Below are 144,179 nucleotides of genomic sequence, written 5' to 3'. Positions count from 1 at the left end.
CGTATAATTCTCAGGCTTTGTTCAAGGAGGAACAAGAAGATGAATGGTTAATTTAGAGTGCCTGCTCCTTGCACATGACCGAAAGGTTAGAATACCTTCGGGATTTCAGGCCTATATGCAATCGTGGAAATGTTACATTCGGAAACAATGCGAATGGAATCATCCGAGGTTACGGTGTACTCACTACGAGGAACTTCTCAATTCAAAAGGTTGCTTATGTAGAAAGCCTTAAACACAATCTCATCAGTGTTGGCCAACTATGTAAGGCAGGCCATCGAGTTGAGTTTGATGATCGATTCTGTTATGTTATGACAAGTGATAGGAGCACCTGCTTGATCAAGTCACGATCCAAGGGTACCATGTATCCTCTGGACGTGTCTCTCATCATTGGTAAACCGCAACTTTGTTTCATTTCCAAAGCCGTATCCGAAGTCAGCTGTTTATGGCATCGCAAGCTCGCTCATCTCAACATCAGGTACATCAACACTTTGGTTACTGGAGAGCTGGTCAGAGGACTACCTATTCTCAAGTTCAGCAATGACACTCTATGTCCTGCTTGTGAATGTGGTAAGCAGTCCAAAGCAAGTCACCCCATGGTGATTGATTATTCTATATCTGAACCACTTGAGCTTCTTCACATTGATATCTGCGGTCCGTTAACCGTAGCCAGTCTTTATCACAAAAAGTACATACTGGTTATAGTTGATGACTTCACTCGCTTCACTTGGGTTTTCATCCTTAGACTCAAATCCGAAACACTGCAAATTCTCATCAACTTCATCAAAGAGATAGAACTCCAGATCAAGCTGCCTGTAAGACGCATCCGCAGTGATAATGGAACCGAATTCACTAACCATCCACTCAACAGCTTCTTGGTGTCTAAAGGTATCACTCACAACTTTTCAGCTCCTTATACAACTCAACAAAATGGTGTAGTAGCGAGAAGGAACTGTACTCTAGTCGAAGCAGCCAGATCCATGATCAACTTCGCACACCTTCCTCTTTACTTCTAGGCTGAAGATGTAGCAACCGCATGCTTTGTTCAAAACTGAAGCATTGTGTGCAAACGCCTAAATAAAACACCTTCTGAGGGCCTCAATAACCGAAAACCAAATGTTCGTTTCTTTCACATCTTTGGGTGTAGATGTATTGTGATCAACAACAGAGATCATCTTAACATATTTGCACCGAAGTCTGATGAAGGCACTTTTCTTGGCTACTCTACGAACAAGGATACTTACCGGGTTCTTATCAGACGTACGAGGCTAAATTATTGAGAGCTTTGATATGAAATTCGATGATTCTTACATCCACAACGCCCCTCCATCCACCGAAACCACTGCCATAATGCAAAGTCACATTCCTGCTTCTTCAGGTCCTCTAAATCTGGTTGAAGTCAATTATGATGATCCTTTCGATCCTGTTCAAACGGAAAAACTATCCGAAGTTCTTGTGTCACCGACTGCTCAACAACAACACGCTGATGTTTCTGGTCCATCTCTATCCGAAGTAGCATCTCTCAATACTTTCACCTCTTCGGTTGAAGGGGAATGCTCTAGTCCCAATCAAGCAACAACCATCGACGTTCTAGTACTTGATGATGCTCAAGCTTCTCTCCTCAGAAAATCATTTCCATCAAACGTATCTTCGGATTCGGATGATGAATTCATGGAGAACATTGACACTCGAACCGATTCAAGGATCATTACTCTCCCTTCAGCAGTCCAGGGGGAACCTTCTCAGGTTCCATAGGAACTGCCATCACCAATCGAAGAAACCTCTGATATTGGAGAAATTCCTTATACCGCAGCTGCTGACCATTTGATGCCTCTTCTACACGTATGGACGAAAGACCACCCACCAGGTTAAATTATTGGCAATCCATATGCAGGTATCCAGGCTCGATCTGCCAAGGACTTATCTGATCATTGTCACTATGCAGCATTCATGTCCACAGTCGAGCCACGATCGATCAAAGAAGCATTATTGGAACCTGATTGGATTTCTGCAATGCAAGAAGAACTGGAAGAATTCAAAAGGAACAAAGTGTGGCAACTCGTTCCCATACCACAAGGCCATACTATTGTTGGAACAAGATGGGTGCTCAAGAACAAGTTAGCTGAATCTGGTGCGGTTATCAGAAATAAGGCAAGACTGGTTGCAAAGGGGTACAGTCAACTGGAAGGTGTTGACTACGCTGAAACATAAGCTCCGGTGGCAAGAATGGAAGCCATCCGAATCTTTTTTAGCATATGTTGTCCATAAAAACATCAGGGTACACCAAATGGATATTAAGAGTGCTTTTCTCAATGGGAATTGAAAGAAGAGGTTTATCTTCAACAACCTCCCGGCTTTGAAAGTATAGAATTCACTGACCGTTGCTACAAGCTTCAAAAGGCAATCTACGGTCTCAACCAAGCTCCAAGAGCTTGGTATGATACTCTTTCTGAATTCCTAGTCTCTTTAGGATAAAAAAGAGGAGTGATTTATCCCATGCTATTTAGAAAAGCAAACGGTGACCACGTTATGCTTGTACAAATATACGTGGATGATATCATCTTCGGATCGACTGATCAAGGAATGGTGGATGATTTTGCTAAGCTCATGAGAAACAAATTTCAAATGAACATGAATAGAGAGATTAATTTCTTTCTAGGTCTTCAAGTCAAAAAAATTCAGCAAGGGATATTCATTCATCAAGAGAAATACACCACTGAACTGTTGAAGAAATACTCTTTGGACAACTGCTCCTCGGCTAAGGTCCCTATGGCCTTCGGATATAAGATCTCTGTTGATCTCTCTGGCAAATCTGTGCATCACAAGACTTATATAGGTATCATTGGCTCTCTTATGTACCTCACCGCAAGCCGACCGAACATTGTCTTTGCTACTGGTGTATGTGCAAGGTATCAGGTTGATCCAAAAGTGTCACATATGACCATAGCCAAACAAATTCTCCGGTTCCTGAAAGGAAGCAAATCTATTGGTCTATGGTACCCCGCAGGCAATGATTTCAATCTGCAAGCATTTACCGATGCGGATCATGCAGGATGCAAACTTGATCGAAAAAGTACATCTGGTGGATGTCAATTTTTGGGAGGCAGACTCGTCAGCTAATCCTCAAGAAACAAAGTTGTGTTTCATTGTCTACCGCAGAAGATGAATATGTGGCCGCAGCCATCTGTTGTTCTCAAGTTCTATGGATGAAGACACAACTGTTATACTATGGATACAAAATGTTGCGGATACCAATATAATGTGACTCTGAATGTGCCATAGCGATTTCTCATAATCCTATTCAGCACTCCAAGATGAAACATATTGAACTACGGTATCACTTCATCAAAGACCACATTCTGAAAGGTAACATCGAACAGATCTTTGTCCCTACTCATGAAGAGATTGCTGATGTATTTACAAAAGCACTTGACTCTACCAAACTCAATATGTTCTTACAAATTTTAGGGATGATGAATCCGGACCCTCAATTCTTCTTGAATTGATAGGTACCACAAACCTTCTTGGTCTCCATTACGGTCATAACTAAACGTTATCTATAATATATGGTTTTGGCATATCTTGTGTACCGCAGTCTATGTACCGCAACCATATACTATATCTATCTTTCACGGGTCTTTCTTGTTTGTTATTACTAACTTCTTGTACAAGTGCTCTTCTCAATTTTTCCCACTGCAGTCATCCGCAATGACAAAGAAGCCATCTTCAATGATGTGTCCATCCGCAGTCACTTAAATTGATTTTCAGACTGTTCATTCTTTTTCAAATCAAAAACCAAAAAATAGTGTGTTATTTAATGATCCTTCATTAAATAAAAATATTCCTTTGAGATACTATCTCATTCTTTTTCTCTAAACCTCATGTCAGACCTATTTTAGGTATGATGACAAAATAAAGATTTTCCAAATCAAATCCTCGTGTCAGACCTATTACCCCCAACCCATCACACCCTTTACAACTTCCCCTTTATCTAACAGATTAATCTCTCCCCCTCCACACGTTCTCAAGACGTGATACAAATCTGACATTTCATTAAATGCAGAGTCCCTTTTCTGGTTAATTCCAAATTCAGTCTTTATCCATCTTTCGTCAATATGTGTCTAAGATTAAAGATGCTAATTCAAAGGATAAACCCAAACGTTTTACCCAATTTCACTTCAGTAAAAAAAAATGTTTCCCGCTCCATTAAGCTATTATAAAATCCTTTTCTTCTCCACAAAGAAATGTTTACGCTCTCAAAACCCTTAATATTTTCTCGCATTCTTCAAAGCTCTCTCAAACTCAACAATGGTGAAATCCGGTGTGTCAAAGAAGCAATCCAAAGCTTCTGGATCAGGGCCATATTTGAAGACCAACCTTCTTACAATGCTCCCACCAAACTCATAATCAAGTTCTTGAAAAATCATCCTCTGTTTGGACCATTTGATGCTTTCACAGATATGGTTCCAATTTCAACTCTCTACAAATGTGCCTTTTCTGCCTATCGCCCAATCAATAACCCCCAAGAAGTTCACCTAAATCTTAACAATGACTATTTTGTCATTCTGTCCAAAGAAAAATTCCTCAACGCCATTAACCATCTTGTTCATCCCTCAATTAAAATTTTCAGTCTATCAATGGCGGACATCACTTCAACACTCTATCAGATGGGTTATCAGAAAAAGATCAAAGGGATTGGCGAATTCAAGAAGAACCAATTACCTACGGTATGGTAGTTCGTGTGCCACTTCATCATCCGCAGTCTATCCGGCAGAACCGGAGGCACTGTCAACATGGGTCTCAAACTACTGGAATTGGTTTGGAGCATCTTCACAGGCCACGGTGTGAGCTACGGACAGATCCTTTGGGATGATTTTCTATAATACATTCCCAAAGAGAGCCCAAGGCAGAACCCAACCGAACTTACCTTTACTAGGTTCTTGTCTCTCTACATTGCTGAGTTACATGCGGATACAAGGGTAGACATGGGTGGTGACATCAACTTCTTCGTCACCAAGGATCTAAAAAGGTACAATCCTTCCTCTAATCAAACAATCTTTGGTCCAATCCGCAGACTCCCTACCCATATTCATTCTACTCTTGGTCTTGAGACTGTTGATGTCTCAGACCACATTGAGGCTACGGAAGGTTTTCACCCATACCTTCCTACCCCGCCTCTTCCATCCGCAGTCATAAACCCTGAAGGTACTGCATTCCCGTCCTCTACAACTCTCTCCAATGTCTCTCATGCCCAAAGACGTAAACATAAAGTTTCAACTCTTCATGGGCCCCTCAACACAAAGAAATCTCGAACTCCTAAAAAGGATGCTTCCAAACCCTCAAAGAAAAGAAAAACATCACCCGCAATCACAACTGTTGAACCCAGTCGTCATGACTCCAGCAGTGATTCTGAAGAGGACAACCAACCCATATTAATCCTCAAGAAACGAAAAACTGATCCTACTAACCAAATGCATGACCGGACCGATACCTCAGCCTCTCTACAGGCTCCGGTAGTCCTTGGGATGCCTGCACATCCATTCGAAACCACTATCTTTTTCCTTTCAGACTCAGAAAGTGAGTCTGATTCACAACAAAGAGGAGACTCCCCAGTTCATTCCCAAAGGGATAATACTAGTTCTCGCCCTAAAGTGTCCAGGGCTTCCCGACTGCATATCTTTTCACCCGAGGAGTTGAACTCCATCATTTTGAACGTCACCCAAACACTTCAAACACATTCCCAACCGCATGGCACTTCCTCCGCCCATGCCAGAACTGAGCCGAGGCCAAACTTGACCACGGGTCAAGGAGACTAAGGAAGCTCAGGAAATCCTACTCTACTTTCATTAGAAACAGGTGGTTTAGGCACGGTGAGCACAAATGTGCAAGGATCCATGAACCCAAGGGACACCTTGGTGCATTTACAAGGAATTGACGGTGAAAACTCTAGTGATTCTTGGAGCAAGTATCAACCCTCAAATGAGGCTGGAGAAAATAAATATGCCACTTTTCGTAGGGCATTCCAAGCTCGCAAGGATCAGCAAATCAAACAACAACAGCTGAAGGAACAAGAAGTACAAGTTGTGGGTAAGTATTGGGCAGATGCCATTAATAATGCCAATACTGTAGCCACCATCCTCAAAGTTCAAGATTGGATGAAACAAATGGTTGAAACCTTCCACAAATCTCAGGAAACCACTGCGGACCAACACGTCTCCCAAGTTCCTCACACTCCCACTGCTGCAGGTTCAAAAGATGAACGACCAAAAATCGAAGTGAGTTCTGATCCCATCTTTGGTTTAGATGATGCTGAACTTCAAAAGGTAAACAAACCCTCTCCTTCTGATGACGACCTAATGATGTTTGATGAAGACTAAGAATCTAGTGGTTCTCATCACTCAACTTCTAAGCCCAAAGAGAAGAAGAAGAAGAAGAAGAAGAAGAAGAAGAAGAAGAATGCGGTAACCATGAAGGAATTTCTAAGTCTTCAGGCAAAGGTAGATCAAATCCTTGTTGTGCTCAAGCCAAATCAACCACAACCAGAAGACATACCTGGGCCGCAGTCCCTGATGGAAAGGATTGAACGCCTGGAAACACGTGAGAGAATGGCTGCGGAGCGAATCTCTCTGAAGGTCGAAATAGGGATCAGGTCTCTTGACAATAATCGTCAAGCTTACCACAAGGAATTTATGGTTGCTGCGGAACGCCTCATCTCTGATGTTACCAAAATCAAAACAGATCTCCAAGCAGCCATTGCGGATCAAGCCTCCCACTCTGAAAAATTGATTTCTGAGACTCATATTGCTTATGAGTCTACAATCTCTGTTCTTCAAACTACAATCAACCAACTGCAGCGATCTTTGTCTTATAACTTCCATGGTCCTGAAATCCTTCACCTCACCAAGGAGATCCACAGACTACTCTTCAACCCCTCTATCCCTAATAATCAACAACTGGCCGAAGCCTTCAAAGCTCAATTCCAAGAGGTGTATGCCAAGGTTGATGGTCTTCGTCAATGGCTTGAGGAGGCTTCGGGTCTGAACTCCTCAAGAGGGGGAAGTGAAGAAGAAGTCCATTCCATCTCACAACATCAAACTCCCCCAGTCACTAATGAAAATATCCCCACACCACAACCTTCACCGCAACCATCTCATCACACTTCACCTCACAACTCTCCTTTTCAAGTTTAAAATACTCCATAAAAACCAGAGACTCCCCCTCACTTCAAAAACCTGGCAGAGTATATGTCTTCTACGAGTTCAAATGACTCACCTGCCACTGCCCAAAGGAAAAGAGATTGGAAGGCAGCCAAACTCGTTGAAAAGGTATGGAGACTTTTCGGATTTGACACTATCATGGATGATTCCTTGATAAATTCTTGGGTCAATCCCCACCGAAGACTGCTTAATGATGACTACAATCCATACCTCACCTATGCGGAACCCCCTTCAGATGGACACTGGGATGTCCCAATCTCCCCCAATGCCAGATACTTCATTGTATTTGAGCAGTTCGACCATAGCCTTCCAAATGCCAAAAGACTGCCAATGGAGTTTGAGAGACTTAGCCAATTTTTTGCTAAGAATGCCTCTCCCGTTGAGAACATATGGTCTAACGATAGACCATCAGCAATCAAGAACTACAAGATCAGGAAGTTTTATGAAGGCTAACTTCATCCAGTACACTCTGACCAGAAGGGAACACGACTATGTCCACACCCAGACTGATTTTCCTTGCATGAATCTGTTTCAACACGAGTCTAAGAAGCACTCGAAGATGAAGATTGCACTAGAAAGGGCTAATACCTTTTTGAAGGAAACAGTCTGTGACTTTGGCAAGATCGATGCGGACATTCACCCCACCATTTCTAAAATAGTCGATCTGCCACCACTTGACCCCGCACCGATGCCTACCGAAGGCTACGAAGAAAGATCTTTAGGTGCAACCAATTATCCTGAACTTGGAGTCATTTTCAAAAGGAAGACTGACAATGTCAAATACTTCATTCCTAAGACTGCCATGCATCGTCTCACCAGAAAGCAACTTGACATCTGCCGGAACGCAGTTGAAAAATCCAAGAACACCACTACAGAGGTCAAGTTCGAGATCCTTAGAAGAATCAACTGGTTGGAGAACATCAGGAAGTTTTGGTGGATCCTGATCAAGTTCCTTAAACTTGATAGATGATCAAAAGTTAAAGAGGTCACTTAGGGGAAATTGTTGAATCACAAAAAGTGACCCTCTTGAACTTCAGCTACCGCAGACCGCAGTTTCTATCTAGATTACGTCACTTTATCTTTTCTGTAATACACTCTATTGTCCAGTATGCCTTGCATGGCTACTCTTAGAGTTGTAAGCTAGTGATCTTTGTGAGTCTCTATAAATAGAGCTCATTCTCATGTATTCAAAGATATCATCGCATCTAATTCTAATACACATCTCAGAAGTTTTCTTTCTATCTTACTTATTTACTCTTCTTACTCTCATAATCAATCACAACCTCTCTTCGGAGCAAGTCTTTTGTGACTTAATCACTAAGTTTGATCTCACTTATTAACTTGGCTTGAATGCATTCCTCGTTATGAATCAGCTTAAGTGTATACTTGATATAACAATTGTTGTCATTTATATTTCTTTACTTTTCCGCAACTAACTCTCTAACATCTAACTCTAAATATTATTGTTGAGCTTTTAGATCCTTCGAGATTAACTATTCTGCAATATACTTGTTCTAACGTTTGTTCAAGTGTGTCTCAAAGTTTTTCTCTCAGCAATTATAATAGTATAAGGGTGTAGTTTAAACATTTCAAAATACTAGGGTTTTAATCAAATTTAAAATTTTCAAAAATTAATACCTTTTACTTTTAAAATATTAAATATTAAACTTTTGATTTACTAATTATCCAAAATTAAACAAGTAATTTAAATTATTAAATCTTGAAGGATTATCCATTAAATTTAAACTATTAATTTAACCTAATCCCTTTATCCCCTAAAATTCGAAAATTTGGGATGGGATAATTCAAAATCCTTAATTATCTATTTAAACAATTAAAGGGATAATTACAAAAGATGGCATTATCCTAATCCTTAAAATCTTGGAATCTAATATTGGGGATAAGGCATTTTCGAAAACCCTAGGGTTAGACAACCCTAAATCGAAAATTTGATGCCAAAGGAAAGGGTTCAAGAAACCCTAATAAAATTCGAAAACTAGGGTTTTGGAACCCTAATTTTGAAAATCCAAGCCCTAGGGTTTATTTTCCATAAACCCAAATTTGTAAAGTTCATAATTTTGTATCAAATCCTATTGAAAACAAAAACCAAAGGCTCTGATACCACTGTTGGGTTTTATACAAACAATCCTATGTGTGCATGCAACCCTAGATTTAGATCTATGTTTTCACTATTAGACATACAACAAATGAACACAAAAGGAAACCCTAGCATGCATCTAATATTTTGAAAATTACAAACAAAAGGTATTAGAATACATACCTTTGTTGCTATATAGCAATAACAACTAAGTCTTGAAGTTCTTTTGCTCTTGAGAACAAGTACCACAAATGTAGTACCTCTAATGGCTCACAAACACACAAGAGTGAAAGGATGAATATGAGAGAGAGGAGAGAATGTAACTTGCTCTAGAAATCGTCTCTTATAGGGTTTCTCAAGGGGTGGAACGAATTCTGAAGCCTAGGGGGTCTATTTATACTTGAGGCCAGCTAGGGTTTCAGGATGGAAACCCTAATCCCTTAGCTTAGGGCCTAAACAAGTCCATGGACCTCCTTGCCTTAAGCCTTGGACGAAAACTCCTAGATCCTTCTAGAATTTTCATCCTAGCCCTAATAAGGGTGATCCAATGGCCCAAAGCCTCAACTATCAAATAATTACAAAACAGCCCTGTACTTTTAATAAGTTACTTTAATCCCAAAATTAATTCGAAATTAATTTTTGATTAAATACTAATTAATAATATGATTCCAAATTAATATATTATTCATAAAATATATTAATAAATCATATTTATACCCCAATTTATTATTCTTAATAATAAATCAGCCTCTCTCCTCAACAATCATCATGTCTAGTCATCAGTGTGAGGACAACCCAAAAGGACTATGCTACTATCGGGTCAAGTACATTCCAATTATAGTTATGGGCTTAAACACCTAATCCAACATTCTTCTTCTACAATTTTAGGTAAATTTGATTCCCAATCGAACTGATACTATACCATTTTTCAAAATGTAGTCGACTGTTTATAAGGTCAAATTAGACCAACAATTCTTTTTTCGGGTTTCAAAGCACGAAGATTTTTTCTCATCAGTTGTATCACACACTTGAATACATCTCCCTCTTACCATTACTCACCACCATCTTCACCGATGGGTCGGCCGCCGTCACCACATACGCACCACCATCCTGCATTTGTGTTTGGATTTCTTAAACTTATGAAACATCCTCAAAATTAAAGACAAAAAATTTCATTTTTAATTAAGTTATTATTAAACTAATAGTATAAAGACATTCATCATGTCATCTCATATGAAAACCAGTATGTCAGTGATCAAAACATGCCATAATGAAACAATATCAAAGTATAATCCCAAAGCTCTCATGTGCGGAAAATCATAGTGTGATGTGTTGCGATCATGCCGGCTCCTTTCCTTTGAAAACGAAGTGCTTGAAACCAAAACTGAAAACTGTAAGCAAAAAGCTTAGTAAGTCTCCCCAACATACCACATAACCACATACTTCTAGGCATATCTGGAGTGCCCGACCTACCCATGTCAAGCATATTTGGGGTGCTCGACCTACCCTTTCAGGCTTATCTGGGGTGCCCGACCTACCCATGTCAAGCATATCTTGGGTGCTCAAACTACCCTATCAGGCATATCTGGGGTGCCCGACCTACCCACGCCAATCATATCTGGGGTGCTCGACCTACCATGTCAGGCATATCTGGGGTGCCTGACCTAGCCATGTCAAGCATATATAAGGTGCTCAACCTACCCTGTAAGGCATATCTAGGGTGCTCCACCTACCCTCCGGTTTATCTCAACTAGCTACGAGGAGTATTTCACCCCTACCACTACTACATAATAACATAACATGAACATACTTCTAGGCATACATGGCTACTGTCTACCCCTTTGGTCTCTTTAAACCGGTATCTGGGGACTCTTTCACCCTTACTACTACTAACACATATATCATAGCAACCTATCACATAAGTCATATCAGATAGTGGCAAACCAGAAAATTATCACAAAGACAATCATCTCAAACACAATCACCTACTGGTGGGCCAACATTGGTGCCTTAGACCCATCTATACTGGAAAGGTAACTCACCTCATACTGTTGAAGTCCACTGCGAGAAGTCCTTAACTGCTGTCATGGCAACTCCTCGAGCTACCAATACCATAATATCACCCAATTATAAATTGGGTTCTAAACCATGTTCTATAATCCATACTTGGGGTAAAATGACCATTTTACCCCTAGCCCAACAAGATACATAACTAAGGCCCAAGTCCAAAACCAATCAAGCCCAAAACTTCAAAATCCACTAATGGTCCACTAATGGCCCAATTTTCCAAATTAGGCCTAAACCCTTACGTAGGCCTCACCCTAAGCCTGATAACTTATTTTCAGTCCAAACATACCTCCTTAGATGGCCCAACATGTGACCTAATCCAATAATAGCCCAAAAAGTATAATCCAATAGGCCCAAACAGCATAGTCCAAGTAAATGGACCAAAAGGCCCACTGACTTACAAAAGCGGGGCGTTCCCTTGTGGAACGTTGGGCGTTCCTTTGCAATCCTGGTCATGAGTCTTAACGGGAACGCAGCGCGTTCGTGTCCAGATTCCAAAAATTGGTTGTTAAGCACTTAATGCTTAAGCCATTCTACCCAGATATAGATCCAAACTATTTAGGACCTCTAGAACCACAAAGTCATGAACTTAGTGACTTTGCATGTACCTACAAGTCCCAATCACAAGAAATAGCAATCAACTTCCATCAAGACGACCATAACTCTTGTATAAACCCATTTGGACCTTAAAGATGGCAACTTTCCTGCCTAAGGGACTCAAATAGCTTCATGGGTGGCAACCCAAAGTCCAGAAATGGATAGGCACCATAAAAACCCATTCTTGAAACCAAAATGGGACAATATCCATGAGAAACTAGATCTATTATGTAGAAGCACCAAAATGAGAACTTTATACCTTCAATAGGAGGGAAATGATGTAAAACCTCTGGTTCTACAAGCTCTCATCTATCTCTTGCTTCTTCTCTAAACACCTTCTTCACAATCACCTAAATAACACCAAAATACTCAATGTAAGCTCAAAATGCATGAAAGAGGCTTAGGGTTTCATTCTTAGGGTTAGATAGGATGGAGGCTGAAGGAAATGAGGGTTGGAGATGAGTTAAGGTGTTTAAATAGGGTCCAAGACCCAAAAATTAAGGTTTAGTATGCCCAGAAGAATGCAGCGCATTCCCTTGGGGAACGTTGGGCGTTCCCATATGCACCCGTGTCCATTTTCCTTTTGAACGCCATGTGTTCCTACTTGGTACGCCATGCGTACCTGGTTTGGCCCAAAACCCATCTAACTTCAAATGGCCATAACTTCTTCATTATAACTCTGATTTTGATGTTCTTTATATCCACAGTAAGGTAACAAGAAGCCCTACACTCTTATGAACTTTATTTGGCCTAAAAATAAACCGAACTAAAATCCTATATTAATAAAACGCCCAAACCAACGCCTTTACCGATACCCTTGGGCTCTAAAGTACAACCCGAATACTCAGATCATCCAAACTACATCATCCACCTCCAAATGAGAATAAACTCAATTCCTCAAGGGTTCCAAGTAAGCTAATACTCATCCTTTGCTCACCACCCTGCAATGGCAATGATCTGGAACGGGACGTTACAACTCTCCCCCACTTAAATCAGATTTCATCCTCGAAATCACTCCTTACTAACACCCAAATCCCAAAAAATGATCTGAGGAACGCAACCAATGATTCCATGCGTCAGACAATCTTTTCAAGACAACCGAAAGCCAACCCGAACCTCCATTCGAAGGAACTGAACTACACGCTTCCGCAAATCGCTTATGCTTCCTAAAGTCCGAACCTTTACTAGTTTGTCTCCCTAACATACTGCCCATGCATAACCGTCTGCAGGACAATTATACTTGACAGAAGGCTCAGATAATCCTTCGAGTAGAAGATTCATCCCTGCAATGGTTAGATTTATACGAGAACTGCGCAATAGGGTCAAATCAACTACTCTGAGATTATTTAATCCAAGTGCAGGTGACTTGTCACTTCCCAATCAATCAGTTACTCCGTCTGTACATGAAATCCTGAAGCACCAATACTGCCTGATACTCTGAAACTACCTGTAACACAGAATTGATTGAGATACTAAATTACCTGAAACACTGAATTGCTCGAAATACTGGTCTGCCTGACACAGTATGCTGCCTTCCCGGCTGCTTTCTAGAACCTACCGAGACCTCCGTGGCCTCCACTCGCCTGCCCGTCATCTAAAATACCGAGTTCCTACTTAGTTACTTAGTCAAAGGCTCCCATACAGTTGCCCCACATGAATTTTGAACGAAGTCTTCATCTGTCAATAGTTTCCATCAGTTGTCTTGCCACTATGGCCCTAACGACCTCTTGATCCAACCAATCGAGTCCTTACGTCGAGTCCTGACATCTCTGAATCCATGGCTAAGAATGATTGCTACACGACCAAAGGTAGCCTTATATCCCAAATTACCTTATACGGCCCATCGCTTCCTTGATCCCATGACTGCAGTGATTTCCCTATAGCCTTATCACTAGCTCATCCAGGTCTAATCCATCTGGGGAATCCGTAAACCAACTAGTGGATTTGCCATGCCCTGACTGTTGCACCTGAACTGGTTGGTACTACTGTTCTTCCCGCCATCTAACATCACTCCCATACTAGCTACCAACCTAGTGCAAGCTACAATTACCCCTCCCAGACTTACAACACTCTAGTACTATTTGACAACCTTGTGAATGCTACCGCTACCCCCGCATACTAACAACACTTCTAACATAATCTGACAATCTTGTGAATGCTACGGCTACACCCGCAAACTTACAAACACTATCTTACAACCTTGTGAATGCTACGACTACACCCGCAGACTTACTACACTTCCAACACTATCTGACAACCTCATGAATGCTACGGCTACACCCACAGGCTTACAACACCCAAGCACTATCTGCCAACCACGTGAATGTTACAGCTACACCCGCAGACTTACAACACTCAAGTACTATCTGCCAACCTCTCGAATGTTACGGCTACACCCGCAGACTTACAACACTTAAGCACTATCTGCCAACCTTGTGAATGCTACGGCTATACCCACATACTTACAACACTCAATCACTATCTGCCAACCTCGTGAATGCTACGGCAACACCTGCAGACTTACAACACTTAAGCACTATTTGCCAACCTCTTGAACGCTACAGATATACCCGCATACTTACAACATTCAAGCACTATCTGCCAACCTCGTGAATGCTACAACTACACCTGCAGACTTACAACACTCAAGCACTATCTGCCAACCTCGTGAATGCTATGGCTACAGCCGTAGACTTAAAACACTCAAGCACTATCTTCCAACCTCGTGAATGCTACGGCTACACCCGTAGACTTACAACACTCAAACACTCTCTACCAACCTCGTGAATGATACTGCTACACCCACATACTTACAACACTCAAGCAGTATCTGCCAACTTCTTGGATGCTACGGTCAATCCAACTATACCATCCTGGATTGAACACACACTCGACCTAACACTCGTCTGAACTTGGGTCCAAACCGGACCTCTAACCTGGTCCCCAAAATTTGCTATCCGATGCCAAGGAAAAGCATGAACCAAATGTTGGAATGTTTTCCGAACTGCCAACTCACCCAATCCTCAACCTTGACGGCCACTTGACCGCCTTCCTCCCTGACAGGGATGCAAAACTCATCCTAATTTCACACCTATTTATGTACCTTAATAACTGATCGATTCTCCCCCACTTAGATTCGACTAAGTATTCATAACATATAAGAGTGGAAAGGATTTCCAATCCTTCATAGCATCCAAGGATCAATTTGCTGGCATCTGACGCTTAGCAACGCTAGCATTTTTCTACTAACTAGCCTCAATAGTCTCTCAACTCCTAAACCCTGGGAGATAACCTTGTAATAGTAGCCAATCTGATAACCCAAATTGCCCTTCACGATTCAACACCAATTCCTTAAGCTCTAATGCCGGGTGAAAGCCACATCCCTGATTGAACTGATGAATCTTCACCCTAACTTCCATCTTCAAAGGATCTCTGAGTCCTAGTCATCTAAAGCTCATGGGAGCATATTTATCCTCTAACATTTACATTGACCGATCACCGAGGCACTAACATCGCCGTCAGTCTACTACTACTCCTCTTTTAGTATCTGTGGGGTGGAACCCCAAGGTTCTTCCGTAGAAATCTATTCTACCCAACAGATCAAGGATAAAACAACTGAGCCTGGTCCTAACTGGAGAGTTAACCTGCTAACCCTGACCAAAAATTCTTCGAGCCATACTATGCATTGCTTTCGACAAAGACCTCGAGCAGCAACTAGGGTAATGCAGAACATTCCAAACTTGCTATAAGAGAAACGAATCTTTACTAAACCACAGATGACTCATGGTATGCAATTAGCATTTGACATTTCTTGAAGGTATAACCCAAGCATGAGTAAGGAAATGAGCCAAATGTGTGCTTACCCAATTGTTGTAAGATTCCGGCAACCATAAATACTGATAGAAACTATGAGGAAAGCAAAATTTGACATACCCACAATATCGACTGCTGCAGTCATGACCTCCCTTGTCTGACACTGCAAAGTCCGACACCTTTCTACTGAGGCTCCTGCCTTATCCTCTCATTCATTGGTGATCCTCCAAATATCCGAAGCAGTCGCGCTTACCGACTCTCCCTTCCTCATCATGCAATCGACCTTTTTGTGTTCCACACGATTATAGTGAAAACATAATGGGCTCGTCCCCTGAGAACAATCTCTGCTAACATGACCAGTCCTGCCATACTTGTAGCAGCCTAAACCCCTGGAACGACAAACTCCCTTGTGCACTTTCTCGCACGTGCTGCACTGAATCCGACCCTACTGGCCTTCAGCGATCCCTAATGTCATAGGGGCAGGTGCCAACACCTGTCCCACTACCGCCAACTCGTACATTGGGCCTTCTTGTGGCCCCGCTGACTGCAAAGAAAACAGCTCAAGTTTGATCCCTTGGTGGTGGTAGCCGTACAATCCCTGCTATAATGACCGGTCCAGCCGCACTTGAAACAGCCAGAACCATCACCACTGCCACTCCTACACGCACCCTCATGTGTCCTGCCGCACATGCCACAGCGGCTACGGTGTTGATGACTCCTCTCTCCAAATTTTGATACCTTGGGTCTCTTTCCCGACCCTGTAGATTTCTGAACCTCGTCTGGCTTCCTCTTTCTTTCCATCTCCAAATGCAGCTCCCTCTCCAGAGCCCTTGCTATCATATCCACCAACTTCTTGCAGCTGGATCAACTCACAAACTAGAAGATATCACTCTACAACATCTCATCATACCGAGCCTTCTTCATTTCCTTGTCCGCCACCTACTGCGGAATAAGAAGGGCATTCTCCTTGAACTTAGCGGTGACCCCAGTCACCATCTCCGTCGTCTGCTGGAGATCCTATAACTCTTGTGCTAACTGCTGCACCTCAATCACTGGTGCAAACTCGGCCCAGAACCTGGCCAAGAAGTCACTCCGTATCATTGCGTCAAAAGCTGCACCATCTCCAATGACATGGCCGACCTCCTCCCACCAATCACGTGCTCTGTCCTTTAGAAGACAGGATTCAATTCGAAACTTGTCCCCCCTCATGACATCGGCTAATACTGAAGGCGTTGGCGACACCACCTAACCACCTGCTGCTAACAATGGGGTCCTTAGCCCCATGATAGTCTGGAGATCCACAAGCTCTGAAGTTGCTGAATGTCATCGCGTAAGCCCCTAGCATGGCCACCATCTCAGTGCGGAAAGCACCCAACCTCTGATCAAGTATCTCCAAGATGCCCTCCTTGATCGTACCGAAGATCACAGGATTCTAGTCTAAAATATTGTGTGTGACCTCAGATAAAATGAACTCTCTCATCTACTCGTCGAGCTACTCAACTTCAAAGTCTAAGCCTGATCCCTCGCCTGCGCCAGAACTACCAACTGGCCTAGTGTGTAACGTCTCCATACTCACAACATATCATATCAACCATCAGAATACTCATCACTACTGATGAATCACACACACACTACAAGTTTCCTGGTTTCATCTCAACCCTCCTTGATTCGAGTACGAATCCTCTGCTTTCAGTAGTACAGGCCAATACTACCTTCCACGTCTATCCATACTTTCCTCAAGGATTGCCTTGACCTCATCAAGTCCCTTTTACTACTATTGCTCGTTGTACTAGTCTCATCTTAGGCTTACCCTAGGGTAACTCTCCGACCTACTCTCCACCATCAACTGCATAAGAAATCCCTACTACCTTTACCTAACTAGATCACGGATACCATTATATATTCGTTTACCAGTTAGTTAAAGATAACCAAGACTCCTAAAAGAAAAAAGCAAGCAGCATTCGGGCATTGAATATCCAAAACCAACCATACCATAACCAGGCTATCATATCACAGACTAATCAGTCCTATCATGCAGCTCAATAAGCACATACATCAGGCATATAAGGCATCTTCCTAGATCCTTAGCCCTAATCTAGCATGCAGTTGTCATACACATATAATAGGCATATAATGCATTCTTCCTAGATCCTTAGCCCTAATCTAGCATGTAGTTTGGGTAAAACTTACTTGAGCTTGGCCGATCGCACGCATCACGCACCTTATTCTTTCTCAAAACTCTTTATTTTAATTTTTGAAAAATTATATTCTTTGTAAAAACTTTCAAACCTTGGATTTGATTCCAAACACCCCTGAATGTCTGTTTGAATCCCTCAAACCAAGGCTCTGATGCCAACTTGAAACATCCTCAAAATTTAAGACCAAAAATTTCACTTTTAATTAAGTTATTATTTAACTAATAGTATAAAAACATTCATCGTGTCATCCCATATCAAAACTAGTATGTCAATGATCAAAACATGCCATAATGAAACAATATCAGAGTATAATCCCAAAGGTCTCATGTGTGGAAAAACATAGTGTGATGCGCTGCGATCATGCCGACTCCTTTCCTATGAAAACGATGTACTTGAAACCAAAACTGAAAATCGTAAGCACAAAGCTTAGTGAGTCCCCCCGTTATACCACATAACCACATACTTCCAGGCATATTTGGGGTGCCCGACCTACCCATGTCAAGCATATCTGGGGTGCTCGACCTACCCTGGCAGGCATATCTGGGGCGCCCGACCTACCCATGTCAAGCATATATGTGGTGCTCAACCTACCCTATCAGGTATATCTGGGATGCCCGACCTACCCATTTCAATCATATCTGGGGTGCTTGACCTACCCTGTCAGGCATATATGTTGGATTAGGTGTCTATGCCCATAACTATTATTGGTATGTACTTGACCCGAGAGTAGCATGGTCCATTTGGGATGCATATCACCAGGACAATTTGATAGGATGGACTTTTGAGAAGAGGTTATTTATGATTTATAAATATATTATAAGTTCTAATATATTAATATGAAATCATATGATTGAATTAGAGTTGATCAAGAATTAATTTGGAATTAATTTAGTGATCAAAAGAGACTAATTAAATTAATAGGGACTAATTGTGTAAATTAGTTATCTATATGTTTTGGGTTTATGATACATGATGGACTAAGAGTTAGCCCACATGAGACATGGATCATAACCCAAATTATATGGATTAGGGTTTACCCATGACTCTTGGATTCCTAACATATATATAGAACACCTCATATCTAAAATTATGACCTAATGTTCTTGGAGTTCATATGAGGCAATTTTTGGTGTAAGAATATTCTCTCAAAAGTCATCCTTTGTCCAAGATGTGTTGTGAACCATTTGAGGTGTCACACTTGGGGCACTAAGTTCTTAAAGGCCAAAACTACAAGCTATAACAAAGAAGTAATTCTATAACTCATTTCTATGATGTTTATGTCAATTGTATGCTAGTTGTAGGCTTAAAGCTTTGGAAACGATATTGCATGTATAATTAGAGAAAACATAGATCCAAAGCTTTTAGGGTTGTATGTGCACCATAGGATGTTGTAGTATATAAAACACAATAGTGGTATCAGAGCCATGGGTTGTTTTCTATTATATTTGATGCATGGCTAATTTCTCAAAGCTAGAAAACCGATTTTTCTTCAGTCTGACAGCTAAACTCGCCGAGTCCATACACAGACTCGACGAGTCCACTCAGTAAACCTTGAACTCGATGAGTCCAGTTCATGAACTTGACGAGTTGGTGCCCCTGTTTGCAGAATTCGAGTTTTTGGCTAGAAATGGTAAGGATCATTACTACAATCTATTTTGTGATCATAAAATATGTATTTTTTGAATTGGTAATGATGATCCTCATCCATTTAAAAGACAATTGTCAAATATTAAGATAATAGGATGATTATTTGTAATATTTGATATGAATTGTCTTGCTATGAGTTAGATTAGATCAATAGAAAGTTATATGATAATTGTTATTAGTCAAAGATTGATCTAAATTATTCTTCATATGAGTTTTGTAACTTGTCCTCAAGTTATATGAAAAGTCTCATTCATGAATTTTAAGACTCATAAATCTACATAACTTATGAAAATGAAAAGTCTCATTTTTAAATGTTTTAAAGTCTTCCATAACTTGTCCTCAAGTTATGGAACATGAAAAGTATTTCATAAAAGCCACTTTAAACTCATAAGTTATGGAAACCAAAAGTTTTTGAATAGTTCAAAACTTGCCCTCAAGTTTTGAAATTTGTAAAGTCTCATTTATGAATACTGTAATTCCAAACCCTAGAGTTTTAAAAGTCAAAATTCAACCCTTGTACTATTAGAATATTAAAAGTTAATATTTATACATATGTATAAGAGTAAGTAAGTATTACCGTTAGTAGGCCTCATTCACGAAGTTAGTCTATAAGGGGGTATAAAGTTACTGCCTATAAAACAGTCGTTTAATGGGTGTCCACTCTCACCCACCGCTTCCTTGACTAGTGGAGGGTCGTTAGCCGAACAGGTAGGATAGGACACCAATTATCATTATAAGAATGATCATGATTATAAAGTAACTAAACTTTTATTAAATTCCTAATCTTAGTTACTTTAGGAAAAATGTGAATATGATGCTATCCCATGAAATTGCATTTTGCACCTTGTTAAGTAGATAGTGGAGTGTGTGTGGTTAACTGGCACACTAATCTGGGACTGACAGTTGATATGTGCATACTTAGCTATATATTTAGTATATATTTTCATCATTTATTAGCTAGTTATTTACATATTATGGACAAAAGGTACTTAATAATGTTCAAATTGTAATTTTCGTCCAAAAGGGAAGCTCGGAAGCAAAAGGAAGCAAGAGATACGATCGAAAGACTTGGGAACTGAAGAAAGAAGAAAAATGCTAAAATCCTGAAGCTACTCGGCGAGTAGGGACGTCTACTCGACAAGTACCCACGAAGATCCGCGAAGCTACACGTGGAGTCCTTGCCGTATACGAATTCCTCAAAGGGGCTCGCCGAGTAGGTTTTCTACTCGACGAGTAGCCCCTGTTTTGAGATATCTATAAATAGAAGCCACAAATCCGAATTGACTCTCTCTCTCTCTCTCTCTCTTTCTCTCTCTGGCTTTTGGAAAACTTACTTGGTGACTAATGAGATTGCTGGAGATCAGAAGAACGTGAGAAGAACCCTAATCCTCAAATCTAAGAAGAATAAGGCAACTTAGGTTTAATTTTCCACTTTACCTTTGAATAGAACTATGTCTAGCATGTTTGAATTCGTTTTTAGGCTTTTATAAACTATAATCATGAACTAATTTCATTAGTTTCTATTTAGGGTAGACAAGTTTGCTCCTATGGATTAATTTACTATTTTTATTAATTGTTATGTGGTGAATTTTGTTAAATAAGCTTGTTGAAGACCCTTATGCATTAACCATAAATATTTTCTGTTAATTGCTAAGTAATTAAGTTGCATGAACATCTCTTAATTGCTTATCTCATATAATTATTGTGAACACATTGCTATATGCCTAGGAATAATGAATATGAAAATAGGATTAGTTAGAGAATGGGTAAATTAATGTGTGAGCTTGAGTGGTACACCATCATCAAGAGGTTAATTAAATCACCAATTTATACAAGTCTTATTTAACCTAAATAATTAAACTAGGGAATTTATTAGTTTAAACACTTGATCACTAATTAAATTAATCTATTTTCTAAGTATTGGTAACAACGACTGTGAATCTAATCACCTTACTCAGTAGCCAAATAACAATTAATCCATTACATTACCATAAAAATTAACCATAGGAGTAAATGAGTTGAGCCTAAACAGAAACCCTTTTAATCATTGAATTTAGTTGATATTTACGTGCTTTCAGCTGTTAGTTAATTAGTTAAGTTTTAGTTAAGTTTCTAGTCTTGCAAAACTCAAGAAAACCCCTCTATTTTACTAATTGTATTAGATAATTCTAGTAATTAGACTAATTTCCGTTCCATGAGTTCGATACCCTACTTGCTAATTTATATTATCAATTGACAGGTCCACTGCCTTGTGTGTGTCAAATTCATAAATAAAAAGTAGGTTAAAACTAGTTAGTTTAACACACATCAAGTTTTTGGTGTCGTTGTCGGGGAACGGTTCAAAATTTTATTCTAATCTCTAGTGTTATCGATCTTTTGTGTGAGACTAATCTTACACAAATTTACTATTTTGATAGTCTAGGTATTTGGTTTAGTTTTAAGTTTATCTAATTTGTTAGAATTTTTGTTAATTTTTTTCAGTTTTAGCCGTGAACTCGCCGAGTGCAATCGAAGCTACTCGACAAGTCCATCGCTGAAACTCAGTTTCGTTTTTATTTTATTTTTGTTCTTTTTATGCGTGTTTTAATTTTTTTTTTACAGTCGTTTATGACCAGTGGAGGAGGTACATCTTTGATCCCACTGCTTGAAGACCCAGAAGCAACCTTAAAGAAAAACAAAGGCAAGAACGTAGGAGAAACCATAACATCGAAGAATTCACCGTTGAAGAATCTAAGCTGTCTTTAGTAAGAAAAAGGGTAAGAAAGTAGGAGAATCCAACTTCTTTTTAGTGGCGGATGAAGACCCGAAGAAGGAGGACACCGAGTATGAAACCGAAAGGGAAGAATCTGAAACCGAGGAAGAAAGCGACTTTGAAGGCAAATTAGTTAACCCCATGTCTAACATCGATGAATTTCCTATAGGTGAATGGAAGAAGAGGATACATGAAGATACCGGCCCAGGACTCGTGCAACCCGTGACTCCCGTGACAGCTACTTTCGAACTCAAAGGCCACATACTTGCTCAACTTAAGGAGATTCCTTTCTATGGAAAAGATCATCAAGACACATACAAACATTTAGACGAGGTCATTGATGTAGCCAACTACTTTAATGTTCCAAATGTACCTCGCGAAACTGTTTTACTCCGTATGCTTCCCATCACATTCAAAGGAGCTGCGATAGACTGGCTCAAATCACTCCCTCCCGGATCCATCACCACACGGGCCAAGATGAAAGAAGAATTTATTGACCAGTTTTGCCCACCTTCGAAGATTGCCAAGTTGAAGAAACCCATTGCCAACTTTGAACAACAAGCTGGAGAGTCACTTTATGAGGCTTGGGAGAGGTACAAGGGCGTACTAAGGAATTGCCCACATCATGATCTAAACAGTCAACAACAAGTCTCCATTTTCTATGATGGAGTCAATGTAACAACTAGGCAGTTCCTTGACTCGCAAGGACCCCTCACAAAGAAGGCACCCCGGTGATCAAAGAACTAATTGAAGAATTCTCTAAGCACTCTAGAGAATACCATAACCCAAGGAATGACTTGACTCGAGGGGCGGTAAATTCTATCACTGATGACATGGCAGCAATGATGGCAAAATTGGAAAGCATGGACTGAAGAATGACTAAGATGGACCAATCCATCCATGCTATTAGAGTGGGATGTGAAAACTGTAGAGGTCCCCACCTTACAAAAGACTGTGATCTTGATGAGAGCGGGAACACGAAGGTACAAGTGTGCTATTGAAGTGGTGATAGATTTGATGATAATTGGCGAAAACCGAAGAAAGAATGGCTACCATATGATGAGTACAAAAAGATAAGGGAAGAAAAGTATAAGCAAAAGGAGAGAGGCTTTTATCAAAAGGAGGAACTGGTACATGAAAAGAAATAAGATTTGGAAGACATGCTTACAAGATTCGTGGCCGCATCCGAGAAAAGACACAATGATACCAATGCTACACTTAAAGATCAACAAAATATGTTGAGAGAAAACCAACTTATGATGAAAGATCAACAAGCCTTGCTTAGGAATCAACAAGCATCTATTCTCAACATAGAAAAGCAGCCGGGGAAACTTACACAACAAGTGAATGAGAGAAGACCGGGTGGAATTCCTAGTAATACCGAAAGTAACCCGAAAGGTGTGCATATAAATATTGTGACAACTAGGAGTAGGAAGATTATAACCCCTCTGACTCCTATTCAGCAAGAAGATCCTAAACCGGTGCAAGAGGATAAAGAAGAACATGAAGAATCACAGAATCCCGACTCGACTCGCCGAGTCAACGTTATGGACTCGACGAGACCCCCAGCTGAACAAAAAAACCAGCCTCCAGTTAAGCCATATCAGCCTACACTTCCCTTTTCGGCTCGAGCTAGACTAGAAAAAAATGAAGTTGACTACTAGAAGTTTCTGGAAAACATAAAGGCTCTCCAGATTAATATGTCATTCATAGAGGCGATTGCACAAATGCCGAAGTATGCCAAATTTCTCAAGGAGCTTCTAACTAATAGAAAGAAGATGGAAGAGGTGAAGAAAGTGGTCCTAAATGAGAATTGTTCAGCTGCCATGTTGAACAAACTACCTAAGAAGAAAGGTGATCCGGGAAGATTAACATTACCTTGCAAATTTGGGAACTTGTCTACCATTTATGCATTGGTTGATTCAGGGGCAAGTGTAGATCTCATGCCATACTCGTTTTTCAAGAAATTAGATCTTCCGGAGCCAAGGCCAATTCGAATGGCGATTCACCTAGCAAATAAAATAGTTACATTCCCAAGAGGAATATGTGAAGATCTATTAGTGAAGGTTGATAAGTTTGTGTTTCCCGCGGACTTCATAGTTTTAGACATGGAAGCGGATCCTCAAGTCCCGATAATACTTGGAAGACCTTTTCTTAACACCGCAAGTGCTATAGTTGATATGCAAGATTCTAAACTTACCCTTCGGGTAGGAGACGAATCAGTCACTTTTGGGGTCGATCAAGTCATGAAACATCCAAGGAGTAGTGATGACACATGATTTGGTTGACATGTTGGAAGAATTGATGGAGGAATGGGATGAAGTTGAATCAAACAAGTCCACCGTTACACATGAAGAAGAATTTGATATGGAAAGAGACCTGCTGGAAATAGAAAGACTGCTCGAGGAAGCTGAGTATAATGATCTAATCAGAAGTGTAGAACATCCGACTCGCCAAGTAGCCTCGACCGGCTCGATGAGTCTATCCGAAGAAACCCAATTAGTCGCGGATTTTACGAAGGACTCAACGAGTCCCCTCACTGGACTCGATGTGTTCAACATTCAGAACACGAAAACTGAACTTAAGGCACTATCAGATCACTTGGAGTACGTGTTTCTTGAAGATGGCCAACAAAAACTTGTAATTATAGCTGCTGATTTGGCCAAACATGAGAAAGAAAGTCTTGTGAGTGTATTGAGGAAGAGATAAGGTGCTATAGCATGGAAGATCACCGACATCAAAGGAATTAGTACAACTTATTGTTCTCATAAGATTAACTTTGAAGATGGAGCTAAACCTGTAGTTCAATGCCAAAGAAGACTTAACATGAACATGCAAGAAGTTGTAAAAAAAGGAGGTGGTTAAACTACTCAATCTCCGATAGCCCATGGGTGAGCCCGATGCAAGTGGTACTGAAAAAAGAAGGCGTGACGGTGGTGGTCAATGAGAATAACGAATTAATTCCAATAAGAATGGTAATCGGGTGGCGTGTTTATATAGATTATAGAAAGCTAAATGATGCCACATGCAAGGATCACTTTCCTTTACCCTTTATTGACCAAATACTCGAGAGACTCTCCGGCCATTTATACTATTGTTTTCTTGATGGCTTTTCGGGGTATTTTCAAATTCCAATAGAACCCCAAGACCAAGAGAAGACAACTTTTACATGCCCGAGTGGAACATTTGCATATAGACGCATGCCTTTTGGGTTATGCAATGCACCGGCCACTTTCCAAAGGTGCGTGATGGCCATCTTTCATGATATGATCGAAAAGTTTATGGAGGTCTTCATGGATAATTTCTCGGTATTCGGGTCATCTTTTGAAGATTGCTTATCTAATTTGGACTTGATGCTAGCTCGATGTGAGAAGACAAACCTTGTCCTTAATTGGGAAAAGTGTCACTTCATGGTGAAAGAAGGTATTGTATTGGGTCATAAAGTTTCAAGAAAAGGGATAAAAGTGGATAGATCAAAAGTGGAAACAATAGCTAAGCTACCCCCTCCAACTAATGTAAAAGGGGTAAGGAGTTTTCTTGCCCATGCGGGATTTTATCGTCGCTTTATTAAAGATTTTTCGAAGATTACTAGGCCCTTGACTCAATTACTCTTGAAGGATGCCCCATTTGATTTTTCCAAGGAATGTCATGAAGCATTTCATTTGTTATAGGAAAGATTAACCACTACTCCTATCATGATGGCACCAAATTGGAAACTTCCTTTCGAGCTAATGTGTGATGCAAGTGATTATGTTGTGGGAGCTGTTTTAGGACAAAGAGTTGAGAAGCATTTTCAGCCCATCTACTATGCAAGCAAGACACTAAACCCAACTCAAGAAAACTACACTATTACCGAGAAGGAGCTACTTGCTGTGGTATACACTTTTGATAAGTTCCGCCCTTATTTGGTATTATGCAAGACCATAGTTTTTACCAACAATTCGTCCCTAAAGTATCTATTTACTAAACAAGATACTAAGCCCCGATTGATATGTTGGTTCTTACTTTTGCAAGAGTTTAACATTGAAATACGCGATAAAAAGGGCATGGAAAACATAGTTGCCGACCATTTGTCAAGATTAGAAAACTCGCATTTGGAGGAGTTGGAAGAAAACAAGATTGGGGATGATTTTCCCGATGAATATCTTTTAGTAGTATCCGGAGAAATGCCATGGCTTGCGGATATAGCAAACTACTTAGCAACCAATTACATTCCAAAAGACTTGACCCACCAACAAAAGAAGAAATTCTTTTCAGAAATCAAGTACTACTTTTGGGATGAGTTGTATCTCTTCCGAAGTTGCGCAGACGGAATGATAAGAAGATCTGTATTTGGGAAGGAAAGTCGAGAAATCTTGGCACACTGTCAAAGCGGGCCCGCCGGAGGACATCATGGAGCACACTACACAGCTAGGAAGACTTTTGATATTGGGTTTTATTGGCCCACAATTTTTAAAGATGCTGCTAAATTCGTCAAAGAATGTGATTCGTGCCAACGAGCGGGAAATATATCATCCCAAAATGAAATGCCCCAACATAGTATTCAAATTTGTGAGATATTTGATGTGTGGGGTATTGATTTTATGGGACCTTTCCCAATGTCCAAAGGGAATAAATAAATCTTGGTGGTGGTCGATTACGTGTCTAAATGGGCGGAGGCACAAGCATTACCACCTAATGATGCTCGGGTGGTGGTGTGATTTCTAAAGAAGTTATTCGCAAGATTTGGAGTTCCTAAAGCTCTTATTAGTGACCGGGGCACTCACTTTGCAAATGATTAGTTAGCCAAAGTGTTAAAAAAGTATGGGGTGCATCATAGGGTCTCCACATCTTATCATCCACAAACTAGTGGGCAAACGGAAGTGACAAATAGGGCGTTAAAAAGAACTTTAGAAAAATCGGTTGGAAGAAATTGAAAGGAATGGTCGGATAAATTCGATGATGCACTTTGGGCCTTTCGAATAGCTTTCAAGACACCTATTGGTACTACACCATATAGGCTAGTTTATGGAAAGAATTGCCACTTACCGGTAGAAATTGAGCATAAAGCTTTTTGGGATCTAAAGATGTGCAACTTTGATTTGGCTGAAGTTCGAACCAACCGATTGATGCAAATGAATACCCTTGATGAGCTTAGAAATGAGGCCTACACTAGTTCCTTGATATACAAAGAAAAGACAAAGAGTTGGCATGACGAAAGATTAAAGGGTAATAAGGACTTTCATGAAAGACAAAAGGTTCTACTTTTTAATTCAAGATTCAAACTTTTCCTGGGCAAGCTAAAGACACGATGGGATGGTCCATTTATAGTGAAGCAAGTTTTACCTCATAGAGTTATTAAGCTTATATCAAGAGACGGAACTCCTTTCAAGGTTAATGGTCATAGAGTAAAGAGATATGAAGAAGGAATTCCAAGAGATGAAGGTCTTGAAGAAGGACTGTTAGGAAGGAGTCCAGCTAATGACACCTTAAAAAGAAGCACTTCTGGGAGGCAACCCGAGTTTAGCGTTTGCTTTCTTTTTCCTTTATTTTTCATTTTTATTCGTTTTTCTTAGCAGCTACTTTTATCATTCTTCTTCTGAGCTTATGATGATTGCTTGAGGACCAATAATGCGCAAGTGTGGGGTTGGTGGCATACAACTCAAAAAAAAAAAAAAAAAAAAAAAAAAAAAAAAAAAAAAAAAAAAAAAACTCAATGTTTTTAGCTTTCTGAATAAAAGACTCGTTGAGTAGGTACACCTGCTCAGCGAGTTCATTTAAGAAATCCCGATCAAACGCGGAATAGCGAAACTACTCAGCGAGTCCACGTATTTACACGAAAAAAAATAATTATTTTTACATTCTGTAAAAGGGGTTTTACCCTAATTGTAAAACACTTTCAACCATTCATCCAGCCGCCACCATTACACGACGAGCAAAGTTCCTCTCAAGTTTTCATCTTGATTTCTTCTATTTCCTTGCAAATCCAATTCAAAGGTAACCATTTTCACTCTTAATCTGTTAAAAGTTTCAATCTTTGGTGGAGTTATACCCTTAATTTCTGCAAAATCCCGATTTTGACTAAACTTGGATTTTAGGGTTTTGAGTTCTTGTTAAATTAGGACGTTTTAGAAAAAAACTCTTACATATTTATGCTCCTGGAACATACCGAAGCAAACCCTTGGAGTAATTTATAGATTTGGCCGGTTAATTCCATCTAACAGGACTGTACTCGTAATGTTCATCCTACTCGCCGAGTCGGTTCGTGGACTCGGCGAGTCCAGGTTGCAGAAGCCAGAAATTTTTATGTTTTTAATCTCTCTATGTTGTGTTTTTGGTTTGTTTGGTTGTGTTTTGCAGGAAGAATGTCTAGAAGAGGGCAGAGTTCCAGGGGAGGTGGCTATGGGGATCTTCCATGGTTAACCTTTCCAAGCACTACCTCAAAATCTTCACTTGCCCATGCAAAAACCAAGCTGACAACTTTGAGGCGCAAGGAGATATATGTCCCAAATGAAATTGTCTGGCACTGGCTTGGTTAAACGGGGTTGGTGGAAGAATTGACTCCTTGCTTGGTCAAGTCTTTCAACAATAATGGGGGAACAATAATCTGTGATGGCTGGAGCCGACTCTTCAAAATTCAAGAACCTGTTTATCAGGAGCTGTGTTGGGAGTTCTTTGCTACCATCTCCTTCCGAGGTGGTAATGACTATTACAGTCCAAACATTATATCTTTCTATCTTGGAGGAGAGCTGTGCCAATGCACCATTGCAGAGCTTGCATGGAGGATAGGGATTTATGATCAAGATGTGATAATTTCTGAAAATTTTGAAAAATTTTTAGAGCATTGTCACAAGGACCTGCCCGAGGAAGTGGTTGCCTTGACCTGGTGGAACACGATCGCCAACCGGGTCTATATTCCATCATCTGCTCAAAAGGGGAGTATTTGTTCCCCAATCCATCGCCTACTTCATCGTCTGGTCGCAAGTACCATTAATATGCACAAGGATGATGATAAGGTGCCTACCCCTTGACATTTTCTACATGTGGAGTATTATCACTCCAGATATTTTCTGCAACTTGCCTTATCGTTTGGCAAAGTATTTAGCAGAGGGTGCAGTCAAGGAATGGATCACCTCCAAGAATAATGGGGGCATGTTTGTCACAAGATTAGCAAGGACATATGGGATCTTAGACCAAGGTGCAGTGAGGGTGTTAAAAATGATTCCTTCTCCTCCGTTCAGTACTACTTTATTCAGGAGTGTGAGGATCATTGAAGATTATGGCGGGGGACATTTTCGGATCCCGGACGAGGATGCGGTATTAGAGCCGGAGGAGCCAGGAATAAGGGTAAGGCAAAGGCGGGAGCAAGTCCGGGAAGACCCACCGGTCATTCTGGTGGATGAAGAGTTGTCTATTGATTGGTAGAACATTGAAGCAAGAAGGTACCAAGATGACCTTGGGAGAAGCATGAACTATAACAACGACTCATTTGTTTATTTGTTTGAACAAATGAATATCGCACCAAGGCCCGGACCCGGATTCCCCTATGTGCCAAGTTGGGAGGAAAGATTGCTAGCAAGGAGAAACCAAGCTAGTGGAAGCGGGATAGAAGGCAATGAAGAAGAGGACGATGATTGATATTTTTATTTGTTTTTTTTTTTGATGTTTAAAAACTATTTCTATTTGTTTTGTGGGTTTGAAACTGTTTGAAACTTTTAGGACGATAAGTAGGAATTTATTTTTATCACTTGTGGTTGCTCTTATTTTTTCAGATTGAGGCTAGGATGCAACCGAGAGTCTCAAGTGTCAAGGCTAGAGTAAGGGTCGAGTCTAGAAGAAAATGTGCAATTTTTGAGTTTAAGGTCGAGTCCGTTATCAAAGAGGGTGTAGGAGTGTTGCTTATTAAAGGAAAGTGAAGGAAAGACACTAAATCATTATACCCAACCACAGCAGAAACGGACTCAAAAGCAAAAGATATATTTATCACTCAACGATGTACTCGCCGAGTGCATATTTTGGGCTCGGCGAGTCCGCTTGCGAAACTACGACTTGTCTGCTAAAAGCCCTTCTGCTCGACAAGCAGCCGTATTTACTCGGAGATTCACTCATTATTTCACTATCAAAATTTGGATTTTGACCACATATGATGTGGGTTTACTCATATTCTTTAAAGGCTAATTCCCGGAGATTTTTCAAGACTATTTTCCTGCATATTTGGAGCTGTACCACATGAGATTTGACACCCAAGACATGGATGAGTTGTTCCCATGTTTAAAGTCAATTGAAGATGGAGCTTTCAAAGAAGGAAATCAACATCACGACTACTATCCCAGGGGAGTTTGTTCCAATTCTCTCTTTACTTTTATGTTTTTCATGCACAACATGCAATGGGGACATTGCATAATTTAAGTGTGGGGTAGGGGGTTGGTTATTACACTAGTTAAATTTTAAAAGTTTTGCATAAAATTGCTAGGACTTAATTAAGAAATTTTGGTAAAAAAAAGCAATTAGGAATCATGCTAGTATTATGTTTGGTGATTGCATGAAGACCCAAATGTTTAGTTGAGCCTATACACATTCTAGTGCATATGTGGCCCCCTTTATTCTAGTGAAATCATGGGACAAAAACACAACCTTTATTAGTTTGAGGGATGCAAAACGTTTAGCATCGTGTACTTGAAATGTATCAAGGAAAACTATTATCTTTAACCAATAAAGGTTGAAGTTGAGCGCCCCTGCTTAAGCATGTAGGGTTTTGAGTGAAAAAAAAGAGTGAGATAAATGTTTAAAAAAAAGAGAGAATTACAAGAAAAGTTTCAAGAATTTTTGAGCAATTAAAGTGAAGATCAAAAGATCAAAATTCCGAATGATCAAAAGTTAAAGGTACCAAAAATCAAAAGTTGGTGAATTCAAAGAAACAAAGATCAAGTTATCAAGGAAGTGAAGAATTCTAAAAATAGCTCCATATTGGTATAAAAAAATTTGTAATTTTCTAGTTATGTATGCTTGGGTTGCTCAACCAAAAATACCTTGAGGTTAGGAGGTTTTCTGCGGATGGATTCGGAGGGATGCATAAAATGAGCATGGTTCAAAAGAAGTAGGCAAGTGTTTATAAGGATTGTGAGTATTTAGAACTAAGGGGGGTCCTTAGGAAAATTCTAGACACAAATGCATGCGTTGCGGTCTTGACATAATGGCTGGGTTTGATTGGAATTGTCTTATTTGATATTAGTATGCTAAAATTCAGTTTTGCTTGGGGGCAAGCAAAAGTCAAGTGTGGGGTATTTTGATATGTGCATATTTAGCTATATATTTAGTATATATTTTCATCATTTATTAGCTAATTATTTACATATTATGGACAAAAGGTACTTAATAATGTTCAAATTGTATTTTCAGTCCAAAAGGGAAGCTCGGAAGCAAAAGGAAGCAGGAGATACGATCGAAAGATTTGGGAACTGAAGAAAGAAGACAAATGCTAAAATCCTGAAGCTACTTGGCGAGTAGGGACGTCTACTCGACGAGTACCCATGAAGATTCGCGAAGCTACACGTGGATTCCTTGCCGTATATGGATTCCTCAAGGGGGCTCGCCGAGTCGGTTGTATACTCGACGAGTATCCCCTGTTTTGAGATATCTATAAATAGAAGCTACAAATCCGAATTGACTCTCTCTGGCTTTTGGAAAACTTACTTGGCGACTAAGGAGACTGTTGGAGATTAGAAGAACGTGAGAAGAATCCTAATCCTCAAATCTAAGAAGAATAAGTCAACTTAGGTTTAATTTTTCACTTTACCTTTGAATAGAACTATGTCTAGCATGTTTGAATTCGTTTTTAGGCTTTAATCAACTATAATCATGAACTAATTTCGTTAGTTTCTGTTTAGGGTAGACAAGTTTGCTCCTATGGATTAATTTACTATTTTGATTAATTGTTATGTGGTGAATTTTGTTAAATAAGCTTTTTAAAGACCCTTATGCATTAACCATAACTATTTTATGTTAATTGCTAAGTAATTAAGTTGCATGGATATCTCTTAATTGCTTATCTCGTATAATTATTGTGAACACATTGCTATATGCCTAGGAATAATGAATATGAAACTAGGAATAATTAGAGAATGGGTAAATTAATGTGTGAGCTTGAGTGATACACCATCATCAAGAGGTTAATTGAATCACCCATTTAATTAGCTAGTTACAAGACTTATTTAACCCGAATAATTAAACTAGGGAATTTATTAGTTTAAACACTTGATCACTGCTTAAATTAATCTATTTTCTAAGGATTGGTAATAACGACCGTGAATCTAATCACCTTACTCGGTAGCCAAATAACAATTAATCCATTACATTACCATAAAAATTAACCATATGAGTAAATGAGTTGAACCTAAATAGAAACCCTTTTAATCATTGAATTTAGTTGATATTTATGTGCTTTCAACTGTTAGTTAATTAGTTATGTTTTAGTTAAGTTTCTAGTCTTGCAAAACTAGAGAAAACCCCTCTATGTTACTAATTGTTTTAGATAATTCTAGTAATTAGACTAATTTCCATTCCCTAAGTTCGATACCCTACTTGCTAATTTATATTATCAATTGACAGGTCCACTGTCTTTTGTGTGTCAAATTCATAAATAAAAAGTAGGTTAAAACTAGTTAGTTTAACACACATCAACAGTGCATGGCAAAGGGTAGCTTGATGTTAATCATAGATCAATAGAGCGTGTGTGGTTAACCGGCACATTGATTAGGTGATTTGAAACATTAGGTGTGCCAAGCTAATTTGCATGTTTATTCACACCTTGTTTGCGATCCTCGACATCCCAGTCACAAACTTGAAGGGTACAATCGAGATTTAAAATGCCATTGAAAAGTTCAATGAATCTCAAAGGATCTAGGAGTTTCAATCCAATTAAAACTTAATGATCAATTTCGTTTTTCATGGTGGAAATTAGTAAATCGTCATTTACCTACCTTCAAATACGCTACAATTGGATTACGGCATCCCTCTTCCGGATTGTAGAATATTGTGTTGGGTCCTACCCTTAATATTTCATTTGGGTGTTATATTGAGGATTGAAATCAACTAACTAGAATTTCTCCCTCATAGATGTCTAGTTCTGACAACTATGGTCTTCCTTTTCCTTTTGGAAAAAGCTTTCCTAATGAAGATGATATCCCACATGGCGATCAAGGTGAAAGATTAATCCCTTTATCTTGCATTAATGGGACTGGAAATCATGCTTCACTTCCTTCACCTCCTCCAATAATTCTCCTTAAACCCATAAATTCAAGGTCACTCAAGTCCTATTGGCAAGCAAACACAAAGCTAGAAAGTCTGTGTGCACTCATGTCTTGGAGATGAAGTCATATATAGACAGGATGGGAGAGTTAGGTGTCGAAGTATTGAGGAAGTTGGCTATTGACTGGGTTCTTTAGTCACTTCCCGAGTCGTACAGTCAGTTTGATAAAGACTACTATATGACAGATCACGACGTGACCCTTATTGATCTTTCCTATATGCTAATTGTTGCTGAATCAGCAATGATTTGGCGCACTAGTCAAGCAAATTTGATTGGAAGATCTACTTCTCAAGCTACCATGGACATAGGTAATGGCATTGATATTCCATAAAAAATCCCTTATCCTATGGGAACGGAATTGGTTATGGTCTAAAGATTTGACCATAAGAAAAAATCCAGTTATGAGATAGTTCCATGTGCAAATGCCAAAGAGTCCACTTGTTTCTATTGCCAAGATAAGGGGCACTGGTTGCGAAACTGCCATATTTACCTGAAAGATCGCAAGGATGGTAAAGTCAAAATGTTTGACTCTCTTTCAGGTAAGTCCACTATCTAACTCTATTAAGTGCCTATTTGAAGATTCTTAATACATGATGTAATGCAATTACATTTTGATGTTTTGAAGAATCGAAGAAAAGAGAGGAAACTTAAAAGAAAAGTATGATGAATCTGATCGTAATGATCGATTTCAATCACATGGTTCGATGATCTGATTTTTGAGCTGCTGCTTAAGAGTTATGGTAGATTGCTTAGAAATAGTTTGGAACATAATATTCTTTCATAATTTCATTGTAAGGAAAAGTTTTTCCATAATTTTTATAAAATAAAGAAAATTTTGATTTTAAATTATTTTATATTTCCTTGCAATGACATTTGTGAAAATTGATGATTGTATGTTTCTTGCAATATTTGAAAATGGATTTGATTCTTTCATTTGTGGTAGTGTCATAATTTACCAAATAAGGAAGGATTCTCATCACCCAAGTTTCAATTGGACAGAAACTTGGAATCATGCAACTTGTATTGTATGATGAATGAGAATTTTCGTCGTTGGAAAATTAAGACTAATTCCTTGTTCACATGTATATGTGAGTCAAGTGAAGGACTAGGGGATCGGGTACACTTGGTTGTACGCTGATTAGGTCCACCACAAAGAACGATAAGCCTATTCGTACTGATTTACTAAAATTTTAGTAAATATGGTTATGCTTACAAGTTTAAATATAATTCTGAATCATTGAAAAAGTTTCAATGTATAGCAAGATGAATAAGAAGAATCAAATTAGGCAGAAAGATAAAAGTTTATCCAATCTGAAAGGATGGGAGAGTACTTGAGTATCGTGCTTTATGATCATCTTAATGATTTTGAAAGCATATCACAATTGATCATCTAAGGACATCTTAGTGCATTCGTATGGCTAAGAAGAGGAATCGTGAATTGTTGAAATGGTTAAATCAAGAAGATGAATCATACTTCGTTCCAAAATCAACTCTTAGAGTCATACTCCAAGATTGTGCCTGAAGTGACATAATCTTAAGAAGGTTTATAACACATCATCAAGTGTAGAGTAAAATGTTTCTTACTCTTGTACATTTGAAATTGGTAAGTTGTGATGTTTTGGATAAAACAAAGACCAACTAAGACCAATTGGGTGAAGTGTTTATCTTGATAAGAATCCGCACTAACTCTTGAATATTTGTTTGTCAAGGAATGGTTAATGACAAGAGAATCTTATATGTCAAGAATTCAGTGGGAGTCTTAAAGATCTTGACTAGTTTCAAGAACTAATCAAGAATAAAACCTATTGTTTATCACTAGCACACGACTTGAGGTTTGTAACCTATCGTGTTGACATATTTTGTTTCCGTGCCCATTCCAGTTAAAATTGACTATGCATGTGAGTTCTATGAGTTCTCAATTGTTTGCATAAGGCAAAGCACCTGGATCAATGAAAGTTTCATTGATTAGTAAGGGTAATTTGCTCAACAACTTGGAAGACATGGTAGACCCTTGTGCTGCCAAGTGGCAAGAAATTAAGATTGAATAAGTCAGTCCATATGAGTTTGGAGTTGTCGCAAACCTTGTCTTATGATTATGGTTTGCAAATTCATATGGATAGGAACACATACACCATAAAATCTAAGTGTCATAAGGTTTCTCTCTGCTTCATGAAAATGATTGTGAAGAAACGCTTTCACTAAGTAGATTTTAAGGAGATAGCAGTTGTGGTATTTGCATTCTCAAATTCGATTATGATTACGGCATCCGTCTTCATAGTTCGAATTGTGAGAAATGGCAAAGGGTTATAAAGGAGACCATTAATTAATGTCTATAAAAATTAGAGAATTCAGTTTTACATATTTATGTATCATCCTCACCTTTGAATAAACAAATTTGAGTTCTAGATTTCATTTATTTCAGCATTCGGTTGTGCTTGCAGAAGCATTAATTTCAATTCCAACCTCTTAAAAGAAGTACAAATCAAAAAACTAAAACTTTTGAATGTACATTAATCGCATATTAAAATATTAAGTTAAAAGGTTTTATTGCACGAAAAAATACATTGCAATTCCAACATGGTGGGCTAATAGCCCAATCTCCACAAAGCAAGTAAAAAACAAAAATAAATAAAAATAAACCTGAATTACCTTCAGTTTGATAGTTTACATATGGATTTCCTTAAACAAAACTGTGGTGTATCTCTTTCGCCTCTCATCGCCATCAAAAATAAGATTGGATGTTGGCATCAACAGAGCCCAAACTTTCAGCAGTTTTTTATACAACTCAAAATGACTTATTAGAAAAAAAAATAGCAACTTACTTTCATTTATTTTTTTTATTATATATAGTCACATCTATGGTATCTAGTATAATATTAATTTAGTTGTCACATCTATGGTATCCAGGTGCCAACTAGACCTGGCAATTTCATACACAAATACACGAATCTGTGAGAGACACGACATGACAGGAATACATCTTGAAAATTGAGGTAAAGCTTATTTTTAATCGTGTAATCGTATTGTGTCAAATCCGTGGCTGACACGTTTTCATGACACGAATACACGAATTGTCAGGTCTAGTGCCAACCACAAGGGAATCTCAATATTAAGGTCCTGTAACATCAAAAAGAGATTAACGACTTCCATGAAACCTTGTAATAATATTAAACTAAACAAAAAGTGCCAATACATTGATCAATTGATATAGAAGATTAGATTTGTACCAACGGATACACTGTTAAAATCAATAACTTTTACCAAAAAAAAAAAAAAAAAAAAAAAAAAAAAAAAGAACTGTATGGAGGGGCAGTTTGGTCAAAAACTATAAAATCATTAATTTTGTACCCAAAAAAATTATATAGGATCATTTTGGACAAATAACGTTAAAATCATTATTTTTTTAATAAAAAAGTAGAAGTATGTAGGGACATTTTCATCAAAAACTCTTAAAATAACTATATTTTAACAAAAGAACAGTATGTAGGGGCAATTTGGTCAAAAGTGTTAAAATCATTTTTTTATCAAAAAAACAATATGCAGTGGCATTTTGGCAAAAGAAATAAAGAACAGTATGTAGTAGCATTTTGGTCGAAACTGTTAAAGTTATTATTTTTTTATCAAAAAAACAATAAGCATGGGCATTTTGGACAAAAACTGTTAAACTCACTATTTAGTGATTTGTTGTGCTTGTTTTGATCAAAAGCTGTTAAAATTAGACATACACATTCAGAAGATCTTCAAGGCGGTCATAAACTACATTTAAGGGACACTTCTAACGTTTCCGTTCAAAATAAATCCCACCAGAAAATGAAAGAAACATAGGAGGAACTTTTAGTAAACACACCTCTGCCGTTGATTCAATTGTATAGATAAAACATTTTACAAATACCCAAATTTCAACTATGCATTTTATTGAACACATGGTGTGCTTCCTTAGTTTCTTCAAATTTTTCTAATGACAGTCTTCCCAATTTAACTTGTGAGATATGAAGGATGGTTTTGATAGTAAATATAAGTAAATATTTTAATTACCATTTGTATTGTTTGGCATTGTGAAGCCACCAGTTTCAAGTCCCCCAAACATGTTCATAAGCATATTTGATTTCAAGCTCATGTTGTCAGGCCCACCTGCTACACAAAAATATATGATTATTATTAATATAATAATATTTATTATGATCTAGTTGTAACCTTGTATATATAAAAAAGTGTTAACCAAACAGAAAATTTATATCAAACAATGAAGTACATTGTTAACTGAAAGTCAACTGTTGAGTTGACCAATCAAAAAAAATAAGATAGATTTTTTACAAAGTGGGTGGTTGTGTACCAGAGAAAAGTGACTACTGTAGTGTTGTCATTTGCTGTAAATTGTAACCGTGAACGTGATAAAATAGCAAAAGATGATAATAAAATAAAATATAAGTATAAAACTAAGAAACCAATGGATTACTATTACATTCTTATTAATAAAAAATATATCGATTTTCCACATGTCATTTAATAACATGAACATTAAAGTTGGACCTTTACAACAAAACATCAATAGGCTGAAGTTTAGTTTTATGATTTAAACTCACCAAATTTTTTTGTCATTTGCTTTGTTACTAAATCACTAGTTGTTTTTTGACTTTATGACATGTATGACCCTAACTAGTGAATTTCTAACATATTAGCAAATCTGCTTAAATATTCGGCTTATATTTTGTTGACAAATGATGTTATATATAATTTTTTGTATATAATTTTTAGTGTCATGACTCTTACGAGTTGAGTCACAAGACGAGTCACGAATTAAAATTTAGGATTTCGAGTCACGAGTTAACAACTATGCTGATAAGCATATATGTGACATCATGAAAATATTTTTAAGAATAAAATGGGATAAAGAGCATGAAAATATAATTTATTATGTTGTAAAGAAAACTGAAACAATCACACTCCCAGAGAAAGGACTAAAATTCATACAGACAATCTACAGTTTAGGAAAACTTTATGCGTATTTGTGGTGTTGAATTGACCATAACCCAACAATTTTTCAATCGCATACATTTTACGTGCTTGAGTCACGGTAGTTGAAATATCGTTTGTTTCCGCTTTGATTGATAATACAGAGACAACAAACACAACAAACAAAAAGAAGACAAATATAGGGGATAACTTGCAATTAGGGAGATAAGTCAGGTGGGAAATAAAAAATAAAATAAAAAGTCGGGTTCAAATCTCGGTTTGCACCTTCACAAATCTATCTGAAGCAACTGCCCTATTTCTAGCTGTGATTCTGCAAGGTCTCTTTAACGCTTTATCTAATTCAATTCTATCTCCATCTGCAAAAAGATTCAAGATTATTAAATTATGTTATACTTAATAAGCAACCATGGTAATCTAATGTCAATACGTGTTGGATTTTTTGCTCTTTTTCCAACTTACAAACCGACCCTAAGTTAAACCTCAAATTAGGGTTTAAAAAAATCGTTGTTAATACTTTAAAACCCAGACCTTGCATCAAGGTTAACGATGATTATAAATCCAAAACGCTATGCAAAATGAGGAAACACCCAATCAAGATTTTTTTTTTAAGAATCGAACCAATTTTATTTAATCGGAACAGACAGGAGAAAGAAAGAAGAATAAGAAGAAAATCAGAGACATCAACTGACCTGTAGGGATAATCGGTGGTGGAGAGCGACGGTGGCTTGGACCATGGTAAAAATAGTATGCAGGGGCGGTTTGGTCCAAAACCGTTGAAATCAATTTTTTTAAGTTTAAAAACAAAATGCAGGGGAAGTTTGGTCCAAAAACCTTAAAATCAAAATTTTTAACTACAGAAACAGTATGCAGGGCAGTTTCGTCGAAAATATCATTCTAAAATTTTTTGTAGGTATTTAGTTTTTGTAGGGATTGGATTCTAACACTAATCCAATCCTTGCAACATAGTTTCAATAAAAGTTAAGAGTATGTCTCATATTCCATATCTAACCACAAAAAGTCATTCTAGAAATTTCTTATTATTAAAGAATTGATATGTATGTGTGTTCAAAAAAAACATAAAGAAAAAGTAGCACCTTTTTACCTTGGCAGATAGTCCAAAGGACTCAACCTCCTCAAGCTCTACGATAAGTAGCATATGGACCGGTACATAACAAATCAACCATTAATAATTAAGGAAAGGTTTAACAAACAGAGAAGCCATGACATCTGTAAACTCATTTCCACCGTCTTCAGAAATTTGAATAGTAGTTGACTCGGCCATAGCTGCGACTGTATCTTCTGGAACTTCATCAGCCTTTACATCTCCCAATCCGAGGTCACCTCTCATCGGAGAAAAAGAACATATCAATGTCAAGCTTACCACTGTACTTTTAGTTAAGAAAAGCATGAGCATCTAACACAAGCTAACGGAATAATTAGCAATGAGTTTACACATACATCAAATTGGTCGTTGTCCCTCTTTAATCCCCCCACGGAGATGATAATATCCTCTGTATATCCAAAATATGCTCCTGAAATCAGCAAAATAAATAGATTATAGAGAGGTGGTGTTGCTCTTTTTAAATGTGCAAGGGCAGATCGTAAATGATGGCACATTTGTCAGCTTTAGCATCTTATTTTTTTTCACTATCAAAACATACATATTTTAGAAATATACTTTTCATTGCACAAAGCTAACATATAAATACATATCTCTACACAAATACACACATATTGACACATAGATATATACAAATACAAGCAAAATTACAGACACATATAATCACAAAAAAAAACACAAAGATTCAAACATACACATAAATCCAAACAAATACACAAAGGTATGCACTCCTACACAAATAAACAAATATAAACACCTACACAGGTACAAACACTCCCACATAAAAACACATACACAAATAAAAACATCTACATATAAAGATACACACATATATACACTATTACACAAATACATATATAGAAACACATACATAGACACACAGTTGTGTTACACAGACCTACACACAGTGATACGAACACCTACACATAACACACATAGATACTCACGTGGAACACATACATAGAAAAATACACACCTATACTTACCTATGTATGGGATTTTTTTCTGGGTTGACCTCCAGCTTTTTCCAGCTTCTAGTTTCCAGGTTCATCTATTAGACTATAAAACATAAAGCTTCAAATCAAAATCAAGAGTGATGTTTACAACTTGAAGTAGTTGCTTACCTTTACCAAGATGTAGACTGTGGTAATGTGAGACTTCTTTAATATATATATATATATATACACACACACTACACTTTCACTCTTCATTTTACACTTCTTAATCAAAAAATATTCTCCTACTTTCTTTCTCTTTTCTTCAAAAAAAAATAGGTCCAAACCAAAATACTCCACCCACTCCAAACACTCCAAGTGATTATCAAACATATATACAATTGTTGAATTCTCCAATCCAACAACAACATTTATTCACTAACCTTACATACAACCCACAATTCTTCCAACAACAACAACTACAACAACAATTCACTCAACCTCAATTCATTCCCCAATTCCAAGGTTTTCAATAACAAGCTTCTCCGCAACTCCAAACACAATCATCTCAAGTCCCATTATCTCAATCCCAAACCGTGAACCTCGACACCGACGATGAACTAGTCCAAGAAACACCACAACCATCTCGAAGAAGGCAACCAAAAGTAAAAGAGAAAAAAAAAAAAAAAAAGCAACGACTTGGAACGAAAAAGAGGAAGAAGCTTTAGCAAAAGCTTGGATTTTCATATCACGTGACTCGAGAAGAGGCAATACGCAATCTGGAGAAAGTTTTTGGAATCGTGTTTTGGATCACTTTCACGCACTACTTGGAAGGAAAACGGATCGGTCGTACGACGCGGTCAACAGAAAATAGCGTGATCTTCGCGCGATTTGCACAAAGTTTAATGGCATATTTGAAAATCTAAAAAATATGCATAAAAGTGGTTCCAACAATTTCAACATTTTATCAACCGCATGCTACCAATTCAAAGTGACCAACAACGGTAAACCATTTGGTCACCAAAAAGCATGGGAAGTTTGTCGTAAAGATCCAAAATGGGTCCTTAATCCGGAGACATCGCATTCGGAATCGATCACCGGCTCCAACAAAAGACCAAAAACTTCTGATTTGGAAGCAGGTTTTGGGTTAGACATCAATGATGACGTCGATGTTGCCGATGGAGAGGGTCCACCTGAACTCCAACTCCGTCGACCAACGGGAAGGGACAAAGCAAAATGGGCGGCGTCTTCAATTGGGAAAACAACCGCAACTAGCGACGACGGACTTGTGGAATCCATAGATAAAACTCTAAGTTTTCTAGAAAAAAATACCAATCAATGGAGGAAGCTCGTCGCCAAAAAATCGTTCTTACCGATCTTCAAATCATAAACACGAAGTCCCAAGTGGATCTCGACCCGAAAAGCTCGCGACATTTCTGAAAATCCAACATTGTATCCGTGCTAAATATGACGATTAGGTTCTAATATTTATGTTTTAGTTGTTATGTTGTGTGTTTTTTCTTAAGTAATTTAGGATAAATAAGTAATTTAGGATTTTTTTTTTTTGTGTTTTTTAAGTATTTTATGATTTAAATTTGTACGTTTTAAAATTAATGCAATGCTTTTTTATTTAATGTTTTTAATATGTGTTTTATTTGAATAATTTAATCTAATAATGTCAAAAAAATAAAAAAGAAAAAAAAATGATTTGGAGTGGTAACCATTTTCAAGATTAGTAGGTTAGTAGTGGGTTGGTAATGGAGATCAGACGATGAGGTGGTATCATTTTTGGGTAAATTGGGTGTGACCATACCCCTAACGTGTATACTATATTAAAGCGAAAACACAACATGTTGAAACCCACAACTTTTCTTTGATATAACAGTCATCTTTACTTTTCTATCTTTAACCACATGTAAGTCATTTTTCTTGATAGTCTAAATTTACTTTTTTTGTCTGCGTATATTACATAGATTGTTGAAAAAATTAATATTTATACAAAACAAGCATGTGCTAACCTCAAGTTTCTCCGAGAAACATAATTTTTTTTGAGGTTGGCCTGGTACTACTACTAGATTACTGAGTCGCTCTTTCTTATTAGACCTTGAGGATGAAGATGATTAGATGACAAATCAGCCGAGTATGTGTTCTTAATCCACTTAATCCTCAAAATTATGATTTTTCACAATTCGTTTTTGATTTAGATTCCAAATGGGTTACCATATTGTTTTTTTTTCCATAATCAATCTTATCTGCAACCATTAATAAGGTTTAATTCATTTGGATAATCCTTATTGCTGGAAATTTATAAATGTTTGATGTTATGCCTCAAGGACTAGATCCAAATGGATTGGGTCTCTTTAATCACGACTAACAGAATGTGTTGCTAGTTGGTCTCATTGACCGATGGACCCCAAAAACCACTTTCATTTTTAAAAGTTCATTGCATAACATCCTCATTTCATTTATTGGAGTTTTTTTAGTATTTAAACTTTTATGTTGTAGTCTTTTATCAATTGGAATAAACAGGAAATTATACCCAAAACTAACGTAGCAACAAGATTAAAACTACAGTAATTAATAAAATTTTATATTCACAAAATTTTCTTCTTTTAATGTTTCTTGTTTAATGTCTCTCCAACAAGGAGGAGGTGTAAGAGAAGGAGAAGGCTCTTAACCGAAGCCATTTTGAGAAAGAATGGTGATGCTCTTTCAAAGTATGGAAGCTCGTTATAAAGGACAAAATTAATTACTATAAAAGTTAAAACCGTCATAAAGGTTTTTACCATGATTACTCATATAATTGGTAAGATATCACATGATCTACACCTCAGCCATTCACTTTAAATTAACATGAAAAGAATGTAGGAATCTCTAAAGGGTCAGGAGGCAATGGCCCACGAGTTTTTTACTTGCTAATATGTTGATATTCAAGTGTGTATATATATATATATATATATATATATATATATATATATATATATATATATATATATATATATATATATATATATATATATATATATATATATAACTTCAAAAAATTAGAAAACTAATCTTACAAGTTTCAAAATCCACAAAAATCAGAGCATCAAAATAAATTAGGAAACTTGGTAAAAACTCTATAAAAAATCAAATAACTAATCAAATATAGAACTTTTTAATTCATTGAGAAAATACAAAAGCCTAATATCTCTACCAGAAGAAAAAATCTACGAAAGTTCACTGGAAGATATACCTGCCGAAGTGCTCACCTCAAACATTCGTTGAACCGGAGACCTTTATGTGAAATGTTGATAATAACGAAGCATTATTCCATTGTTATTTTATGAGACATTGATATAATTGAAATAAGAATAAAAACTAATTATTAAATAATAAAAATATTTATTTATATCGATTGATAAAACAGAGCATCAACACTCGGTTAGTCTCAAAAATTAGGTTTGAAATTTAAGCTTTTATATATATATATATATATATATATATATATATATATATATATATATATATATATATATATATATATATATATATATATATATATATATATATATATATATATATATATATATATATATATATATAACATTTTGTAGTATTTAAAGTATAAAACAAGTGTAAAGAACTAAGGATGGACCAATGAATATTTAATTAGTAAGGCTCAAAAAAGAAGGAATATAAGTGCCGATTCATCTATGAAAGCATTTTGAAGGATGTAAACCTTAAGGAAATTGAATAATACAGATTTTCGTTTGATATATGTGGCTGTACAGACTGTGGAACTGTATGTGTGATTTGTACCAACAAAAGGAATACCAACGTTTAGATTACAAGCAAACATCTAAAATGCCCTTAATGAAGACTCACTTGTAATAACCCAAAAACCAGATAAAATTTTTCATTTTTAAAATAGGAATTACAATCGTAAGTTGATTCCAAAAACCCATTACATCAAGTCATATTTTCCAATAAAGGCGGAAAATGTTGGAGAGTGAATATTACGCCATCAAGCCGGACTCTACCCCTTAGTATAAGAAGTTCTTGAAAACATCCAAATAAACTGTAAGCAAAAGCTTAGTGATTTTCCCAAAATATCACGCACATACAACCACAAAACACTATGTAACATACATATAATTGTCAAGGGCTACCCCCATGGTCTTTACCTACAATGTCATAGGCTACCCCCATGGTCTAATATCCAAGTGCCATGGGCTACCCCCATGGTCTTGACCTGGAATGTCATGAGCTACCTCCATCGTCTGATATCCAAGTGTCATGGGCTACCTCCATGGTCTTCATGCAAGCAAACATATAACACTATCAATTCACATGTTAGATGATGGGTCGACATTGGTGCCTTGGACCTATTGATATAATAAGAAGACTCACCTCGAACTACTGAATAATAATAATTGCGCGGCTACTGGTCTAGAAATCTCACACTGTAAATATATAATTTACCCTAACCAGAATTATAGTACAAACCCACTCATGGCCAAAAATTCCTAAGTCCAACTCTTCAAATAGGGCCCAAGCCTTTCTCTTTAATGGGCTTGAAAATCCTTAGTCTAAAAACAATAGTGGGCCATGGGGCTCAAAAAGACCCAACCATCCACCTAGGGTCCATAAAAGAAAGTTGGGCTCACCAATCCTAATGAGTCAAGGCCCGACATTAGATAAGGCCCACGAGTCCGAAAGCCCAAAACACGCCCCATCAGCCCAAAAGACGTACGCGCAGCATACCACGTCCAGTACGCTTAGCGTACTTGGACTTAAGGCAGTACGCGCATGTTACATCCCAAAATTTAGGTCTAAATTTGTAAACAGTTAGCTCTCCGCAAACCACAATGTAGTGAACCTACTACATAGTACCCAAAAGATTTGACATACAAATGAGATCATATTACTTATAAGTTCCTTTGGGAAACCTCAAAATGCTCGAAAAGTTAACCGTCATCATCAAACAGGAAACAGTTCAAAAATCGGTGAGACTAGATGCTCTAAAAATCAAATTTTTGCATTTGACCTACATTGGGGCCACAGATGATGAAATTGGATAGAACATGTTCTCAAGATTCTGTGGATATTAAGAACGTCCAAAACAGAGATCGTATGAGATAGTTATGCACGTTCTAAGTTTTAAACAGATAAATATCTGATGTTAACCAGTACCGGACACTACGCAACTTAGTTTAAAATAGCTACACATCTCATAAATAAAATTTGAGCACATTTCTAAACTTAGGCTTCGTCCTAGTATTTAATTTTACTTTTCCGGTATTTTTATCCTGAAACGAAATTAGATTCACGAAAACTGACAAATCGGAACCCGGTTGACGCAAAACTTCAAACGTCGTTTTACGAAGATCTGTAAATCGGATTTAAATTTCGTTTGTATATTTGAAATCACCGCGACCCGTGCCATGCTCCTGACTTGGAAATATTTTTACAAACCCCAAATCTAGGGTGTTGTTATCCGTGCCCGATTTATATAGTCAAAAACCATTTTTTGTAAAGTCAAAACCACCTATACATTTGTTAGTCCCAAAAACTATAGATCTAAATCAGTAATCAGTGAAGTAATAACAATCAAAATAGAGTGTATAAGAAGTAGAAGAGAAATAACATCAAGCATGCACACATCTATAGCTCATAAATGTCAAGTACACCTTGAAAGTACACACAGATAAATCACTGTTCATTCGTCACTCACTTCTGACACACTGACACAAACAAAACTATTTATACCACCTGTAGCAGCACACAAGAGTGCAGCCACACACGCGTGTATGGCCGCACACATAGTAACGGCAGCACACACCCACAACCAAGCTATAATTACTACAACACTCCCCAACATCCTACCAAGACCTATACAAAAGAATGCCTAGCCCAAACCATAAAATCATAGACCGTCAATCTCCCCCTTGGTTTGTGGCTAGCATGAACTCAGGTTTTCATTCTCCAGGAGCTTTGGACAGCTTCATGACAGCTTTTCCCATGGATCCTATCCATAGCTTTCCATTTATGATATAGGTGACCATTCTAGTGTATTCCTTCGCAGCAACCTCCATGACATCTTTTCTGCAAATAATGGTGACGAGCTAGGGTTCGAATGTCTCTCTCCCTAAATCTCAGAAGATCCTTTGCGCAGACGAGTCTCAGAACAGTGTCCCTGTTTTTGAACTTGATAGCTGCAGTTGCTGTTTTGTCATCAAAAGCCCAAAACTCCATATCATCAAGATATCCCTCCTAAAAATGTTGTGGAATGGGAATCTCTTTGACTTGATTGGTAGAAGGCCACAACATGATCTTCATTGGTCGGTTAGTCTTAGGATCAAGAATATTTTTATCTTTTACAATCATGGCTTTTGCCGTCTTCATTGATACGAAGTTATCCCTAACCTGTCTGATCAGGAACTGATGGAAATTCGTGGCGCTTTGATTATTAGAGGAATTGTGGAATGGCGCTCTTGAGAGTTCAGAAAGATCGACCTTTGTCCATGAGTGAAAATCATGGATGTTTTTGTAGTGTTCTGAGGGACCAGAATTCCTCTTAACCACTCATAGCTTAGACTCATGATCATAACCCCACATTCTAATCCCAGAGCGATCTCCATACTCATCACCAAATTTTCTTTTTTTAAGATCCGTCACTGTTAATTCAGGATCCTTTGTCTTCTGATTTTCGTTTGAGTTTTTCATGAAGAGTAACCCTTCGCTTTTGTTAGCCATAATAGTCATCTTTCCCTGTTTGATTGTGATGTGGGCTCTGCTGCCTTCAGGTTCCTTTTCAAATCTATTGACAATTGTAGTTGTTCTAGGAGAAGGAGGATCAACTGGAAGGTCACCTGAAGTACATTGTGTGGAGGTCATGGGAGGATCCTCAATTCCATGCGGCTGCTGAAATAAAGCTTTAACTTTATCCCCGAAAGCATCATACAGAACGTTCTTCAGTCACAGAGCCAAGATTCGTCTGCAGATTCTTAATCTGTTTTGACTTCTCTTCATCCTTTTCTTTAAGCTCTTCTATGTGAGAAGTGAGTTGATCCAGTTGAATGTTCTTTTCAATCAGTTCTTGCCTGAGAACACCAATCTCTTCTCGAAGTTCTGACACAGCAGACTTGTCATCACCTGAATGCTCTTCTCTGAAAGATATACCTTTGCCACGAGAGGAAGAAGTTGGACTATGTTGAGCAAGGTGCTTGGCGAGTCTAATAGAGGCCTCATCAAGCGACGGTCTCATTGGGGAATATGCCGGAACACTAGATGGTTCGCCTGTCTCATGCATGGTACTTGGACCTTCATGGGATTAGAGGGGTGGGGTTGCAACAGTTGTGGTGATAATAGTGGCTGAAACAGGTGGTGACTGGTTTTGAGTGAATACTCCCTGCCTCAAATTCTGATCCATTCCTTGTACGGGAGGCAGAGAGGTCTATGCCTGTGTCGAGATAAATATATTAGTAGCAGAGTCTAGGGGAGGAATCCTTGAATCTGTACCCTGTTGACTTGAATTTTCTTCCATTTGGGTAGAAGAAGGAGGCATAGGATTGAGATTCTTCTTTGCAGCCCTAGTCTTGGTTGCAGTTTGAGCAACTTCATCGACCATTTCGAAAAACCTGTCAGAGAGGTCCAGATCTGTGTCAAGTTCATTTTCCTGTTCAAAATCAAAGTTGAGGGGAATGGCAACATTGTCAAGGCCTGAGAAGTCCATATCATTTAGAAATTCGTCATTTCTTTCATGTTCTTCTCTATCTCCATCAGAATCACTCTCATCTTCCACAATCTATATCATATCATGTTGTGATGCAACTCTAGCCACATGAGATTTTAAACCTTCTTCAATTTCAGGTTCAGAAGTAGAGATGACCACATAGTCAGTCTCTGTAGGACAAGAAGATTCGTTGGCCAAGTTGTGCACTTTTGCGAACTCAGAATTAGAGGATCTTCTAGTAAGATGGCCAAGTTGTGCACTTTTGCGAACTCAGAGTCTCCCATGATTTTATAAAAATAAAATGAAATAAAAAAATTAGAAAAATTAAGAGATTTCCAAAAAAAATGAAATCAACATTAGATACTTATTAACAGCACACGAGTCCAACCGCACACGGATGGTGTGGCCGTATACGGGTCAACTCCACACGTGGCAACCACACACAGACCAACCGCACACGGTCAGCCGCACACACACATATGATATCGATTTCAATGTCGTTTTTTTATCTAAAACAGTATTATGGCAGTCGATTTTATTATACTAACGAGTATTTACCTTAAGTTTCAACGAAAATGAGGAGAGATCTTGAAGATAAGAAAGAGAGAATCAGAGGAGTGTGCGGTCGAGTAATGGTAAAAAGTGAGTTATGATCGCACATTCCTCCTTTTATATGGTCCAATAATGTTGCGTCGGCCCTTCATCTTTCATCTTTTGCCAATAAAAGCCCAAAACTCAAAATATTTCGAAACAAATCATTTTGAGGATTAATTGCAAAATAAAATAAAATAAAAATAAAATAAATAAAATAAAATTTTTAAAAATATTATTAATTCTAAAAAGTTAAAGACTAAAAATAAAAGGAAAACATATTTTAAAAAAATAAAAAATAAAATAAAAATACTAAAATTTCAATTTTAACAGATTTTAATCCTCTATCTTGAAATTGATTAATCTTTTGAGATATGGGATCAAAGTTATTAGACAATCGTTTTCAATTTAGCAGCACCTCCCCTTTCGTGAATAGATATGGTCGATCGCCAGTATTGTGGTCCACTTAAGCAAGAAAAATCGTGACAAATTTTAGGAATGCTATCGGTGATAGGACAGATTGATCCTAAGTTCCTAGATAAAACTTCCTAAGGACCATTCATCTGATGAGTACCAAGGATATTATTGTCCACTTAAGTTGAGTAGTGATATCTACAGACAATCTATAATGGTTCAATTTTAAGTGTACTAAAACATGTTTCCCGCTTCCTGATATACCCCAACAATCAAGAACTTCCGAGATACTCCTTACTTTAGGTGAGCAGACTATTATTCATAGAGAGGGTAGATTTATAATATTCATTATTAATCAGAGATTTAGAGGGATTTAGAAGTAGAAGGTTGCATATGTTGTGTACCAGGTCGGATTATGAATCACGCAAAGGAGACAACATATGGCTAACAGACAGGAAGAATAACATATATAAGATCCATATAGACAGAGTTGCATATGTTGCAGTCCAGGTCGGATCTCTTCCAATCACGTAAATGAGGCAACATATGACTAACAATAAGAAAGATAGAAAATAATTGTCTACATACCTACTTTATCGGAATTCCCCAGTCGCTCCGTCAATACCGAAATTAAGGACATAATCCGTACATCGAGGAAAAGTAAAACCACAGTTCTAGATACGGGTTCTTTAGTGTGACTGGTGGATTCTCATGAATATCTCCCTGCTCAACCTATCCGAGCGTCGTATTGTCAGGCTAAACGGATCTATCTAGGACAAGATTTATCAAGTCTCTAGATTCCTTAAGTTCATCTGCACCTAGTCAAGTCCGTTAAACTATTCGTGCCTACCAGCGCATGGAACACAGAGCCTAGACAATTCAGCTTTAGTACTTTACACAGACTCGGATTGCCCGTTATCACTTGTTGATATCACTTCCCAAATGATCACTTCACAAAACTATTTTTGATTTTTTTTCTGATGTTTTTGGATTTTATAGATTTTCTTATTTTTGTTTGGTTTTTGTTTATTTCTCCCCCTAAATTTGTGCATGGGTGAGAATGAAATTAAAATGTGCAAATTTAAACTAACCTAACAAAAATTAATCCTCAAAGCGAATCATTTTCAGAAAATTAACCAGCACATCGAATCGAGCTTTGTTAAATGGCTTGGTGAACAGATCTGCTACATTATTATCAGAGCGGACCTGTTCTAGCCGAATGAGCAAGCGCTCAAAACATTTTCTGATGAAATGAATTTTGATGTCGATGTGCTTGGTTTTGGAATGTAAGACCGGATTTTTGGCAATTTGGATCGCAGCCTCATTATCACTAAATATAGGGGTTTCTTGAAAATTCAAACCGTAGTCCAACAGCTGATGTTGGATCCATATCACTTGAGAACAACAGGCAGATGCAGCGACATACTCCGCTTCTGCTGTTGAGGTTGAGACGGTATGCTGCTTCTTGCACTGCCATGAGACCAGTCTATCTCCCAGAAACTGGCATCCTCCTGAAGTCGATTTTCTATCAAGCTCGCACCCGCCATAATTGTTGTCTGTAAAAGCATAAAGATCAAATTCTTGATTTTTCGGATACCAAAGTCCCAGTTTTGGGCAACCTTTGAGGTATCGAAAAATCCGTTTAACAGCATTTAAATGAGAAAGCTTAGGATTAGCCTGGTAGCGAGCGCATTGACAGACCGCAAACATTACGTCTATGCGACTAGCAGTTAGATACATGAGTAATCTAATCATTGATCGATAGTACGTCTGATCTACGGATTCACCTTCAAGATCAGGAGCCAGTAAAGGTCTCTCCGACATGGGTGTAAGAGCAGGTTTCGCATCTCGGAACCCGAACTTCTCCAGCACATCATCCACATACTTTGCTTGGAGAATAAGAATTCCGGTTGAAGATTGTTGGACCTGAAGCCCCAAAAACGTGGTCATTTCCCCAAGCGAACTCATCTCGAACCGCTTCTTCATCACGGCTTCGAACTCTTTGCAAAGTTGTTGGCTTGTCGACCCGAAAATAATGTCGTCCACATAGATTTGAACAAGAATTTGATCCGGACCGACATGTTTGATAAATAAGGTTTGATCAATAGTGCCTCGGGAATAGCCGTGTTTGAGAAAATGTTGTGTTAGGGTAGCGTACCAAGCTCTAGGAGCTTGATGCAGCCCATACAAAGCTTTGTCTAACTTGTAGACATGGTTGGGAAGCTTTGAGCTAACGAAACCGGGTGGTTGGTCAACATAAATCTCCTCCTTGACCTTACCATACAAGAAAGTCGTCTTGACGTCCATTTGGTATACTGTAAAGTTCATATAGGAAGCATATGCGAGGAAGATACGAATAGCCTCCAATCACACCACCGGTGCATAAACCTCCGTATAATCAAGACCCTCAATTTGCCGAAACCTGCGAACCACTAATCTCGCCTTGGTACGCACAATGACACCTGAGTCGTCTTGCTTGTTCCGAAAGACCCATCTGGTGTCAAGAGATTTCTTTCCTTTTGGCAGCTCCACCAACTTCCAAACCCCGAGCTTCTCGAATTGATTAAGTTCTTCATGCATGGCGTCAACCCAGCTGGGCTCATTCAAAGCCATTTCGACATTTTTGGGCTCTATCTGAGAAATAAAGCAAGAATAGAGACACGTATTAACGTCTCCACTCTGAATTCACGTTTGAACACCGTCGCCAAGCTGTCCAATGACGTTCTCTATTGGATGGTCGCGCTGAATGTGTGCAGGGATCTCGTAGCTGATGTCATTGATAGAGACTGGAAGATTATGGATGTTAACCGCTACGTCATTTGTTGTATGATCCACGGTAGATGAACTAGGTTCGTTTGCCGGATCTGCTACAAACTCTTCAGCAATTCTTTCCGGAAAGAGAAGTTCCATCATATTTGAAGTTACAGCGGAAGTCTCTTGATTCATCAACTCTCTTTCCACCGAAGTTAGAAGAGTAGCAACAACATCAGGAAAAGGTTGTTGAGGAAAGGACTCAGAAGAATTAGTGTGAACAGAGGACACCATTGGAGGATCAGAAGAGACCAGAGGTGGTCTGTAGACAACTTCCTCCTCTTCGTCTTCAATAATGATCTTCGAACTAGACGCAGACCCTGCTTGATTATCTGACGACACATTGAAGAATTTGAAAAGAGATGTGTAATCAAATAGCCAGTCTGGACCCACTCTAGCGTCTGTCTCATTTTCTTCAAGCCAACGAACATCGAAAGACTTCACAATCTGTTTTGTCTTCTTATTATAAACCTTGTACGCAGTTCGAGCAGCATATCAAACAAAATAACAATCATCGGCTTTTGCATTAAATTTGGGGTTGGATTCCAAGTGGAGAAGGGTGCAAGGGCAGCCAAACACTCGGAAATGGCTAACAGATGGCTTATGTCCGTATAGAATTTCGTACGGTGTCTTCATTTTGGCTTTGTTGATCAGCACATGATTCTGAACGTAGCACGTCGTGTTAATCGCCTCTGCCCAAAAGAACACAGGAAGTTTGGAGTCACAAAGCATCGTCCTTGCGGCGTATTTAAGAGTTCGATTCCTGTGTTCGGCAACACCATTTTGTTGTGGTGTGCGAACAGAACTGAATTGACGCACAATCCCTTTCTCAGCGCAAAAATGGTCAAGAATAGCGTTCTTGAACTCTGTTTTGTTATCAGTATGCAACGCTTTCACTCAGTTGTTGGTCTGATTCTCAATCATTACAATGAACCTTTTGATGAGGTCAGCGATCCCAGCTTTGTTGGACAGAAAGAAAACCCAACTGAACCGAGAGTTATCGTCTATCACAACGAGGCAGTATGAATTGCGATTGATGCTGAGAACGTTAACCGGACCAAATAAATCCATATGTAATAGCTCGAGCACATGACTAATGGAGTTGATCTGCTTTGGAAGGTGTGGTTTCCGATGATGTTTTCCTTGAGCACATGAAACACATTTTTCAAATGTAATGAAATCTCTGACAGGTAGACCTCGGACCAGTTCGTTCTTTGCAAGCCGATTCAGGTTCTTTGCATTAGCGTGACTGAGACGACGATGCCACAACATCGCATTTTGTTCTGAGACTTTGGAGAATAGGCAAGTGACTTTGTTGGGGATGTTACTGTTCATGTCTATGATGTAGGTATTCCCATCCCGTTTAGATTTTACAAGAATCCACTCTTCCGGAATGACAACACCTGGATTTAAGATCAGACATTCTTTATCTGTGAAATGAGTTGAATATCCCTTGTCACAGATTTGGGACATGCTCAACTGGTTGTGTTTCAATTCAGGGGTATAGTCAACATTCTCAAAATTCAGCACTCCATTTGAAACTGTTCCCTTTTGAGTTATCTTTCCTCCTTCGCCTCCCGCAAAAGAGACATATCCCCCATTAAATGTCTGAATGTCGTGCAATTGGGATATATCTCCGGTCATGTGCCGGGAGCAGCCGCTGTCGACATACCAGGGTCTGATGACATTCCTCCGCAACTGTCCCTGTACGATGAGTGAAATTATTTAGATTTGGGGACCCATGTCATCACAGTCCTGGGTTTACCCTTCACTTTCACAGATTTTTCATTTGTTTTTTGGTTTTCATGAGATTTTGAGGTAAATGGTGACTGATCTGAATTTAGTTTAGGTATCCACTGAAAGTTAGGTTTTGAAAATTTATTAGTTTGCTTCGAGCAGGTGGATTTTCTACTCGAAGAGTTTGAAGATCCGTTCCTGCTTTTTGACAAACTCGACTTGGGCTTAGCCTAAGTTGATTTTGGCAAATATTGTTGAATTTATGAAAAACTTGTTTATTCTTTTGAATATTGGTCATTTTCTTGTTTGGTTTGTGTTTAAGTCACCATTTCGAGAACGAGTTATGGGGAATGTTCTAGTTAAAGATCGTCCCTGAAATTCATTATCTCCTCTTCTTGATGTGTGAGATACAAACATTCGATTCAAACAGTTTATTGCAATATGTCCAGCAGTGCCACAGTTAAAACAGGTTTGTTTCTAATCAATGATTTTGGCACTGCTATTGATAAATTTCTTTCGTTTATTGTTGTTTCCAACACTTTCACATTTGCAAGAAAGATCACAAGATTTTGAAGCAGATGTGGAAGGTGTAGAAACATTTGAATCAGACATGGAAACATTAGCAAGCACATTATTATCAGTTGCAATCTTATCAAAGTAAACAATACCACCAGACACAAAGTTGTCTAATTTCGAGTTTAATGTGGACTCATTACATAAACTAACACCAAACTTTGACACATCATTATCACTAGACTCAAGAACATCAAACTTTTCATCTCTTTACTCCCCCTGAGCTATGGACTTATCTGCACTCAAATTGGAAACGTTAGTACCCAAAACCTTATCATTTGACTGTATTGCTTGCTCAGAAGCTGACTTTCCATATACCTTGTAAGATTCTCTGTCAATTTCTTCTTGAAACAAGGGAATAGCAGTGTAGTTATGATTGAAGGGAGGGGGGACACTCTCAAATCCTAATCCAACTTTTATCTGATTTCCATGAGTGATATCTCTCCAGTGCATTTGTCCCTCGATCATTTTTGCACTTGTTTCACTTGACCCATCATATTTTTTTAAAATTAAATTCAGCATTTTCAAAACGTGTTTTCAATGAGTCAAGTTCAGTGGACATGGCTTCAAATTTTCGTTTGAGATGATCATAATTCTCACATTTGTTACTGTAGTCTTCTTGCAATTTCCTAAAATCCTTTATTTTATGTTCTAGTTGAGTTTTTAAGGGCTTTTGGTTTTTCCTAAGTATGTATCCCTCATATTTCAAGTCCTCGTTCTCTCTCTTGATTAATTCTATTGATTCTTGCAAATATTTAATAGTTTTAGCGCAAGATGGAGAACACCCAGATTCACTTACATTGGGCTTGGATGGCTCAGAAGTAGTTTGCACCATGAAGGCAAACTGGAGATTCATCATTTCTTCTTCGGGATCTGCCTCCGTCTCTTTCTCCTTGCAATCCTCGATCTGGTCCAGAAAGGTATTTTCAGGTCCTGAGATATTCAGGACTTGAATTTGATCTTCCCAATCAAAGGATTGGGCCACCATTTCTAAATTTGCAGATTGATTGGTTGATGATGATCCTTTGTTGTTGTTGTTGTGGACGTAGGTAACTGGCACCACGGTTCGATCAGAATTTTCCCTTTTGTCAGGATTTGGACATTCCCTAGCAAAATGCCCTGGCTCATGGAAGTTGTAGGAGCGAAGTTTGCCTTTGTTAAACCCAACCTTTTTGTCAGAATTCACACTCCAGTTGTTTTTACTAGTTTTCTTGGAGAACTGCTTTGCCCTAAACACAGCCATCGCCATTTGCCAGGTTATATCCATCTCTTCTATATCTTCGGGATGAATTTGATCAAGATCGACAAACGAAAGTTGTGGAGAGAGTTCTCCAGCCATGAAAGCATTATAGCAGTTTACCAAACCTGTAGCAAGAGCCATATTTTCTTCCTTTTCTTTCATGTTTGACATCTGAGAGCTGAAAACATGAGACTGAGAAGGTACAACATTAGATGATCCAGCATTGAGATTAAATTGCTGAGGCATGATCTGAGGTTGAGAGACTTGAACTTGTTGCATGGAAAGGGGAACATATGATGTAGGTTGAATCGATTGATGAGTCATGAAGGGTTGAACTTGTGGAACATGTGTAGTTGGGGTAACTTGAGGAGCTTGTGCAACTGTGAAGCTTGAAAAAGCATTGTTGTTTGAGGTTTGGATCCCTAGATTTGCAGTGGAATAAGAATTAACATGATTAATCTCCCTCTGCTTATCATCAAGATCACAAGCCTTGATGATAGCCATTGTTTCTGCCAAACTCAACCTGTTTAAGTCTTTTGTTTTCTTAATCACTGAGACATTCATGTCCCAGGATTTTGGAAGAGAGTTTAACAATTTCTTATTGATTTATGATCTTGTTACTAAAACACCTGCATAACTCATTTCTGTAGTGAGAGTAATGAACCTTTGGAGCTGGTTCTCAAGAGTTTCACCCAGGACATAGTTGAACATTTTGAACTTTTGTCGAATCATGTCCTGACGAGTCTGCTTCATATCCTCATTACCCTCATAGACTTCGATTAGGGCTTCCCAAAGTGCCTTCGCAGATGTATACTCACGGAAACCCTGAGCAATTTCTGGAGATAATGCCATTGTAAGCGTAGCAAGGGCTTTCTCCTGTTCTTCAACCCTTTCAAAATCCTTATTCGTATAATTTTCAATTCGTTTGTCGACAATGACCTCATCAACTACTGTAGTGATTCGAATTGGTCCTCTAAGTATACTGCGCCAGATCTTGAAGTCTTTCATTTTAATATACTTTTCAATTCGGTATTTCCATTCTGGAAAGCCTTCAGCATTCAAAAGTCGAGGAATCCGAGAAGTTGTTCCCATGATGAAGTCAAGCTCTTGATGTACTGTCATGCTTTAAGATTCCATGTTTAAAACTTTGAACAACCTAAATGATTGAAACCGCACACACAATCTTCACAACCGTACATTCAATAACAAACACAATCGTACACGCAGCAGCAAACACAACCGTACACGCAGCAGCAAACTCAACCGCACACAACAACAAACTCAACCGCACACACAGTAGCAAACTCAACCGTACACGCAACCATACTCCTTCAAAGTTCCAACCGCACACCTTCAAAAACTCCAACTGCACACTCAAAAACACAACCGCACAGTCAAAAGAACTGGATATTTTGGGCAAATTTTAATTCCAAACTAGTAAACACAATGATTTAGTAGTTGTTCTTCAATTCAAAAGTATGAATGTATCTCAAAAACCACAATTTTCTTCAACCGCACAGTCAAAAATACTTCAATTGATACCGAATTGGCTCTGATACCAATTGTTAGTCCCAAAAATTATAGATCCAAATCAGTAATCAGTGAAGTAATCACAATCAAAATAGAGTGTATAAGAAGTAGAAGAGAAATAACATCAAGCATGCACACATCTATAGCTCATAAATGTCAAGTACACCTTGAAAGTACACACAGATAAATCACTGTTCATTCGTCACTCACTTCTGACACACTGACACAAACTAAAACTATTTATACCACCTGTAGCAGCACACAAGAGTGCAGCCGCACACGCGTGTACGGCCGCACACACAGTAACGGCAGCACACACCCACAACCAAGCTATAATTACTACAACACTCCCCAACATCCTACCAAGACCTATACAAAAGAATGACCATAAAATCATAGACCATTAACATTAATTAAAAATTTAAAACCCAAATTTGATAGACATCTCCCCTTCCAACCTTGTCCCTTTTTGTCACGTTCTTTTCTTTGTAATGTTCCCCCATTTTCTTTAATTACTTTTAAATTTTAGAATGTCGAGTAAATATTGATATGTATATATTGAATTATTGAGAAGAAAAAACAATAATTAAATGAAAAAGAAGCACAAATATTGATATGTATATATTGAATTATTGAGAAGAAAAAACAAGAATTAAATGAAAAAGAAGCACATGTGATTTGAATAAAAATAGGATCAGAGGTAAATTTATATTTGATAACTTTCTAATTATTATCCTCCTTATTTATTTCTAAATAACTATTATATTTGATAAAAACGTAAATAAGAAGATAAAAAAATCAAAATATGTTTGTTTGTATTGCTTTAAACAATTTACGACAGTTATCTAAAATCTAAAAATTAATGCATGACATGTATACTTATTAATAAACGTACCTAATCAAAAAAAACTTAGTCATTTTTGTTTGTTTTTAAATTTCTATTTTTTTTAGTATAAACTAACATAACATGATATTTTAGCAACCACATAATTATGGTAGGCAAAAATGATAGAATTTTAAATAAATAAAAAAAGTATTTTACTACAAAGTTCTTAGAAAACACATCATAAATGGTCCCTGTGGTTTCCTCAGATCTGAAGTTTGATCCATGTGCTTTCAAAACATCATAGATGGTTCCCGTGTTTTCAAAACATCATAGATAGTTCTTGTTCTTTCAAAACAAATTATGCTTAGTCACATGCCACCTTCCTAATACCAATATCCAAAATAAATCTTCATCCCCACCCCCTCATCTCCCACTTCTTCGGCCACATGCCACCATCTTCATCATCGTCATGTAACTTGTTTATAAACCAACAGATAAAACTCCAAAAACCATTTGCACCTTACCCTTTAAACCCTAAAAATCCCCATCTCTGATGCTAGAAGCTATTAGGGTTTCGATTAGATTCTAGCGACCACAAACGAACATGTACAAAATGGTTTTTGATTATGAAGACCCCATCTTTGATGCTACATCTATGTGTGTTATGAGGTTGAAACCGATTCTAGAACCCTAAAATTAGAATTCAAATCGATTCTAGAACTCGGTCCAGCTAAAGCACCCACATGTACCGACGCTGCCACTACTGACCGGTTGTAACATCCATGTCGGCCACCCCTTGTTGCTCCTTTTGCTTTTGTTTCTCAGTTTTAGTCCTCAATCAAAATCCCACATAGGTAAAAGGATTTCCCATGTTGCTTCACATCCATCTTCGTCGGTGAAGAGGCCGAGTCTCGTTCCCCTTAAGTGTTCAACTGCAAGCAAGACTGGTACAAGCAGGCATTAAAGAAAGTCGATTTCTTGCTCATTTTCTTCTCTTTAGTTCTCACATCTGGTTCTGGTTTTATTGTAAAAAATAAACTTTAGGTTACGAAAACCTTCACATATCTTCGTGTGACATCCCCATTTTCACGGCCAGAAAAGACCGATTTTGTTTATGCTTTATAAAAATCAGAGTACTTCTTTTGATAAAAATGTTGCGGAATTGATTCCCAGTAAAACATGATAAATACGTTATCAAAGCATTTCCAAAGAAATGTATTTTTATTCATTTTAAAACATTTGGGATGTCATTGTCAATACAGAATCATAAGCATAAACAGAACTTACATTCATTTATACTAGTGATCTACACCTCTTTAATCTCTCGGTGTAATATAACTTCGTATTGGCACCTATGCTTCAAATAAGCTTGAGTGGGTCAGGTTGGGAAACCTGCTGAGCACATAGGGTTTTCAACCCACAATATTATAATTATTATGTTTAAACATCAAACAATCAACCCAATTACCCATCCCCATTATCTTCTTTACTCTTAAGGATCTATCCTAAGAATTAGCTATTCCTCGTTGATTCATTCCTAAGAAGTATCCTAAGGAATCGGCACTAAGTCTGCATAGTCGCCAGGGTTTATCTCGTTTATTGACAGTATCATTTTTGAGAGTCCACTCGCAATACTTGTCAATGGGTTTTTAGAGTACACCAGGTGAACACATCGTTCACAACACTTACAGGTTGCGAGCCTGTTAGTGTTCCACTAGACTGTCTAGAATAGTATGTGGTTGTCATCCATACTCTGCTAGATGACGGGGCCATCGCTTGGGTCATCGTTTAGCTCATCGCTTTGCACCATATTTTATCACTCATATATCATCGCTCATCATTCATCTTATCTTTCATCACTTATCATTTATCTCATCTTTCATCACTTATCATTTATCTCATCTTTCATCGCCCATCATTTATCTCACCTCTAATCTACCCATGTTTTACCCAACACATTTTGTAGATATAAAATACATATACAGTTTAGATCATTTAAGAACATGTATAAAACGTTTCATCCAGCATAGACAGCAAGTATTCAGACATTATACACACATAGCTCGTAATTTATATAAAATACATCATATCTGTGTAAGATGAAAGTAACTATGCACTCACTTGACAAGGTGGTGACTCGGCACTTGGACATCACTTCGTTACTGTTAAAGCAATTTCCCTCGGACAAAACCTAGTATCATTACCACTAGAGTTTAGTCTAATGTTTGATGAGACTAATTAATAGTCTAGTTATTATTACTATTATATAAGCGTTAAACAATACTCTTCACCCACTATTATTACTATTACTATTACAGACAGGGGCCAGACATGGAAGACCGAAGGGTAGGATCATTTTGGCATATAACACTTTTGAATCCGCCGGCCCTCCAAACCAGGTTCCCCGTACCGCGTTTGGTTAAAAAGATATTATAACAACACTTATACGACTTATAATAATAGTCCAAATACTTATCATAAGGTCCTAATAACATTACTATATTAAAACATAAGTTATACTAAAGATAGGTTAGGCGTAGCTCACTTACAGCGGGTTTTTTTCTTAAAACTGCGCTCCACTAGAGCAGCGTTCTCGAGCCGAAAGGCTCTTCTTCTCGGAGTCTTCGGGCTCTTCGGGGCTTCCGCCTCATGCTAGGGAGGTTCCTTAGGCTTTTCAGGGGGTTTCGGGGCTAGAGAGAGGTTCTAGAGAGAGAGAGAGGGAAGTGATAGGAGGTGTGAGGAATGAAGAGGGCTTCACCTCTTATTTATAGGGATTGGAGGGTCACTCACATCGTGAGCCAACTTGGGCTCCAAGTCTGAGCCTGGTGCTGACACGTGGCATCGCACATAGGGTAGAAATCAGCCGATTTTCAAAAATTCATAACTTTTGCATACGAGCTCCGTTTTCGACGTTCTTTATATCCACGCGTAGGTAAAAATAAGATCTATAACTTTCATTTTGACTTTGTCAGCTAATTCTCGACCGATCTTAAATTTAACAGTAGGAGGAGATTAGACTGTTAAATGACCGCAAAGAATTCGTAACTCCTTCATACGAACTCCGTTTTCGTCTGTCTTTTTATCATTGAGTTTCTATTAATGAGATATTCAACTCTCATTTAGGTCGTGTAGGCGAAAAACCACTCGAACTAAAATTCGAGTTTCAAGTCGTGCACTGTTGTGTCAAATCTTAGAAAATTCATAACTTCCTCATATGAAGTCAGATTTGGGCGTTTTTTTTGTATGTTCTCAGTTTAACATATACTAAAAGTTTTGTTTAGATCACTAAGGCTAAAAATTCCTACATCGGAAATTCACTATTTACGTCTACCGGTGTTGCGTAGGTTTTGCCGTAAAACTTCGACGAGCCATAACTTTTTCGTTATAACTCGGATTTCGGCGTTCTTTATATATACGGAACCCTTGAGACATATTCTACGACTTGGTTAAGATTATTTATTCTAAATAATCTTTTGTCGAAAAGTCGTTTTCGACCCCTATTATCTCTAAATTGACTAGCCCGGATCTACGGGCGTTACACTTCGTTTCCATGATCATTATTTGGAACTTTCTTGGTTCGTGGGAGGAGGAGAAATCAAGGGCGGTGGTGATTAAGGAGTAAGGTGTTCATCTGGCCACTGAAAATTTCAATTTGTCGTTGAAGGGAAGAAATGGTTTAGCGGAAATGGCAACAACATGGTTTAATAAATAATTGGGGAAGGAATCGAGATGGAGAGAGAGAGAGAGAGGAGAGAGGGAGAGAGAGAGAGAGACCCTTTATATGTCAAATAATTTTATATATATATATATATATATATATATATATATATATATATTTTAAATAACCAAAAACATCATAAATGGTCCTTTTGGCAGTGAAATGACAAAAATGTCCTTTAGTTAACGGGCAAAACTTAACTGAGTGAACAATAAAGACCAAACATCAAAAGTTTTGAAAGCAAAGGGACCATCTATGATGTTTTGAAAGCACATGGATCAAAATTCAGATCTAAAGAAATCATATGGACCATTTATAATGTTTTTTCAATTTTTTATTTAGGGTATTTTTTAAAGGGCAAACACAAAAATACAATCTTAATCTACTCATCTTTTCCACATATATCCAAAACGGAACTTGAATATCCAACCTTACTGAGCGATGACATATAACTATACTGCTAAAGACAAAGGCATTTTAGTTCTTATCTAATTTAGTAAACAAATATGGAGTTTTTCTATCAAAATTTTAAAATATTTAAAAGCATTTGTTAGAAGTTTCGAATCATAATAATTAAATAAACAGTTGAAAAAATGTAATTTTAAAACTCTTGAAAATATCATGCAAATAATACGACCATGACATAAATACATAGCAAAATATTAATAATAAAAAATATGAACACCATGATAAAAAAAAAAAAAAAATCATACAAATAGTATCATCATGGCAGAAAATATCATACAAAATATTTTTTTTAAGATTATGACATAAATAAATAGAAAGAAAAATACGTGTAATAATTATTAAAACTAAAATTACAATTATAAACATTGATACAGAAGTTATTTAATTTAAATCAAAAATAAAACAAAAAAAATATTTAATTGTGTCAAAATGAACAGAAAAATTGACGTTAGTATGGATGACTATTGTAATTTTTTTATATTTTTTTTATTTGATTTGATTGTCTCGTGGTTTTGATCATTGTAAATGGTTTAGAATTAATGAGTGGAATAAATAAATTAGTCAAAAAAAAAGAAAAAAAGAAAAAGAAGAAAAAGAAAAGGAGGGGCATCTTGCAGCCTTTTACCAAGGCATCATCACAATTTTTTTTCCTACTCACGTCTTTCTCTATCCCTTACACATTCTTCTCCTTTAAAAATCTTCCTCTCCTTTCTTAATGGCCACCACCCTCTACTTCCCCACTGCCTTCGTCAATCAAACCCAACCCAGCCTCCTCCCATCCTTTCCTTTCTTCCTTCGTTGCTGAGAACAACCACCATCGAGGGGTGGTGGTGTTGTTGCTGTTTGACCACCTTGAACCACCACCATCAAACACCACCCAAACACTCCCTGGCCTCCTTATACCTCCTGCCCTCCTCCGACCTGCTGCTACCTCCAACTTCTCCCCTCCCTCGAACTCGCCAGCAGAAGAGCAAACAGAAGCAACAGAAGGCTGCCACCGTGAACCCACTGCCATTCCCTGTTGGCACTGCCGCCGGCTTTGCTGCTGCTGTCGCTAGCCACTATCGACCACCAACTTGACCACTGTGAATCACCACAACCACCACAGCCTCCCTCCCTTCTCTCCCTCTGGTTGAGTTGAGAACCGAATTAAGGCAGCAAATGAAAGAGGCAGCAAGAGGGTTGCCACCCTCGTCACCCACTACCACCACCGTGACCAGCCCCTTCTTGAAATCCTTTCACGTTAAAGTCGTCGAAACAGCTGGAAGACGGAAGCAGGGAGCTGCAATCGCCCCCCCACAACAGCCGACCTCAGCCACGACCGGTTGCTGCCGCCACGAGGTTTTCAGACCAGCCACCTCCTCCACCGCAGTAGGTATCGAATCACCACCACCTTCGTTTTGTTATGATTCCTCCGTTCGTATCAGCTGAGATCGAAGAGACCGAAGAAGTGGGTCTCGTTCCCTCTCTCTCTCTTTTTTTTTAACCGTGAAAGAGATGAGAAGAAGAGTTACTGTTCAAACTCTTCTTCAAAATAATTAAATATAACCCCAAAGTTGTTGGATTGTACTAATTTGGCCCCTCCCTAGAAATAATTCACCATTTAAGTTAAACTGCCATTAAAATGACCAAGAACAGTCCCTCCCACTGAAAACCTTATCAGTTTTAGTCCTGGAACTGCAAAATAGTTTTAAATGTGCATTTCCAGCCCCTCTCATCGAAAATCTTAGCAAGATGGGTCCGAAATTTGCAGCTTAGGCTGTGAATGTACAATTTTAGTCCCTGCATTGGAAATATATTACAAGATCAGTCCCTTGTTGAATGATTCTAACAAAATCAACCCCTAGACTTTATTTACTTTAATAAAGATCACCCTATACTTAATAATTAATACCAAAACTACCCTTTGGTTTATTAGGTGATATAAATAGACCCGGTGATTCGTTTTTAGGGCACGGAACATCACAAAACGGCTTTCACGACAAGTTTCACCCGCGGGCCTCGTTCGCGCTTCAAGGGTGAGTGTTACAACCCCTTTTTAACATTTTATTATTTTGGGGGAGAATACATCGTATATTAAAAATGAAAATGCATGCTAAAATTTATAATGAAACTATGATTGACATTTTTGACAAAAGAATATATATCGTACACAAGTTTGTATCACGACATACATATGTTTTAATGATTTACAACGTGTTACAACTAGAAAATGTAACTTATTATTTAACCATATAATACTATGATTTTACAGGATAAATTTGCATATCATAAATTATATGTCATAAGATTTATTTTATGAGTTCATATGATAAATACATGTCATAACACGTGTACAACAAATGTTTATTAATTTTCTATCATTGTATCTATATCCTACATATACTTATACATATGTTGAAAATGTATGTATAAAGCATAACACTTAGATCTTGGTATTTATACATGCACTTGAGAAACCTACCATCGATTTAAGCGAGTAAAAGATGTTTCTACGGATACATCGAACCTACTCGGCTTTTATAGTGAAACTTTATCGTATAACATAGTTAATGGCCTTTATAGTGAGATAGTAATCATTAGCTAAGTTTAACCACTTAGTATTCCCATTAAACTATAACCGTTAATCCTCGAAGCGAGATACGTATGTATAGATCTATACAGGTTGACACCCCAACATGGGGTTGCTAGCTACAACCTCGACGGATCAATCGAAGCGTGATAATTATCTTTAGTTTAACTATGACGTCCAATGAAGCGTCGTAAGGGATTATAACTAGTCACAAAGCTCGGTTATAGGACTCACTATAGGAATTAACCGGACTCCTTAACTAGAAACCACGAAATTGGTTTCTCTGTTTATCAAGCATTTTAAGTATGGATTGACTTATGGTTTAACTCTTTATCAAGCATTTTAAGTATGGATTTACTGATGGTTTAACTCTTTATCAAACATTTTAGTATGGATTTACTTATGGTTTAGTTGTTTATCAAGCATTTTTTGTATGGTTTTACTTATGGTTTTTCTATTTATCAAGCATTTAAAGTATGAGTTTACTTATCGTTGATCACTTTATCAAACATTTTAATTATGGATTTGCTTATGGTTTATCTCTTTAACAAATATTTAAAGTATAGATATATTTATGATCTAAACTTTTATCAAACATGGTTTTAACGACAAAATGAATACTTTTAGACTTCTATAGTATCATTATTGCGGTTAGTAAAAAAGTTGTAACTCTCACCAATCTTTGTGGTGACCCTTTTTTAGTATCATTATTTGCACATCATAGTTCTTTTTTTCTTTTTTTGCCGTAAAAAAAAGTTTTTTTTATATATTTTTTATTTTATATTGTTATTTTAAATAAATTTTCTTTATATATATATTTTTAAATTTTATTAAGAAGCTCTCTCATTCTCTCTCTCCCCCCAATAAGCGGTGTAGTTAGTTGATTATTAATCTTTATATATGCAATTAATAAAATTATGTTAATAGTCATTTGGATGGGATCTAATTTTTTTTTTTTTTTTTTTTTTTGCATTATTAATAACGTCACACAAAAACATATATACAACTATTTTGTTTATCAAGCATTGTGTACAGTAAATAAAAATTACAATTTTCATTTACTAATGTCTTGTTAAAAATATTCATTGTAACATTTGTTTGAAAGTATAAGCTATTCGAGAATTATGGTAAAAGATGGCAAAAGATGTTGACCACATGCACTGACACTTAGGGGGTGTTTGGCTTAGTTTTTCATATGTCAAAAGAACTTTTAGTAAAAGATCAAAGCCAAAAGATGTTTGACAAAAGACTTTTAAAAGCAACTTGTGGATTTTGAATAGAAGAAAAATCAACTTTTTGGAAAAGTCAGAAAACCTGACTTTTTGTAACTTTTTGGAAAATGACTTTTGACCACTAAGAAGCTAAGCCAAACACCCCCTTACTCTTTTTTTATTTTTTTATGAATGCCTTTGGAATAACACTTTTGAGTGATTGAAGCTAATTGAAGCAAACTACAAGCAAAGTGACATAATACATTCTAACTCTAATTATTCTTTCTTAATTACATATATTAACAAATGAATAACTTACATATTTGATTAATTGATTATTTTTGTATTTGTTTATTAGATGTGAGACTCGTGTATTATATGAGATTGTTTAAAAAAAATTAAATATGAAATTCTAAACATTTGAAAATTTTGAATTTATAAGACAAGTAAAAAAATATTGAATTAGTTTTATTAAAATGTTTTTTTCTTTTTTAAATTTAAACAAAATCATTTTTATTTATTAGAAATAACAAAATTTGTATGGCACGATGCATTAGAAGATAGCAAATGACAAAATCATTTTTATTTATTAGAAGATAGCAAATGACAAAATCATTTTTATTTATTAGAAATGATTGTAATATTAATATTAAATACCTATTAGAAATGATTCTTATATTAATATTAAATAACTTCCATTTCAATTACACCCATTTGATTTGTGAAGATGTTTATTTAACATATTTTACTTACTGAGTTTTATATTAGATCAATGTCATTTTGAGATATGAATTTCTCTAACAATTTTTTTATTTATAATATTTTGTTTTTTCAAAATTTACGTAATGATTTTGACAAGTTAACCTAAATGTTTTTGGGAAATTAAGTAATATAACTTATAAAAATGAGATTTTAAAATAAAATAACATTTTTTCTAGTTTTTGAAAAATAATTATTTTCTTTCGAATTTTGAATTCCGAACTACTATTGATATTCAAATCTTTTTTTTTTCAATTTTTTTTTTAAAATCTATTTACTAATATCCAAAATGTATATTTTGAGGTGTCTAAACGAGAGTATACTCTCAAATGCTCGATTCCAAATTTGATTTTCAAATTTTAGAACTATTTTTTGTTTTTTTTACAATTTTTTTGAAAGAAATATCCTCATTTACATATGAAATATTCATTTCAAAGTGTTTAATGTCACGGTTTTCATAAAATGTCAGATTTAATGTATTGATATTGTATATACTTCACATTTACTATAATTATTTAACTTTTTCTTAAATTTAAATAAAAACAATATTTTTCTCAAAATTCCAAAATTGGTCATCGGATTTCGAACTTGTTTTTGAAAGTCCGAAGTTTTTTTTTTCTTCCAAAATCTGAAATTTCAGTACGGGATCCAGAATTCAGGAATGTCGATCTGAAATGTACTTTTTGTCAGAAAAATGGTTTTTGTTTCTAAAACAATGTTTTTGCTATTGTTTTTTTTTTTGAAAGGAACTTCCCTGATGAGGGTTCCAGGCCAGTTTCGTGCACCGACTAATATCTCACTGCAAACATGATGCTATGTTTCATGACCTGGAGTTACTACTAACGAACCTCCATTGTCAAATGGGTTGAGTAGTGCTAGGATTTGAACATGGATCAATAGGTTATCGACAATATCTTCTACATGCATTACCAACTCACCACAATTCAAATGGTTCTTCAAATTCCAATGTTTTTATAGCTTTTAACACTTAATAATTAGTATTAATAATACAAATTTTTATCTATGTTATATAGAATGGTGCAATATATTTTGGTATACGGTTTTACGAATAATGTAGTGCAGAGTTTTTGGAGCGATATATAATGCAAAACTCTACCGGAACTACTTGTATTTTAAAAAATAAAAAAATCGCATCATCGGTTATTTATACCTCTAAATATATTTGTATCTCTTTGATATTGTGATTTGGGAGGCTAGCTCTTAATATTTAAGGGTAAACTTAAACTATTTAGCAACTGCTTTTAACAATTAAGTTGGGGGCTTAATGGTGTATGGTTATCAGTCTATACATAAAAGTAGGTTGGCATGGCAAGAAATAAACTAGATAGCGTCACCAAAGCCCAAATATATATATTGGGCTGACTGTCAGTCTAACTTGGTTGATTGGGTCGGAAAGAAATAAAATATTAAGGAAATCTTCTGTATGGATCTCCAGGCAGTATCCCAGGGAACATGGAAAAGAAAACATTATTTTATTGAAAGGTTGTACCCTTGAGATCTTTGAGCAAAAGCAATACCTCGATAGAAAAAACAACAAATCGGACTAACTCCCATCTATAAAAAGCATCAAGTACTTATCGAACAAGTAGCATCATTTTCTTTCTCTATATCCTCAAGCAATTTTCCTCCAACCTTAAATAACATCTAACTTAGGCATCAAAGAGAAATATCGGGGTCCAACACTCTGTATGGCTTTCTAAACTAGATTTTGTCTATCTTATGCAACATGACTTTCTAAGTGCTCATTAGAAAAGGTCCCCAAAGACCGGCTAGCAACCACTACAAGAAAAGGTAGAAGTAACTACGGAAATTTGCTACCGAATCATAATATGTAGTTATTATGTTATGGAATATACTACGGAATTGTAATAACCCAAAAAAACAAGATAAAATTATTCGCTTTAAAACAAGAGTTACATTCAATAAATTGTTCCAAAATCACTTCATAACAACAACGTCAAATCATCAGAGTAACAATATCAATAAGTGAAAAATGGTGAGGGGAGAGTGATGTGCCGTCACGTCAGGCCCTTTCCCTTAGTAGCGGAAGTACCTTAAACATAAACATAAATTGTAATCATAAAGATTAGTGAGCTTCCCCAAAGTACCATATACATGTACAAATAAAACAGCATGTGGTTATGTCGGGTCCGTATCAACCCTCGGGTCCATAATGACTCTATATAACAACTTGTAGCTGTGTCGGACCATATCAACCCCCGAGCCCATAATGATTCCGAGCTATATACATAAATCATATAAACATATAAGCATGAGTCACAAAGAATACAAGCACGTGCAGGCATAAAGAAAAAGGTTCACAAAGACAAACATCATCCTACAAACATAATCCAGTGCGCAAGAATTGGTCTCTTCGACCCACGGGTACAGTGAAAAAACTCACCTCAGCCAGCGGATAAGTAACTAGGTGCTCGGATGCAAAATTGGAAAACCCCTCACTAACACAACGAATAACCCTAAGCAAAATTAGGTTATAAACCATAATCATGGGTCTATATCCCAAAACCAAAGTTCTAGGATACAAGTCCATTTTATCCTTCCCATAATGGGCTTGTCCAAAACTTAGCCCAATAACAAAATAATGACCCTTAAAGCCTAATAATGCCCAACTAATCATGAAAGAAACCTAAACAAATACCAAGAATTTCAAATATGGCAGTTTTTCCCAAAATACCCCCGCCTATTTTTGTCCTAGATTTTGTGTTTATGAAAAAAAAAAAAGTTGGTGTGGTGATTAATAAGGTTTAAGCTTTGTGACTGCACCAAAGCAACTGAGAGAGGAATTGAAGAAGAGGTAACTAAGAACTGGAAAATTTGACTTGTTCACAAAGTCTTTCAAGTATAACTAAAACATATGCAAAAATAGAACAAATGCAGGTCTTTGTTCATCAAAAACTATAAAGCAAAACATGAACTAGAATTGAAAAAACAACTAAGAGATTAATCCAACTTACACTAATCATGAAAGAAACCTAATGCAATACGGTTATTGACAAATAGAATCCTAAGCAAATACCAAGAACTTAAAATATGGTAGTTTTACTCAAAATACCGCCAACTATTTTTTTCCCAGATTGTGTTTATGAAACAAAAGTGGGTGTACGTACCGAACATCAAAAGGATAGTACTTTCCTAATACTCCAAATCCAACAACCAAATTTGGATCAAAATACTTGTGTAGTATTCTACGGTGTCTTAAACCATCTTTTTCCGTATGTTGTTTCAACTCAACACCATGGTTGGTGGGAACCGATCTTTCCAGCTTTAGAGTCACCGGAAACCCAAGAACACTAACAACATGCAACAACACGAGACACAATAATGTCGAAGAAACCATTGGTCGTACAAAAAGGGAAACTGGCATTTCTTCCGCTATATCAGCTACCAATGAATCAACACTACACTTACGACATATTTATAGATGGTGGTTAAAAATGGGTACCGATTGTGTGTTTAAGACGAACTCTAACTCTTTCGGAGAAAGCACAGTTGTGATTGGACGAATATCTTAAAGGTTAAGGTATCCCCTCAGACTTTTAACGCTTTACCTTTTCACCAATCCCTTTTTGTTTTTTACAAGATATATAACACAAGATGCAACTAAATTTTTATTAGAAAAAGACTAAGCAGGCAATATAAGATAAAGATAAAGAAACAACCAATATATCACTTATGTTTCTCATATCATTCAAGTCCATATGCCACCTGTAAATGTATATGGAAAGAAATTAGAAACAAATGGTGTTTATTTTGATTTAGTATGGTAAAAGATATATACATGTTTCCTTTTGACTTAATAAATAAATAAAAAGAAAATAAAAACTTACGTTGATTTCACAAGTGGAGTGAAGACTAGATCGGGCATGATGGGTGTACCAAAAACCAAAATCATACCTCCATCACCACCAGACGGACAACGTGAAAAGGAATTGGGTGCAATCCCTTGAGATGAAAGCTAGGAAATCACAGACATACTTTGTCTGCCCAATCCCATAATCCCATCAACTGTTTTGTCAGTTTGACTCAGCCGTCCTGTTTCGGACGTGCTACAGTTGTTCATGCATGATTCACTAAATCATCCATCTTATTTAAAGAGAACGAAAGAAAGAAGAGAAATGAAATTCTATAGTTGATGATAAATCAGAACTTACCCAAATAAAACCGAATCTGAAGTGTTCAAAAAATCTGACTCGCCAACAACTATTTTAAAATGCATCAAGTCGGATACATAATAACCTGATGTTCCACTACCATCTCCATAGTAGAGATCGTAGGTGCATTGGTTATCTGAACATTAGTTGGATTTTGGAGAACATCTTTCGTCCGAACATAAGATAGGAGAAGTTGTGGAGGAGCTTGCAGGATCATAGATAGTAATAGGAATTTGTTCAAAGAAAGAAAAATCATACATATAGTAGCAATACTAGTTCATAAAAAAAAAAGTCACACCGTATAAGAAATGATCAGAAACTACTTATAGTGTGGATGATGTAGGGTAAGATTGGCAGGGTTTGCAACCTACCCACAACAAGTCGCTTCCTGTATCAATTACTACATAGTATTCTTTTGGGGGGGAATCCTAGCTTGATTTTTGTGTAGTACAAGCTACAAGTTAACCAAATTACAAGATGTTAAGGAATTGAAGCACAGGTGACTAAGAACTGGAAAAATTGACTTGTTCATAAAGTCTTTCAAGTATAACTAAAACATATGCAAGAATAGAACAAGTGCAAGTCTTTGTTCATCAAAAACTATAAAGCAAAACGTGAACTAGAATTGAAAAAACAACTAAGAGATTAATCCAATTGATAATAATCATGAAAGAAACCTAATGCAATACGGTTATTGACAAATAGAATCCTAAATAAATACCAAGAATTAAAAATTTGGCAGTTTTTCCCAAAATACCCCCAACTATTTTTGTCCTAGATTTTATGTTTTATGAAACAAAAGTTGGTGTGGTGATTAATAAGGCTTAATCGTTGTGACTGCACCACAGCAACAGAGAGAGGAATTGAAGAACAGGTAACTAAGAACTGGAAAAATTGACTTGTTCACAAAGTCTTTCAAGTATAACTAAAACATATGCAAGAATAGAACATGTGCAAGTCTTTGCTCATCAAAAACTATAAAGCAAAACGTGAACTAGAATTGAAAAAACAACTAAGAGACTAGTCCAATTTATACTAATCATGAAAGAAACCTAATGCAATACGGTTATTGACAAATAGAATCCTAAACAAATACAAAGAACTTAAAATATGGCAGTTTTTCCCAAAATACCCCCGACTATTTTTGTCCCAGATTTTATGTTTATGAAACAAAAGTTGTTGTACATCCCCAACATCAAAAGGATCGTACGTTCCTAATACTCCAAATCCAACAACCACATTTGGATAAGAATACTTGTGTAGTATTCTACGGTGTCTTAAACCATCTCTTTTCGTATGTTGTTTCAACTCAACGCCATGGTTGGTGGGAAACGATCTTTCCAGCTTTAGAGTCACCGGAAACCCAAGAACACCAACAGCATGCAGCAACACGGGACACAACAATGTCAAAGTAACCATTGGTCGTATAGAAAGGGAAATGGGCATCTTTTTAAATCGGGCATTTCTTCCGCTATCAGCTACCAATGAATCAACACTACACTTTTGTAGTGTTGATTCATTGGTAGCTGAGTTAGCGGAAGAAATACTTGATATAAAAAGATGTCAATTTCCCTTTTTGTACGACCAATGGTTACTTCGACATTGTTGTGTCTCGTGCTGCTACATGCCGTTGGTGTTCTTGGGTTTCCAACGACTCTAAAGCTGGAAAGATTGTTTCCTACCAACCATGGCGTTGAGTTGAAACAACATACGGAAAGAGATGGTTTAAGATACCGTAGCATACTACACAAGTATTTTGATCCAAATGTGGTTGTTGGATTTGGAGTATTAGGAACATACGCTCCTTTTGATGTTGGGTACGTACACCAACTTTTGTTCCATAAACACAAAATCTGGGACAAAAATTGTCAGCGATATTTTGGGTAAAACTGTCATATTTTAAGTTCTTGGTATTTGCTTAGGATTCTATTTGTCAATAACCGTATTGCATTAGGTTTCTTTCATGATTAGTATAAATTGCATTAATCTCTTACTTGTTTCTTCAATTATGGTTCACGTTTTGCTTTATAGTTTTTGATGAACAAAGACGTCCATTTGTTCTATTCTTGCATATATTTTAGTTATACTTGAAATACTTTTTGAACAAGTCAATTTTGTAGGGTTTTGAACATTCTAACACTCCTATGGTATACATGCAACCCTAAATACCTTGGATCTATGTTTTCTCTATTATACATGCAAATATCAATTTCCAAGGTATTTATCCTAACTAGCATATTATGAAGTACAAGTAATATAGAAATCTAGTAGAATTACATACCTCTTTGTTGGTGCTTGATTCCGTGTAGCTTGAGAGCCTAGTGCGCCAAGTGTGACACCTCAAATGGTTCACACAACACCATAAGCACTTGGAATAACTTAGAGAGAAATTAGTACACTCCTAAATTTAGCTTGCCCTCTATGTAATCCACTACTGCCATTTTCCCACAAAAGAGATCATTATATAGTGTGTTATAATTAGGGTAAACCCTAATTGTCATGCCTTTCCATTTCCTTGGATCCATGGGTTCAAATACACCATGGAGCATCCATGGAGCATCTTATGGGTTTTAGCCCAACTTGATAATCCATTGAGCATTAGCCCACTATATAAGTATGGATGATTTACACAATCAATCCATATATTTAATTAGTCTTCTTTTCATAAATTAATTAATTCTAGATTTATTCTTGATCAATACTAATTAAATAATCTTATTAATATATTATAACTTATAATATATTAATAAACCTTAAGTGTTATTTCTCTCATTTTAGTCTATCCAAATGCATGATGTCATGCAACCCAAATGGACCATGCCGGGTTGGGTCAAGTCTTACCAATTATAGTTATGGACTTAGACATTAATCCAACAGTCTCCTACTTGGATAAGTCTAAAACTATTATTGTAAGTACGACTTCATAACCCGACTAGCAATCGTAGCTCTCAAAAGCCGTTGTCGAACTCTGAACAAATCAATGACGCGTCCATTAGATAAGTGATCACATATTCCTCCATTCTAGATATCATATGGACTAGACATGGATTATAATCATTCTCTCTGTCCATCTGTTGCTTCCCGATTTCCGATTTATGACGACTAACTAATTGAAAAAATCAAATCAGTCCAGACCTGACCGAGCACTTATGTTTTGTCATCACTAAATCATCGAGGGGCCCACAGATATCGCTTTTATCCCTTTGAGGGTAAAAGGAATGGATAAGCTTTGACTCATATGCTTGTACTGATTACTTGTTGAATCATACACAAAGGCACGTTTTATAACGTCGAGTTACCAATGCATTTTCGTGCAATCAATGTATAACCAACTCATAGTCAACAACTCATATCTCTAGGTTTGAAGAATATAAGATATTATCATCTCATGATTCACTCGTGATAAAATCCATGAAGTGATTCAAATGAGCGTGGGTTGAATCCAATACTCAAAACTTATGAGCACTCATGAATGTTATAGCAACCATTGCTATGTCTATTGCACATTAGACAAATCATACAAGCCAGATTCATGACAGTCTTGATTCATATCTACTTCCAACATATGACCGACTGTGGATGGTTTGAATAACTTAGTTTTTTGGGAAGTCAAAACATGAAAAGTGAAACACAAGAATAATACTTAATCCTATATGACCCCAAACTCTTGAGTGTAAATAAAAACCCTTTTATCTAAGCACCATATTGATTACTCATTATTCATGTTTCGATTAATCAACTTAATACTTGAAATAAACAATAGGCATGCCATGCTCCAAGCATGCACACTATGTTTTTCCAATGGTCCTTGTTTTTGTGAAATAGATCAATTGAACATGACTCCAATGATGCTCATTTCACAATCCCATTCCCTTTTGTAAATGTAAGAATACCAAACTCTTGTCATTTACTATAATCTTGTTAGATTCTAAACTCATATGCAATAATCCTATTGTAATGAATATGCACACAAGTCACAAAGACTTGGCAACAGACATTACAAAGTATCTCCAATGGAAAGCAATTCCATGGAAATGAAGTCTCAAATTCAAAGTACATTCTTTGAACATCTTTCTTTGCATTAAGCTCTTTAATCTAGCACAAATTCAAAGAATAACTTCCACCTATGGAAACAATTCCATATTACCATTTTGACCATCACTTCTGAACAAGAGTTGCCTCTTTTAAAAATATATCAATATGGTCCTTACTCTATACTTCTAATTGTCCATGAGCAACCAATCTTTGGTAAACCTCAGATTGTCCTCGACAAGTTGCTTAATCATTTTAGTCATTTCCAGTTCTGTTTCTTTTTCCATCTTAATGCCCTAGGCATTTGGAAAATTTAGACCGGATTATAGCACATGTAATCGAACCTATACCCGAAGCATATGGGACACGATTCATGCTATAAAATTTTAATTTGCCATGTTCTCACAATTCGAACTATGAAGAGGTATGCCGTAATCATAATCGAATTTTGAGAACGCAACATATATAGAATTTCCTTATGTTGAACCATTCCAACATAACATTCTCATATAACCTCGACTAAAGTAGATTAAAATATCAATCTAAGCTTGTAGAATTGGAATGAAGTATAAAATTCTCTCCCTTAATTATAGCAAAACAACTTTTTCAAGGCGAATTGAAACTTTTGTTTTCTATAATTAACATTGCTTACTTGCAACACTTAATATAATAATCATGCTCCCACTAGCATAATGATTATTATCTTACTAGCATAACACTTATGCTCCCACTAGCTTTGACATGTACTTAGAAATCAGCTGGACTTCTAGAAAAACAATACTTTATTGACTTTCTTACAAAAGTTCAGATTTCTGATACTAGATTGCTTTGATAAGACTTTATCAAAACATACACCTTTCCTTAGATAGCTCACATGTTTGTCTAGACCTTTTGCAATTCTCAGTAGTTAGTGTGCCGGTTAACCACACACGCTCCACTAACTATATGAGAATGCAAATATCACAACCGCTATCTGCTTAAAATCTTCTTAGTGAAAGCGTTTCCTCACCATCATTTTCATGAATCGGAGAGAAACCTTATGACATTTAGATTTTATGGTGTATAAGTTCCTATCCATGTGCATTTTTCAAAACCATAATCACAAGACAAGGTTAGTGGCAAATCCAAACACATATGGACTGAACTTGTTCAATCTTAATTTCTTGCCACCCGGCAGTACAAGGGCCTACGATTGCTTCCAGTTTGTTATGCAAACAGTTGAGAACTCTCAGAACTCCAATGCAAATCCAACCTTAACTGGGATGGGCATAGAATATGTCAACACGATAGGTTAAACACCTCAAATTGTGGGCTAGTGATTAACAAATCTCTTGATTAGTTCTTGAACCTATCTTAAGATCTTTTTAAGACTCCCACTGACCTCTTGACATATATGATTCTCTTTGTCAAGAACCATTCCTTGACAAAACAAATATTCAAAAGTTAGTGCGGATTCTTATCAAGTTAAGCACTTCCCATAATTGGACTTAGTTGGTCTTTGTTTTATCCAAAACATCACAACTAACCAATCTCAAATGTACAAGAGTAGGACACCTCTCACTCTACATTTGACAAGTGTTATAAACTTTCTGAAGATTATGTCACTCAAGGCTCAATCGTGGAGTATGACTCTAAGATTTTATTTTGAAGTATGATTTATCTTTTGATTTAACCATTTCAACAATTCATGATTCCTCTCCTTAGCCACACAAATGAACTAAGGTGTCCTTAGAGGATTAATTGTGATATGGATTCATAATCACTAAGATAATCATAAAACAAGATAGTCAAGTACTCTCCCATCTCTTCAGATTGGAGAAACTTTTATCTTTCTGCCTTATTTGATTCTTCTTATTCATACTGTCATACATTGAACCATTCCAATGTTTCAGAATTACACTTAAACTTGTAAGCATAATCATATTTACTAAACTTTAGTAAATCATAACGAATAATCTTATCAACCTTTTTGGTGGACCTGACTAGTGCACAACCTAATGTACCCGATCCTTTAGTCCTTCGCTTGACTCACATGCGAACGTGAACAAGGAATTAGTCTTAATTTACCAAAGATGAAAATTCTCATTCATTACACAATACAACTTGCATGATTCCAAGTTTCTATCCAACTGAAACTTGGGTGATGAGAATGTTTCCTTATTTGATAAATTATGATGCTACCACAAACGAAAGAATCAAATTCATTTTCCAATATTGCTTATCAATGGAAACAATTTTTTCACAAATGCCTTTGTAAGGATACTTAAAATAAATAAAATCAGAACTTTTTCTTTTATTTTAAAACTTTGCGGAAAAACTTATCCTTACAACCCATATGAAAACCTTGTTGTTATCTATTCCTAAGCAATATGTCTCAACTCTTAAGTAACAACTCAAAATTCTGATCACCGAACCATGCGATCAAAATCCATCTTCGCGATCAGAATCAGCATATACTTCCTTTAAGCTTCCTCTTTTCTTTGATTCTTAAAAACATCTACATGTGACCTAGTCACATCATGTAACAAGAATCTCAAAATAAAAACTTAATAGAGTTAAACAATGGACTTTACCTGATGTAGAGTCAAACTTCTTGACTTTACCATATTTTTTAGGTAAATCTGATAGTTTTACAACCAATGTCCCTTCTTTTGGCAAAAGAAACATATGGACTCTTTGGAAATGGTACATGAGACTATCACAGACTTAGCCTTTCTCTTTACCATTGGGTCAAAATGACTTGACCATGGCCAATCCCTTTTAATTGGGAAGAGAAAGTTTTTCTGGACTTCCAATGTTACCAATGTCAATGTCCAAATAGGTTTAGGAAGTAGATCTTCCAATTTAATTTGTTTTACCAATGGTCCAAATCATTGCTGATTCAGCATCATCAAGCAAATGGGTAAGATCAATTAGGGTCATGTCGTGATCTGTCATTAGGGAGTGACTGAAGAACCAAGTCAACAGCTAGCTACCTCGAGACTTCGACACCCGACTCTCCCGGCTTGTCAATATGTGACTTAACCTTTAAGATGTAAGCACATACAGACTTTGACTGCCAATAGGGATTGAGTGACTTAGAACTTATCAAGTCTTGAAACTTGTGGGATAGGGAGATTTATTGGAGGAGGTGAAGTATGATTTCCAGTCCCACTAATGCGCAACAAAGTGATTGATCTTTCACCTTGATTGCCTTTTGGGATATCATCTTCATTTGGAAAGCTTGTTCCTAAGGATTTGGGAAGATCATAGTTGTCTGAAGGAGACATCCATAAGGGAGAAATTCAAAGTTAGTTGATTTAAAGTCCTTAATATAACACCCAATATGAAATATTAAGGCTAGGACCCAATAACCTATTTATAACTGGAAGAGGGATACCGTAATCCAAATTATAAAATAGTTAAAGGTAGGTAAATGACGATTTACCAATTTCCACCATGAAAAACAAAATATAATTAAGTTTTAATTGGATTTGAAACTCCTAGATCTTTTGAGATACATTGAACTTTCAATGGCATGTTTGAATCTCGATTGTGCCCTCTTAAGTTTGTGACTGGGATGCCGAGGATCACAAACAAGGTGTGAATAACCATGCAAATTGACTTGGTACCCTTAACTTTATCACCCAATCGATGTGTCGGTTAACCACACATGCTCCACCGATCTATAATAAAGTCAAGTTACCATTTGCCACTCTTACTAGTCCTTATTAGTGTGCCGGTTAACCACACACGCTCCACTAATGACTTGGTAAGGTACAAAGTGTAATTTCATGGGTTAGCACCTATTTCACATTTTCCTAAGTAACTAAGATTGGGAATTTATATGTGTTTAGTTACTTAGTATTTAACATTATACTTTTAATGAAAGGAGAAGTATAGTCTTTATCCTACCTGTTCGGCTAACGACCCTCCACTAGTCAAGGAAGCGGTGGGTGAGAGTGGACACCCATTAAACTGTCATTTTATAGGCAGTAACATTATACCCCCTTATAGACCGACTTCGTGAATGAGGCCTACTAACGGTAAGATTGACTTTTCTTATACATATCTATATAATTAAAAAAATAATAGTATAAGGGTGTATTTTAAACATTTAAAATACTTGGTGGTTTAATCTATTAATTAAACTATACTATTAATTTAATTAAACTTAAACCATGTCTTTATGGAATTATTAACTCTTTTAATTAAACATTTTAATTAATTTAATGAAGTCCAAAAAGTTTGAATTTTAACTGTTAAAATTGTAGAGTTTGGAATTAAAGCATTAATGTGTGTGAGACTTTACAAATTCCAAAACTTGAGGGCAAGTTTTGAAACTATTCAAAACCTTTTATTTCATAACTTATGAGTTTAATGGTTCATTAAAAATGAAGACTCTTCATTTTAATGTAACCCCTTATTCTTTAATAACATTTAATAAAGTGACTTTTCAACATCCATAACTTGAAGACAAGTTATGGAGTCATTAAGCAATTTAATGGAAAAAATCTTCATTTTTATGTAACCTACAACACTTTTATGAGTTTTAAGATTCATAAATATGACTTTTCACATAACTTGAAGACAAGTTACAAAAACATATTTTATGAACTTCTTTTAGACTAATATGGATTGAAATCAACAAAAAACACAATTTTTTTTCCATCAATCTAAACTAAATCATAAATCAAGGAAATATAAAACTCTTGGAAATTCATAACTTGAGGACAAGTTATGAACTCCATACAATTTTCATCAAGATAATGAATTATACTAACAAACAATTTGCACATAATTCCTATGATCTAACAAAACTCATAAGCATAAACATCCATAATCAACAATTTTCAAGAATAGCATAAACACATATAAACTTGAAACTTTGATTATAGCATTGAAATTGGTTTAGCATAATCATTACCACATTAAAAATAGGTTTTATAAGTCCAAAACAGTTAAAGGTAATGATTCTAGACCAATTCCAGCACCAAAACTCGAAAATCTGCACTCTGGGCTGCCAACTCGTCGAGTGCATGAACTGACTCAACGAGTTGGTTGAAGAAAGGCATGGACTCGTCGAGTTCTATGATGGACTCGACGAGTCAACTGGGTAGTGAGCAGAAAATCGACTTTTTCCAGCAATTTGCATCAAGTATAAGTGAAAACAAGCCTAGGCTTTGATACCACTCTAGGGTTTTGAGCATTCTAACACTCATATGGTGTACATGCAACCCTAAATACCTTGGATCTATGTTTTCTCTATTATACATGCAAATATCAATTTCCAAGGTATTTATCCTAACTAGCATATTATGAAGTACAAGTAATATAGAAATCTAGTAGAATTACATACCTCTTTGTTGGTGCTTGATTCCATGTAGCTTGAGAGCCTAGTGCCCCAAGTGTGACACCTCAAATGGTTCACACAACACCATAAGCACTTGGAATAACTTAGAGAGAAATTAGTACACTCCTAAAATCGGCTTGCCCTCTATGTAATCCACTAGTGCCGATTTTCCCAAGAAAGAGATCATTATATAGTGTGTTACAATTAGGGTAAACCCTAATTGTCATGCCTTTCCATTTCCTTGGATCCATGGGTTAAAATACACCATGGAGCATCCATGGAGCATCTTATGGGTTTTAGCCCAACTTGATAATCCATGGAGCATTAGCCCACTATATAAGTATGGATGATTTACACAATCAACCCATATATTTAATTAGTCTTCTTTTAATAACTTAATTAATTCTAGATTAATTCTTGATCAATACTAATTAAATAATCTTATTAATATATTATAACTTATAATATATTAATAAACCTTAAGTGTTATTTCTCTCATTTTAGTCTATCCAAATGCATGATGCCATGCAACCCAAATGGACCATGCCGGGTCGGGTCAAGTCCTACCAATTATAGTTATGGACTTAGACATTAATCCAACAAATTTTTCCAGTTCTTAGTTACCTGTTCCTCAATTCCTCTATCTGTTGCTGTGGTGCAGTCACAAAGCTTAAACCTTATCAATCACCACACCAAGTTTTGTTTCATAAACACAAAATCTGGGAAAAAAATAGTCGGCGGTATTTTGGGAAAAACTGCCAATTTTTTAGTTCTTGGTATTTATTTAGGATTCTATTTGTCAATAACCGTATTGCATTTGGTTTCTTTCATGATTTGTATAAATTGGATTAATCTCTTAGTTGTTTTTTCAATTATAGTTCATGTTTTTCTTTATAGTTTTTGATGAACAAAGACTTGCACTTGTTTTATTCTTGCATATGTTTTAGTTATACTTAAAAGACTTTGTGAACAAGTCAATTTTTCCAGTTCTTAGTCACATGTTCTTCAATTACTTAACATCTTATAATTTGGTTAACTTGTAGCTTGTACTACACAAAAATCAAGCTAGGATTCCCCCCCCCCCCCCCCCCCCCCCCCCCCCAAAAAAAAAAAATGAATACTATGTAGTAATTAATACAGGAAGCAACTTGTTGTGGGTAGGTTGCAAACCCTGACAATCTTGTCCTACATCATACACACTACAAGTATGTTCTGATCATTTCTTATAAGGTGTGACTTTTTTTTATTAACTAGTATTGGTACTATATGTATGATTTTTCTTTCTTTGAATGGATTCCTATTACTATCTTTGATCCTGCAAGCTCCTCGCCATCTTCTCCTATCTTATGCTCGGACGAAATATGTTCTCTAAAATCCAACTCATGTTTTGATAACCAATGCACCTACGATCTCCACTATGGAGATGGTAGTGGAACATCTGGTTATTATGTATCCGAATTGATGCATTTGAAAATAGTTGTTGGCGAGACAAATGTCTTAAACACTTCAGCTTCAGTTTTATTTGGGTAAGTTCTCATTTATCATCTACTATAGAATTTCATTTCGCTTCCTTCTTTCATTCTCTTATACAATTATATTTATAGATTAATTAATAAAAATATGATTGTTTATGGTTTACTTACGAATATTATAGTATAAGAAATATGCATATGCGCACCTAAAACGTTGATTGTTTTTGTTAAAAAGATTAGAGTTTTTTGTTTTTAAATATTCTAGTTTTTTTTTAATTTGCTGATTTTTTAAAATTTACTTTTTTTAAAAAATTATGTTTCTAAGAAAAAAATTGCATTTTTTTAAAAAAAATTACAATTTTTTTAAATTAAATTGGAGTTTTTTTGAAAAATAATGCAGTTTTTTTTTTTTTTTTAAATTTTGCAGTTTTTTTAAAAAATATATATTTTTTTAATTTTTGTTAAAAATTCATGTTTTTTGAAAAAAATTTAAAATATCTCCATTTAAAAAAAATCGAAATATGATTTTAAAAAAATCTTAAATTTGATTTATTTTGTTAATTTTTAGACCTTTTTAATAATATTTCCAATAATACAAAAAATTAAACATTAAATGGGATCGGTAAGATGACAATCATGTCTTTAATTAGTTAATTTTGATTTAACGTTTCACTTTTATTTCTTAGGTTGTCGAGAAACTATAAGTTCTCAACGGATCTCAACCCTATATATATATATATATATATATATATATATATATATATATATATATATATATATATATATATATATATATATATATATAAGTTTTTGGGGTGGTTATGCATGGTATATTTATTTCAAATTTATTTAATTTTGGTTTAGTATTCTATAAAAAATTTATAAGTTTTAATAAGCATGATTCAGAGATAAGACCAGTGATTGGTTGGATTAGCGTAAAGCACGCAGATAAGGACGTAAGTCGCGGTGTCGGACCACAATCATCGTCGGGACGATTCTCCTATGTTCACCATTATTAAAGCAAGTACGTTTTTCTTTATAAAATTTTAAAGAAAAATTAATTAAATATGAGTAAATTTTCAGGCATACTATCCAAAAAAATATATTCCTGATAAAAGTATCAACAATGAACAAGATTATGATGATAATCAAATAAATTCTATTGAAACTTTGTCTATTTGTCAAAACCAACAAAATTTACATTTGTTATCATCACGATCTATTCTAGAGCATAGAACGAAATATAAATTTTTACATGTCGGTTTAGTCCAAATTGCTATCAAGCCTCTATTTAGAATTGGAATAGATGCCCATGTTCTCCTTATTTTAAGAGACAAGAGACATAATTCTATTTTAGCTATGGCTGAAACAAATATTGTTAACGGGCCTATTTATTTCAATTGTTATCCAAATTTTTCTGTAGGATTATTTGATAAAAATATTTTAGATACTTTGGTGTTAACTATAAAAACAAAAAATTTAGAATTTAAAGATGATACAAAGCCTTTAGCAATAATTTATCGTGTTTGTTACAAAACTATGACAACTACACTTGAACCGAAAACACGTTTATCAAGTCCTAGAAATTAAAAAATTATTTTTGAAGCATATACTAACCATACCAAAGTTCACACACCAAAAAGATTAAAATGGTCTGATATAACTCAATCATGTAATTAGAACTTATAAAATGTTATCGATCCAAAACCACTAGACTCTTCAAAACAAATCTCAAATATTATTGAATATAATGATGGTTCTGTAGATATAAATTTTTCTTCCTTAAATATTTCATCATCTAGCTTATCAACTTCTTTTATCCCAAAAACAGGCTCTTCAAAATCTTCGTTATTAAAGTCTAGATTTTTAAAACTAAAAACTGTTGACTATACTAATTCTATTCATCATTATATCAAGATGATCAAAATAGTGAAAATAGTCTTCCTAGTCCTACTAAATCAGATTTTATTGATGAACTTCAAAATTTTAAACAACAATTATGAGTTCTAAAGTACAAATTAATTGTTCAAAAAATAATAAGCTTTGGGCTAATATGTTAAAAAGTCATTGGAAGATAAATTCTAATATATGCAAAACCATTCAACATTTAGAAGAAACTAGAACTCATGAAAATTATAATTTATACAAAATACCTCCATACACTAATAAATATAATAAACAAATAGAAAAAATTTCTAGGCTAAAGATAGGAATAAAAAAATACGAAAAATCAAGAAGTCATAATTTAGAATCAATAAAACATATTTCTTCAATCCTAACAAAAACAACCTGTTAAAATGAATTTCTCGAATTTATAATATCAAGTTGATTTTGATTACTTAAAAGATATTGAGTATTATAAAATTATAACAATAAAAAAAGAGCTTGGCACGAAGAAAATTTTTCATACTACTTAAGATTTCTCCATTTAGGCCTTTGGGAAGATTATGTTTTATCAAATAAAAGTCATTCTCCTTTTTTTCAATGGTTTGAATTAATTTATGCCCCTAAACATAAAATAAATTACCCATTTAAAAATGATTATATCACTCCCATTTTAGAGAAAAAATATAAAGATATTATTTCTAATAAAGAAATTATTGCTAATTTTCCACCAAAAGGAGAAATTATTATTAACGATATGTTTATTGCAACTCCTCTAGTTCAAGCCCCAAATCAATTAACTACTGAAAAGGGTCTTCAAAAAATTATTTACCAAAATAATTATGCAAATGAAACCTTATCTAGTATTACCGAGCATTTAGTTAAAATTGAAGAAAAAATTTTCAAAGATAAAAACGTTAATAAGAAAGATATGGCAAGCACTAATAATTCAAGTTTTGTTCCTTGCAAAATCGATGGTAATTTTAATCTAGGAAATACAAATTTCTTAAGAGTTCAAATTCTTGAAGATTTTCGAATCCATAAGTTACATCAAGGTTTTCATATTCTCACAAATCATCTCTTTGGTCAAGGGATAGCCTTTTATGTTGATTCATATAAAACTCGAGAATATTATCAAGCTATTTTGTAAGAATCTGGTTTAGTCAATTTTGTTCATCGTTCTAATTCAAAAGAGATAACATTGATTTTAGCAAAGCTCATATTATTAAAATCATCTCTCCAGAAAGTTGGGTTCCAAACCTTCACATTGAAAAACCTCTTATAAGTTATCCTGCTTATCCCAGATTTCTTATTATGATTATCAAGATGCCTGGACTAAGGCATTCTTTGTTCGGAATTATTCACACTCATGGTTTATCTTCTTTGATTTGAACTTCAATTGTGAATATCCAAGATGGTTTATCAATTGGTACAAATATATGGGAATTCTTCCAAATTGTTTACCAAAAGAAATTTACGCTGGATATCTTAAATTTAGGGAATTGTTTATTCAACAAATTCCAGAATTTAAATATATGTTACAATTCACCATGATATTTAAAGTTTCATGGATAATGTCTTGGACTTTTCATTATCAAGAAGCAAAGGATTCCTCTCCTCCTTGGCTTATTCGCCAATTTCGCTCAAAATGGTGGGATAAAATGAAGATTTCTCAAGCCAGTGAACAGGCAGTAATTAAACATTATCAAGAAATATATATTCAAAAACCAAAGGTTGAAGCCACTTTTATCAACAGTCTTCCTCAAAGTGATGTGGATCTAATTGAAAGAATTAAAGATGTTGCTACCTCTTCACCTGAAGAACTTCAAAAGCTACTTCAAGAAATTCGCCAAACTCCATCAGTTTCAGAATATTCTCCAAAATCTATAAAAAAATGATTTATTTCAAGACTCTCAGACCCTTTTAATGATCCTTATGAAGAATAAGAAATTCTTATCATTAAATTTGGTGTAATACCTTCAATGTAAGGTATTTCGTTTCTTCTATTATCAAAATTATTATTTCAAATACGAGTGTGTATAAACTGTGTGAGTATACACAATATATGTATTTATAGTGTATAAACAAATATTATCAAATTTATTATCAAAATTATTTATTCTTATCATCAATGATAATAAGAAGACAAGAAACTTTAGAAGATGCTCTATAATGGCATGCTTTATCAAAAGAAGATATTCATTGATTACAAACGACAATTTCTTCAAAAGATGAGTGACAACCACTTACAAGTAATTGATTGGCCATTTGATCATACGACAAATTTCACTACAAGATTTCAAGGCTTTGAAGACTTCAAGATGAATATAAATAGACATCATATTTGCGTAGAGGCAAGCAAGAAAATATTCATTCTCTAAAAAATGTTCATCCCATGTCTAAAAAATCTCCAAGAGTCTCTCTTTCTACTAGTAGATGTTCAAAGTCTCTTGATTTTCAAATAATTCTGTTTCCAGATGTATGTATTTATTGTAATTCAAGCTTAATTCAAGAAGGTACTATCTAAATATTTTATCGTTGTATTGTTGTTTTTAAATTTATTTCTCCATGATAGTTTCATTTCGAGTTATTCTAACTATTAATTCTACATGATTTGAAATTTTTGTTAAAATAGTACTCGTTTTTAATGATCAAGTTAATCAAATTCTTGCTTAAATTATTTAATTATGTCTAACAAAATCTTGATGAATTGTATTCCTAATAGAAATATTCTTTTAAGAATACAGCAAATCCAAGAATCCATAAATAACTCTCAGCAAAATCTTAAAGATTCTTATAAACCTACTAATCTAGGTACGATTTTAAACAATAATCACATTCATCATGCTAGATGGATCATAAGAGCTAGTATTAAAATTCATTACAAACAGATACGTTATCTAAAAACAAAACTATTTGTTTTCTAAAAATAATATTTTTAAAAATAATGTTTTAAATATTTTAATTATATAAGTATGAACTCTCTATAGATAAAGAAAACTCAATTAAATACAAACACTAAAATGCTATCTCTATAGATAAAGAAAACTCAATTAAATACAAACACTAAAATGGTATTAGAGCCAAGAAAAGTTTTTGGGGTGGTTATGCATGGTATATTTCTTTCAAATTTATTTAATTTTGGCTTTGATATCATTTTAGTGTTTGTATTTAATTGAGTTTTCTTTATCTATAGAGATACCATTTTAGTGTTTGTATTTAATTGAGTTTTCTTTATCTATAGAGAGTTCAGACTTATATTATTAAAATATTTAATTTTTTTTAAATATTATTTTTAGAAAACAAATAGTTTTGTTTTTAGATAACGTATCTATTTGTTATAAATTTTAATACTAGCTCTTATGAGCCATCTAGCATCATGAATATGATTATTGTTTAAAATCGTACCTAGATTAACAGGTTTATAAGAATCTTTAAGATTTTGCTGAGAGTTATTTATAGATTCTTAGATTTGCTGTATTCTTAAAAGAATATTTCTATTAGGAATACAATTCATCAAGATTTTGTTAGACATAATTAAATAATTTAAGCATGAATTTGATTAACTTGATTATTAAAAACAAGTACTATTTTACCAAAAATTTCAAATCTTGTATAATTAATAGTTAGAATAACTCGAAATGAAACTATCATGGAGAAATAAATTTAATAACAACAATACAACGATAAAATATTCAGATAGTACCTTCTTGAATTAAGCTTGAATTACAATCAATACATACATCTGGAGAAAGAATTATTTCAAAATCTAGAGACTTTGAACATCTACTAGTAGAAAGAGAGACTCTTGGAGATTTTTTAGACATGGGATGAACATTTTTTAGAGAATGAATATTTTCTTGCTTGCCTCTACTCAAATATGATGTTTATTTATATTCATCTTGAAGTCTTCAAAGCCTTGAAATCTTGTAGTGAAATTTGTCGTATGATCAAATGGCCAATCAATTACTTGTAAGTGGTTGTCACTCATCTTATGAAGAAATTGTCATTTGTAATCAATAAATATATTCTTTTGATAAAGCATGCCATTATAGAGCATCTTCTAAAGTTTCTTGTCTTCATATTATCATTGATGATAAGAATAAATAATTTTGATAATAAATTTGATAATATTTGTTTATACACTATAAATACATATATTGTGTATACTCACACAGTTTATACACACTCGTATTTGAAATAATAATTTTGATAATAGAAGAAACAAAATACCTTACATTGAAGGTATTACACCAAATTTAATGATAAGAATTTCTTTTTCTTCACAAGGATCATTAAAAGGGTCCTGAGAGTCTTGAAATAAATCATTTTTTATAGATTTTGGAGAATATTATGAAACTGATGGAGTTTGGCGAATTTCTTGAAGTAGCTTTTGAAGTTCTTCAGGAGAAGAGGTAGCAGCATCTTTAATTCTTTCAATTAGATCCACATCACTTTGAGGAAGACTGTTGATAAAAGTGGCTTCAACCTCTAGTTTTTGAATATATATTTCTTGATAATGTTTAATTACTACCTGTTCACTGGCTTGAGAAATCTTCATTTTATCCCACCATTTTGTGCGAAATTGGCGATTAAGCCAAGGAGGAAAGGAATCCTTTCTTATTGATAATGAAAAGTCCAAGACATTATCCATGGAACTTTAAATATCATGGTGAATTGTAACATATATTCAAATTCTAGAATTTGTTGAATAAACAATTCCTTAAATTTGAGATATCCAGCGTAAATTTCTTTTGGTAAACAATTTGGAAGAATTCCTATATATTTGTACCACTTGATAAAACATCTTGGATATTCACAATTGAAGTTCAAATCAAAGAAGATAAACGATGAATGCGAATAATTCCGAACAAAGAATGCCTTAGTCCAGGCATCTTGACAATCATAGTAAGAAAATCTTGGATAAGCAGGATAACTTATAAGAGGTTTTTCAGAGTGAAGGTTTGGAACCCAACTTTCTAGAGAGATGATTTTAATAATATGAGCTTTGCTAAAATCAATGTTTCCCTCTTTTGAATTAGAACGATGAACAAAATTGATTGAACCAGATTCTTGCAGAATAGCTTGATAATATTCTCGAGTTTTATATGAATCAACATAAAAGGTTTTCCATTGACCAAAGAGATGATTTGTGAGAATATGAAAACCTTGATGTAACTTATGGATTTTAAAATCTTCAAGAATTTGAACTCTTAAGAAATTTGGATTAAGAACATAAGGAGTTTTTGTAGAAGGTCTAGGAGTAATAGATTTTTGAGTTTGAGGAGTGATAGGTTTTACAAAACAGCTTATCGTGTCGGTTGAAGTAACTTTTGGAGTAACAAGTTTTGACTGAAGGATATTAGAATAAAGTTGTGAATTCTTAGAAGTAGGAGTTAAAGCAGAAAAATGAATTTGATTTTGAAACGGAACAAGCTTTTGAGAGACCGGCTTCTTGTCATCATGTTTGGAAGAGGACGACGAACTCATTTTCCCTACAAAAATTCTCGAGAAAGAAAGTTAGGAAGTGAATTAGTTTCTCCTTTTATAAATTCTATTTCGAAATCAAAGTTACCTAAGTGGGCTTGCCAACGAGCAAAATTTTGCTTGGAAATAATATTTTTCACATCTTTTTCTAAAATAGTTTTTGCAGATTGACAATCTATTCTTAATAAAAAAAACTTTTCATAAATAAATCATCTTCAAATTTTTTAATACATAAAACAATGCTTAAATTTTTTTTTGACAGTTGAATAATTTTTTTGTGTATCATTCCATGCACCAAAGTAATATCGAACCAATTGTTCCTCAGTTGAGTTAGAAAATTTTTGTTTTAGATTTCCTCCGAATCCAATATCACTAGCATCGGTTTCAACTATGATATTGGCATTGGGATGAGGTAAATTTAAACATGGCATAGTAGGGACCTTTTGTTTTATATGTTTAATTATATCTGTATGTTTTTCAGTCCATGGTTCAGGATTGTCTTTTAATCTATTATAAAGCGGTTTACATATAATCCCTAAATCTTTGAAAAATCATGAATGTAATTTAAGCATCCTAAAAACATTTGAAGTTGCTTTTTATCTTTAATTTCATCAGGAAATTTAATAGAAAATTGCAAGCTTCTTGTAATAGGTCTAATAGTGTTTTTGACAATATCATGTCCTAAAAAACGAATTTCATTTTTAAATAAATGCATTTTTGCTACTGAGACAACTAAACCATTTTGATAAATTAAATCATGAAATTGATTTAAATGTTTAAACTGTTGATCAATTGATTTTGAAAAAATTAGGACATCGTCAATATAAGCAATGGCAAAACTACTTATAGGAGTTATGATATCATTCATAATGTTTTGGAATTCAGAAGGAGCATTTTTTAATCCAAAAGGCATTGCATTCCATTTAAAATGCCCGAAGGGAACATTAAAACCAATTTTGTATTTATCTTCCTCATGATGTATTTGCCTAAATCCTGATTTCATATCAAACTTTGAAAATATTTTTGAATCATAAAGCCTTTTTAGCAAATTTCTTTTATTAGGAATAGGATAACGAATCCATTCTACAACTTTGTTTAAAGGTTTATAATTGATAACTAATCTTGGTGATCCTCTTTCTAATTATGCGGCATTCCTAACATAAAATGTGGAACAAGACCACGGTGATTTAGAAGGTCTTATGAGTTTTTTATTTATTAAATCTTGAATTTCATTTTTACAATGACTTTCTAATTCATTATTCATGTGAATGGCTCTAGATTTTGAAGGAATATCGTTTTCATTAAAAAAAATTATATATGGTAGTTCTACAATATGTGGTTTTCTATTCCAAAAGGCATTAGGAATATTAGAACAAACATTTTTTAAAATTTTAATTTTAAACCGGTTATTTTATTTTTAATATTATTATCATTTAATTGATTAGTTATTCGAACATTATTTATTTCGTTAATAAGATATTTGGCTTGTTGCGTTTTATAATTAAGGACATTAATCCTTGAATATAGAGGAGGTTCACAAAATTTAAATATAATTTCTTTTCCAAAAACATTGGTTCTTATACCATCATCATGAACCATAAAAAGATATAGTTTTGTAATGAAAGGCGTTCCTAGAATTAAAGGAGAAGAGAGATCTTTTACTAAAATTAGGTGAGTTTTATAGCAGTAATCTTGGTCATTACAAATATCAACATCGGAAACTTTATAATTTACAATTAATTTTGTACCTCCGACACCAGTAAGTCAAGATGTAGTTTTTTCATAGAATTGTGTAGGGAAAATTTCTTCTTGAATACAATTCATATCAGCACCACTATCAATTAAAACATTTAGGTTGATTTTAAAATTATCCCTGACTAAAGTAATTTGAGTGTTCCATTTTTGAGACACTTGATTATTTATAATTTTACGAATAGTTACATTTTCAATTTTATTTTCTTCTTAGTTATTATTTTCTATATTTTTGTTTTTAAAATTAGAAGGTTTTTCTTTTTCTAAAACTAAAATTTTATTTTTTATTTCTTTTATTTCTTTTTTTTTTTTACTATTTTGAATTCTTCTTGAAGTTCTTGCATAGAAATTGGCTTTGCTTCAGTAAATCTTTCATATATATTTTTTAAATTAAAATTTTCTTTATTAGCAGGAGTTATGTTATTAGTTTTATTAAGCATATGTTTTATTAATAATTCTTGGATATTTTTATCTTTTATAGAATCAAGAGACTTGAAAATATCTTTATCATCTTGTGAAAGAACATTAATGGAACTACTAGTAATTATATTGATTAAATTATTACAGTGACATTTACCAATACACTCACAAATATCAGAATCTTCTGAACTTGAAGTAGTATTTTCGAGAATTTTTAAATCATTTGTTTGACAATCAGAAATACTTTTATCGGAATCTGAATCGATATTTAAAATAATTTTTCTTATTTGTTTTTTCCAATCTTCAGAGACATTTAACTCATTTATTTTTGTCTTAGCATAACAATTATTAGTTGTATGACCATTACGCCCACATTTATGACAAATAATAATATATTTTTATTTTCTTTTGGATTTTTTTATAATTTGGTTTATAAGGTTTTTTAGATTTCGAAGCATAATCTTTGCCCTTTTTATAATTTTCTGGAAGATTATGTTTCTTTTTCCTGAAATATTTTGAAGATCTTTTCTTATATACTTTAGATTTTGAAGTAAACGGACTATTCAAGGGCTGATAACCATATTGTTGGCAAAAATTTCCCAATTCATTTTTACTGTTAATTCTATCCTTTTTGAGTTTTTCTTTAAACCTAAGATCAGCACAAACTGCTAATCCCTCTTTATTAATATAGTTTATTAAATCTCCATAAGTTAAATTTTGATAAGGGATGGTATTATTAAAATTTTCTCTTAATTTTTTCCAACTCTTTCTGCAAAGAGTTTTGGAAGGCCAGCAATAAAACGTACTTTACAATCAGGTCTCGAAAAAACTTTAACAAGATAATTATCTTTATACCATCTAAAATCAGTAAGTTTTTTGCAATTTAAATTCATTAAAATTTCTGAAGCTTTTTCATGAAAATTAGTAGGATCTCCTACAAAGTTTTTTATAATAGCAAAAATTAACGTGTTAACCATATCATCTTCAAACGTTTGTATTTGTTGATTATTTTCTTGTTTTATAATAGTTTTCTTAGCAGATAAAATATAATCTTTTTCTTCTTGTGAAATATAGAAATCACACCAGCCTTTAAGACTGCCAGTAAAACCAGAAGTAATAATATTAACAATTTAAAGTTGAATATTATTATGAGATTTATAAGCATTAGCAGCCATAGTCATTTCTTGTAAAATATTCATAATTTGATGTTCGGAATGGCCATCAATATTCCATTCATCAACAGTGGAGTTGCAATAAACATATCGTTAATAATAATTTCTCATTTTGGTGGAAAATTAGCAATAATTTCATTATTATAAATAATATCTTTATATTTTTTCTATAAAATGGGAGCGATGGAATCATTTTTAAATGGGTAATTTATTTTATGTTTAGGGGCATAAATTAATTCAAACCATTGAAAAAAAGGAGAATGAATTTTATTTGATAAAACATAATCTTCCCAAAGGCCTAAATGGAGAAATCTTAAGTAGTATGAAAAATTTTCTTCGTGCGAAGCTTTTTTTTTATTGTTATAATCTTTAAAATTTTAAACTTCATCAATAAAATCTTATTTAGTAGGACTAGGAAGACTATTTTCATTATTTTGATCATCTTGAAATAATGGTTTGGAATAGAATTAGTATAGTCAACAGTTTTTACTTTTAAAGATCTGGACTTTAATAACGAAGATTTTGAAGAGCATGTTTCTGGGATAAAAGAAGTTGATAATCTGGATGATGAAATATTTAAGGAAGAAAAATTTATATCTACAGAACCATCATTATATTCAATAATATTTGAGATTTGTTTTGAAGAGTCTAGTGGTTTTGGATCGATAACATTTTGTAAGTTCCAATTACATGATTGAGTTATATCAGACCATTTTAATCTTTTTGGTGTGTGAACTTTTGTATGGTTAATATTTGCTTCAAAAATAATTGTTTCATTTCTAGGACTTGATAAACGTGTTTTCGGTTCAAGTGTAGTTGTCATAGTTTTGTAACAAACACGATAAATTATTGCTAAAGGCTTTGTATCATCTTTAAATTCTAAATTTTTTGTTTCTATAGTTAACACCAAAGTATCTAAAATATTTTTATCAAATAATCCTACAGAAAAATTTGGATAACAATTGAAATAAATAGGTCCGTTAGCAATATTTGTTTCAGCCATAGCTAAAATAGAATTTTAAAAATCTTTATGTCTCTTGTCTCTTAAAATAAGGAGAACATGGGCATCTATTCCAATTCTAAATAGAGGCTTGATAGCAATTTGGACTAAACCGACATGTAAAATTTATATTTTTTCAATGCTCTAGAATAGATCGTGATGATAACAAATGTAAATTTTGTTGGTTTTGACCAATAGACAAAGTTTGCTCTGTCATTTTAATAGAATAACCTTGAAAATAATCAAAAGTTCCTATTCTATATATTGTATTAACATTAGTTTTAGGTATTGTCCAATTATTCAAACTTTGTTCTATGTTATTAATGGTTTCTTCAATAGAATTTATTTGATTATCATCATAATCTTGTTCATTGTTGATACTTTTGCCAGGAATATTTTTTTTTGGATAGTATGCCCGAAAATTTACTCATATTTAATTAATTTTGCTTTAAAATTCTATAAAAAAAACTTGTTTTAATAATGGTGAACAAAGGGGAATCATCCCGGCGATGATTATGGTCCGACACCGCGACTTACGTCCTTATCTGCTCGCTTTACGCTAATCCAACCAATCACTGGTCTTGTCTCTGAATCATGCTTATTAAAACTTATAAATTTCTTATAGAATACTAAACCAAAATTCAATAAATTTGAAATAAATATACCATGCATAACCACCCCAAAAACTTATATATATATATATATATATATATATATATATATATATATATATATATATATATATATATATATATATATATATATATATATATATATATATGGTTGAGATCTGTTGAGAACCTATAGTTTCTCGAGAACCTAAGAAATAAAAGTGAAGTGTTAAATCAAAATTAACTAATTAAAGGCATGATCGTCATCTTATCGATCCCATTTAATGTTTACTTTTTTGTATTATTGGAAATATTATTAAAAGGTCTAAAAATTAATAAAATAAATCAAATTTAAGAGTTTTTTTTTAAAATCAATTTTCGATTTTTTTTTAAATGGAGATTTTTTTAATTTTTTTCAGAAAACATGAATTTTTAACAAAAATTATATATATATATATATATATATATATATATATATATATATATATATATATATATATATATATATATATATATATATATTAAAAAAAACTGCAAATTTTTAAAGAAAAAACTGCATTGTTTTTCAAAAAGAAACTCCAATTAAATTTAAAAAAATTATAATTTTTTTAAAAAACTGCAATTTTTTTCTTAAAAAGAGCATATTTTTAAACAAATGTAAATTTTAAAAAATCAGCAAATTAAAAAAAAAAACTAAAATATTTAAAAACAAAAACTCTAATCTTTTTAACAAAAACAATCAACATTTTAGGTGCACATATGCATATTTCTTATACTATAAAATTCGTAAGTAAATCATAAAAAATCGTATTTTTATTAATTAATCTATGAACATAATTGTATAAGTATTTTATTTGATACAAAAGAAAATTTAAAAAATAAAAAATGCGACAAAGATTCACAGTGTTATTATTTCTTCATATTAAGATCTTCATTTTATTTTTCAATTTATCACTTTTCGCATCTTATTTAAAGAGAATTAAAGAAGGAAGAGAAATGAAATTCTATAGTAGATGATAAATGAGAACTTACCCAAATAAACAGAAGCTGAAGTGTTTAAGACATCTGTCTCGCCAACAACTATTTTAAAATGCATCAATTCGGATACATAATAACCTGATGTTCCACTACCATCTCCATAGTGGAGATCGTAGGTGCATTGATTATCGGAACATGAGTTGGATTTCGGAGAACATCTTTCGTCCGAACATAAGATAGGAGAAGATGTGGAGGAGCTTGTAGGATCATAGATAGTAATAGGAATCTGTTCAAAGAAAGAAAAATCATACATATAGTACCAATACTAGTTAATAAAAAAAGTCACACCTTATAAGAAATGATCAGAACATACTTATAGTGTGGATGAAGTAGGGCAAGATTGGTAGGGTTCACAACCTACCCACAACAAGTTGCTTCCTGTATTAATTACTACATAGTATTCTTTTAGGGGGGAATCCTAGCTTGATTTTTGTGTAGTACGAGCTACAAGTTAACCAAATTATAAGATGTTAAGGAATTGAAGAACATGTGACTAAGAACTGGAAAAATTGACTTGTTCACAAAGTCTTTTAAGTATAACTAAAACATATGCAAGAATAAAACAAGTGCAAGTCTTTGTTCATCAAAAACTATAAAGAAAAACGTGAACTAGAATTGAAAAAGCAACTAAGAGATTAATACAATTTATACTAATCATGAAAGAAACCTAATGCGATACAGTGATTTAGAAATAGAATCCTAAATAAATACCAAGAATTAAAAATTTGGCAGTTTTTCCCAAAATACCACCAACTATTTTTTTCCAGATTTTGTGTTTATAAAACAAAAGTTGGTGTGGTGATTGATAAGGTTTAAGCTTTATGACTGCACCACAGCAACAAAGAGAGGAATTGAAGAACATGTAACTAAGAACTGGAAAAATTGACTTGTTCAAAAAGTCTTTCAAGTATAACTAAAATATATGCAAGAATAGAACAAGTGGACGTCTTTGTTCATTAAAAACTATAAAGCAAAACGTGAACTAGAATTGAAAAAACAACTAAGAGATTAATCCAATTTATACTAATAATGAAAGAAACCTAATGCAATACGGTTATTGACAAATAGAATCCTAAGCAAATACCAAGAACTTAAAATATAAGAGTTTTACCCAAAATATCGCCGACAATTTTTGTCCCAGATTTTTTGTTTATGAAACAAAAGTTGTTGTACGTACCCAACATCAAAAGGATCGTACGTTCCTAATACTCCAAATCCAACAACCACATTTGGATCAGAATACTTGTATAGTATTCTACGATGTCTTAAACCATCTCTTTCCGCATGTTGTTTCAACTCAACGCCATGGTTGGTGGGAAAGGATTTTTCCAGCTTTAGAGTCACCGAAAACCCAAGAACACCAACAGCATGCAGCAGCACGAGACACAACAATGTCGAAGTCACCATTGGTCGTACAAAAAGGGAAACTGACATCTTTTTATATCAAGTATTTCTTCCGCTAAATCAGCTACGAATGAATCAACACTACAAAAGTGTAGTGTTGATTCATTGGTAGCTGATATAGCGGAAGAAATGCCCGATTTAAAAAGATGCCCATTTCCCTTTCTATACAACCAATGGCTACTTCGACATTGTTGTGTCTCGTGTTGCTGCATGTTGTTGGTGTTCTTGGGTTTTCGGTGACTCTAAAGCTGGAAAAATCGTTTCCCACCAACCATGGCGTTGAGTTGAAACGACATGCGGAAAGAGATGGTTTAAGACGTCGTAGAATACTACACAAGTATTCTGATCCAAATGTGGTTGTTGGATTTGGAGTATTAGGAACGTACGATCCTTTTGATGTTGGGTACGTACAACAACTTTTGTTTCATAAACACAAAATCTAGGACAAAAATAGTCGGGGGTATTTTTGGAAAAACTGCCATATTTTAAGTTCTTTGTATTTATTTAGGATTCTATTTGTCAATAACTGTATTGCATTAGGTTTCTTTCATGATTAGTATAAATTGGATTAATCTCTTAGTTGTTTTTTCAATTCTAGTTCACGTTTTGCTTTATTGTTTTTGATGAACAAAGACTTGCACTTGTTCTATTCTTGCATATGTTTTAGTTATACTTGAAAGACTTTGTGAACAAGTCAAATTTTTCATTTCTTAATTACCTGTTCTTCAATTCCTCTCTATGTTGTTGTGGTGCAGTCACAACGCTTAATCCTTATTAATCACCACACCAACTTTTGTTTCATAAAAACAAAATCTAGGACAAAAAATAGTTGGGGGTATTCTGGGAAAAACTGCCAAATTTTTAATTCTTGGTATTTATTTAGGATTCTTTTTGTCAATAAGCGTATTGCATTAGGTTTCTTTCATGATTAGTATAAATTGGATTAATCTCTTAGTTGTTTTTTCAATTCTAGTTCACGTTTTGCTTTATAGTTTTTGATGAACAAAGACTTACACTTGTTCTATTCTTGCATATGTTTTAGTTATACTTGAAAGACTTTGTGAACAAGTCAATTTTTCCAGTTCTTAGTCACATGTTCTTCAATTCCTTAACATCTTGTAATTTGGTTAACTTGTAGCTTGTACTACACAAAAATCAAGCTAGGATTCCCCCCCCCCCCCCCCCCCCCCCAAAAAAAAAAAAGAATACTATCTAGTAATTGATACAGGAAGCGACTTGTTGTGGGTAGGTTGCAAACCCTGCCAACATCATCCACACTACAAGTATGTTATGATCATTTCTTATAAGGTGTGACTTTTTATTAACTAATATTGGTACTATATGTATGATTTTTCTTTCTTTGAACAGATTCCTATTACTATCTATGATCCTGCAAGCTCCTCCACATCTTCTCCTATCTTATGTTCGGACGAAAGATGTTCTCCGAAATCCAACTCATGTTTCGATAATCAATACACCTACGATCTCCACTATGGAGATGGTAGTGGAACATCAGGTTATTATGTATCCGAATTGATGCATTTTAAAATAGTTGTTGGCGAGACATATGTCTTAAACACTTCAGCTTCAGTTTTATTTGGGTAAGTTCTCATTTATCATCTGCTATAGAATTTCATTTCTCTTCCTTCTTTAATTCTCTTTAAATAAGATGCGAAAAGTGATAAATTGAAAAAAAATGAAGATCTTAATATGAAGAAATAGTAACACTGTGCACCTAAAACGTTGATTGTTTTTGTTAAAAAGATTAGAGTTTTTTGTTTTTTAAATATTCTAGTTATTTTTTTTAATTTGCTGATTTTTTAAAATTTACTTTTTTTAAAAAATGTTGTTTTTAAGAAAAAATTGCAGTTTTTAAAAAAATTACAATTTTTTAAAATTAAATTGGAGTTTTTTTGAAAAATAATGCAGTTTTTTTTTTTAAAATATATATTTTTTTAATTTTTGTTAAAAATTCATGTTTCCTAAAAAAAAGTAAAAAAATCTCCATTTAAAAAATCGAAAATTGATTTAAAAAAAATCTTAAATTTGATTTATTTTGTTAATATTTAGACCTTTTTAATAATATTTTCACTAATACAAAAAATTAAACATTAAATGTGATCGGTAAGATGACAATCATGCCTTTAATTAGTTAATTAACGCTTCACTTTTATTTCATTAGAACGGATCTCAACCCTCTATATATATATATATATATATATATATATATATATATATATATATATATATATATATATATATATATATATATATATATATATATATATATATATATATATAAGTTTTTTGGGGTCGTTATGCATGGTATATTTATTTCAAATTTATTGAATTTTTGTTTAGTATTCTATAAGAAATTTATAAGTTTTAATAAGCATGATTCAGAGACAAGACCATGATTGGTTGGATTAGCGTAAAGCACGCAGATAAGGACGTAAGTCGCGGTGCCGGACCACAATCATCGTCGGGACGATTCCCCTCTGTTCACCATTATTAAAACAAGTAAGTTTTTTTTATAGAATTTTAAAGCAAAATTAATTAAATATGAGTAAATTTTCAGGCATACTATCCAAAAAAAATATATTCCTGGTAAAAGTATCAACAATGAACAAGATTATGATGATAATCAAATAAATTCTATTGAAGAAACCATTAATAACATAGAACATAGTTTGAATAATTGGACAATACCTAAAACTAATGTTAATACAATATATAGAATAGGAACTTTTGATTATTTTCAAGGTTATTCTATTAAAATGACAGAGCAAACTTTGTCTATTGGTCAAAACCAACAAAATTTACATTTGTTATCATCACGATCTATTCTAGAGCATTGAACGAAATATAAATTTTTACATGTCGGTTTAGTCCAAATTGCTATCAAGCCTCTATTTAGAATTGGAATAGATGCCCATGTTCTCCTTATTTTAAGAGACAATAGACATAAAGATTTTTAAAATTCTATTTTAGCTATGGCTGAAACAAATATTGTTAACGGGCCTATTTATTTCAATTGTTATCCAAATTTTTCTGTAGGATTATTTGATAAAAATATTTTAGATACTTTGGTGTTAACTATAAAAACAAAAAATTTAGAATTTAAAGATGATACAAAGCCTTTAGCAATAATTTATCGTGTTTGTTACAAAACTATGACAACTACACTTGAACCGAAAACACGTTTATCAAGTCCTAGAAATGAAACAATTATTTGTGAAGCAAATACTAACCATACCAAAGTTCACACAATAAAAAGATTAAAATGGTCTGATATAACTCAATCATGTAATTGGAACTTACAAAATGTTATCGATCCAAAACCACTAGACTCTTCAAAACAAATCTCAAATATTATTGAATATAATGATGGTTTTGTAGATATAAATTTTTCTTCCTTAAATATTTCATCATCCAGATTATCAACTTCTTTTATCCCAGAAACAGGCTCTTCAAAATCTTCGTTATTAAAGTCCAGATCTTTAAAACTAAAAACTGTTGACTATACTAATTCTATTCCCAAACCATTATATCAAGATGATCAAAAAAGTGAAAATAGTCTTCCTAGTCCTACTAAATCAGATTTTATTGATGAACTACAAATTTTTAAACAACAATTATGAGTTCTAAAGTACAAATTAATTGTTCAAAAAATAATAAGCTTTGGGCTAATATGTTAAAAAGGCACTGGAAGATAAATTCTAATATATGCAAAACCATTCAACATATAGAAGAAACTAGAACTCATGAAAATTATAATTTATACAAAATACCTCCATACACTAATAAATATAATAAACAAATAGAAAAAAATTCTAGGCTAAAGATAGGAATAAAAAATACGAAAAATCAAGAAGTCATAATTTAGAATCAATAAAACATATTTCTTCAATCCTAACAAAAACAACCTGTTAAAATGAATTTCTCGAATTTAGAATATCAAGGTTATTTTGATTACTTAAAATATATTGAGTATTATAAAGATTATAACAATAACAAAAAAGCTTGGCACGAAGAAAATTTTTCATACTACTTAAGATTTCTCCATTTATGCCTTTGGGAAGATTATGTTTTATCAAAATAAAATTCATTCTCCTTTTTTTCAATGGTAATTTATGCCCCTAAACATAAAATAAATTACCCATTTAAAAATGATTCTATCACTCCCATTTTAGAGAAAAAATATAAAGATATTATTTCTAATAAAGAAATTATTGCTAATTTTCCACCAAAAGAAGAAATTATTATTAACAATATGTTTATTGCAACTCCTCTAGTTCAAGCCCCAAATCAATTAACTACTGAAAAGGGTCTTCAAAAAATTATTTACCAAAATAATTATGCAAATGAAACCTTATCTAGTATTACCGAGCATTTAGTTAAAATTGAAGAAAAAAATTTCAAAGATAAAAACGTTAATAAGCAAGATATAGCAAGCACTAGTAATTTAAGTTTTGTTCCTTGCCAAATTGATGGTAATTTTAATCTAGGAAATATAGATTTAATTAACGAATTAGAAAAAAAGACTTTAAAAACTTCATATCTCAAACACTAACAATATTAATACTCTTACAAATGACGAATATGAAAATAGTGATATTAATAGTGAAACAAATTTTGAAACTCTTGCTCAACAATTTGTTGATACAAATGATGATATTAATCAACTCACTAATGAATTTTCTTAATAAAATTCATCAATCGAAGCAAAGCACTTTCGGAAAAAATCCAAAACCAACCATAAGAAATTATTGGAATAGACCATCTCTTCCAGATGTTCAACTTGAAGAACGAACTTTTCAATTTGATCGTTCTCAATATGATGGTAATTCTGTTGATGAATGGAATATTGATGGCCATTCCGAACATCAAATTATGAATATTTTACAAGAAATGACTATGGCTGCTAATGCTTATAAATCTCATAATAATACTCAACTTTAAATTGTTAATATTATTACTTCTGGTTTTACTGGCAGTCTTAAAGGCTGGTGTGATTTCTATATTTCACAAGAAGAAAAAGATTATATTTTATCTGCTAAGAAAACTATTATAAAACAAGAAAATAATCAACAAATACAAACGTTTGAAGATGATATGGTTAACACGTTAATTTTTGCTATTATCAAAAACTCTGTAGGAGATCCTACTAATTTTCAAGAAATAAACTTCAGAAATTTTAATGAATTTATATTGCAGAAAACTTACTGATTTTAGATGGTATAAAGATAATTATCTTGTTAAAGTTTTTTCGAGACCTAATTGGAAAGAATCTTATTGGAAAGAACGCTTTATTGCTGGCCTTCCAAAACTCTTAGCAGAAAGAGTTAGACAAAAATTAAGAGAAAATTTTAATAATACCATCCCTTATCAAAATTTAACATATGGAGATTTAATAAATTATATTAATAAAGAGGGATTAGCAGTTTGTGCTGATCTTAGGTTTAAAGAAAAACTCAAAAATGATAGAATTAACAGTAAAAATGAATTGGGAAATTTTTGCCAACAATATAGTTATCAGCCCTTGAATGGTCTGTCTACTTCAAAATCTAAAGTATATAAGAAAAGATCTTCAAAATATTTCAGGAAAAAGAAACATAATCTTCCAAAAAATTATAAAAAGGGCAAAGATTACGCTTCGAAATCTAAAAAACCTTATAAACCAAATTATAAAAAAATCTAAAAGAAAATAAAAATATATTATTTATTTGTCATAAATGTGGGCGTAATGGTCATACAACTAATAATTGTTATGCTAAGACAAAAATAAATGAGTTAAATGTCTCTGAAGATTTGAAAGAACAAATAAGAAAAATTATTTTAAATACTGATTCAGGTTCCGATGAAAGTATTTCTGATTTTCAAACAAATGATTTAAATATTCTCGAAAATACCACTTCAAGTTCAGATGATTCTGATATTTGTGAGTGTATTGGTAAATGTCACTATAATAATTTAATCAATGTAATTACTAGTAGTTCCATTAATGTTTTTTCACAAGATGATAAAGATACTTTCAACTCTCTTGATTCTATAAAAAATAAAAATATCCAAGAATTATTAATAAAACAGATGCTTAATAAAAATAATTACATAACTCCTGCTAATAATGAAAATTTTAATTTAAAAAATATATATGAAAGATTTACTGAAGCAAAGCCAATTTCTATGCAAGAACTTCAAGAATAATTAAAAATAGTAAAACAAGAAATAAAAGAAATAAAAATAAAATTTTAATTTTAGAAAAAGAAAAACCTTCTACTTTTAAAAATAAAAATATAGAAATTAATAACAAAGAAGAAAATAAAATTGAAAATGTAACTATTGGTAAAATTAAAAATAATCAAGTTTCTCAAAAATGGAACACTCAAATTACTTTAATCAAGGATAATTTTAAAATCAACCTAATTGCTTTAATTGATTGTGGTGCTGATATGAATTGTATTCAAGAATGAATTTTCCCTACACAATTCTATGAAAAAGCTGCATCTAGACTTACTAGTGCCGGAGGTACAAAATTAATTGTAAATTATAAAGTTTCCGATGTTCATATTTGTAATGACCAAGATTACTGCTATAAAACTCACCTAATTTTAGTAAAAGATCTCTCTTCTCCATTAATTCTAGGAACACATTTCATTACAAAAGTATATCCTTTTATGGTTCATAATGATGGTATAAGAACCAATGTTTTTGGAAAAGAAATTATATTTAAATTTTGTGAACCTCCTCTATATTCAACGATTAATGTCCTTAATTATAAAACGCAACAAGCCAAATATCTTATTAACGAAATAAATAATGTTCGAATAACTAATCAATTAAATGATAACAATATTCAAAACAAAATAACATGTTTAAAATTAAAATTTGAAAAAAAAATGTTTGTTCTAATATTCCTAATGCCTTTTGGAATAGAAAACCACATATTGTAGAACTACCATATATAATTTTTTTTTTTTATTGAAAACGATATTCCTTCAAAATCTAGAGCCATTCACATGAATAATGAATTAGAAAGTCATTGTAAAAATGAAATTCAAGATTTAATAAATAAAAAACTCATAAGACCTTCTAAATCACCGTGATCTTGTTCCGCATTTTATGTTATGAATGCCGCAGAATTAGAAAGAGGATCACCAAGATTAGTTATCAATTATAAACCTTTAAACAAAGTTGTAGAATGGATTCGTTATCATATTCCTAATAAAAGAAATTTGCTAAAAAGGCTTTATGATTCAAAAATATTTTCAAAGTTTGATATGAAATCAGGATTTAGGCAAGTACAACTTCATGAGGAAGATAAATACAAAATTGGTTTTAATGTTCCCTTCAGGCATTTTAAATGGAATGTAATGCCTTTTGGATTAAAAAATGCTCCTTCTAAATTCCAAAATATTATGAATGATATCATAACTCCTATAAGTAGTTTTGCCATTGCTTATATTGATGATGTCCTAATTTTTTCAAAATCAATTGATCAACACTTTAAACATTTAAATCAATTTCATGATTTAATTTATCAAAATGGTTTAGCTGCCTATGCAAGAAAAATGCATTTATTTAAAAATGAAATTCGTTTTTTAGGACATGATATTGTCAAAAACACTGTAAGACCTATTACAAGAAGCTTGCAATTTTCTACTAAATTTCCTGATGAAATTAAAGATAAAAAGCAACTTCAAATGTTTTTAGGATGCTTGAATTATATTCATGATTTTTTCAAAGATTTAGGGATTATATGTAAATCGCTTTATAATAGATTAAAAGACAATCCTGAACCATGGACTCAAAAACATATAGATATAATTAAATATATAAAACAAAAGGTCCCTACTTTGTATTGTTTAAATTTACCTCATCCCAATGCCATTATCATAGTTGAAACCGATGCTAGTGATATTGGATTCAGAGGTATTCTAAAACAAAATTTTGTTAACTCAACTGAGGAACAATTGGTTCGATATTACTCTGGTGCATGGAATGATACATAAAAAAATTATTCAACTGTCAAAAAAGAAATTTTAAGCATTGTTTTATGTATTAAAAAATTTGAATATGATTTATTTATGAAAAGTTTTTTTATTAAGAATAGATTGCCAATCTGCAAAAACTATTTTAGTAAAAGATGTGAAAAATATTATTTCCAAGCAAATGTTTTCTCGTTGGCAAGCCCTCTTAGGTAACTTTGATTTTGAAATAGAATTTATAAAAGGAGAAAATAATTCGCTTCCTGACTTTCTTTCTCGAGAATTTTTGCAGGGAAAATGAGTTCGTCATCCTCTTCCAAACATGATGACAAGAAGCCAGTCTCTCAAAAGCTTGTTCCATTTCAAAATCAAAATCGTTTTTCTCCTTTAACTCTTACTTCTAAGAATTCACAACTTTATTCTAATATCCTTCAGTCAAAACTTGTTACTCCAAAAGTTACTTCAACCGACACGATAAGCTATTTTGTAAAACCTATCACTCCTCAAACTCAAAAATTTGTTACTCCTAGACCTTCTACAAAAACTCCTTATGTTCTTAATCCAAATTTCTTAAGAGTTCAAATTCTTGAAGATTTTCAAATCCATAAGTTACATCAAGGTTTTCATATTCTCACAAATCATCTCTTTGGTCAAGGGAAAACCTTTTATATTTATTCATATAAAACTCGAGAAATTCTGCAAGAATCTGGTTCAGTCAATTTTGTTCATCGTTCTAATTCAAAAGAGGGAAACATTGATTTTAGCAAAGCGCATATTATTAAAATCATCTCTCCAGAAAGTTGGGTTCCAAATCTTCACTCTGAAAAATCTCTTATAAGTTATCCTGCTTATCCCACATTTTCTTACTATGATTATCAAGATGCCTGGACTAAGGCATTATTTGTTCGGAATTATTCACACTCATGGTTTATCTTCTTTGATTTGAACTTCAATTGTGAATATCCAAGATGGTTTATCAATTGGTACAAATATATGGGAATTCTTCCAAATTGTTTACCAAAAGAAATTTACACTGGATATCTCAAATTTAAGGAATTGTTTATTCAACAAATTCCAGAATTTGAATATATGTTACAATTCACCATGATATTTAAAGTTCCATCGATAATGTCTTGGACTTTTCATTATCAAGAAGCAAAGGATTCCTTTCCTCCTTGGCTGAATCGCCAATTTCGCTCAAAATGGTGGGATAAAATGAAGATTTCTCAAGCCAGTGAACAGGCAGTAATTAAACATTATCAAGAAATATATATTCAAAAACCAGAGGTTGAAGCCACTTTTATCAGCAGTCTTCCTCAAAGTGATGTGGATCTAATTGAAAGAATTAAAGATGCTGCTACCTCTTCTCCTGAAGAACTTCAAAAGCTACTTCAAGAAATTCGCCAAACTCCATCAGTTTCAAAATATTCTCCAAAATCTATAAAAAATGATTTATTTCAAGACTCTCAGGACCCTTTTAATGATCCTTATGAAGAATAAGAAATTCTTATCATTAAATTTGGTGTAATACCTTCAATGTAAGGTATTCGTTTCTTCTATTATCAAAATTATTATTTCAAATACGAGTGTGTATAAACTGTGTGAGTATACGTAATATATGTATTTATAGTGTAAAAACAAATATTATCAAAATTATTTATTCTTATCATCAATGATAATATGAAGACAAGAAACTTTAGAAGATGCTCTATAATGGCATACTTTATCAAAAGAAGATATTCATTGATTACAAACGACAATTTCTTCAAAAAATGAGTAACAACCACTTACAAGTAATTGATTGACCATTTGATCATACGGAAAATTTCACTACAAGATTTCAAGGCTTTGAAGACTTCAAGATGAATATAAATAGACATCATATTTGAGTAGAGGCAAGCAAGAAAATATTCATTCTCTAAAAAATGTTCATCCCATGTCTAAAAAATCTCCAAGAGTCTCTCTTTCTACTAGTAGATGTTCACAGTCTCTAGATTTTCAAATCATTCTTTCTCCAGATGTATGTATTGATTGTAATTCAAGCTTAATTCAAGAAGGTACTATCTGAATATTTTATCGTTGTATTGTTGTTATTAAATTTATTTCTCCATGATAGTTTCATTTCGAGTTATTCTAACTATTAATTATACAAGATTTGAAATTTTTGTTAAAATAGTACTTGTTTTTAATAATCAAGTTAATCAAATTCATGCTTAAATTATTTAATTATGTCTAACAAAATATTGATGATTTGTATTCCTAATAGAAATATTCTTTTCAGAATACAGCAAATCCAAGAATCTATAAATAACTCTCAGCAAAATCTTAAAGATTCTTATAAACCTACTAATCTAAGTACGATTTTAAACAATAATTATATTCATCATGCTAGATGGCTCATAAGAGCTAGTATTAAAATTTGTTACAAACAGATACGTTATCTAAAAACAAAACTATTTGTTTTCTAAAAATAATATTTAAAAAAAATGTTTTAAATATTTTAATTATATAAATATGAACTCTCTATAGATAAAGGAAACTCAATTAAATACAAACACTAAAATGGTATCTCTATAGATTAAGAAAACTCAATTGAATACAAACACTAAAATGGTATCAGAAATATATATATATATATATATATATATATATATATATATATATATATATATATATATATATATATATATATATATATATGGTTCTAATTTTGAATATATAATGGCACCATGTTATTAAATTTCCTGCAGTACTATTCTCATGTACAATTGTATATATTGTAAACTAATCGTACATGTTATATATTTTGATTGGTACATAATAACTAAATGACCACTTTATGTTTTCATATTTCAAACTTATAATGTTGCATTTCTAATTTGCTTATATTACAGGATATATATCTTTGTTCGCATTAAAAGGAGCTGTCCATTTTTCCTAACATGCAATTTACCAGGGGCGGACGGACGCAGGAATAAGTAGCAATAGGTACACAAAAAAAAATTCCGATAAAATATAACAATAAAAAATTACGAGTGCATTAAACATAACATACTATTGTAGACAAACTTCGTGAATGGAAAATTGGTCTTTCCATGGCCAGTTTCTTGGTCTCGTGGAGTTTGTTTCTGTGTTGATTGTGGTTATATAAAGTTTTGAAGGCATTATTACCAAATTTTCATTCCGAATTAATGCATTTTTATCGGTTCCATTGTTTAGAGGAAAATATAATATATAAATGCCAACTAATAGATGCATTTTTATAAGTTCGATACATTCTGCTTGACAAAACAAACGAATCTATTCAAAATGTAAAATGAGACATAAATTGAATTGACCTAAATTTTAATAATTATGAAGAAAAGCAGTTGTTTAATTTGAAACATATGTATGGGAGAAATGTTAAAATAGGACCCCCACGGGAGGAGGCTAGCTCGTTGGGTAATTAGTTTACGAAAAAAGTGAATATAAGATTGTTAAGTATATAACCTTACATATAGAACATATTAAAACTAGGTAATTTTGATTAATCTTATCTTATGTAAAAATAAATGACTATTCAATGTCTACATTTAATCCTAATATATCTACAAATTTTGTCTTATTCCTTCATTCACTCCATTATTTTCTATCACTTCTTATTTAATTCCTTTTTGATAAAATTATTCAAACGGCTTACATATAAGTAAAGATCTTTACAAATTCAAACTACATATGTTCTTCCATTTGAAAATTTTCAATCCATGAATATATCGACAAATTAACATTTTTTAAACATAAAATATTTTCACAATATTTATCATATTATTGAATTATTGTTTTGTCGTTTTTTTATAATGCAAGAGTTATTACGTTGAGAAAGAAATTAAATAGAAAATTTTGAAAAGCCATGGATCTCAAATAATTTGTATATAGCTCTCATATACCCAATTGTGTATGAAAATAAATATTAAATATGAAGAAGGTTGAAATGATTTTGAGTTCATTGGAGAACTTTAAAATTTGAACTTGAGCCCTTTTCCAAAAGGAGAACTTTAACTTGCTTCTCTGACCAACTTAGTTGTACCAACTTACATATGAACTGTACTACTAATATACTCATTTTGTTTACAGGTGCATAATAATAATAAAAGTTTTTTTAATTTTTTTTTCTTTACATTAATACCAAAAAATCCAGTAGTTGTCGGTGCAACCCCATGCACCACTATAGATCCGTTCATGCACTTTACAACTTTACAACAGGGACCGAGTCAAGATTTAAGAATAAAGGAGGCTGAAAGCCCCACATTGCAATAATATATGAATATTTAATGTTCTACCCGAATAAAGTAATAAGTCTAAATTTTTAAAGAAAAATTCACAAGTAACTTCTATCGTTTGAAAAAGGAATTGATCGTTTTTTCTTGCTTATAATTTACCATATAATTATAATAAACCAAAATATCATATGATATAATCAAATTATCCGTTACAAGTAACATTAAATATAGTATGCAATAAGAAATAAAATTTACCATCTTAATTAGAAAATTGAAATCATGTCGATGTAGACATGTAGTAGTGTAGCTAGAAATAATTTGTTAATCAGAAACAAACTCCTCCATGAGTAAAAATAACTACGCCTGAACTCTAGATAATAGTACGATTAACAAACAATGTTTATAAATACACTGGGGTAATATAGATATAAACAAATGTGGATAATATAGCTACCGAAGGATTGATATAAATAAGGCATTAATCAAAACATTCAATTAAAATAAAAAAAAAAAGATATGATGAGGCTGCAGCTTTAAAGAATTAAAATGAAATGTGGGATTCTATTTCAGATAATTTTATCTCTTTTTCATTGACTCATTGTTTTTAAAGTAATTGAAAGGGCTCATGTTATATTAACTATTCATTGTGGGCAAAAATTAACATAGTAACTCATTTATCAATAGTATTGTTGCAATTAGAAAAGTGATTGAGCCATTGAGGGGGGCAAGCATCCGGCAGACCCCCTCTTCCCTCCGACTCTGATTTACAGGATACAAGTTTTGAAAAACATCATATGAAGTCGAAGATTTAGAAACTAAAGAAGTCATAGAGCAACAACATATGGACTTGAATGATATGAGAAACATAAGTGATATATTGATTGTTTCTTTATCTTTATCTTATAATGTCTGCTTAGTCTATTTCTAATAAAAATTTAGTTGCATCCAGTGTTTTAAAAACTGGTTTGAATCGGCCAGAACCCGTTGGACGAGGAGTCTAGGAAAAAAATGGTTCAACTAACATTGGTTTTACACCAATTTCTGAACCGGATTGAACCGGCCGGTTTTTAGAAAAAACCGGTTGAATGAGTCAAAATAAACCGGTTTAACCGGTTAAACTAAATAAAAATACATGGAAAAACCTTTTTAATTAATAAAATTTTATGGACTTTTTCGTATCTATTTAAATTTCTCTAAATAAAACATATGGTAAATGTTATGATGTTTTTTTGATGCACTTGTATTCATCTTAAACTATATTTTGTTTCGGTATTATAATTTATTTTCTTTTTGACGTATTTGAATTGATGTAAAACTAATAGTTATGTATTGTTTTAATGTATTTAGATTAATCTACAATTTATTTTTATGTGTATTTTTAATGTTTGAATTTGTAGATGTCAAATTCATTATTTATATATGTATGTTTAGAAAAAAAAAAAAAAGATAAAAATTATAGAAACCGGTTGACCCGGTGGTCAGACCGGTTAAACCGGGAACCGGTCGCGCCATACCGGTTCAACTAAAAAACCGCTTTTTAAAACATTGGTTACATCTCGTGTTGTATATCTTGTAAAAAACAAAAAGGGCTTGGGGAGAAGGTAAAGCGTTAAAAGTCTGAGACGATAACTTAACCTTTAAGATATTCGTCCAATCACAACTGTGCTTTCTCCGAAAGAGTTAGAGTTTGTCTTAAACACGCAATCAGTACTCATTTTTAACCACCACCTATACATATGTCGCAAGTGTAGTGTTGATTCATTTTTAAGTTCTTGGTATTTGTTTAGGATTCTATTTGCCAATAACCGTATTGCATTAGGTTTCTTTCATGATTAGTATAAAATTGGATTAATCTCTTAGTTGTTTTTTCAATTCTAGTTCATGTTTTGCTTTATAGTTTTTGATGAACAAAGACTTGCACTTGTTCTATTCTTGCATATGTTTTAGTTATACTTGAAAGACTTTGTGAACAAGTCAATTTTTCCATTCTCATCAATTTTTGTAAGAAAAGTACAAATATACAATTGAATAATCATCATTCTACTTTCATTTGTTTAATATAATTTATAGTATCCTCCTTTCATATATTTCTGTTACAACATTGTTCATTCAACCTTTTTCTTATTAAGTCATTGTAATTTGAAAATTCTACCTAATTATAACAGTGATAATCGGGTTGGTTTTTCAAAGACAATGCCTTAATATTGTTTGGATTTTGGGTATATTGTCTTTTGCTTCTATTTGATTTTCAATTTTTGTCCGTTGTTGTTTTGATTTTGGGTAGGTTGACTCTTGCTTCTATTTGATTTTCAATCGAATCTATCATTCGTCTTTGGCTTAATTTCAAATTTCAAATATGAAAAAAATTGTTTATCGTTTTCAGAGATATTTGTATTTTTAGTAGAATGTGGAATGAACCCCATAAGAGTTGATGTTCGGGGGCAAAACAGACATTTAATGTGATCAAATAAGAGTCATGTTATATTACCTGATATGCAAAGAGTGTGCGCTGATCTCTTTCAGGATCAATCTCTGAATCTACTACTCCTTCCTTTTTGTCTTTATATCACCTAAAAAAAAATTTGAAACTCATCCTTAATTCATCTTACAGTAATACAAACAATATAAAACTAAGGTCACAAAGGTATCCTAATCTCCACAATTGGAGATGGATGAAATTATTTAAGCATAAAATAACACCTTCATAACTTAAAAGAATGAAGCAACAATAGTGTTTGTGATCTATGGTGTTGATATTGCAAAGAAAATAAGGGGCCATTTGGTTCATAGAATCCACTTGGAAAAAATGGAATATTGCAAAGGAATTGGAATCTGAAAGAACTGGAATTCGTTAGGTGTCTGGTTGGATGAAAATGGAATGGAATTCAATCACAATCCTTTGCTAATTTCTGTTTAATTTGTAAATCAATCAAAGAAATTGGAATGTAAATTATGTTAAAGGAAGAATGTGTTTGCATTTTGATGGGTTTATGAGAAAATTAGACACAACAACCAATGTTTTTAAAGCCTTGCTCATTTTTTACCTTCGATCTACATACATTATCCAACAATTGAAGAATATGTGATTAATAGTGAACAAATAACTTGATTATATAATAAAAATAAAAAATCATTAATATGCACAATCTGACATTTAAGATCCAAACTTAAAATTGCAATTTGCTTGATACTGAAAACGAAAATGGGTATCTATTTGCGAGAGATATAGAGAAATCAAGAGAAAAGACTGACTTACCGCTAAGTTACAAAGTGCTTCAAAGTTGGTTGTATTTTGCTTGTGAAGGAATCATATGCGACCTTCTCCATTCACTGTGTATCAATACAAATTTGGAAATTTGAATACTAAGGCCTTGTTTGGTAGCCTCTTAATTGGAAAATTAAGAGGCAGTCTCTTAATTTTTAAGATCTTTGGTAACATATGAATTTATAGGTCTTAATTTTTAAAGTGCCACTTAAATTTTCAGATATTGGGATATGTCTGAATTAGAAAAATGAACGCGCATTCCTTTTTTGCCCTGGTACGTCACCCCTTTCCCTTTTTTCTTTCTTTCACAACCGCCGACCCCTCCTTCCCCTGTATCTCCAATCTTACGATCACAACCCTCTGACATCATCCGGTTGCCTCCGTTAGATCTGCAACGCCGCCGCCGTCTCCAGATTCGCCGTCGCCGCCGCCTCCGACTGAATCGATTATGTCGCCTTCGCCTTCGGGTCGTGCTGCTTCGCCCTCGACATCTTCTTCAGGTAAAGTTTTATTTTTCTCTTGCTCTGTAGTTCGAGTTTAATGATTGAAGCTATAAAATGCAAAGCTTATTACTTTAATACTTTTGTAAGTGTTTAGATATTGAAATGTACATTGTGACTTCTAAAAGTTTATTTACTCTATTTTTATGTATGAGTTATCGGATCTGGAAATGTTATTTGGGAGTTAATATTATTATATGTGTTTTTTTAAGATAAAAGTGTCGAGATGAATAATATATCATTTTGTGTGTGATATGTACTGATGTTTGTCATTGTTGTTGTTTTGGCTTATAAATGGTTGATTGGTGTTGTTATGGAAATATGGGACTTGAATATCCATATATATATACCATTGAATAAATGTGGTTGGCTGTTTACTAAAAGATAGTGAAAGAATATGGTTCATATAATATTTAAAAACGACAAAAAGAAAGAATGAACATGAGTTGATTACATTTTATTAATAATAATAATAATAATAATAATAATAATAATAATAATATAAGGCTTGAATATGTAGATAGATGAATTATCATTTCAAGAAAAATACATGAGAAAAGTTCATTTTTGTACTTCAAATGTTTAAATGTGGAAAACTACAAAATCGATAAGGCTTATTATTTTTACACTCCACTCTCTCGACATTCCAGGCTATAAGCTATTTTGACTTTTGACTTTCCTTTTCATTGGAATGTTTGACTAGTTTTTATTGGTTTGTTAACTGTTTCCAACACCTATTTCCAAGAAAATTATCCACTATTTTCCATATAATTTTGTATTTTCCAAAGAATGAAAACACAAAAAACCATAACTAATTAAATTTACATTGTCTATAAATAATACAAACTTAATACAAAATAAGTAAACTTAATAAAAGCTACCGGAAATCAAAACAAGATCGTCGGAAAATAGTCGTCGGAGTCGTTGTTCGTTGGAAAACGGTAAGTTATCTCTTTCTAACTTCGTATCTTCATTTATATGTTGTTCGTCGGAGTTACTGTTCGCCAGAGGCTGACATCCGATGGCGGTGGCGGTGGTAAAATTACCCGACAACAGTGTGATACCAAAAGAAAAAAAAACAAATCGGGTGTTGTGAGTTTGTGGCCTCCAAAAACCTGGAGGCTGCCATCCGATGGCGGTGGCGGTTGATGTATTTTATTAATTTTTTTAACATGAGTTTTTTTTCAATTGTTAGGTCTTTAGTTCTTGTGGGGATTTAATGATGTGGGTGCAAAATGTGGCACGTTCACAAGGTTACGTTATCGTCACTAAAAGATCAAAGGCAATAACTAAGGACTTCATTTTTACAATAGTACTTGGTTGTGATCGTGGTTAGGGGTGTTCAAAACCGGATATCCGAAAATTCGGATAGTTGATTTTTGATATCTGAATCCGTATCCGAAATTTCGGATATCCGAAATTTCAGATACGGATTCAGATATTAAACCGGATATTTGAATTTCATTAATTTTAAATAAATATCCACATCTGAACATCCGATCCGTAAAATCATCGCAACTCTTAAAATTAATAATAGCAACTATGTTAAATCTTGCGACATAGATGGATATCGATAGCAACGAATAAATATATGTAGCATTTACTTAATAGTTTTTTATTATAAGCCAACGAACCAGGATTATAACAAACAAATATATAACGATTGTAAATGGAAAGGTTTGCAATAAAAGTTTAGAAAGAATGGTCACGAAAAAGTTGAAAATGGTGGGGAACATTAGTCCCTTAAGCATGTCAATGTTTCTAATTTCTCATTTTAAAATATTAAAAAATAAAGAAAAATTATTTTTTTCGGATTCCGGATATCCGAAATATCCGAAACTTTATAAATTCACTATCCGTATCCGAATCCGAAATGCGGATATCCGAAATTTCGGATAATTTCGGATCGGATTTTCGGATTTTGGATCGGATATTTTGGATGCGAATATTTCTGAACACCCCTAATCGTGGTGGTATAGCCAGGAATAAAGATGTGCAAACAAAAAAATTAATTGTCCCTTCAAATTGATAGGAAAGTATTTGAAGGCACACGATGGTTGGAAGTTAAGGGTCGTACGTGACGAACACAATCACAAACGATCTATGTACATGGAGGGTCATCCTTTTGCAATGCGTTTGTCGGATAAAGAAGCTCGTTTGGTGCAAGATTTCACAGAGTTGGATGTGAAACCTCGAAATATTTTGCCAACACTAAAAGCGCAAAATCAAAATAATGTGTCTTCATTGAAAGCTATATATAATTTTGTCCAGAAGTTGGGGAGATCTCTGCGAGAAGGTAGAACCCCGATGCAGAATGTTATGCACATTTTGCAAACTAAAGGGTACAACTTACAGTATCGTGTAAACACGATTACTAATGAGTTAGAAGATCTAATTTTTATTCATCCAACATCATTAAAGATGTGGCAAGCATTTCCATATGTGGTGTTGATGGATGCTACATATAAAACAAACAAGTATAATCTTCATTTTCTAGAAATTGTTGGTGTCACTTCTACAAACAAGACGTTTTCCATAGCCTTTGCATTCATGCATGATGAAAAAACGAGCAACTATATATGGGCATTGACTTGTTTGAAATTGACGATTAACGATTCTTTTTGTCCACGTGTTATCATCACTGATAGAGTTTTGGCATTGATGAAAGCATGCAAAGATGTTTTTCCACAAGTAATCATTTACTTTGTAGGTGGCATATAATCAACGACATAACAAAGCATTGCAGACAATGAATCAAACCACAAAAGTGTAACGTCCCAAAAAAATTCAAGTCAATTTAACACTTTTTAAAACATTTAAAACCATTAAGTTATTACAATTTGTTTTCAAAATAGTTTAAGCATCAGAGTATCCCCAGAATCAAATCATAAAATCATGAGATATGAGGAGCTGTACGATCACGTCTTCGCCTTCCCGCGATCATAAGAAGTACCTGAAATAATAATCGATGAATGTAAGCTCGAACGCTTAGTGAGTTACCCCCAAAATACCAATGTCATACAGATATAACCATATCATATAAACATATAAGCAAACAACATGCATAATGAGCCATCAGTCTGACTGGACCGAATCCCGGTCCTCAGTCGATCTGGACCGCTCTCTGAGCCCTTGGCACTTCTAGACCGCCCTCCTCAGGGCCTTCAGCCTATCCGGACCGCTCGTTGGGCTTTCGGCCTGACTGGATTTTCCCGGCCCAGACCTGCAGTCTACCCGGTCCGCGCAGGGTGTCTTGGCCTACTGCACACAGCAGGACCTGCCTTAACCCTTTCCCCCAAACCAACAAACATGTACACATACATATAAACAAGTATCATACAGATCTAACAGATCACTAATCATGGCAACCAACCTATAACCAGGAAACCGATCTAACCGATCAGTAACATAGCAACCATCCTATAACCAGGATATTGATCTAACCGATCACTAACATAGCAACCATCCTAATGATCTAACCGGACACTAACATAGCAACCATCCTAACTACCAGTGTAACGAACATAAAATTTCAACCAATTTAAACTTTTCCAAAAGCTACTCATATTCATTAAGTTATTACAAAAAGGTTTTCAATTCATTTATTATCAGAGTATCCTAGAAACATCAACATAAAACTGAGCAGCGGTACAATCATGCCTTCGTCTTGCCACAATCTCATGAAGTACCTTAAACAATACACTGAAACTGTAAGCCCGAAAGCTTAGTGAGTTACCCCCAAAATACCAACCACAATACCATACACATATCATATCATATCATAAACAGAACAGCCATGCATATCGAGTCTACAGTGTGACTGGTCCGCCTACACCAGGCCCTCAGTCCACCCGGTCCACTCTCTCTTCGAGTCTACAGTGTGACTGGTCCGCCCGCACCGAGCCTTCAGTCCACCTGGTCCACTCTCCCTCCAAGTGTACAGTGTGACTGGTCCGCCCGTACCGGGCCTTCAGTCCACCTGGTCCACTCTCCGAGTCTACAGTATGATTGGTCCGCCCGTACCGGGCCTTCAGTCTATCTGGTCCACTCTCCGAGCCTCGGCACGTCTGGTCCGCCCTCTTGGGGCCTTCAGCCTATCCGGACTACTCGTTGGGCCTTCGGTCTAACCGGTTCGCCCTAGGTATGTTGGCCTACAACACAAAGCAGGACCCGCCTCAACCCAACCCCAGTCCAAACAACCATTTGCACATAAACATATAATCATATAACAATTCACATCTAATCAAACTGATCTAGCAGATCACATATCATAGCAGCATCTTAACCAGGATACCGACCTAACCGGTCACTAACATAGCATCATCCTATATACCAGGATATCGACCTTAACCAGGTCTCTAACATACACCATCCTAATAACGAGGATACAGGCATAGCAAGCAATAACATATCAAACAGATACCCGGATTTCAATCCGATAAAGGGTCGGCCTTGGTGCCTTAGACTCTGTCGATATAGTGAGGATAACTCACCTGCAACTGCCGACTGAAGAATAAGATCACCCTGCTCCATCCACCGACACGAACGCCACCACTGAACATTACCAAATAGCCAAATCCAATAACTACCAATAATTACCAAAATACCCCTAGAAGTCAATTGGTCAACCCTTGGTCAAAGTCAAAGTCCTCGGTCAAAGTCAACCTTCCTGGTTGACCCCACTCGTCGAGTCAACGCGTTGACTCGTCGAGTCCCTATACTCAGAAACTCCCAATCATGACTAAACTCGCCGAGTCACCCCAAGACTTGTCGAGTCCAACAATCTTCGAGTCCCATCCTGCTCAACTCACCGAGACACGACTTAACCAGAAAAGGCTAGGGTTCCACGATCAGACACGCCGAGTCCAAAAACAGACTCGCCGAGTCCAAGAACAGACTCGCCGAGTTGTTCTTCCAACTCGTCGAGTCCAAGCTCATCATCATAAGACTCGCTGAGTCACCCATGTGACTCACCGAGTTACTACGTGACTCAAAGTCTGATCTCTAGCCCGACTCGCTGAGTCATCTCCCAGACTCGCCGAGTCCATACGTGCATTCTCATAATCTCGTATCACAGAGCTACTCCTTTGCTCCAAACAATAGATATGGGTCTCTAAGGTCCATTAGCAACATAAAGTTGCTACCTTTACGTGCTTCTTGCCCCATAATACCAAAAACCAAGCTAGAAAGGGACTTAACTCTTGGGGAAAGGCTTTTGCATAACAACTAGAAAGGCTTTCTGCATCAGTGACCCATATAGAACTCAGATCTGGAGTTTCAACTCCAGATCTAACTCATGCTTCAAGATCTCATCAATATTTCTCCAACCAAACCCTAAAACTTCATTAAAATGGAACTAGAAAGGAGAAGGCCAAGGATAACAATTCCTTACCTCCAAAATGACCTCCCACTGAAGTATAATCCGGATCTCTTCAAGTCTCCTTGATCCAAGCTTCTTGATCTTCAAGATCCCTTCACAAATCACACCAATTTGCTTCCAAGTCTTCTCACAAACGAAATTAGGGCTTCTGGATATCAAAAGGGGCTAAGGGAGCTGAGGGGAGGACATTAAGTCCTTTAAATAGGGTGCAACCCCAAAGATTAGGGTTTTTCCTCGACCAACACTTACTCGTCGAGTCCAGCCGCCGACTCGCCGAGTCAGGCCACTTAACCCAGTGCCAAGCACCCACTTCGACTCGACGAGTTGAAGCTCCTACTCGTCGAGTCCTTCTTTTCCAAACTAACACTTTACTGTTGGATAAGGTGTCTAAGTCCATAACTATTTCTAGTATGTACTTGACCCGACCCGGCATGGTCCATTTGGGTTGCATGGCATCGTGCATTTGGATAGACTAAATGAGAGAATTAACACTTGTGGTTTATTAATATATTATAAGTTCTAATATATCAATAGTATTATTTAATTAGTATTGATCAAGAATTAATCTAGAATTAATTAAGTGATCAAATGGTGACTAATTAAATATATGGGTTGATTATGTAAATCATCCATAACTTATATAGTGGGCTAAAAGGCTCCATGGATAATCAAGTTGGGTTAAACCCATTGGATGCTCCATGGAGGCTCCATGGGAGTTACAAACCCATGGGTCATGAAAATGAAGAGTCATGCCACATTAGGGTTTACATGGTGTAACCCTAGATGTGACACACTATATAAAGAACATCACACTCACCAAAATCGGCTACACATAGTGACAAGAGGGCTTGACTGATTTTTGAGTGTTACACATTCCTCAAAGTTATTCCAAAGCATTTGGTGTTCTGTGAAGCATTTGAGGCATCACACTTGGGGTGCTAGGCTCTCAAGGTTTCAAGGAATCATAACAACAACAAGGTATGTGTTTCTAGCTATCTTTTATATTATAAAGTTCCCCATGTATGCTAGATAGGTTTATGAACCTTGGAAAAAGTATTTTGCATGTATCTTAGACAAACATAGATCCAAGGTTTTCTAGGGTTGCATGTACACTTAGGAGTGTTAGAATTGCTCAAAACCCATCAGTGGTATCAGAGCCTAGGCTTGCTTGTTTGATACTTGATGCAAAATAGTGAAAAAAAGTCAATTTTTTGCTATCTGCCTGCGGAACTCGCCGAGTCCATGGGGGGACTCGCCGAGTTCATGTGTAAATTCATCCTACTCGTCGAGTAGGTTCGTGCACTCGACGAGTAGGAGACTCAGAATGCAGTTTTTCGACTTTTGCTGGTGGAAATGGACTAGAAACATTACCCTAAACTGTTTTGGTGTTATTAAACCTGTTTTAGATGGTGTAATGGTTGTTCTAATCCATTTACAATGGCTAATATCAAAATTCCATGATTTTATGTGTTCTTGAAATTTTGATATTCATATTCATGTTCTTATGAGTTTAGATGATCATAGGAATTATGTGTAACTTCTTGCTAGTTTTAATTCTTGATCATTATGTGTTTTAATGGAATCCATAATTTGTCCTCAAGTTATGGATTACCAAGAGTTTTATCTTTGAATGTCCATTAAAGAAACACATAGATAACATAAAATGAAGAGTCACTCATTTTAATGAACCAATTAATCTCATAAGTTATGAATTGAAGAGTTTTGTTAAGTTACAAAACTTTCCCTCAAGTTTTGGAACTTGTAAAGTCACCTAATTAACTTTAGTTCCAACCCCTACAACTTTAAATGTTAAAATTCAACCCTTATACTTTATAATATTATAAGTTTGATAATATATATATATATATATATATATATATATATATATATATATATATATATATATATATGTATGTATGTATGTATAATATCAAGTCGTTTTACCGTTAGTAGGCCTCATTCACGAAGCCGGTCTATAAGGGGGGTATAAGGTTGTTGCCTATAAAATGGCAACTTAATGGGTGTCCACTCTCACCCACCGCTTCCTTAATCGGTGGAGGGTCGTTAGCCGAATGGGTAGGACAGTGACTTAAAATTCTCATTAAAAGTGTAATGATTATTATAAAGTAACTAAATGTTTTATAAATTCTCAATCTTAGTTACTTTAGGAAAAATGTGAATAAGGTGCTAATCCATGAAATTACACTTTGCACTTCGATTAAGTCATTGGTGGAGTGTGTGTGGTTTGCCGACACACTAACTTGGACTTAACAAGGTAGGAAAAGGGTGACGTAAGGTTTTTCCATAAGGTCGGTGGAGCGCCTGTGGTTTACCGGCACATCGATTAAGTGGAAAAAAACATTAAGGGTACCAAGTAACTTGCATGGTTACTTCACACCTTGTTTTGTGATCCTCGGTATCCCAGTGACAAAACATGAAGGGCAAACTCGAGATTGAAACATACCATTGAAAAGTTCAATGAATCTCAAAAGAATCTAGGAATTTCTAAAAACCAAATAAAACCTAATAATTTATATTTCATTTTCATGGTGGAAATTGGTGAATCGTCATTCACCTACCTTTCAAATATGTTATAGCTTGGATTATGACATCCCTCTTCTAAGTTATAATATATTGTAATTCGATCCTAGCCTTAATATTACATTTGAGTGTTTTATTAAGGACTTTCTTTATATCTAAACTAAACTTGTTTTGTTGGGTCAAAAATATGGTTTATACTTTACTTTTCTAGGCAATTATTTTTATGTAATATTTTATTAATTTATGGTCTAGTTTACGGCTGAGTTTACGGCCGTAAACACCTTATGGCCGTAAACTCGTTTACGGCCCAATTGTTTCCGGCCCATGTTCCCTAGTATAAATAGAGGTGTTAGGGTGAGGAGTAGAGGATTGATGAACGAGAAGTAGTTTACGGCCAGAGAGAAACAGAGAGAGAAATCGTGTGTGTGAATCTTTTGTATCCGGATTATAATTCATATCATTACATACATAGATTCATCATATTCTTCTTCTTCTTCTCATTCTCTTTTATTTTATCTAACATCATCCGTTTGATTGGGATTCCGCACCATCAAAGGGATCTGACTGATACACGGACAGATTAGGGACTTACAATTGGTATCAGAGCCAAGTTGTATCAGTCAAAAGGTTCATTATTTCATCCAAAAATCGAATATTCTGTGTTTACGGTCCAAGCTTACGGTCGTAAACACCGAGTTCTTGGGCCGTAAACTCTATTTGGAGCATTATTTGATCTTATTTTCAAAATATTTTTGCGTTTTTGGATAGATCTCGCAAAAATAAGGAGGGTTTGTTCTTTGTGTTTTTCATAAAAAAAAGGTTTTTGATTGAGTTTTGGAGCTTCAAAGTCGAATTTTCACGTAATCTTGAAGGGTTTACGGCTGGAAACAGTTCACGGCCGGCGGCGCGTTTGTGTTTACGGCTAGGGTTTCCGAAGAACTCGGCTCGGCAGCGGCTTGCGACTAGGCGGTGGAGCGCGACTTGGTGAATCGCGGCTCGGCTCGGACGTGGCGGCTTGAAGAACGGCTCGTGATCGGCTCAGCGTTTGGATTCTTAAGCAGCAGCAGCGACTTCTTAAAAATCGAAAGGTTTTTGGGGGTTTCCGGGGATCGAACCCGGGACCTCTAGTTCACAAGGCAGCCACTTAACCAAGTCAACCAACTGATTCCTTGTTCCATTTCTTCGAAAATTAAAATATAACCCGTTTTTCTCGGTACCAATTTCACATTTTTAACACTTTTTACCCCAAAACTCAATTCCTTTTAATTTTAAATTCCTCTTTCACATAAATTAAAAAAAAATTATTAATAAATAATAATAATAATAATAATAATAATAATAATAATAAATTGTTTTTATTTTTTTCTTTATTTTTGACTTTTTATTTTAAATTTTGATTTTGACTTTCAAGTTTGACCTTTGATTTTAAAACTTGACTTTTTCGTTTAACCTTTAAAATTTCAAATTTAACTTTTCGGTTTGACTTTTAAGTTTGAATTTTCAAGTTTTGACTTTTGGGTTTAATTTTTAAAATTTGACTTTTAAGGTTGACTTAAAAAAAAAAAAAAAACAAAAAGAGGCATTTTAAATTTTACGTTTGCTTCTAGTTGTTTTTTTTTAATTAATTGATTTTAAAGTCTACAAGGGGTTTGAAAACATGAAAGAGAGTCGTCAGGATATGTTAAGACAAAATTTCAACTTTTTCGATAATATCCCTGGAGAAACCCTCGAAACTCAATTGCAGAGATTTACTACACTCACTACTAAGATGTATATAGCCGGGATCTTCTTGTCCAAATCAGATATAAACAAAAAGCTGCTAAATTCACTTCCGAAATCGTGGGATATGAACGTAGCTGTCATCAAGAAGACAAAAGATCTCAATCGTCTTAGTATTGTTGAAGTAATTGAAGAGCTTGACACTTTAAAGAGTTCTGTAAACCTTCCGGTCAATGAAGTGTCATGTTCTCATTCATGTGAAGTTTCATCTTCTCAGTCATGTGAAGATACGATTAAATTTCTTCGAGAACAAATTGATGTATTTAAAAGAGAAGTTGAGGACCTGAGATATGAAGGATATCAACTCAGGAAAGGACAGAAACCCCTGAAGGCTGAATTAGAAGCTAAAACCAAGGACTTTAGGAAACTTCAGGAAGACTATAGTAACAAATGTGAAAACTATGATTATGTAGTCAAACAAAATGTTGAGCTAGTGGCTGAAGTTGAATATTTGAAAGGAAAGTTTGAAACTGCCAAACTTGATGTTAGAAAATATGATTTTTCAAGTGAGGTGGTTGCAAATATGATAGACCAAAGCATGCAGTTTAAAAGGAATCAACACAAGGGTCTAGGGTATGATAGTGTACCTCCTCCTTACAATCATAACTACACATCCATCCCTATGAAACAAGAAGAAATTGATAGGGAGGCACATCTTAAATACGGAAAACCAGCTGGATTTGTGTCAGGAGGAGTTATTAATGTTGAAAATATTGATGTTTCTGTTACATGTGCAGGTAAAGTAGCAGAGGATGAGAACAAGGAGAGTTCTTCTGAACAAACCAATAACTCCTTGAACTCTAAATCTGTTGCTTCGAGCTCGGCTGCTTCTAACAAACCTGTCGTTGAGAAATATAGGCCTCCAATTCCAGCGCAACAGAGTGCCTGTCGCAAGTGTGCATGTGGAAACAACAAGAAACGAGGCAAGGATACGCCACCAGGGGCAGGAAGAGATAACTTCACAGTGAAGAAAAAGGCTTGCTTTCACTGTGGAACACCTGGACACATTGCCAGAAATTGTCCTAATCGTGCATACGTTCCCTACTATGCACAAAGGTGGCAGAACGCACCAAGAGGGAGATACTCCAAAAGAAACCCCTCAAGGTCACGTTCAGACAATGCTGATTGGAACGCGCAAAAGGCCAAGAATAAATCTTCCAAGGCCAAAAATCAAAATCCCAAGGGCAAGGAGGGAATGCCGACCAAGAAATCCAATCCAAGAGATGCCCCAACAAAACCAATACCGGCTAGGTCAAAGTCATCTCGAAGATCGGCTTCAAGTGCCAAATCAAGTGCCGAGGCACCCATCGGATCGAAAAAGAAATGGGTTAAACCCAACTACAAATGGGTTCTGAAGGCTCAAACTCCCAAAATTCCTAATGCTTCTAACGTTTCTACATCTTCTGTTTGTGATAAATAGGATATGTCATGGGAGAGAGTATCGTGCGTTGATGACAAAGGTCGACCCAGTTTTAAAATGGATTGGGTTCCAAAGACCAACTAATCCCGCTCTATGTCGGAGCAGCTATGGAGGCATATCATCAGACTTCGGTTTGTTGGTAATGGCTGCTCCTAGCATATGATTGGGGACATCTCTCAACTGTACAACATTCAGATCTTTGTTTGAGAGTATGTGTCCTTTTGCGGGAAAGGAAGAGATCACACGGGGTTAGTGCTTAATGATGTGAAGAATTTTCGGATCTATTCTGAGATTACATGTGCTGTTCTCAGACCTTCTGGATGCAGATTCAATCGATGAATTACGATTTGCGTTTTCTTCTCTATACTCCTAAGTTTTTCTTAATCTGATTCACTTTAAAGACTAATTTTTGTTTTAGGATAGTTTAAATTTGCGTATTTACTTTCGTTTCTCTCCTATGCACAAATTTAGGGGGAGAAATAAAAACAAAACAAAAATTAGAAAATTTTCAAAAATCCAAAAACATCAGAAAATCAGAAAATAAAAAAGTATATTGGTTATGAAATCTGTTTGAGGGAGATGTTTTGGGAAGTGATATTATCTAGTGATAACAGGCAATCTGAGTCTGCGTAACGTACCCGAAGTTGAAGGGTCTATGCTCTGACTTGATGCGTCGGTAGGCACGAAAAATTTTAAATGGACTCGACTAGGGAGATTTGAACTTAGGAAATTTATAGACTTGACAAATCTTGACCTAGTTAGATACGTTCAGCCTGACAATACGACGCTCGGATAGGTTGAGCAGGGAGATATATATGGGAATCTACTCGTCACATTAATTGAACCCGTACTTGGAATCGTGGCTTAACTTTTCCTCGATGTGTGGATTTTGTCCTTAATTCCGGTTGGATGGGGCGACTGGTAAATTCCGATAAATTAGGTCTGTAGAAAATCGTTTTCTTTCTTTCCGTCTGTTAGTCATATGTTGTCTCCTTTGCGTGACTTCCAATCCGACCTGGTACACAACATATGCAACTCTATTTCTCTGCAGGATATATATATATATATATATATATATATATATATATATATGTGTGTGTGTGTGTGTGTGTGTGAAATATATGTGTGAAATACTTCTCATCTGTTAGCCATATGCTGTCTCCTTTGCGCGACTTCTAATCCGACCTGGTACACAGCATATGCAACCTTCTTCTTCTCAACCCCTCTGAAGTAGTTAGCAATAGAATTCTGAATCTCTTCTCTCTCTGAATGGTTGTCTGCTAACCCGGTGTAAGGAGTACTCTGGAAGTTCTTGATGGCTGGGGCATATCAGGAAGCGGGAAACACGTTCCAGTACACTTAAAATTGAACTCATACAGATTGTCTGTAGATCTCGCTGCTTAATTTAGGTGGACAACAATATCCCTGGTCGTCGTCAGCTGAATGGTCCTTAAGATATAGTATCTAAGAAATTAGGATCAGATAAAATATCTAGGAACTTAAGTTCACCTTGTCTTGTAACAAATAGTATGTCCTAAATCTGTCACAAATTTTTCGTGTTTAAGTGGACCACAATACCGACGATTAACCAGACAAAGATGTGAATATGGAAGGTACCGACAAGTGGATAAAGGCTGTCTAAAAACTTTGATCCCAAATCTCTCTTAAAGTTAGATATCATTTTTATTTTTGTTAAATTTATTATAGTTTCTTCTAATTTAAATATTATGGGAGAATTAAAAATTAAAAAATAATAAAAAAAATCAGAAAAATTCAAAAATTCAAAAATAGTGTTATTTTTGTTTTATTTCTTGTTCAGAAAATAAAAAAAATCCAAAAATATTTTTGTTTCCATTTTAATTTGTGTGCTAAGTTTTCTTTTAGTTTTGTTTTGTCTTGAAAAGTGATTTCAGGTATAGATAAGACTCATGGAGTTTGTGTTGAGGATTTCTGAGCAAAAGCTTCGTCCGTGAGCATCGAAGAATTCTCATTCAAAGGAGCAAGAAATGAAGATTATTCTTTCAAATTCAATCTTTCAACCCTAGAAGCAAGGTGAAGCTGAAATTGAAGATTATGTGACAGATTGCATTGAAGCCTCCTCATCAGTCTGCTGCTATCTTTGTACATGCTGAAGTGATCCAGAAGATTTTGTTCTCTCTGAAGATTCTCAAGCTAAATGCGCCATCTTTCAAGAATCAGTACGTCAAGCCTCCTTACTCAATGTGCAATCAATGCCAAATTCAGAAGAAAACCTCAAGTGCTCAAGATGAAGTCATTCATTGAAGATTCATATGTTCATCCTGATGCTGTGAAGAAATCGAAGGTTAAAGCTGAAGCCAAGTTCCCGATGAAGATTAACAAGCAAAACCAGCTACTTTTTAGGGGGAGCTTGTTGGGTCAATTAAGAAAAGAAAGCTATAAACCAAGGGGGAGATTGTTGGGTCAAAAATATGGTTTATACTTTACTTTTCTAGGCAATTATTTTTATGTAATATTTTATTAATTTATGGTCTAGTTTACGGCTGAGTTTACGGCCGTAAACACCTTATGGCCGTAAACTCGTTTACGGCCCAATTGTTTCCGACCCATGTTCCCTAGTATAAATAGAGGTGTTAGGGTGAGGAGTAGAGGATTGATGAACGAGAAGTAGTTTACGGCCAGAGAGAAACAGAGAGAGAAATCGTGTGTGTGAATCTTTTGTATCCGGATTATAATTCATATCATTACATACATAGATGCATCATATTCTTCTTCTTCTTCTTCTCATTCTTCTTCTTCTCTCTCTGAATGGTTGTCTGCTCACCCGGTGTAAGGAGTACTCTGGAAGTTCTTGATGGCTGGGGCATATCAGGAAGCGGGAAACACGTTCCAGTACACCTAAAAATTGAACTCATACAGATTGTCTGTAGATCTCGCTGCTCAATTTAGGTGGACAACAATATCCCTGGTCGTCGTCAGATGAATGGTCCTTAAGATATAGTATCTAAGGAATTAGGATCAGATATAATTTTTAGGAACTTAAGTTCACTTTGTCTTGTAACAAGTAGTATGTCCTAAATAAGTCACAAATTTGTCGTGTTTAAGTGGACAACAATACTGACGATCGACCAGACAAAGATGTGAATATGGAAGGTACCGACAAGTGGATAAAGGCTGTCTAAAAACTTTGATCCCAAATCACTCTTAAAGTTATATATCATTTTTATTTTTGTTAAATTTATTATAGTTTCTTCTAATTTAAATATTAGGGGAGAATTAAAAATTAAAAATAATAAAAAAAAAATTAAAAATTAAAAATCCAAAAATAGTGTTATTTCTGTTTTATTTCTTTTTCAGAAAATAAAAAAATCCAAAAATATTTTTGTTTCTGTTTTAATTTGTGTGCTAAGTTTTCTTTTAGTTTTGTTTTTGTCTTGAATAGTGATTTCAGGTATAGGTAAAGCTTATGGAGTTTGTGTTGAAGATTTATGAGCAAAAGCTTCATCCGTGAGCATCGAAGAATTCTCATTCGAAGGAGCAAGAAATGAAGATTATTCTTTCAACATTCAATCCTTCAACCCCAAAAGCAAGGTGAAGCTGAAATTGAAGAATATGTGACGGATTGCATTAAAGCCTCCTCAATCAGTCTGCTGCTATTGATGTACCTGCTGAAGTGATCTAGAAGATTTGTTCTCTCTGATTTTCTCTCTGAAGATTCTCAAGCTGAATGCGCCATCTTTCAAGAATCAGTACGTCAAGCCTCCTCACCCAATGTGCGTTCAATGCCAAATTCTGAAGAAAACCTCAAGTGCTCAAGATGAAGTCATTCTTTGAAGATTCATATGTTCATCCTGATGCTGTGAAGAAATCGAAGGTTAAAGCTGAAGCCAAGCTCCCATTGAAGATTGACAAGAAGAGCCAGCTACTTTTTAGGGGGAGCTTGTTAGGTCATTAAGAAAAGAAAGCTATAAACCAAGGGGGAGATTGTTGGGTCAAAAATATGGTTTATACTTTACTTTTCTGGGCATTGTATTTTTGTGTAATAATTATGGAGTTTTCGGTCTAGTTTACGGCTAAGTTTACGGCCGTAAACACCTTACGGCCGTAAACTCATTTACGGCCCATATGTTTCCGGCCCATATCCAACATGTATAAATAGAGGTGTTAGGGTGAGGAGTAAAGATTGATGAGTTGATGAACACGAAGTAGTTTACGGCCAGAGAGAGAGAGAAATTGTGTGTGTGAATCTTGTGTAAGGAATTTCATTCATATCATTAATACATTCAAGATTCATAATATTCTTCTTCTCCTTCTCTTCTATTTTTGATCTTACATCATCCGTTTGATTGGGATTCCGCACCATCAAATGGATCTGACTGATACACGGGCAGATTAGGGACTTACATGTTTTCTTCTTTTCAGATATCTTCCAAGAATTCTACTCCTGGCTCAAACCCTACTGGCTCCTTCTCTCTCATGAACCTTTGTGGGAAAGTCATCTTTGATGGATCCAACTTTACTAACTGGATTAGAAACATCAGGATGGTCACTCGATACGAGAACAAGGAATATGTTCTCGACAAGGAGCTCAAGGTGCCTGAGCCAACTACTACTCCTGAGGAGTTTGCTGAATATGAGGCACATGAAAGAGATGTTCCCAAAGTGGCATGCATCATGATGGCCACTATGACAGCCGAGCTCCAAAAGTCCTATGAGGACTACTATCCTTTTGAGATGCACCAGGATTTGATGGACCGCTACCATCAGAGTGCTCGTCAAGAGCGATATGAAATCATCTCCACCATGATAACAACCCGAATGAAAGATGGTGAACCCATCACAGGCCACATGCAGAAAATGCAAAGGTATGTGGACCGTCTGATGAAGCTGAATGTGAACTTCCCAGAGGAGTTAGCAATAGATATCATTTTGCACTCCTTACCACCGTGTTATGATCAATTCCACATGACATACCACATGAACAAGGAGGAAGTCACCCTCAGCAAACTTCAGGGACTCCTTAAGACCGCAAAATTAGATCTTAAAGGTAAGTCGGTTGTTACCACTTCTACTCCTACTCCAAACTCCGCAACTGTCCTGGCAATCGGGAAAGGGAAAGGTAAGAAGAGGAAGACCCTTATAAGGGTACCAAGGGTAAGACCCTTGATGGCTCCTCTTCTAGCGGAACCAAGAAAAGTTTCGTTACACCTTCTTCAGATCCAAAGAGGCTGAATGCTTCTACTGCCATGAAAAGGCGTATTGGAAGCGGAACTGCCCAAAGTACCAGCAAGATTTGAAGGATGGAAAAGTGAAACCCAACCATGCAGGTATTTACACTATCTTATCTAATAATTCACTCTATTCTAACTCTTGGGTCCTTGATACCGGCTGCGGTATTCATATTTGTTCTGATTTGCAGGGACTAAGAAGAAGTGAGAATGTGGAGCATGGAAAGATAAACTTGATCATGGGAAATAGGAAAGTTTCACCTGTCACCAAGATTGGAGTTTATACTTTGTTGCTAAGTAGTGGGTTTACTTTAGATTTGAATAAATGTTGTTATTCGCCAGAAATGGCAAGAAATGTTATTTCCTTTCGTGCTTTGTACAAACAAGGTTTTAACTTTTCTTTTGATAATGAAATTGGAGGAATAAATGCTTTCTTTAATAATGTGTTTTATTTTAAAGCATTACCTTGTGATGGTGTGTATGATGTTGTGTCTGTTGTAGATAATTTAGGAAATAATGTGTTGTGTATTGATTCTACAAATGATAATAACTTGAATAAAGCATCATTATGGCATCGTCGTCTTGGACATATAAGCAAGAAACGCTTAGGCCAACTCCAAAATGATGGAGTTTTGGAATCACTTGACCTAAAGTCGGATGATAATTGTGAATCATGCTTACTTGGAAAAAAACAAAGTCACCCTTCATTAGTTCTTGTGAGAGGGGTGAAGGTTTGTTGGATCTTGTACACACGGATGTGTGTGGACCCTTCAAACATGTCACAAGGGATGCTAATCGTTATTATTTGACTTTTACTGATGATTACAGTAGATATGGATATGTCTACTTAATCAAGCATAAGTCAGAGACTTTTGAAAGGTTTAAGGAATTTAAACAGGAAGTCGAGAATCAATTGGGCAGGAACATTAAGATGCTTCGATCCGATCGAGGTGGTGAGTATCTTAGTTCAGAGTTCCTCGACTATCTTAGGGAATGTGGGATTATCTCACAATTGACACCTCCCAGGACACCGCAGTTGAATGGTGTAGATGAGAGGCGTAATCGAACCTTGTTGGACATGGTTCGTTCCATGATGAGTCGAGCTACGCTACCAATCTCATTTTGGGGGTATGCCTTAAAGACTGCCGCCCATATCCTTAATCTGGTCCCTACAAAGATGGTTGCTAAAACACCTCATGAGATGTAGACTGGAAAAGTTCCTAGTCTAGCCCACATCAAGATTTAGGGTTGCGAGGTTTTCGTGAGACGCGAGACTCACGACAAGCTCGAACCTCGAAGTGAGAGGTGTATTTTCATCAGCTACCCACGAAAATCCTTTGGTTACCTCTTCTACAGACCTAGTGAAAATGTGGACTTTGTAGCAAGGAGGGCTGTCTTTCGAGAGAGAGATTTCATAAGTTAAGGAAACAGTGGGAGGCAAATTGACCTTGAAGAAATTCAAGAGTCAAGTGGTGAAGGAACCTCAAACCCTAGCAGTCAACTTGAGGAAGAAACTCTTGTTGATCCAATTATACCTCCAATTGTACCACTGAGGCGTTCCACAAGGGTTAGGAATGTACCTGAGCATTACTATGGTTTCCATATTACTACGGAAGGTGAGACACTTATCAGTGATGGGACATTGGTAAGTCTAGATGAACCTAACAGCTATGCGGAAGCCATGCCAGGCCCCAAGTTTGTTAAATGGAAAGAGGCAATAGATAGCGAGATACAGTCCATGTATGACAATCAGGTTTGGGACTTGGTTGACAATGTGCCAGGTCGTAAGACAGTTGGGTGCAAAAGTATCTTCAAGAAGAAGACCGACATGGATGGTAATGTACACACTTATAAGGCACAACTGGTTGCAAAGGGTTTTTATCAAACTCCAGGAGTTGACTATGAGGAGACATTTTCACCGGTAGCCAAGATTAAGTCTATTAGAGTATTGTTAGGCATTGATGCATTTCATGACTATGAAATATGGCAAATGGATGTCAAAACTGCTTTCCTTAATGGAAAGTTGGCTGAAGATGTTTACATGAATCAGCCAGAGGGTTTTGTCAGCACAGAGTACCCTAATAGAGTGTGTAAGCTTGAGAAATCCATCTATGGATTAAAGCAAGCACCTCGCAGATGGAATTTTTGCTTTGATTAGAAATTCAAAGAGTTTGGATTTTCGAGGAGTGAAGATGAATCTTGTGTATATGTTAAGGCTAGTGGGAGTATAGTTAGATTTTTGGTACTGTATGTGGATGACATACTACTCATAGGAAATGACATCCCAACCTTGCAGGAAGTTAAGTCCTGGCTTGGGAAGTGTTTCGCTATGAAGGACCTTGGAGAAGCAGCCTATATTCTAGGGATAAGGATTCTGAGAGACCGGAGTAAAAGACTAATTGGGCTTAGTCAGAGTACATACTTGGAGAAGGTTCTGAAGAGATTCAGCATGCAAGATTCCAAGAAAGGAGAGTTACCCATCCAGAGTAACGCTAGACTGAGTAAGACTCAGAGCCTGAGTACCGAGGTTGAGATAGCAGAAATGAGTCGAGTACCTTATGCTCCTGCAGTAGGCTTGATCATGTATGCCATGACATGCACTCGTCCTGATGTAGCCTTTGCTTTAAGCATGGTTAGCAGGTATTAGGGTAACCCTGGTAAGGCTCACTGGACAGCGGTAAAGAACATTCTCAAGTACCTACGGAGGACTAAGGACTGGGTCCTTACCCTTGGTGGGAATGATGACTTGAGAGTTTTAGGGTATAGTGATGCTAGCTTCCAGACTGATAGGGATAATTTCCGCTCTCAGTCAGGTTGGGTCTTTACCTTAAATGGAGGAGAAATCTCTTGGAAAAGTTCCAAGCAGAAGACTGTGGCTGATTCAACTTGCGAATCAGAGTATATAGCGGCAAGCGAGGCAGCAAAGGAGGCTATATGGCTAAAGAAATTCATTGGAGACCTTGGAGTTATACCAGCTATAGCGGAGCCCATAGATATTTTCTGTGATAGTGAAAGTGCAGTTGCCTTAGCAAAGGAACCAAGGGATCACGGGAGATCCATACACATTGACAGAAAATACCATTTCATCAGACATCATATAGAAGAAGGACTCCTCGTGACAAAGAGGGTATCATCGGATGAGAACCCGACAGATCCCTTCACGAAAGGACTGGGTAGGGTTAAGCATCTCCAGCATGCAAGGAGCATAGGGCTGAAGGATGATATTAGTTTTAGTAGTTAAATAATTTTGAAATTTTCTAAAGTGTAATTGACATTTGATGATGAATAAAAGTTGTGTTTATTTATGAGTAAAGTGTTGCTATCCCTTGTCAATCGTTTACTATTATTTCTTTTGCATGTTTTGACTTCCAGAATATTTATGTCGAGTTTTACATATTATTCAAATTATCCACAGTCAGTCATATGTTGGAAGTAGATATTAAGTAAGACTGTCATGAGTTGGTTGTAGAGGTCTAAGATGTTGGACATGGCCTCAACACTCATGAGTGCTCATAAGTTTTGAGTATTGGATTCAACCCACGCTCACTTGTATCACTTCATGGAATTTATCTCGAGTGATCGTGAGACGGTAATATCATATAAGTCTTCAAACCTACAGATATGACTTGTTAACTATGAGTTAGTTATGCATTGATCGGGCGAAAACGCATTGGTAACTCGATGTTATAAAACGTGCGGTTGTGTGTAATTTAACAAGTAGAAGATCAAGCATATGAGTTGAAGTTTATCTGTTCCTTCTTGGATTAGAAGCGATATATGGGCCCCTCGATTATTTTTTTTGACCGATGTATCGGGCCTGGTCAGAACTAAGTTGATGTGTTTAATTAAGTTCTATGTCAAACAAATCAGAAATCGGGAAACAAACTGCTGGACAATAAGTAAGACATCGTTCCATGTATTTGTCCGGCTGATATCTAGAACAGAGGATTATATGATCACTTATCTGAAATGGCGTATCATCATCTTCTCAGTTCCGAGAAACTTTGAAAAGAGCTACGATTGACGATCGGTTCCTGAAGTTATACTTGCAGTTATAGTTATTAGACTTATCCAAGTGGAAGACTGTTGGATAAGGTGTCTAAGTCCATAACTATTTCTAGTATGTACTTGACCCGACCCGGCATGGTCCATTTGGGTTGCATGGCATCATGCATTTGGATAGACTAAATGAGAGAATTAACACTTGTGGTTTATTAATATATTATAAGTTCTAATATATCAATAGTATTATTTAATTAGTATTGATCAAGAATTAATCTAGAATTAATTAAGTGATCAAATGGTGACTAATTAAATATATGGGTTGATTATGTAAATCATCCATAACTTATATAGTGGGCTAAAAGGCTCCATGGATAATCAAGTTGGGTTAAACCCATTGGATGCTCCATGGAGGCTCCATGGGAGTTACAAACCCATGGGTCATGGAAATGAAGAGTCATGCCACATTAGGGTTTACATGGTGTAACCCTAGATGTGACACACTATATAAAGAACATCACACTCACCAAAATCGGCTACACATAGTGACCGATTTTTGAGTGTTACACATTCCTCAAAGTTATTCCAAAGCATTTGGTGTTCTGTGAAGCATTTGAGGCATCACACTTGGGGTGCTGGGCTCTCAAGGTTTCAAGGAATCATAACAACAACAAGGTATGTGTTTCTAGCTATCTTTTATATTATAAAGTTCCCCATGTATGCTAGATAGGTTTATGAACCTTGGAAAAAGTATTTTGCATGTATCTTAGACAAACATAGATCCAAGGTTTTCTAGGGTTGCATGTACACTTAAGAGTGTTAGAATTGCTCAAAACCCATCATTTACCCCCCCCCCCCCCTGAACTCTTGATTCTGACTTGGGATGATACAATTCTCCCCCACTTAATTTAGGCTTCGTCCTCGAAGCCTGCTGCAGCACACAATTCCAGATACTACTCCCACAACGCATCTCCTGGAATCAACCGACCCAGGTTCCTCCAAACACTGCTATCAAACCCCTATAAAGTCCAACTCTTTCTCACAGAGTCACAACAACTGCTTCAAGCCGACCACCGAATTCTTTCTCTGATAACAACACTTATCAACCAATGATCACCCGATGATACTTCCATCATTCCAAATCACATAATCACTTGTCTCTTACAAACTAGATATCACCTTGGATCCATGGGTTCAAATACACCATGGACCATCCTACGGGTTTTAGCCCAACTTGATTATCCATGGAGCATTAGCCCACTATACAAGTATGGATGATTGACACAATCAACCCATATATATAATTAGTCTTCTTTTGATCACTTAATTAATCCTAGATTAATTCTTGATCAATACTAATTAAATAATCTTATTATTCTTATTATTAATATACTAGAACTTATAATATATTAATAACCATAAGTGTCTTATTTCTCTCACTATAGTCTATCCAAGTGCATAATGCCATGCAACCCAAATGGACCATGCCGGGTCGGGTCAAGTCTTACCAATTATAGTTATGGACTTAGACATTAATCCAACAGTCTCCCACTTGGATAAGTCTAAAACTATTATTGCGTATGACTTCAGGAACCAACTGGCAATCATAGCTCTCAAAAGCTTCTGTCGAACTCTGACCTTGTCGATGAACTCTGACCTTTGTCAATGACTTGTCCATTAGATAAGGGATCATATATTCCTCTATTCTAGATATCATATGGACTGAGACATGGATTATAATCATTCTCTCTGTCCATTTGTTGTTTCCCGATTTCCGATTTATGACGACTGACTAATTAAACAAATCAAATCAGTCCTGGCCCGGCCGAGCACTTCTATTTGTCATCATCAAATCATCGAGGGGCCCACACATATCACTTTTATCCCTAAGGTAAAAGAAATGGATAAACTTCAACTCATATGGCTTGTTCTACTACTTGTTGAATCATACACAAAGGCACATTTTATAGCACCGAGTTACCAAATGCGTTTTCGTGCAATCAATATACAACAAACTCATAGTAACAACTCATATCTCTAGGTTTGAAGAATATAAGATATTATCGTCTCATGATCACTAGTGATAAAATCCATGAAGTGATTCCAATGAGCGCGGGTTGAATCCAATACTCAGAACTTATGAGCACTCATGAGTGTTGTAGCCCTTTGTCCAACACCTTAGACCTCTACAAGCCAACCCATGACAGTCTTAATTCATATCTACTTCCAACATATGACCGACTGTGGATGGTTTGAATAACTTAGTCATTCCGGAAGAATAACCTAGTTTATTCGGGAAGTCAAAACATGCAAAGTAAAACACAATAATAATTGAATCCAATATGGTATCAAAACCTATGAACATAAATAAAACACCTTTTATTTATCACCATATGATTACATATTATTCATTGTATAATGTTTCAGCTATCAACTTTATTTTTGAATTTAAAACAATAGTTGTCCCATGCTCCAAGCATGTACACTATGTTTTCTAAACACTAGTCATGCCATACACCAAGTATGCATACTATGTTTGTCTATGATCTTTACTTTGTGAACTAGATCCATTGAACATAACTTCAATGATTCTCTTTTCACACTCCCAAATCCTTACTGCAAATACAAGAATTCCAAATTCATGTCATTTACTGAAATCTGTTAGATTCTAAACTTATATGCATTGATCCTCTTGTAATGATTATGCACACAGTCAAAAAGACTTGACAACAATCATTACAAAGTATTCTAAAGGAGATCAGCTCCTTGGAATCATCCTTCTTGCATTAAGTTTCCTTAATCTTACACAGATTGAAAAAATTTCTAACTTTGAAACATTTCCAGATTCCATTTTGACTATCACTTCTGAACAAGAGTTTCCTCCTTACAGATTATGTCAATAAGGTCCTTCCAAAATTATCACTATACTTCCAACTATCCTTGAGCAACCAATCTTTGGTAAACCTTAGATTGTCCTTGACAATTGTTTAATCCTTTTAGTCATATCCAGTTCTAAACCTTTTCCCTTCTTAATGCCCCAGGCATTTGGAAAATTTTAGAAAGGATGAATATAGCACATGTAATCGATCCTATATCCGAAGCATATGGGGCACGATTCATGATGTCTCACATAAAGACTAAACCAGTCTTTTGCTATAACATTTCCATTTCAATTTGCCAAGTTCTCATAATTCAGATTATGAAAAGGGATGCCGTAATCATAATAGAATTTTAGAACGCAAATAATGGACCCATATACAGAATTTCCTTATGTTGAGCCATTCCAACATGAAATTCATATATATATATATATATATATATATATATATATATATATATATATATATATATATATATATCCTTGACTAAATGATTAAAACCTCACGATCTAAGCTTATAGATTTGAGATGAAGTATAATTTCCTCTCCCTTAATTATAGCAAAACAACTTTTCCCAATTGAAACCTTTTGTTTTCTATAATTAACATTGCTAACTTGCAATACTTATACTAATTATCATTCTCCCACTAACATGATGATTATTAGCATAACACTTATGCTCCCACTAGCTTTGACATGTACTCAGAAATCAGTTGGACTTCTAGAAATCAATACTTCATTGACTTTCTTACCAAAGTTCAAATTTCTGATACTAGATTGTTTTGATAAGACTTTATCAAAATCATACACCTTCCCTTAGATAACACACTTGTGTATCTAAACAATTATGAAGAGGGATGCCATAATCATAATGGTTAGACCTTTTTGCCACTTCTCACAAGTCCAGGTTAGTGTGCCGGTAAACCACACACGCTCCACTAACGACTTTGAGAATGCAAAGATCACAATTGCTATCTAGCTAAAATCTACTTAGTGAAAGTGTTTCCTCACCATCATTTTCATGAATCGGAGAGAAACCTTATGACACTTAGATTTTTATGGTGTATGTGTTCTTATCCATGTGAATTGTCAAAACCATAGTCACAAGACAAGGATAATGACAAATCCAAACTCATATGAATTGAACTCAATCTTAACTTCTTGCCACCTGGCAACTCAAGGGCCTGCCATTGCTTCCAAGTTGTTGTGCAACACATTGAGAACTCTAAAAACTCATATGCAAAGCCAAATTTAACTTGAATGGGCACAAAATATGTCAACACGATAGGTTATAAACCTCAAGTTGTGTGCTAGTGAAGAATTTAGGTTTTATTCTTGATTATTTCTTGAGACTTTCAAGACTTTTAAGACTCCCACTGTCCTCTTGACCTATAAGTCTTTCTTGTCAGTTATTCAAGAGATAGTGTGGATTCTAACCAAGACAAACACTTCACACAATTGGCTTAAGTTGGTCTTTGTTTTATCCAAAACATCACAACTTACCAATTTCAAATGTACAAGAGTAGAAAACTTTTACTCTTACATTTGACAAGTGTTTTAAACCTTCTTTGTGACATGTCACTCAAGTTACAATCTTGGAGTATGACTCTAAGACTTGTATTGGAACGAAGTATGACTCATCTTCTTGATTTAACCACTTCAACAATTCAAGTTCCTCTTCTTAGTCATAAGAATACACTAAGATTTCCTTAGAGAACTAACTTTGATATCGTTTCTTAATCATTAAGATGATCACAAAACTGATACTAAAGTACTCTCCCATCTTTTCAGATTTGAGAAACTTTTATCCTTCTGCCTAATTTGATTCTTCTTATTCGCTCTGCCATACATTGGAACCTTTTCCAATGTCTCAGAGTTACACTTAAGCTTGTAAGTATAATCATATTTACTGAGCTTTAGTAAACTATGATGAATAGTCTTATCAATCTTTTGTGGTGGACTTAATCAGTGCACAAGAATGTGTACTCGATCCCTTAGTCCTTTACTTGACTCACACATCCATGTGACCGAGTAATTAGTCTTAATTTTTCCACTACTTGAAAGTTCTCATTCATCATGCTATACACCTTGCATGATTCCAAGTCCCGGTCCAATTGAAACTTAGGTGATGAGAATCTTTCCTTATTTGGTAAATTTAGACATTACCACAAATGAAAGAATCAATTTCATATTCCCACTCTTGCTATTAATGGAATCTTATAAGCAACAAAAAAATTTCACAGATGCCATTGTAAGGATATTTTAAAATAAATAAATTCAAAAATTTTCTTTTATTTTAAAACTTTGCGGAAAAAATTATCCTTACAATCCATACGAAAACTTGTTGTTATCTATTCCTAAGCAATATCTCATAACTCCTAAGAAGTAGCTCAAGAATCCGATCTTCAAACTATGCGATAGAAATCCATCTACGCGAGCAGATTCAGCATATTCTTTCTTTAAGTTCCTTTACTTTTCTTTGATTCTTAAAATATCACCATGTGACCCAGTCACATCATGTATCAGGAATCTCAGAATAGAACTTAACAGAGTTAGATAGTGGACTTTACCTGAAGTAGAGTCAAACTTATTGACTTTAACATCCTTAGGTAAATTTGGCAGCTTCGCAACCAATGCCCCTTCCTTTGGCAATATAAACATATGGACCCTTTGATAATGGTACACGGGACTATCACAGACTTAGCTTTTCTCTTTACCATTTGGTCAACCGAGTTGACTATGGCCGATCCCTTTCCATTGGGAAGAGAATGCTTTTCTGGATTTCCTGTGTCACTATTGTCAATGTCCATCAAGTTTTAAGGAAGTTGATCTTAACAAATAGATAAGATCATTAAGGATCTTGTCATAGTCTGTTTCATAGGTGTCCCAAAGGAACTCACTATGTGACTTAGAAAGTGATTGAACCACCAACTTTCTCAAGACTTTGACACCCAACTCTCCCGGCTTGTCAATATATGACTACATCTCCAAGATGTGACCACACCTAGACCTTGCCTTGCCAATTGGGCTTGAGTGACCTTAAACTTTTCAAGAACTTGTGGGTTGGGGAGAATAATTGGAGGAGGTGAATGAAGTATGATTTCCATGGGACATCATCTTCATTTAGGAAAGCTTGTTTCAAGAGATTTGGGAAGATCATAAATGTCTAAACCAGACATCTTTTGGGAGATATTCAAGATAGTTGATCTAAAGTCCTTAATATAACACCCAATATGAAATATTAAGGCTAGGACCCAACAAACTATTTTATAACTTAGAAGAGGTATGCCATAATCCAAGCTATAAAATATTTGAAGGTAGGTGAATGACGATTCACCAATTTCCACCAAGATAAAGGAAATGTATTATTAGGTTTTAATTGGTTTTTGAAACTCCTAGATCTTTGAGATTCATTGAACTGTTCAATGGCATGTTTCAATCTCGAGTGTGCCCTTCAGGTTTTGTGACTGGGATGCCGAGGATCACAAAACAAGGTGTGAAGTAACCATGCAAATTATTTGGTACCCTTAAGTGTTCACCCCTCAATCGATGTGTCGGTTAACCACACACGCTCCATCGATACTATGATAAACATTAAGTTACCCTTTACCTACCTTGTTAAATACGAGTTAGTGTGCCGGTTAACCACACACGCTCCACTAAGCGACTTAAACAAAGTGCAAAGTGTAATTTCATGGATTAGCACCTTATTCACATTTTCCTAAGTAACTAAGATTGGGAATTATTAAGAGTTTAGTTACTTAGTATTTATCATTAATACTTTTAATGAAGGGAGAATTATAGTCCTGTCAAACCCGTTCGGCTAACGATCCTCCACCAGCTAAGCAAGCGGTGGGTGAGAGTGGACACCCATTAAGTTGCCATTTTATAGGCAACAACCTTATACCCACCTTATAGACCGGCTTCGTGAATAAGGCATACTAGCGGTAAGACTGACTTTACTCTTATACATATATATATATATATATATATATATATATATATATATATATATATATATATATATATTATTAACTTATAATATTATAAAGTATAAGGGTTGAATTTTAACTCTTTAAAATTCTAAGGGCTAACTTGGAATTAAAGTATTCATAAGAGAAAACTTTACAAATTCCAAAACTTGAGGGAAAGTTTTGAAACTCTTCAAAACTAATTAATTACATAACTTATGTATTTAAAGTAGTTTTAATCCAAAAACTCTTCAAGTTCCATAACTTGAGGACAAGTTATGGAAGACTTTAAACTAATAAAAGAATTAACTTTTCTTTATCTTATAACTTATGGAATTAATTAAGGTTACAATTTTTTTTTATTATTTAATGAAGAGACTCTTGCTCCTCCATAACTTGAGGACAAATTATGGAGTCATAACACCATTTAATGAGAACTAGACTCTTCATTTTGTAACCTTCGCCAACTTTTTATGAGTTTTATGAAACTTAAATGTGACTTTTCATATAACTTGAGGACAAGTTACAAAAACACATTTTAGAATCAACTCTTAGATTAATTTGGATTGAAAACAACTATTTCACTCAACTTTTCTATTAATCTGAGCAACTCATAAGAACAAGATAATTCAAATCAAACTTTTTCATGTAATTAGTCTAAACCTTAAACTAATACAAAACATGAATCTATTGACAGTTATCTTTGAAATTGGATTAGCATGAACATTACCACATCAAAAACAAGTTTATAAGTTCAAAAACATCTTAGGGTAATGTTCCTAGTCCAATTCCAGCCAAAAAGATCGAATTTATGCTGTCTGGGGGCCCAATTTGTCGAGTGCACGAACCAACTCGGCGAGTTGGATGCATTTTGCCTTGGACTCGGCGAGTCTGCTGGGCAGACAGCATCAAAACTCGATTTTCCAGCTTCTTTTGCAAGTATAACAAGAAAACAAGCCTAGGCTCTGATACCACTGATGGGTTTTGAGTATTCTAACACTCCTAAGTGTACATGCAACCCTAAATACCTTGGATCTATGTTTTCTCTATTATACATGCAAATAAGAACTTCCAAGGTATTATCCTAATCTAGCATACAAAACAATGAGTGTAACAAGATAGAATACATACCTCTTTGATGTAGAATGTCTTCATGAAGCTTGAGTGCCTAGTGCCCCAAGTGTGACACCTCAAATGGTTCACACAACACCAAATACACTTGGAATAACTTGAGAGAAATCCACAACTCATGAAATTGGCTAGCCCTTATTTTTACACACTCTAGTGGCCGATTTTGGTCAAGAATAAGATCTTTATATAGTGTTACAATTAGGGTAAACCCTAATTGTCGTGACTTTCCATTTCCTTGGATCCATGGGTTCAAATACACCATGGAGCATCCATGGACCATCCTATGGGTTTTAGCCCAACTTGATTATCCATGGAGCATTAGCCCACTATACAAGTATGGATGATTTACACAATCAACCCATATATTTAATTAGTCTTCTTTTGATCACTTAATTAATCCTAGATTAATTCTTGATCAATACTAATTAAATAATCTTATTATTCTTATTATTAATATACTAGAACTTATAATATATATTAATAACCATAAGTGTCTTATTTCTCTCATTATAGTCTATCCAAGTGCATGATGCCATGCAACCCAAATGGACCATGCCGGGTCGGGTCAAGTCTTACCAATTATAGTTATGGACTTAGACATTAATCCAACAGAAACATCCCTCCACGTCAGATAACCACCTCATAGCCTGAATGACATCCTGTGCACCATCAAATGTCAGGGGCTTCGTATTATCGAAGTCTCGGTACTGGAAAGCCCTGCCGACTCTTCCTCCTCCAACCCATGCAGCAGTTACAGCCGAAGTGGCTGCAGCGGCAACAGTCTCTGCTAGAGCGGCATACCGCTCATCAAAATACTCAACCATCGCGGTCTTAATCGAACCAAACATCTCTGGCAGCCGCACTCGGAACGCAGCAGCAATCTCATCGTGCATGATCTCCCGAATCCGGGCATCCAACTCCTCATTCCCTATCTGAACCACGGGCTCAGGTGCTACCGACACCTACAATCCTCCGTCTCCTGACCCTGATCCTGATCCGAACCCCGAAGCAACACGTCTCGTCACCACCATACTGCAAACACACTCAATGTCTCAGAAAGATCATATAATGACGGAAGACCAATTACCCTCAATCCCTAGGGGTTGTGACTCCCTTGATATGCGTATGGGTCCTGTGCTTTCAGTAGTATGGGCCCCTACTACCTTCCATACCTACCCATATTTGTCTCAAGTATCACCACAACGCCCTAAACTGTATTTAACATAATATGCACTCAACCCTCACTGACAGGGGACATCGCCCGACTAGTAACTGATCCTGCAGTTCCGCACCACTCACACATCCATGAAACTTCCATCATCCCCTGCAGTGCTAGTGTACACTGGCTGCACATAGCTTTGGACCCGATAGACTTTCGAATATCTGATCCTACACTAAGGTCGAATCGGACATTCTCAGGCTATACGATCTTGACTATCCACAGCCATGGTGCATGCACTAAACATCTACAGTTATGATGTCAATCCCATATACAAGAAACCCTAGGCTAATAGGTATCATACAATCAGGCCAACCTATCATGCGATTCTTGAAAATACCTAGGCACTAGCATGATGTTCTAACAAATTAAAATATCAAATAATTGTATGGTATTTTGGGGCTTACTTACAGGTTCCGGCTGATCTTACCCTCTGCATCCTCCATCCTTTATTTTGAAAACCATTTTAAAAACTTATTTTCCGAAAATCTCCTTGGTTTGAGACTGGATTGACACGAGTGTTCCTCCAATTCACTCAAATCAAGGCTCTGATACCAACTTGTAACACCCATAAAATTTACGCCGAATTTAAACTTTTAATACTAACAAAAAAGTCAAATAGTAATTTTTTTACAAAACATTTCCAATTCATTTATCATCAGAGTGTCCCAAAATAAATCATGAGGATAAGGAGCGGTACGGTCACGCCTTTGCCTTCCCTCGCTCACCTGAAGTACCTGAAACAATAAGCTGAAAACTGTAAGCCCGAGGGCTTATAAGCTACCCCTAAAATACCAATACCATACTGGCATAAGCCATAGCCATAACGATCAATCAAACAACATACATACTGGGACATCGGCCAGACTGGTCCGCCTTACTGGGCCTACAGTCTATCTGAATCTATCCCGAGCCTTCGGTATGACTGGTCCGCCACATGGGCCTACAGTCTCCCCGGACCGCTCAGAGGGTGTGTTGGCCTTCAGCACAAAGCAGGACCGCCTCAACCCACCCAACAAGCAACTAACCATGTATGCATACTATCATATACTGGCATATACACATAGCAAACATATCTATCTCATTGACCATCAATCATAGAGTTTCACTCGTAACTAGAGTATCGACCTAACAGGTCACTAACATACCAATCCTTACGGATCATAAAAGCATAACATACTATCTATCCTGATTCCGATCTAACAGATCATAATCATATGTAGCATACCATAACAACCGATCTAACCGATCTCTAGTATAACAACCATCCTAAACAGGATGGTTTCTAACAAAGCAATAACATAACACCCATCCTAAACCAAGATGAAATCTAGCATGACAATAACAAAGCAACCATCCTAAATCATGATGTAAATCATAAAGGGCCGGCCTTGGTACCGTAGACCCTGTCGATATAGTGAGGATAACTCACCTCGCAGATGTCGATTGAAATGCAAACTCCAACTATCGGATCACTTGACACCGGCTCCACCACCTATAACCACAACAGAATATACTCATAAGTTCTTACTCTTATGAGACACCCCATAACCCCTTAGTAATTCCAGCTCAAGGTCAGAGTCTTCAGTCAAGGTCAACAGTCCATGTTGACCTCGCCGAATCCATGGAGCACATTCCAACTCGCCGAGTCATTGGAGTGACTCGTCAAGTTCCTTCGAATCCCAATCAATCCTTAAGGGCCACCCGTCGATTTTCCTCCTTGCAACTCGACGGGTACACGCGCATGCCTATCCAAGGGAAAAGCCATCCGACTCGCCGAGTTGTTCTTAAACTCGTCGAGTTTCATGGCGATCTTCATCGGACTCGCCGAGTTGTTCATCCAACTCGCCGATTTCAATGACCATCCTCATGTGACTCGCCGAGTCCATCCAGTTCTCTTTCCATACAGACTTGTTTTGAGCCATGCAGCGGCTCCAAATCACAGATCCAAGCCTCTAGGGGACACTTA

General features: G+C 35.0%; 4 protein-coding genes, 2 long non-coding RNA genes and 1 other non-coding gene across 10 annotated transcripts; 5 read left to right on the top strand and 2 right to left on the bottom strand.

Moving 5' to 3' along the window:
- Nucleotides 1–22,911: 22,911 nt before the first annotated feature.
- LOC145028006 (small nucleolar RNA R71) lies at nt 22,912–23,018 on the bottom strand. Its single transcript, XR_013675765.1, has one exon. It is a non-coding gene; the product is annotated as a small nucleolar RNA R71 (small nucleolar RNA).
- Nucleotides 23,019–24,086: 1,068 nt separating this feature from the next.
- On the top strand, nt 24,087–24,665 carry LOC145010707 (uncharacterized). The gene has a single exon (XM_078969218.1). The coding sequence runs from the start codon at nt 24,087–24,089 to the stop codon at nt 24,663–24,665; it is 579 nt and encodes a 192-aa protein (XP_078825344.1).
- An 11,563-nt stretch (nt 24,666–36,228) lies between these two features.
- Nucleotides 36,229–40,888, bottom strand: LOC145043639 (uncharacterized). 4 transcript variants are annotated; one of them, XR_013681095.1, is made up of 6 exons: nt 40,754–40,888; nt 40,106–40,179; nt 39,742–40,030; nt 38,912–39,003; nt 37,709–37,804; nt 36,229–36,790 (listed from the first exon to the last, which is right to left on the bottom strand). It is a non-coding gene; the product is annotated as an uncharacterized LOC145043639 (long non-coding RNA). The 4 variants fall into 4 exon arrangements; XR_013681100.1 differs by having other exon boundaries at nt 37,709–37,807; nt 39,742–40,179; XR_013681086.1 differs by having other exon boundaries at nt 39,742–40,179.
- A 22,084-nt stretch (nt 40,889–62,972) lies between these two features.
- Nucleotides 62,973–106,157, top strand: LOC145047302 (uncharacterized). The gene is made up of 3 exons (XM_078995558.1): nt 62,973–63,780; nt 64,249–64,348; nt 104,950–106,157. Exon 3 carries the CDS (start codon nt 104,955–104,957, stop codon nt 106,155–106,157), a length of 1,203 nt encoding a protein of 400 aa, XP_078851684.1. The 5' UTR covers nt 62,973–63,780; nt 64,249–64,348; nt 104,950–104,954.
- On the top strand, nt 96,843–98,274 carry LOC145010681 (uncharacterized). The gene is made up of 3 exons (XM_078969192.1): nt 96,843–97,072; nt 97,898–97,952; nt 98,038–98,274. Exons 1-3 carry the CDS (start codon nt 96,843–96,845, stop codon nt 98,272–98,274), a joined length of 522 nt encoding a protein of 173 aa, XP_078825318.1.
- LOC145043633 (uncharacterized) lies at nt 99,079–107,786 on the top strand. Its single transcript, XR_013681085.1, has 2 exons — nt 99,079–99,189; nt 107,552–107,786. It is a non-coding gene; the product is annotated as an uncharacterized LOC145043633 (long non-coding RNA).
- A 5,873-nt stretch (nt 107,787–113,659) lies between these two features.
- On the top strand, nt 113,660–115,402 carry LOC145010674 (uncharacterized). Its single transcript, XM_078969188.1, has 3 exons — nt 113,660–113,773; nt 113,877–113,934; nt 114,714–115,402. Exons 1-3 carry the CDS (start codon nt 113,660–113,662, stop codon nt 115,400–115,402), a joined length of 861 nt encoding a protein of 286 aa, XP_078825314.1.
- The last annotated feature ends 28,777 nt before the right edge of the window (nt 115,403–144,179 follow it).

This window comes from Lactuca saligna, chromosome 1, assembly GCF_052625555.1.
Source record: "Lactuca saligna cultivar CGN05327 chromosome 1, ASM5262555v1, whole genome shotgun sequence".
In the NCBI taxonomy this organism is placed as follows: domain Eukaryota; kingdom Viridiplantae; phylum Streptophyta; class Magnoliopsida; order Asterales; family Asteraceae; genus Lactuca; species Lactuca saligna.
This window is presented reverse-complemented; position numbering and strand designations above follow the sequence as displayed.

What these genes read in the sequence shown, in the direction of transcription:
- LOC145010707 (XM_078969218.1), top strand. Translation starts at nt 24,087, where the DNA reads ATGTCATTCATAGAGGCGATTGCACAAATGCCGAAGTATGCCAAATTT.
- LOC145010681 (XM_078969192.1), top strand. Translation starts at nt 96,843, where the DNA reads ATGGCTACTTCGACATTGTTGTGTCTCGTGTTGCTGCATGTTGTTGGT. An exon ending in TACGATCCTTTTGATGTTGG is followed by an intron (nt 97,073 to 97,897) that starts GTACGTACAACA and finishes TAATTGATACAG; the next exon opens with GAAGCGACTTGTTGTGGGTA. An exon ending in CAACATCATCCACACTACAA is followed by an intron (nt 97,953 to 98,037) that starts GTATGTTATGAT and finishes TTCTTTGAACAG; the next exon opens with ATTCCTATTACTATCTATGA.
- LOC145047302 (XM_078995558.1), top strand. Translation starts at nt 104,955, where the DNA reads ATGAGTTCGTCATCCTCTTCCAAACATGATGACAAGAAGCCAGTCTCT.
- LOC145010674 (XM_078969188.1), top strand. Translation starts at nt 113,660, where the DNA reads ATGTTGTTCGTCGGAGTTACTGTTCGCCAGAGGCTGACATCCGATGGC. An exon ending in AAAAAAACAAATCGGGTGTT is followed by an intron (nt 113,774 to 113,876) that starts GTGAGTTTGTGG and finishes TTCAATTGTTAG; the next exon opens with GTCTTTAGTTCTTGTGGGGA. An exon ending in AAATGTGGCACGTTCACAAG is followed by an intron (nt 113,935 to 114,713) that starts GTTACGTTATCG and finishes TCAAATTGATAG; the next exon opens with GAAAGTATTTGAAGGCACAC.